The 113,252-nt window shown below is 38.0% G+C and overlaps 2 protein-coding genes, 2 long non-coding RNA genes and 1 pseudogene across 29 annotated transcripts; all 5 read right to left on the bottom strand.

Moving 5' to 3' along the window:
* Positions 1–42,858: 42,858 nt before the first annotated feature.
* Positions 42,859–44,731, bottom strand: LOC113300216 (annotated as a pseudogene).
* A 2,959-nt stretch (positions 44,732–47,690) lies between these two features.
* LOC113300213 (aspartic proteinase-like protein 1) lies at positions 47,691–52,879 on the bottom strand. Of its 26 annotated transcripts, XR_003335602.1 has the most exons (14): positions 52,018–52,875; positions 51,847–51,917; positions 51,600–51,738; positions 51,160–51,219; positions 51,009–51,058; positions 50,857–50,898; positions 50,696–50,772; positions 50,427–50,466; positions 50,184–50,295; positions 49,935–49,973; positions 49,319–49,438; positions 49,081–49,182; positions 48,342–48,393; positions 47,691–48,200 (listed from the first exon to the last, which is right to left on the bottom strand). XR_003335602.1 is itself a non-coding variant. In XM_026549420.1 (5 exons), exons 2-5 carry the CDS (start codon positions 51,617–51,619, stop codon positions 50,748–50,750), a joined length of 246 nt encoding a protein of 81 aa, XP_026405205.1. In that variant the 5' UTR covers positions 51,620–51,738; positions 51,847–52,879; the 3' UTR covers positions 50,473–50,747. The 26 variants fall into 26 exon arrangements, 3 of the variants coding, with proteins under 3 accessions (XP_026405205.1, XP_026405203.1, XP_026405204.1); XR_003335594.1 differs by having other exon boundaries at positions 51,847–52,875; XR_003335604.1 differs by having other exon boundaries at positions 51,044–51,058; positions 51,847–52,875.
* Positions 52,880–63,735: 10,856 nt separating this feature from the next.
* LOC113300212 (probable leucine-rich repeat receptor-like protein kinase At1g35710) lies at positions 63,736–68,098 on the bottom strand. The gene is made up of 11 exons (XM_026549417.1): positions 67,777–68,098; positions 67,398–67,545; positions 66,325–66,396; positions 65,281–65,352; positions 65,101–65,172; positions 64,864–65,007; positions 64,652–64,732; positions 64,469–64,540; positions 64,293–64,364; positions 64,132–64,203; positions 63,736–64,038 (listed from the first exon to the last, which is right to left on the bottom strand). Exons 1-11 carry the CDS (start codon positions 67,874–67,876, stop codon positions 63,948–63,950), a joined length of 996 nt encoding a protein of 331 aa, XP_026405202.1. The 5' UTR covers positions 67,877–68,098; the 3' UTR covers positions 63,736–63,947.
* A 2,156-nt stretch (positions 68,099–70,254) lies between these two features.
* LOC113300211 lies at positions 70,255–79,134 on the bottom strand. The gene is made up of 3 exons (XR_003335591.1): positions 78,922–79,134; positions 76,216–76,337; positions 70,255–71,237 (listed from the first exon to the last, which is right to left on the bottom strand). It is a non-coding gene; the product is annotated as an uncharacterized LOC113300211 (long non-coding RNA).
* Positions 79,135–102,790: 23,656 nt separating this feature from the next.
* LOC113293692 lies at positions 102,791–105,327 on the bottom strand. The gene is made up of 5 exons (XR_003332469.1): positions 105,189–105,327; positions 104,544–104,686; positions 104,255–104,458; positions 103,866–104,166; positions 102,791–103,764 (listed from the first exon to the last, which is right to left on the bottom strand). It is a non-coding gene; the product is annotated as an uncharacterized LOC113293692 (long non-coding RNA).
* Positions 105,328–113,252: the final 7,925 nt, after the last annotated feature.

Raw genomic sequence — 113,252 nt, 5'->3', positions numbered from 1 at the left:
CTTTGGAAGTAAAAATGATTACAACCTTGTATTCGTCTGTTGATGAATCAAAACCAAAACCAAAACCATGACACAAATATTCGCATTCTCCCCCATCACCATTAGGATAATTATAAGGGAAGGTAAGTATTTCCCTCCTGATAGGGTTAATGATATTCACATAATTACGACCAGACGCATATTTACGAACCCATTACAGTAACCTACTAGTTCAGCTCTAGTTTGGTTTTTTACGTTCATTAATAATCTAAATTTATAATCACTGTCTAGACTGAAAAAAGCAGCTCCTCCTTTGAAAGTCCAAACATTAAGTAAAACAAAGACTAGATTTAACTTATGAAGATTTTTGTTATAAGCAAAGTGAGTCTTAGCAAATTGTGCATCATTTGAAATTGAATTGTACCATAACTTACTGATGCTGTGTACACATATATCTCACTATCGGACACGTGTATATAAAAAGATACGTGGAAAGCATGCAGGCCAAAACATCAAAACATGATGCGCTACGAAACACCAAATAAACCCCGAGGAGTTGCTTTATCGCATCCCAAAAAGAGAAGCTAGGATCAACGGTGGAGAGAGAGTTAGCTGACACGGACGTGACAGGGGCAGAAGACACTTGTCTGACACGAGCAGACTCCTCAACTACCCGCATTAAACAATCTGAGCAGTGTACGTGTCGATCAACCTGTGGAACGAGCGTGGATGCCTCTGCGGGATCAAGGGGAAAACACAGACCTCTGCGTGATAGACGCAAGGACACAAGAAGATAAGGTTCCAACGGTCATCAGAGATGGGTCCCACACTCTAACCTTATAAATACCCCGTCTCCACCAAGAGGAAGGGAGGGGGAAGAATCAGGAGGGGAAGAGGAGAGAGAGAGAATTTGCAAGTGTAAGTTAATTATTTAGAAGAGAGAAAAATGTAAACCCAAAAGTCATTCGACTATCCGTGTAACGGTGAAGAATATAGTAAAACAACAAACCCCGTGGACGTAGGCCTTAGTGCTGAACCACGTAAACCTTGGTCTTATTTACATTTCAGCACTTTATATTTATTTAGCCCCATGGATCTTTACTTATACGTTTTGTTTTCTTTGCTTGTATTTATATCCCATGCGCAAACGCCTCGCATGGAGTTGTTAGACGAGGCTATGATAAACCCGAAGGTTTTGAGCCAATGAATCAACACTTGGATATCATCATCACAAATCTCCTTAGGCGATGATGATTGATTGTGAGCATTCGGATCCCTTCGTGGAACTGAGTGTTCACAATTTGGCGCTAGAAACAGGGACTTCGTCCCGGTAAAAGATTTATCTTATCCTGTGATTTCATTTTAAATTGGCATATGATTGCTCTGATTTATCAGCTCGGACCGTATGGATCATTTGTTAACTGTATTGTATTCAAAAACCCACCTTTTATCTTCGATAAGATTCATTGTTCTAATCCGCGGATTTACGATTTTCTTTAAATCTCATGCGAACCCGTCTCTCTGGGGGGTTTTTTCGTAGTTTTTATACTAAGGATCTACTTTAATAAAACTTTAACCCATATATTATAGCTTGCGTGTATTAATCCTCTCCTGGAAGAATGTATTTCGCCAACTAACCCGCTTCACGCGGATATACCCGTTTTTTTGTTTAAAATGCCTTGTGCAGAAAGAACGTATTGTGAGTAAAGAAGGCGATTTTCGGCGAGATTTCATTGTCAACAAAAGGACACGTGATGGAAAAGACGCAGGAAGCAGGAAAATCCAAAGCTTTGTCAAAAGAAACACCTAGGACAACCCCGGTCATCACCCGAAGCAAGCAAAAAGGAGATAAAGCTAAAATGACCAGTCAAAGGCAAGATACAGCAGAAATCACTTCACCTATGAACGCTAACTCAGTTGCAGCGGCGGCTCTCAGAGCAGCATCGACAAAGTACGGTGCGGCTGCGGTAGTCCCGAAGGCTGCAGAGGCTAGCAATACTTGCGCCATGAATCAACTTAATCAACCAAGAGAAAGGGTGGATGAATCCAGAACAAGCTAGTCAAGTTTCGTTCAGTATTCTAAAGTGATTGGCAACTAAAACTTCCGATAGAACACCTCAAGGATGAGGCTATACATGTATTGGTAGATCGTGCGCATGCAAGTTTCTTATCACTATGTGAATTGTGCTAGAATCAGGGGTGCCTAAATATCTAGACTAAGAATCCTTATAATTACATATTTGCACAAGAGTCAACATTTCAAGGTAAATGAGCTCCATTTTTATGTTTTTTTCAATTTTTTATTTTTTATTTTGATTTTTCGTTTTTTTTCATTTTTTTCAAAAAGAAGGAGTTCTTGTTTTCAATTATGGCATATTATCAAAGTATCTACTTTTCACCCCCAAACCTAAACTAAACATTGTCCTCAATGTTTCAAAATATGAACAAAATTATAATACAACATATGAAGAGGATCATGTTGAGTAGAGAAAAAGGAAAGAGAATACCCGATTTCGGCGAAAGCAATATTTGAACTCCGTTATTCAAGGCAAGAATCCAACATATGTCAGCCGAGATCATATTGGATTAGCAAAATATATACAAAAGGAACAAAAGGGTTTTAAGAAATTTTATCTACTGGATTATATACAAAAAATTCACCATACACTAACAATCTAAAGAGTTGAGGATCAACCCAAAAGACAAAGTGTAGAGGTTTCAACAGCTTCACACAATAATAATATGATAGGCATGAAAGTGAAGCTGTGAAACAAAATGAGCTACCCCCAAACCTGGATTTTTCAACGGATAAAATTTTGGAAACAAAATCTCGCAGTTTTGGGGGTTCATCATGTACAAGGTCTAACTCAAAGTGAACTGTGCTAGGGACGGGCAAACATGCTAATTCCAACTGTGGTTCCTCAAATGTATTATACTTAGAAGCAAAATAGTCCAAGAGGACTTGGGAAGCACACAGTTCCAAACCTAGATTAGGGACTCTCAGAAAAGTCGGTTTGACAATATGGGTACAAACCAAATCTAGGTTGGGTGGAAGGCCATCAGATTGTGACTTATGTAGGACGATAGGCACATCATTACTAATCACATCAACATCTCCTAAGTCTTCTACACGTGTCACAACATGCTCACAATCATCAAATTGGCAAGATCACAATCAGAGTCATCAACATCATCAACAAATTTATTCTCATGCATCGGCAAATCAGGAGAAATATCACAATGTGACCTAGGTAGAGAATCAGACACATCAATATATTTTCATGCATATTAGCATTAGTGTCTACAGAAGATTCAACTATTCCTATGTCATGCTCATCTTCGCAGAATAATTGTACGAATCCCATGTCAATATCAAAATCATATGAATTACAATGAGTATTAGAAAAAACAACATTCATGAAGGTCGAGGGCGAGAAGCCATATGTTATTGAACCAACAGGTTCCACAATATTTTCATGTTCTTCTAACATATCATCATAATCATCATCATGGTAGCATGCATATTGGTCCTCATTAACAGTGGTGGTGTCATTAGTCGATTCATGTTCCTCTAAATTAGGTTCATATTCAACATCATTTACATGAATGGGACTAGACACTTCATTAGGGACAACATACATTTCCTCATGAATTTCCTCCTTTTGTAGGTGAAGCAAAATCTGATCTAAATATGCATGAATTCGTGATGTAGATCTATCAAAGTTTTGCTTACTGAGTCTTAAAGCTTCTGTGGTGGAGTCTAAATTCATGGGAGTACAAAATTCTTCATGTTCAAATTGTGGTGAATGGTACATGTGTGCATGGTCATTAGGGTTTACAAAATATTGATCGCAACCCTCAAAGGATTGATTATGGTCCCAATGACTACCATTCTCACAATTTATGGGCATTTCATACCTTGGATTTTCTCTAGATTGCCTAAAATTATGCAAAATATGACAATTCTCAACAGGGTGGTCTAAACTACCACATGCGGGACATGCATAGATTTCAGGTTGCCTAAGAAAATTAGACGTGACAGATTCCTCATGTGATTGCATTTCTAAAGCTGTGATTCGAGCTTCTAATTGATCAATCAGTGATGATTGTGTGAGTGAGGCACTAGCAAAATGTTCATTTTCACGTTGTGGTGAATGATGCATGTGTGAATAGTTATGAGGGTTCATGTATTGAGGCTCGGGACTTTGAAAATGTCCATAATAATTCCTATAACTATTGACATCATGGTCTATGGGAGGTTCATAACGTGGAGTATGTCCATACGCAAGTTCTCTAAGGGATTTGTTGTATTCCCCAACTGTAGACCAAGATCCAGACATGATTTGGCTCAAAAGCTAAGTAACTATGTTACAAAGCCCAAAATTTGGTTTTTAATGGGTTTGGATTTTTGGGAAAAATTTGGTTTTTATGGGTAACATTTGGTTTTGTCGGGTTTGAAAAAGAAATTTGGTTTTTAATGGGTTTTAGAAAATTTGGACTTAATGGGAAAAGAAAACACTTTGGTTTACTGGGTTTTGAAAACTTTGGTTTTAGACTTTGAAGACAAAGCCCATTTGGGAGCTTTTGGTTTTGATGGGAGCAAATTTGGTTTTAAAGAGGTAGAAAAATTTGGTTTTTAATTGGGAGCAAGAATTTTGGTTTTAGTGTTGGGAGCAAGAATTTTGGTTTCAGTGTTGGGAGCAAGCCCACATTGGTGGGAGAAATTGCTTTGCCAGGGGAAGGTGAACTAAGCCCACAATGTGTATGCAAACTGAAGCCCAATGTAGCTTTTGAAATAGCCCAACTGTTGCTTGTTTGGTCTGAGGCCCAGTTGGGCTTTCAAAAGTTCAGTTTTTCTAATTTAAAACTACAGGCCCAAATCAATCTAACACCACAAGCCCACAAGCAATTAAACAAACAAGCCCACAAGAAATTAATTACAAACCCAACAGAAAAATGGAAAAAATTATTACAAGCCCACAAATTAAAAATAGAAGCCCACAGGTTGGGTTCTCTTAATGGGTTTAGGCTTACTTGCTTAAGCACAGCCCAGCTGCTCAGTTTGGTTGCAAAAGCCCAGTTGGGCTTTGGATCATCCTAAGCTTTTGTCTTTGTTGAGGCCCAGTTGGGCTTGGCTTATGAATGGTAGCAGCACCACTTCAGGCCTAGCAGCAGGAGCAGATCAGCAGCAGCAGCAACAGCACAACAGCAGGCTTTGCAGGTTCACAGGGCCACAGCAGAGCAACAGGTGCAGAAGGCAGCAGCAGTTAGCAGCAACAGGCATCAACATGGGCCACAGCAGCTCAGCAGCAGTCTTGGCCTGGCACAAGCAGGAGCACCACAGCAGCACAAGCACAGCAGCTCAGCAGGAGAGCAGGAGTACAGCAAGCACAGGAGCAGCAGCAGCAGCAGCTCCACAGCAAAAGCAGCAGGATAGGCAGGTACCTGCTGGCTCAAAGTAGAAAGTGAGTAAAGATGCAAGCTATGATGCAGGAATGTAAGTGAACAATATGCAAATGAGTATGCAATGCAGGGAAAGATGCAAATGCAATGAACTATGATGCAAATATGAAGATGAAAGTGAATGCAACAAAACAGCAAAGAACAACTCAACACACAGCGCCAAGTCCCCGGCAGCGGCGCCAAAAACTTGGTAGGCTTTTAAGAGTGTAAGAAAATAATACAATGAAGCAGCCTACATGTTATACCTGCAAGTGCACAGGGTCAGTTGTAGCTTGTGTGCAAGAACAGGGTCATTCCACAGGGACTTGAGTGTGATTGAAATCTTCCTAGCTAAAGTTATCCTACAGTGAGCTAAGGGCAGTAAACTATGGTGACAGTGATAGTGACAGTGGAAGTTAAACAAAGGCAGTGAGCCTAAGGCAGAGAAGCTAAGCAGTAAATGCACTAGGGGATTTGAATTCACCTTATGGCCTAGCTAGGCAGCATCAATCTAGTTTATGCTCTTGTCCCTAATGGAGCTAGGTGAAGGTTCAAGCCTGCCTATGTTCCAGGGCATACATAGATAGAGAGTTAATTAACTAAGCTCACTAGCATCACCCCTAGCATTGAGTGTCTTCTTACAGCACACTCAATCACAGGTGATGTTTGATCCCTAAGCTTCATAACTTCCCTACTTTAGTTAAATGTGGATGGTTAAGTCCCTAAATTCTCTAGTTCACCCCTAGCATTGAGTGTCTTCTTACAGCACACTCAATCACAGGTGACTTCAATCACCAAGAACACTAACATCCTAATTCAGTTAAACCTACAAGAGTGTTCACTAAGATTTTGCTACCCAACAAGGTCTTCAGGCTTCATCTAAGCCCTAGCAAGAGTAATTAGAACATATTGACAGTAATTGTAAACATGATAAACATAAAGAGTAATTGAAATTGAAACTTGGAATTAAAACAGAAGGTTACAAAACCTAACAGTGGAGAGCATGTACTGATAGTATTATGGAATTGAAATTGAAATTAAACATGAAATTAACTCAATTAGGGGGTATCTCGGATGACCCAAGAACAGTTTTTGCATTCTCTACAGCTTCCCTTTTATAGTTTTTCAAAAATAAAAAACCCTAATTCGAAACCCTAATTTTTTGGAGAAAATCAAATTCTCTCACCAATTTCCTGAATTGAGCTCGACCCATGCTTTGGGTATGTCCCCTCTGCTCTTCTGAAGCTTTTCCTGCCCTCAATTTTGTCTTCTCCTCGCTTTTGGTGAAACCCTAGCTCGAGCTTTCTTGTCAAACCCACACCTAGGGTTCAGAGATGTGAATTTGGAAAGAAGTCTAGGCTAGGGAGAGATGTCGTGGTGTTGTCGGGTGGTTGTGGTGGTGGTGTGGTTCGAGAAGAAGGTGTAGCTGGTGGAGGTGATGGAGTTGCAGAACTGTGGAGTTTTTGGGGAAGATGAGAAGAAGAACCCGATGGAGAAGAAGGGTCTGTTTGGTTGGGTAATAGGGTTCGGTGACTAGGGTGTTAGACGGACGTATCAAAGGTTGATTCTCAGCGAAGCGAAAGCGTAGGATGAAAAGATGATGGAATGATCCAATGGCGCGATAGGAACGACCGTTGGATGATGAGATACAACAAAACTGACGGCTTCAGATGGAGTTTGGTACTATAGTGTTTGACAGGAGCTTCGGATTTTGATGCACAATGATGAGGCGACCGTTGGATGACAAGATGGATCCAATCTGACGGCACTCATGGAAATGGGTATGGATAAGGGTTTTGGGTCTTGGGTATGCCAAGCCCATATCTTCTTTAAGAACAATTCTTCCTCTTCAAGCCCACTTCTAGTTGATCCGGCTCTTGCAAACATCATTCGTCGCTTCCTCCTAGCGAGAGTCTTTGCCGTTCCTTTGCTCTTTTCGCTCCGTGAGATAACCAGGCTTTATTTAGTACCTAAAAATGCAAAATTAATTAAGAAAAGTATTTATTCTTGAAAACAACGAAAACACGGAATATGGGATAAAATGTAGAATTAATGCACAAAAGATGAGTTAAATGCCAAGAAAAATATATAGAAATATGCACTTTTTAGCACTCATCAAATACCCCCAAACCTGAATTTTACTTGTCCTCAAGTAAAACAAAACTAAGGAAATCCTACCTATACCACTGTCGCTGGTCTCTCGATTGCATTTAGCGAATGCAATAAGCCTTTTAAACCACTAAGTGTCCCTAGTGGACGAGTGAAGTCTCGTGAAGGTTTGCTTAGAACGTACCTACAAAGTTCTAGGACAAAATATAAGCTCAGATTCCATGAAATGTGACATGTGCAAGACAGTTTAAGCTCACAGCAAAATGGAGATGTCAATCTAGCTATCTAAGGCACAATCCTAGCACTGATAACAAATAAAGGCATGTGATAAGAGTGTAAAGTGTATCTACACATGTGTAAAGAAAGATCGGATGTTATGACTACTAATCACCAAGAGATAGTTTATCAGGCTAAGAACCAAGGTCGAAATCTAGCTAGCTGTCTGGACTTTACGAGAATTGTGAATGATTAGGAGGTGTTTCACAATTACTCGCGTTGTACATCAATGGCATACACCATCCTTGCTTATTACAATGAAACAACAAAATGACTCTTTACATGACTCTTATTTACATTGACTACTCTCTTTTATTTTTGGAACAAGAGAGGATGGAATTGATAAACACTTGATTGATTTTTTCATTTTTTTTTTTTTTTTTTTGATAAGGAAACACTTTTGATACATAAGCAAAAAGAAACAAAAAATTACATGACATTTTGCAAGAGGTATCCCTTTTTGATGCCCCCAGTTAAATTCGATGGTTGTCTTTCTTAATGTAACCTCCACCTTCTATCCCAACCAACCAAAGAACAAGCTAGTCAAGTTTCGTTCAGTATTCTAAAGTGATTGGCAACTAAAACTTCCGATAGAACACCTCAAGGATGAGGCTATACATGTATTGGTAGATCGTGCGCGTGCAAGTTTCTTATCACTATGTGAATTGTGCTAGAATCAGGGGTGCCTAAATATCTAGACTAAGAATCCTTATAATTACATATTTGCACAAGAGTCAACATTTCAAGGTAAATGAGCTCCATTTTTATGTTTTTTTCAATTTTTTATTTTTTATTTTGATTTTTCGTTTTTTTTCATTTTTTTCAAAAAGAAGGAGTTCTTGTTTTCAATTATGGCATATTATCAAAGTATCTACATTTCACCCCCAAACCTAAACTAAACATTGTCCTCAATGTTTCAAAATATGAATAAAATTATAATACAACATATGAAGAGGATCATGTTGAGTAGAGAAAAAGGAAAGAGAATACCCGATTTCGGCGAAAGCAATATTAGAACTCCGTTATTCAAGGAAAGAATCCAACATATGTCAGCCGAGATCATATTGGATTAGCAAAATATATACAAAAGGAACAAAAGGGTTTTAAGAAATTTTATCTACTGGATTATATACAAAAAATTCACCATACACTGACAATCTAAAGAGTTGAGGATCAACCCAAAAGACAAAGTGTAGAGGTTTCAACAGCTTCACACAATAATAATATGATAGGCATGAAAGTGAAGCTGTGAAACAAAATGAGCTACCCCCAAACCTGGATTTTTCAACGGATAAAATTTTGGAAACAAAATCTCGCAGTTTTGGGGGTTCATCATGTACAAGGTCTAACTCAAAGTGAACTGTGCTAGGGACGGGCAAACATGCTAATTCCAACTGTGGTTCCTCAAATGTATTATACTTAGAAGCAAAATAGTCCAAGAGGACTTGGGAAGCACACAGTTCCAAACCTAGATTAGGGACTCTCAGAAAAGTCGGTTTGACAATATGGGTACAAACCAAATCTAGGTTGGGTGGAAGGCCAACAGATTGTGACTTATGTAGGACGATAGGCACATCATTACTAATCACATCAACATCTCCTAAGTCTTCTACACGTGTCACAACATGCTCACAATCATCAAACAAATTGGCAAGATCACAATCAGAGTCATCAACATCATCAACAAATTTATTCTCATGCATCGGCAAATCAGGAGAAATATCACAATGTGACCTAGGTAGAGAATCAGACACATCAAATATATTTTCATGCATATTAGCATTATTGTCTACAAAAGATTCAACTATTCCTATGTCATGCTCATCTTCGCAGAATAATTGTACGAATCCCATGTCAATATCAAAATCATATGAATTACAATGAGTATTAGAAAAAACAACATTCATGAAGGTCGAGGGCGAGAAGCCATATGTTATTGAACCAACAGGTTCCACAATATTTTCATGTTCTTCTAACATATCATCATAATCATCATCATGGTAGCATGCATATTGGTCCTCATTAACAGTGGTGGTGTCATTAGTCGATTCATGTTCCTCTAAATTAGGTTCATATTCAACATAATTTACATGAATGGGACTAGACACTTCATTAGGGACAACATACATTTCCTCATGAATTTCCTCCTTTTGTAGGTGAAGCAAAATCTGATCTAAATATGCATGAATTCGTGATGTAGATCTATCAAAGTTTTGCTTACTGAGTCTTAAAGCTTCTGTGGTGGAGTCTAAATTCATGGGAGTACAAAATTCTTCATGTTCAAATTGTGGTGAATGGTACATGTGTGCATGGTCATTAGGATTTACAAAATATTGATCGCAACCCTCAAAGGATTGATTATGGTCCCAATGACTACCATTATCACAATTTATGGGCATTTCATACCTTGGATTTTCTCTAGATTGCCTAAAATTATGCAAAATATGACAATTCTCAACAGGGTGGTCTAAACTACCACATGCGGGACATGCATAGATTTCAGGTTTCCTAAGAAAATTAGACGTGACAGATTCCTCATGTGATTGCATTTCTAAAGCTGTGATTCGAGCTTCTAATTGATCGATCAGTGATGATTGTGTGAGTAAGGCACTATAAAAATGTTCATTTTCACGTTGTGGTGAATGATGCATGTGTGAATAGTTATTAGGGTTCATATATTGAGGCTCGGGACTTTGAAAATATCCATAATAATTCCTATAACTATTGACATCATGGTCTATGGGAGGTTCATAACGTGGAGTATGTCCATACGCAAGTTCTCTAAGGGATTTGTTGTATTCCCCAACTGTAGACCAAGATCCAGACATGATTTGGCTCAAAAGCTAAGTAACTATGTTACAAAGCCCAAAATTTGGTTTTTAATGGGTTTGGATTTTTGGGAAAAATTTGGTTTTTATGGGTAACATTTGGTTTTGTCGGGTTTGAAAAAGAAATTTGGTTTTTAATGGGTTTTAGAAAATTTGGACTTAATGGGAAAAGAAAACACTTTGGTTTACTGGGTTTTGAAAACTTTGGTTTTAGACTTTGAAGACAAAGCCCATTTGGGAGCTTTTGGTTTTGATGGGAGCAAATTTGGTTTTAAAGAGGTAGAAAAATTTGGTTTTTAATTGGGAGCAAAAATTTTGGTTTTAGTATTGGGAGCAAGAATTTTGGTTTTAGTGTTGGGAGCAAGAATTTTGGTTTTAGTGTTGGGAGCAAGAATTTTGGTTTCAGTGTTGGGAGCAAGCCCACATTGGTGGGAGAAATTGCTTTGCCAGGGGAAGGTGAACTAAGCCCACAATGTGTATGCAAACTGAAGCCCAATGTAGCTTTTGAAATAGCCCAACTGTTGCTTGTTTGGTCTGAGGCCCAGTTGGGCTTTCAAAAGTTCAGTTTTTCTAATTTAAAACTACAGGCCAAAATCAATCTAACACCACAAGCCCACAAGCAATTAAACAAACAAGCCCACAAGAAATTAATTACAAACCCAACAGAAAAATGGAAAAAATTATTACAAGCCCACAAATTAAAAATGGAAGCCCACAGGTTGGGTTCTCTTAATGGGTTTAGGCTTACTTGCTTAAGCACAGCCCAGCTGCTCAGTTTGGTTGCAAAAGCCCAGTTGGGCTTTGGATCATCCTAAGCTTTTGTCTTTGTTGAGGCCCAGTTGGGCTTGGCTTATGAATGGTAGCAGCACCACTTCAGGCCTAGCAGCAGGAGCAGATCAGCAGCAGCAGCAACAGCACAACAGCAGGCTTTGCAGGTTCACAGGGCCACAGCAGAGCAACAGGTGCAGAAGGCAGCAGCAGTTAGCAGCAACAGGCAGCAACATGGGCCACAGCAGCTCAGCAGCAGTCTTGGCCTGGCACAAGCAGGAGCACCACAGCATCACAAGCACAGCAGCTCAGCAGGAGAGCAGGAGTACATCAAGCACAGGAGCAGCAGCAGCAGCAGCTCCACAGCAAAAGCAGCAGGATAGGCAGGTACCTGCTGGCTCAAAGCACAAAGTGAGTAAAGATGCAAGCTATGATGCAGGAATGTAAGTGAACAATATGCAAATGAGTATGCAATGCAGGGAAAGATGCAAATGCAATGAACTATGATGCAAATATGAAGATGAAAGTGAATGCAACAAAACAGCAAAGAACAACTCAACACACATCGCCAAGTCCCCGGCAGCGGCGCCAAAAACTTGGTAGGCTTTTAAGAGTGTAAGAAAATAAGAAAATGAAGCAGCCTACATGTTATACCTGCAAGTGCACAGGGTCAGTTGTAGCTTGTGTGCAAGAACAGGGTCATTCCACAGGGACTTGAGTGTGATTGAAATCTTCCTAGCTAAAGTTATCCTACAGTGAGCTAAGGGCAGTAACCTATGGTGACAGTGATAGTGACAGTGGAAGTTAAACAAAGGCAGTGAGCCTAAGGCAGAGAAGCTAAGCAGTAAATGCACTAGGGGATTTGAATTCACCTTATGGCCTAGCTAGGCAGCATCAATCTAGTTTATGCTCTTGTCCCTAATGGAGCTAGGTGAAGGTTCAAGCCTGCCTATGTTCCAGGGCATACATAGATAGAGAGTTAATTAACTAAGCTCACTAGCATCACCCCTAGCATTGAGTGTCTTCTTACAGCACACTCAATCACAGGTGATGTTTGATCCCTAAGCTTCATAACTTCCCTACTTTAGTTAAATGTGGATGGTTAAGTCCCTAAATTCTCTAGTTCACCCCTAGCATTGAGTGTCTTCTTACAGCACACTCAATCACAGGGGACTTCAATCACCAAGAACACTAACATCCTAATTCAGTTAAACCTACAAGAGTGTTCACTAAGATTTTGCTACCCAACAAGGTCTTCGGGCTTCATCTAAGCCCTAGCAAGAGTAATTAGAACATATTGACAGTAATTGTAAACATGATAAACATAAAGAGTAATTGAAATTGAAACTTGGAATTAAAACAGAAGATTACAAAACCTAACAGTGGAGAGCATGTACTGATAGTATTATGGAATTGAAATTGAAATTAAACATGAAATTAACCCAATTAGGGGGTATCTCGGATGACCCAAGAACAGTTTTTGCATTCTCTACAGCTTCCCTTTTATATTTTTTCAAAAATACAAAACCCTAATTCGAAACCCTAATTTTTTGGGGAAAATCAAATTCTCTCACCAATTTCCTGAATTGAGCTCGACCCATGCTTTGGGTATGTCCCCTCTGCTCTTCTGAAGCTTTTCCTGCCCTCAATTTTGTCTTCTCCTCGCTGTTGGTGAAACCCTAGCTCGAGCTTTCTTGTCAAACCCACACCTAGGGTTCAGAGATGTGAATTTGGAAAGAAGTCTAGGCTAGGGAGAGATGTCGTGGTGTTGTCGGGTGGTTGTGGTGGTGGTGTGGTTCGAGAAGAAGGTGTAGCTGGTGGAGGTGATGCAGTTGCAGAACTGTGGAGTTTTTGGGGAAGATGAGAAGAAGAACCCGATGGAGAAGAAGGGTCTGTTTGGTTGGGTAATAGGGTTCGGTGACTAGGGTGTTAGACGGACGTATCAAAGGTTGATGCTCAGCGAAGCGAAAGCGTAGGATGAAAAGATGATGGAATGATCCAACGGCGCGATAGGAACGACCGTTGGATGATGAGATACAACAAAACTGACGGCTTCAGATGGAGTTAGGTACTATAGTGTTTGACAGGAGCTTCGGATTTTGATGCACAATGATGAGGCGACCGTTGGATGACAAGATGGATCCAATCTGACGGCTCTCATGGAAATGGGTATGGATAAGGGTTTTGGGTCTTGGGTATGTCAAGACCATATCTTCTTTAAGAACAATTCTTCCTCTTCAAGCCCACTTCTAGTTGATCCGGCTCTTGCAAACATCATTCTTCGCTTCCTCCTAGCGAGAGTCTTTGCCGTTCCTTTGCTCTTTTCGCTCCGTGAGATAACCAGGCTTTATTTAGTACCTAAAAATGCAAAATTAATTAAGAAAAGTATTTATTCTTGAAAACAACGAAAACACATAATATGGGATAAAATGTAGAATTAATGCACAAAAGATGAGTTAAATGCCAAGAAAAATATATAGAAATATGCACTTTTTAGCACTCATCACTGTAGTAGCACGCGCTGGAACTCCCAATCAGGGGTCCAACCAATCACACCGACTGATGGCTGAGCTTGAGGAACTGAAGAAGAACCAGCAGGTTTACGCAGATGTTGTAGCCCTGTTGGCCAGAGAAAATCAAGATTTAAAGGAGCGGATTTCTCTAAGCACGAAGACCAGCCAACAACTGGATGAAGCAAACTCCAAAGCACCAGAGTCAAACCGAGACTTTAGAGTCGTCATAGCAGCTAATGAAGACGCGACAAGGGGAAGTAGCGTATCCGACCCGGATTATGACGATGGGGAGTCAGACGGTAACAAGCAGAAGAATTTAGGGCACCACCTCGCAATGGAAGAACTACGAGATGAGATGATGGCCGAGATCAGGCAATTAAAAAATAAACAAGGCGGGGGGAGGTTAGAAGAGGTCATGAGAGAAGCTAACTCCACGCCCTTAACTCATCGCTTGGTGATGAGTGCCAAATATTGTATATATTTATCCCTTTTTGCTGGCAATTTAACTCATCTTTTATGCATTAATTCTACATTTTATCCCATATTCTGTATTTTCATTGTTTTCAAGAATAAATATTTTTATTAATTAATTTTGCATTTTTAGGTAATAAATAAAGTTCGGATGAGTCGCGGAGCGAAAAGAGCAGAAAAGTAGTGAAAAGCCGGGAGAAATTACGCAAGGAAGCCGCAAAGAATGGTGCGCACAACCTCATTTTCTACACACAAAAGAGCCTCCGTTCTCAGCCATCAGATCATTTCTCAGAAGCATCCGACGGTCGCTCCTTCATAGAGCATCAAAATCTGAAGTCTCTGCCGAGCACCACAGCGCTGAAATTCCAAGCCTTCAGATTAGATGGTAGTTGAATCCAACGGTCGCTCCCTTGCTGTGCATCGAAGATTGATATCTCCGCCTTAACACTACAACACCTAACCTCGATCTTCGACGTTGATTTTGTTGTATCAAAGCATCCGACGGTCGCTACCAGCCTCTTCAGGTATCACCGTCCGATCCACCTACCAGCTTCGCATCCAGTGACTCAGCGTCGCAGAACATCAAACTCAATACACCCGCCTCACACCTTAGCGACCGAACCCATCCACCTAACCAAACACCCCCTTCTCTCCCAAACCATCGAACCCTTTCTTCTCCACCTTACCCTGCTGCAAACCACCTCTCCCTGCAACCGTACCACCACCTTCTTCACCTTCACTGCCACCACCACACCTCCACCAAAGCTCCTTACAAACGCAACCCACCTTCACCACCAACTATCATGATGATTTTCAATCCCTTCATCAACATCACACGACCTCAGTGACGTGTGGGATTGGTGAGAGTGATTGCATGTCATCAATCAAGGACAACAAGGCTATGGAGAGGTAGAGAAAGAGAATTGGCATCATGGGTTGCGACTATCACGATGAATTAGGTAATTGAGACAACCTAATTTCTATTTTTGTAATTTGGGGAAGAACAAACCCTAATTTTGGGGGAATTAGGTATTTAGGGAAATTGTGTCTGAGAACTATAAATATGTACTATGGGTGTGTGTGAGAGACTATGCTTGGAATAGCCAGCATCCAGGACTTTCATGTCCTGTTAATTGTTATGTTTGTGTTTATTGTTAATGTTTGTGTTAATTGTTATGTATGCTTGGAATAGCCAGCATCCAGGACTTTCATGTCCTGTTAATGTTTTTAATTTCAGTTCAATTTCAGTTATGTTCATGTCTACTATGTTCTGTTGATGTTACTGTTAATCCTGTTGCTCCCTGTTAGTGTTAGTTTATCATGTTAGGTTAAATTAATTCCTGTTTATGTTTCTGTTAATGTGTTTATTTTCATATCCTGTTGATGATCCTGTTAATTTGTTAATGCTCCTGTTATGTTAAACTTGCTGTTAGTTTGATGGAATGCTAGGCTAGGTATCTGTGAAGCTTTGAACTAATTGTGCAATGGAAGAAATCAGTGCTCATAGCAAGCTGATTTTCTTGCCATTCCTTGTGTATGCTTAGGTTGCAGTGTTGATTGAGCTTTGGGAGAAACTAGTGCTCATAGCAAGCTAGTTCTCTTCCCATTCTTTTAGTATACCTCCTGAATGCCTTAGTCTAGCCTTGCTTCATTTCAGTTTCATTTATACCCCTGCCCTTGGCCTTAGGCCTTGGTTAACTTGTTTTGATCTTTGCTGTTGCCCTGTTGTATCTTCCCTTTTGTTGCTGTTTAGTTACCCACTGCATCTGCCTTGTTATTCCTGCTGCCTTTCATTGCTTGTACATTCTGCTGCATTGCTGCCTTTTCTGCTACACTGCTACCTCTGCTGTTGTTGCTTCTTCTCTGCTGCTGCAACCCTGTTGCTGCTGCATTGCTTTTCTCTGTGCATTGCCTTCTCTGTCACTTGTGCTGCTGCCACTTCTTCCCCTGCCTTGCAAACTGTTGCTGCTCACTTGTGCAGCTGCTGTGCAGTCTTACAGTTCCTGCAGCCAAGCAAAGATCAAAGCCAGCTGAGCCCAATTCAGTTCATTGCTGTGCACTCAAGCCCAAAGCTCAATTCAAACTGAAGCCCAATTCAGTCAACTGTGGGCTTAACCAAAGCCCAGTTGTTTAAAACCAAAGCCCAAATTCATTAAGGCCCAATCCAATTCAGGCTTAATCCAAAAGCCTAAACTCAAAAGCCCAAGACCAAACCAACTGAGTCCAAGGCTCAGTTCAATTCAAAGGCCCAAGACCTAAAGTATTTCATTGTTAAAAACAAACCCATTAAGCCCAATAGTTCCAAAGGGTATTCAAAGCCCAATAGCAAACTAGGAACCCAATTAGCTAAAACACTTCCGAAACACACCCGATCTCTGTGGATCGACCCGTACTTGCACATTTGCCACTTTCGACACCGTGCACTTGCGGTTATAATTTGTAGGACCTTTTAGAAGCCTACCAAGTTTTTGGCGCCGCTGCCGGGGATTGGTGCTGTGTTTTATCTGTGTTTTTCTTTAGCTATTTTGCATTTCATTTCATAGCATTTGCTTCTGCATCTGCTTCATTTCATTTGCTGTTGGACCTGCTGATTCTGAACCTGTTTTTCCTCTGCTGGGACGCCACCAAGGAAAAGAACCAAAACCCAACTGGGTTTTTGCAACAATATCAGAGCAGCTGGGCTGTGCTAAAAAGGTAAGCCTAAACCCATTCATTGAGAGAACCCGAATTGTGGGCTTCCAAATTTTTTAATTGTGGGCTTGTAATAATTAACCCAATTTTTTTGGGCTTTTTATTTTTCTATTTTGGGTTTGTAATAATTTATTTTTGGGCTTGTTTGTTTAATTTGTGGGCTTGTATTTATTTTGTGTGGGCTTGTTTAAATTCTTCCATTGGACTTGTATTTTGTATTCTGGGTTTAAACCCAGCTGAGCTTATAACTGATTGTGGGCTTGTATTCCACTCAACAGTGGACCTCGAAACCAAAGTTTTAAAACAAACGTCGGGCCTTAACCAACGGGGCCAAACCGAATTTTAAACTTTCAAAAAAAATTAAAACTTGGATTTTCGTAGGCCGCAGCTTCCATTCCATTAGAGGACCAACAGTGGGCGTGCTCCCATTTCAAAAACCAAATTTTATTTTCTTTATTTTCTTTCTTTCTTAAAAAAAAAAAAAAAAAAAAAAAAAAAAAAAAAACACCAAAATTTTCTTTTGCTCCCAATTTCAAAAACCAAAAATTTCTCCCATAAAAACCAAAGTTTTCCAAATGTCTCCCGACAAAACCAAATTTTTCCCAAAAAGTCCAATCCCATTAAAAACCAAATTTTCTTAGTTAGAATTCCTTTTGTATATATTTTGTGCTCATCCATTGTGACTCCGAATATGTTGGAGTTTTGCCTTGGATAACGGAGTTTTAATTCTGCTTTCGCCGAAATCGGGTATTCTCTCTCCTTTTACTCTACTCAGCATGTCCCTTTCCATATGTTGCATTTTAATCCTTTCCATATTTTGAAACATTGAGGACAATGTTTAGTTTAGGTTTGGGGGTATAGAGTAGATGCCACGATAATATGCTATAATTGAAAACGAACTCCTTCTTCTTTTTGAAAAAATTGAAAAATTCCAAAAAAATTGAAAAATCAAAATTCAAAAAAAAAAAAAAAAATTAAAAATGAAAAAAATCATAAAAATGGAGCTCATTTACCTTGAAATGTTGACTCTTGTGCAAATATGTATTTTTATTAGGAGTCTTAGTCTAGATATTTAGGCACCCTGATTCTAGCACAATTCACATAGTGATAAGAAATTTGCACGCGCACGATCTACCAATACATGTATGGCCTCGATCTTCAAGGTGTTTGATAGGAAGTTACGATTGCCAATCACTTTAGAATACTGAACGAAACTTGACTAGCTTGTTCTTTGGTTGGTTGGGATAGAAGGTGGAGGTTACATTAAGAAAGACAACCATCGAATTTAACTGGGTGCATCAAAAAGGGCTACCTCTTGCAAAGTGTCATGTAATCTTTTGTTTCTTTTTGTTATGTATCAAAAGTGTTTCCTCCAAAAAAAAAAAAAAAAAAAAAAAAAAAAAAAATCGATGTATATATTCAGAAAAAAAAAATATCAGAAAAATACCAAAAAATCAAGTATTTATCAATTCCATCCTCTCTTGTTCCAAAAATAAAAAGAGAATAGTCAATGTAAATAAGAGTCATGTAAATAGTCTTTTGTGTTTTTGTGTTGTAAGCAAGGAGGGTGTATGCCATTGATGTACAACGCGAGTAATTGTGAAATACCTCCAACTCATTCACGATTCTCGTAAAGTCCGGACAGCTAGCTAGATTTCGACCTCAGTTCTTAGCCTGAGAAACTATCTCTTGGTGATTAGTAGTCATGACTTCAGATCTTTCTTTACACATGTGTAGATACACTTTACACTCTTATCACATGTCTTTTTTTTTGTTATCAGTGCTAGGATTGTGCCTTCGATAGCTAGATTGACATCTCCATTTTGCTGTGAGCTTAACTGTTTTGCACATGTCACGTTTGATGGAATATGAGCTTATATTTTGTCCTTAGGTTTTGTAGGCACACCTCTGGTAAACCTTCACGAGACTTCAACTCGTCCACTAGGGACACTTAGTGGTTTAAAAGGCTTAGTGCATACGCTAAATGCATTCGAGAGACCAGCGACAGTGGTATAGTTAGGATTTCCTTAGTTTTGTTTTACTTGAGGACAAGTAAAATTCAGGTTTGGGGGTATTTGATGAGTGCCAAATATTGTATATATTTATCCCTTTTTGCTGGCAATTTAACTCATCTTTTATGCATTAATTCTACATTTTATCCCATATTCTGTATTTCATTGTTTTCAAGAATAAATATTTTTATTAATTAATTTGCATTTTTAGGTAATAATAAAGTTCGGATGAGTCGCGGAGCGAAAAGAGCAGAAAAGTAGTGAAAAGCCGGGAGAAATTACGCAAGGAAGCCGCAAAGAATGGTGCGCACAACCTCATTTTCTACACACAAAAGCGCCTCCGTTCTCAGCCATCAGATCATTTCTCAGAAGCATCCGACGGTCGCTCCTTCATAGAGCATCAAAATCTGAAGTCTCTGCCGAGCACCACAGCGCTGAAATTCCAAGCCTTCAGATTAGATGGTAGTTGAATCCAACGGTCGCTCCCTTGCTGTGCATCGAAGATTGATATCTCCTCCTTAACACTACAACACCTAACCTCGATCTTCGACGTTGATTTGTTGTATCAAAGCATCCGACGGTCGCTACCAGCCTCTTCAGGTATCACCGTCCGATCCACCTACCAGCTTCGCATCCAGTGACTCAGCGTCGCAGAACATCAAACTCAATACACCCGCCTCACACCTTAGCGACCGAACCCATCCACCTAACCAAACACCCCCTCTCTCCCAAACCATCGAACCCTTTCTTCTCCACCTTACCCTGCTGCAAACCACCTCTCCCTGCAACCGTACCACCACCTTCTTCACCTTCACTGCCACCACCACACCTCCACCAAAGCTCCTTACAAACGCAACCCACCTTCACCACCAACTATCATGATGATTTTCAATCCCTTCATCAACATCACACGACCTCAGTGACGTGTGGGATTGGTGAGAGTGATTGCATGTCATCAATCAAGGACAACAAGGCTATGGAGAGGTAGAGAAAGAGAATTGGCATCATGGGTTGCGACTATCACGATGAATTAGGTAATTGAGACAACCTAATTTCTATTTTTGTAATTTGGGGAAGAACAAACCCTAATTTTGGGGGAATTAGGTATTTAGGGAAATTGTGTCTGAGAACTATAAATATGTACTATGGGTGTGTGTGAGAGACTAGCTTGGAATAGCCAGCATCCAGGACTTTCATGTCCTGTTAATTGTTATGTTTGTGTTTATTGTTAATGTTTGTTAATTGTTATGTATGCTTGAATAGCCAGCATCCAGGACTTTCATGTCCTGTTAATGTTTTTAATTTCAGTTCAATTTCAGTTATGTTCATGTCTACTATGTTCTGTTGATGTTACTGTTAATCCTGTTGCTCCCTGTTAGTGTTAGTTTATCATGTTAGGTTAAATTAATTCCTGTTTTGTTTCTGTTAATGTGTTTATTCATATCCTGTTGATGATCCTGTTAATTTGTTAATGCTCCTGTTATGTTAAACTTGCTGTTAGTTTGATGGAATGCTAGGCTAGGTATCTGTGAAGCTTTGAACTAATTGTGCATGGAAGAAATCAGTGCTCATAGCAAGATGATTTTCTTGCCATTCCTTGTGTATGCTTAGTTGCAGTGTTGATTGAGCTTTGGGAGAAACTAGTGCTCATAGCAAGCTAGTTCTCTTCCCATTCTTTTAGTATACCTCCTGAATGCCTTAGTCTAGCCTTGCTTCATTTCAGTTTCATTTAACCCCTGCCCTTGGCCTTAGGCCTTGGTTAACTTGTTTTGATCTTTGATGTTGCCCTGTTGTATCTTCCCTTTTGTTGCTGTGTTAGTTACCCCTGCATCTGCCTTGTTATTCTGCTGTCTTTCATTGCTTGTACATTCTGCTGCATTGCTGCCTTTTTCTGCTACACTGCTACCTCTGCTGTTGTTGCTCTTCTCTGCTGCTGCAACCCTGTTGCTGCTGCATTGCTTTTCCTGCTGTGCATTGCCTTCTCTGTCACTTGTGCTGCTGCCACTTCTTCCCATGCCTTGCAAACTGTTGATGCTCACTTTGTGCAGCTGCTGTGCAGTCTTACAGTTCCTGCAGCCAAGCAAGATCAAAGCCAGCTGAGCCCCATTGTTGTGCACTCAAGCCCAAAGCTCAATTCAAACTGAAGCCCAATTCAAGTCAACTGTGGGCTTAACCAAAGCCCAGTTGTTTAAAACCAAAGCCCAAATTCATTAAGGCCCAATCCAATTCAGGCTTAATCCAAAAGCCTAAACTCAAAAGCCCAAGACCAAACCAACTGAGTCCAAGGCTCAGTTCAATTCAAAGGCCCAAGACCTAAAGTATTTCATTGTTAAAAACAAACCCATTAAGCCCAATAGTTCCAAAGGGTATTCAAAGCCCAATAGCAAACTAGGAACCCAATTAGCTAAAACACTTCCGAAACACACCCGATCTCTGTGGATCGACCCGTACTTGCACATTTGCCACTTTCGACACCGTGCACTTGCGGTTATAATTTGTAGGACCTTTTAGAAGCCTACCACTTGGCCAACACACCTATCCCACTAAAATGCCCTGTCCCAACGTTCGAATGCTATGATGGATCCAGCGACCCTGCTGCACATATTCGGTACTACAACCGTGTCTTAGCTAGATGGGGTCAGAACGACGCCGTACTCTGCAGATACTTCCCGTCAAGCCTGAAGGGATCGGCGTTATCATGGTTCGATAATCTGCCACCAAACTCCATCTACTCATACGACCAACTCGCAGAGAAATTCTTAAGAACGTACATGCACAACAAGACTGTAAACACAGAATGGATAAGCTCTTTTCACTAGCGATTGGCTACAAGGAAACCACGAGGGAGTACACTAACAGATGGCACAAGATCTGCCAAGCCATAGGGAGCGTGGACCCAGTGGTAAGCATCAATTGCTACAAATGGGGCTTAGACCGAATGAGTCCCCTATTTGTTGAAATTCATGGGAGCGTGCCTAATACAGAGGGAGATCTTCGAATAATTATCGAAAAGCACGCTCGACTTGAAGAAATTCAACGAGAAAACCCGAGGGCATATCCGCAGAGGTCTCACCGCACCAATTCAGCGGAACAAACCAATGGGGCCAAAAGGAGTTGCTCAGGTGAGAGACCTCACGAAGATAGGAAGGAACGAAGGGATGAACGAAGAGCAGGTGACCGAAAATTCGAAGATCAAGTTTACACGAAACTCAACGCTAGCTATGCTCGTATCCTACGAGAGATCAAAGGGAGGGAAAACTTGGAGTGGCCATGGTCTAAGGGAAAGCAGCCCCCGAGATCCGAGAAGTCTAAAGATTACTGTGAATATCACTGTTTCAACGCACCAGACCGAAAAGTGCAAGAACCTTAAAATAATGATCCAAAAATTAATTGATGCGGGAGAGCTCAAACATTACGTACGAAAGGATGTTACCGAGGACAGATCCAAGCGAACCAAACCAGTCCAACTTCCGGAAGGAAACCGAACAATCAACACCATCTCGTGTTCTGAAGCCACAGGACCCTCACTTACAGCGCAGATAGGAAAGAGGTTACGGAAGCAATTCGAAGACCGCTGCGAATTATATAAGGTCGATGGGATAGTGGTGGACGAACACGAAGAATGGATGGAATCTCCTATCATCTTCGATGCCGAGGATATCGAAGAAGATATGGAAGACCATAACGATCCCTTGGTCCTAACACTACCAGTAGCTGGATGTAACCTCAAAAAGATCCTCATAGACGGGGGAAGCTCCGTAAACGTCCTATTTTACGATGCATTCAAACGGATGAAGCTCCATGATGAACAGTTAATGACCTCTTATCACACCATCTACGGATTCAATGGAGCAGCCACGAAGCCCTTGGGAGACATCGTGTTGCAGGTTAACGCAGGGCCCATGAAACTGGAAACCCGATTCAGTGTGGTGGACACCCCTTCCCCCTACAACGCTATTATTGGACGAAAATGGATACATAAGCTCAAAGGAGTTGCGGCAACGTACCACAATATCTCAGATTTCCAACACCTGAGGGAGTAATGGAAATCAAGGGAGATCGGATCACTACGCGAGAGTGCCAGGCCACTCAGGATCATATCAACAACGAGCAAGAAGAGCAGCGAAAAAGAAGAGTAAAAAATCAAGAAACCGCGAAAGAGAAGGCCATAGACCTGTTCCTCAAGGAAACTACAGGAAGGGCTTGACGAAAGATGATAATGTCCTAAGCACAGAAAAAGTACTTCAACAACCAGCGAAGAACAGAAACACGCTAAATAGCAATTAAAGAACGTCCCAGTCCTCGGAAACCCGAAGCCTGTGTTCACACCAGTGGAGCCCGTAAAGGAAATCAACATAGGAACGGAAGAAAACCCGAAGATGATCAAAATCGGGACCATAATGGACGAAGGAAGGGAACATTCCTTAACCAAATTACTTAAGGAATACGCGGATGTGTTCGCCTGGAAGCTAGGAGATATGCCGGGGATTGACCCAAAAGTAATCCAACATGAACTACGCATCAAACCGGGCACGCCCCCGTTCAGGCAGAAAATACGAAAAGTAGCTCCAGAGTATCATGAGGCAGTAGAAACAGAACTTCGGAAGCTACTAGACGCAGGATTTATCAAGGAAGTCAAGTATCCTACCTGGATCTCCAACATGGTCATTGTTCCTAAGAAAAATGGAGGGGTTAGAATATGCATCGACTTTACTAATCTCAACAAGGCATGTCCAAAGGACAGCTATCCCCTGCCGAGCATAGATCAACTGGTTGAAGCAGTGAAGGGTACGAAGAGCTGTCGTTCATGGACGGATTCTGGTACAACCAAGTAGCCCTGGCAGAAGAAGATCAGCCACACACAGCGTTCTACACCCCACATGGCCTTTATTGCTATACTAGAATGCCTTTCGGACTTCGAAACGCAGGGGCAACATACCAAAGGATGGTCGATGCTATCTTCAAGCCATGGATTGGAGGAACCCTAGAAGTCTACGTTGACGACATGCTCGTCAAAAGCAAGCTGCGTAAAGATCACCACCAGGACCTGAGGAATATCTTCGAAGCAATGAGACAGCATCACATGAAAGTGAATCCGGAGAAATGTACTTTCGGTGTCACCTCGGGGAAGTTCCTCGGGTATCTGGTAACAAAAAGGGGCATCGAGGTAGACCCAGCAAAGATTCAAGCCATAGTAGAGATGCCGTCCCCAAAGAATTTAAAGGAAGTGCAGAAGCTCAATGGATCTATAGCAGCGTTGGGCAGATTTATTGCACGGTCTTCGGACAAATGCAAACATTTCTTCAATATTCTCAAAAAAGGGAGCAGGTTCGAATGGACCGCTGAATGCGAGGAAGCATTCCAAAAAATCAAAGAACACCTAGCCTCAATCCCGATCCTGCAGAAGCCAGACCCTGACGAGGTTTTGGCACTACATAGCAGCAACAGAGGACGCAGTCAGCGCGGTATTAGTCAAAACCAATACAAAGATAGAACAACCTATCTATTACGTCAGCAAGACCCTCAATTCTGCGGAAAGAAATTATACTAAGATTGAACAACTCATCCTCGCACTGGTATGGGCTACCCAAAAACTGAGAACCTACTTCCTAACTCACCTCGTCAGGGTCCCATGCAAAGCACCATTGGAAGCAGTCCTCAAAAGCACGGGAAAAGTGGGCCGAATAGCCAAATGGAACACCCATCTGGACCAATTCAACATCATTCATGAAATTCAACATTCTCGGAAGTCCCAAGTTCTGGCGGATTTCTTAGCAGACCTCCCCCTTGACAACGACGAGATTAAGGGAATACCAGAAGCCGAGGAAGAAAACAAGGATCCAATGGATATCCTCGAACCTGCGAGTCAAAGACAATGGGAAGTCTTCGTCGACGGATCCAAAAATAAGGAAGGAGCAGGAATAGGCATTGTCATTATCACCCCAACTGGAGAAAGGATTATACAGGCACTTAGATTGGAATTCAAAGAGCATACCAACAACATTGTTGAATACGAAGCTGTCGTACATGCCCTCCGTATAATAATAGAGATGGGGGTAACCGATGTAAGGCTGACAAGTGATTCGCAGCTTGTCATACGGCAAATAGGGCTCGAGTATAATGTGTACGATGACACCCTCAGCTTACATGGCCTTGGTCCAAACATTGGCATCACAAATCCCGAACATTAAGTTCCGGCACTTATGCAGAAGGGACCTCAGGCACGCGGATGCCCTAGCATATATATCATCCATGCTGAGGGATAAAAATGTCGAAGCTATTAAAATAGCAAGGGTATACGAGCCTTCGATTGCATCTCAATTCTCCTTCGCTACCAATCAAGATACAGTGGAAGAAAATATCGAAGACCAGGTAGGAGAAGACATCCATAATGACTTTGACGAAGAGGATATCCTGTCAAGAGCAAATCAAGACGAAGACTTCAGCAACGAAGATGACTGGAGAGTGACAATCCATGCCTTTCTCGAAAAAGGAAGCTTACCTGCGGATCAGAAACAAGCTAGGAAGATACTCTCCAAAGTGGGAAGATATGATCTTCGGGATGGGGTCCTGTATAGAAATCCTTCCTTGGACCATTACTACGTTGCTTGTCCCGGAAAGAGGGGCATCGAATTCTAAATGATATCCATTATGGTGACGCGGGGAATCATAGCGGCATGAGATCACTAGCTGACAAAGCAAAAACGCAAGGATATTACTGGCCGACAATGATACAGGATGCCGCGAGGATGTCCCGACGATGTGAAGAATGTCAGCGCTTCGCAAAAAAGATCCACGCGCCGGCGACAATGTTAAACTCCGTCGATAGCCCGTGGCCATTTGCAAAATGGGGCGTAGACATCGTCGGGCCTTTCATCGAAGGATCAGGGAAAAGACGATTTTTGATAGTAGCCACGGACTACTTCAGTAAATGGGTGGAGGCTAAGGCCTTGGCCAGGATCAGAGACGTGGATGTGTTTACTTTCATATTCCAGAACATCATTTGCAGATTTGGTATACCCGCTGAAATTGTATCTGATAATGGCAAGCAATTACAGGGGAAAAATATAGACATGCTCTTCGATACTTTCAAAATAAGAAAGAACAAGTCCACCCCCATATACCCTCAAAGCAACGGACAAGCGGAAGCTACCAACAAGACCCTCGCCCTTATACTCAAAAAACAATTAGACGAGCATAAGGGAAGATGGTGCGAACAACTGCACAATGTGTTATGGGCATACAGGACAACACGAAGATCCGCCACCGGGGAATCCCCGTTTCTTCTAACTTATGGAGCTGAAGCAGTCATACCTACGGAAATCCTCATGCCAACCACGAAGACCGAAGCTTGGGAGAAAAACCTCACAACAGATATGATGTTAGAAAGGTTGGACGACTTGGAAGGAAGAAGGGAAGTCGCATTACAAAAGATGGAAAATTATCAACGAAGACTAGCAAGGGAGTACAACAAAAAGGTAAAGCTGCGGAATTTTGTAGAGGGGCAGTATGTGTTGAGAACAATCCCACGGTATCAGCAAGAAAAGAAATGGGGAAAATTAGCACCTACGTGGGGAGGACCTTTTAACACGACGTTGCGGGTAACGGTTCCTACTACCTTCGTAATCTAAAAGGCGAGGTCCTCCGGCATCCTTGGAATGCTAAGTGGCTCAAACCATACTTCCCATAGGAGCAACGCAGACTTGAATCTGCTTGGAGTGTACCAGAAGAAGAAGGGAGCCTGACCGCTCCACATGTTTCTATCTCTGGAAGAGGAATTGCAGGCCTCAACTTATCAATCAAACAAGCTTTCAAATTATCAAGTCAGCGGAATCTATCGACAATATTGGGGAAAGTAGTTAATCTACAATCTCTCAGGGCTCCCCCATCAGTGTCCATAAGTGTAAGACCAGGGGGAAGGCACCCAGCAGAAAGAGATACCCAACCAATCTTAAGGCAACGGGTCGACGGAATGGGTGTGTAAATATTTTAATCCCATATCCTAGAACGTTGCCCCGGCCCCCACCGTCTGGGAATCCTCTGGCCCAGGATTCGCCAGCGGGGTGACAGGTCTCAAGACGATCACGAAGGTACCTTCCTTCAGTATCGCACCAAACACTTAAAAACTTTTGTTTTGTTTTTTCACAAATGCTTAAAATAAAAACAAACCAACATTGCAGGTATATCAAGAAAGGATCCATTTCATAAAGGATGATTACAAAAAGTGAAAGGCCAATTCAAGGATACACATCAAAAAATATTCCTTTTACAGGATATCAGCAAAAAATATTCTTGTTACATGATTACAAAAAGGGAAGGATAATGATGCCGCGGCCCTACAAAATGCTGCGGTCTCTACCTAGATTGCTGCCCCATCGGCAGGATTATTCCGAAGACTTGAAGGGACGCTCCCACCAGAAGAGGGTCCCGAGGAGCAGGCAAGGCAGAAGGAACTGGACGACGAGGATAGTTCTTCACGAGACCATGCTCGTTCTTTAGGCCAAGTTCTATCCTCTCCAGCATCTTGTTCGTCTCCTCAGCCAATTGACAACGAGCCTTGTGCTTAATAACTGTTGTCCGCTGTTGGGCTTGGGATAATAACGAAGATAGCCGATTCACTTCTCTAGAAGCAGCACCAACGGCCTCCTCGCGGGTTGCCGCTAAATTCTTGAAATGATTGGTCTGTTCTTCCTGCTGCGCTAAGGAAGATTGAGCCTTTTCAAGTTTTTCATTTGTGACGCGAAGGTCCCTCGAGCTCTGAAAAAGACAACACCACGGAGTTAGCGCAGAAAAAAAACACGGTCACACTCGATGAAATAGGATTATACCTTCGACACAAGCCGAAGCCTCTTCATACTCATTAACAACCGCATCTCGCGCTTCATCAAGATGGTCATATTCCGCGGATAATTTCTTATAGTCTAGTTGAAGGTTGGTGAGAGTAAATTGACAGGCATCTAATTCTACCTGCTTCATCGAGTCCATGTGACGAAGGTGGTCGACCTCTTTATTTATCTCTGAGACCCCTTTGCTAAGTCTGTACATACACACTTCAAGATTCCTCTCAGACTCAGCCTGACGAGCTTCACGGGGACGCGGCAAGGCATTGCTTAGAGCAGACTTCGGCACGGGCATCATCTCTTTCTCTGACAAGACAGAGCATATTATCCTTAACCCCTGAAAGAGGAATGGATCGAGCCTTCTGTAATTCTTCTTCCAGCAGCTGAATCCTAGACCCAGCAAGGAAGTACGCTCACGGGCTTCCGCAGACTATCACGTGTCCACAGCAGTGTGCCATTAAATAAAGCACGATCATGGTTGTACAGATTTTGCATGTCGACCATCTGAACATGCCTCGCGCGCCATACCTCACCTCAGCCCGAGCATCCCATTTCTTGGCTTCATTCTTAATTTTCTCAACCAATCTCTAATACGAGATTTTTGCCGAGCTCTTTCGTTTCGAAGCCATATCAGCTCGGGGACGCCACCCACTGGAGATAGGGTGGGGAGACTCAGACAGAACAACTAAGAAATAGAGGAATGACGACATACTGCGAGGGAAAAGAACCAAACCTGTGAAAGTTGAAACTTGGCTGCGAGTTTGCTCTAACTCAGCGCGAACAACAACAAGCTCGGAACGAAGACCGGCCTCTGCTTCACCCAGCTTTCTTTCTCCTTGAGGCTTTTCTCAGTTTTCTATTTCCTCAGCCGCAGATAATTCCTTTTCTCGTGACGAAGCTTAGCCTCGAGCTTCAGAGATTTCGCTTTGAAGAACTGATACAGCACGTGGTTACAATGCTCACTCCTCATCATCTACACATCAAGATGACAAACATTATTTCACCGAAGCATTCGATCGTCACGAAAAAGTATGTACGAAAATTTACCTCCAAGACACGCTGCTGCGGAAAGCCATATTGATACCCGTCGGCGATGGCCATCATATCTGCAACGGAAGTAGGAGGCTCCGGCACAAGGGTAGCTTCGGGAACACTCAAATTTTTCCCCAGGCTTCAGACACCCGCGCCTTAGAAGACATCTCCATCATGCGACGGGTATACGCAGTAGATTCCTTTTCCCCAGCAACAACAGGGGCGGGATGAGGACAAATAGAAGATTCTTTTCCTTGAACCAATCCATGATGGCGTCCTCACCCTCAGACGTCGGCGACTGTGGAAGATTATCAGCAGGCGCATCAATGACCGATTTCCCCTTCTCTGACACGGCCCCCTCAGCACAAATGTCGGCATGCTCCTCCGCGCCTACATGCGCAGCATGCTCCTCCGCGCCACCATCTTCAACAGTAGCGTCTCCATTACCATCACCACCAAGAACATCCCAATTATCATTGGGGGAAAGTAAAGAGAAGTCCTCGGGAAAATCGAGGGCATCGTCAAAGAACTCCCCCGTGGAGTACATCCGATCAAAAGAAAATTCTTGAGAGCGGGAAGGGTATCCGCGACATCACCAGCAGGGACAGAAATGTCCCCATAACAACGTCATCAGCCACCACGGCTTTGTTCCTTCCTTCATCACCAACATGACCACGAAGACCTCTTCTTCGACATTGATAGGGGAAGTACCAGTACGTTCCTCCCCATCTGTAATCTCCTCATCCAGCAAACTCTTCGTTCACTGGACTAGTAACTTCTTCTTGGGCCTCAGCCTCGCCCATCACAATGTAGAAGACTGCTTCGGCTTAATCTTTTTCTTCTTCAACACCTGAAAACCAACACCACAAAAAGAATTATTTTTCCCGTCAGATGAATTTCTAAAAAAGAGAGCGCAGCTAGAATCCGCGTACCTGAGCAGTTGAGGTATTCTTCGGTGGAAGTATAGCACCAGAACCTTCCTCCTCGTCTCCCTCTACGACGTCAAGGGCATAAGGAAAATTCATACCCGCAAAGTTCAAACGCCAGGGACAGAAATCTCCATAACGAGCAGGAGGAGACTCGCGTGGCTTACTACTCTCGGTAGGCCGCCAACCGCGGGGACCAGGAATCCAACCGTAAGCCCACGGACCAACTATTTCGATAACGGTGGCGTGCCACTCGTAGTCATGATCGCGCTTGATCCTCTCGCGCGCTGGGAAGAGTTTCCGATGACTAGACCCCTCCGTGCCAGGAACATACTTCAGCTTGGCATCGCTGACCTCATTTAACAGACGAATCTCGCCCCGAGGAGCAGCGAGATTCCGAAGGCTGACACTCCACGGCTTGCGGTTCCTACTATTGACGTAATCACCGAAGGAGTTATTGAAATTCTCAGGAGTATACCATTCCTTCTCCGGGATTGGGGACGTAGCAAGTCATCGACGTCTCCCCCTTACTCCGCAGATAGCACTCCTTCAGGGCGCGGAGATAATTCCCCGATAGTTGGGATACGGAACGGCTGTGAGTATTGGTGGAAGAGCCTTCACGACTAGCGAGCACGTCATAGTAGAAGGAATCACCTGATTTGTACAACGGCAGCATAAGACCAGCTTCGAACGCTCCAACCGTCGTTAACAAATGAAATTCATCGAACTCATACTTTGAGATAAGCTCATAAGTAATATCATCCTCAGGGGCATAGAAACGAACCCCGAAGGCTTGAGCTCATGCTTTTCCTTGAATATTTCGAGATCAATATGCTTGAAGGTTACTTTTTTTTACTAACCGAGACACTGTATCAAGGGGCAGCCTCATCCTCCTCGGCGGGGCCGGATGAACTAATGAACGCTTCGGAAGCTTTTCTCTTCACGGAGGATTCTTTGAAGATTCCCTCGGAACTACACCCTTCGTATTCTTCCCTTTAAAAGTTGGAGGGGACCGCAGATGATGCTCGGGCACTAACGAACGTAGAGGAGGAATCAAAAGCAACAGCACGAGGCGGAGCCTGCGTACTCCTAATATCATCACGAGGACGAGACGCTGCGATCGAAGACTCTTCGGGAACCAGAAGGATTTGTCGGAGGAATCTCTTCCCTAGAAGACGAGGCCTTCGCTCCAGAAGAAACTCGACTCCGACGAACATCATCTTGAGACTCTCTACGCGGAGGAGATCTCGATAGACCAGAACCAGGAGTCTGATAAGTAAGCCGCGGACGGTCAGACATGGCTGCGAAAAGATTAAAATCAAGAACAAGTTACACACATTCAAAAACATTACCAAAGATCAAAAAACCACATCATAGCAATACACACACGATAACGCAGAAACCCTAAAATTAGTATACATGCTCAAAATTTCATAAAATTCAACCCTCAAAACTCAAATACAAGCAAACAGGCTTCCTTGATTTAAGATAAGAACAGGGGCAAACTAGTATGCAAGCATCAAAAGAAGTTCTTCATCACAAACAAGGAACAACAGTAGCAGAGGATTTACAAATCAACACAGCGTAAAACAGTGGAAACAAAGAAAAGAAAAAACTTACCGGCAAAAACAGTAGCAGAAGAAACAAACAGTGGAAGCGGGCGTGATTAATGCTAAGGTGCAGAGAATTTAAGATCACAGGTTCAATGAAGACTGACAGAGAATTTAAGGTCACAGGTTCAATGAAGACAAGCAGAGAATTTAAGGGCTGAAAAACAAAAATTGAAAACTGAGAGAATGTTTGGGAAGAATGAAATTAATTCGCTTTCTCTCCTTAATATACCCGAAAGATAGAGAAGGAAATTAATGGAGGAATGGGAAACGTGCCCATTACATAAGCAGTTAATGCACGAACAAAAGACGTGCCCAAGTATCTAGGAGAAGTTATTAGGAGTGAGAAGGATATGCGACGATAGTTTTTCTTCAAGGCACCCATTAGACATTCAAGCCCGAAGAAAAGGGGCAAATTGTGTACACATATATCTCACTATCGGACACGTGTATATAAAAAGATACGTGGAAAGCATGCAGGCCAAAACATCAAAACATGATGCGCTACGAAACACCAAATAAACCCCGAGGAGTTACTTTATCGCATCCCCAAAAAGAGAAGCTAGGATCAACGGTGGAGAGAGAGTTAGCTGACACGGACGTGACAGGGGCAGAAGACACTTGTCTGACACGAGCAGACTCCTCAACTACCCGCATTAAACACTCTGAGCAGTGTACGTGTCGATCAACCTGTGGAACGAGCGTGGATGCCTCTGCGGGATCAAGGGGAAAACGCAGACCTCTGCGTGATAGACGCAAGGACACAAGAAGATAAGGTTCCAACGGTCATCAGAGATGGGTCCCACACTCTAACCTTATAAATACCCCGTCTCCACCAAGAGGAAGGGAGGGGGAAGAATCAGGAGGGGAAGAGGAGAGAGAGAGAGTTTGCAAGTGTAAGTTAATTATTTAGAAGAGAGAAACATGTAAACCCAAAAGTCATTCGACTATCCGTGTAACGGTGAAGAATATAGTAAAACAACAAACCCCGTGGACGTAGGCCTTAGTGCTGAACCACGTAAACCTTGGTCTTATTTACATTTCAGCACTTTATATTTATTTAGCCCCATGGATCTTTACTTATACGTTTTGTTTTCTTTGCTTGTATTTATATCCCATGCGCAAACGCCTCGCATGGAGTTGTTAGACGAGGCTATGATAAACCCGAAGGTTTTGAGCCAATGAATCAACACTTGGATATCATCATCACAAATCTCCTTAGGCGATGATGATTGATTGTGAGCATTCGGATCCCTTCGTGGAACTGAGTGTTCACAGATGCAGCTGTATTGAGCTAGACTCCGAAAAGGTAATCTGGTGAGAATGTTTTCTATTACTAGTTCCTCGGGAAGATATGGCGATGCAACAGCAGCATCAATACTCATCTTCTCAGGAGCAGGTGCAGGCGCAGCAGCACATCAATATTCATCTCCTCAGGAAGATATGGCTGAGCTGCAGCATCATCAATATGCGTCATCTCTTTTACTCTTGTTATCTTCTTCTGCCTTGGCATTTTCATGTTGTTCTGCCTTAAAGCTCTTATCTCTTTTGATGTCATCCCCAGAGGATATGCAACAGCATTATCATTCATCTCTTTCACTCTTTTCATCTTGTTCTCCCTTGACAATCTCATCTCTTTCGCTGGCATCCCCATAACTTGCACAAGAGTGAAATATAAATATGATTTTTTTTTAACTTTTTTTTCTGAACCTTGGGTCTTCAAAAATCAGAATATTTTTTTGAACCAAATAAAAATTGGAAGTTTATTTATGCAGATGATGTGATGTTTCCGAATAGAAAAGGGGGAGAAGAAGACGAACCAGAAGGAAATTGGGAAAGTTGAAAAAAAAAAAGCCCTACATACCAAATCTCAATAGGAATTGAATCCATAGGAATCAATGTCACGGGGGAGGAGTGATGGGGTGGAAATTCCCCTTTTTGATGAAGGAATACATACCTAAAATAAGAGTAAACTGATAAGAAAGGTATTTGAATAGGAAATTTTACTGCGGCATGAATGACAAGTTATGAAAGAATAATGGATACCCAGTCAATGAATTCTCCATACAAAACGTAATATACTAAAACCCCCATGATTTTGACATAAGCCCTAATCTTAATTCAGACAGAAATAACAAAATCAAATTGACAAACAGATTTGTTAATCAAAATTACTTAATCAATTTACCGAACATACTTAATATTAATGCATGGATATTTCCGTAAGGAAGAGAACAATTTTGATTTGAGTTTTTTCTTTTTGGGAGGTTCCCTCGACATGGAACTGGAAGATAGAAATGATTTCGTGTGTTCTTTAGGAAGTTAGTGACTTTAGTCGGCTGACTAACGGGCTTGAGGGGGCGCAAACATTTATGTGGGCTTTGATAACTATACCCTTAAACATTTACGTGGGCTTTAAAAAATACAACAAAGAAATTATACGAACAGAGAGTAAAGAACCCTGTTTTAGGGCATACACAAAAATTTCAGGGCATACTGAATAAGGACAAAAGAGGAGTGTAAATAGCAAAATCAGAAGCCCCTTAACCAAATATTTTTTGTGATGGCAAATGTGTCCTTTTAGGATTAGTGTTAATTCTAATGATTAGTTAAATAATTCTGATTAGCTATTAATGATTAGTGATTAGTTTTAAGATTATTTAGTTATAAATTTGTGTAGATAAAAAATATTTAGTAAGGAAAAAAAGTTAGGTTTTTTTGGAGAGAAATAGAAGGGGAAAGTGAGAAAAAATCTTGTAACTTGTATTTGATTCAATGGATGAGGAGGGTAATTCTTCATCTAAAAAACCTAGAAAAATACATATCAATTACAACAATGATCCGGAAATGGCTGATTTCTTAGATTATGAGAACGATTTTACACAAACACAAGCTCAAGCTCAAACTCAAACTCAAAATGATCATTTTTATGAGCCAAACCTTGACGATGAATATATATATGAGGAACCCAATGCTTCTAATACACAGGTACACTTCTATCTTATGTTTAATATCACTTTGTAGCTTAAAATCATCAAAAGTTAGTGTTTTTTCGCTAAGGTTCGGCGACTATGGATGAACAGTTCGGCTAGATGAAAGTGTTATGCTTAGTAGCCGAACCCTTTATCTAAACCATAGTTCGGCTTGTAATAAATAACAACCAAGTAGCCGAACCCTAAACTGTAACTTCTGGAACAAAATTTGTTCCTGGTTCGGCTTATATTGATAAATTCGTATGTGCCGAACCTGTTGGGAATACATGGTTCGGCTCTGTGATCAAGTAGAATATAAGCCGAACCTTATCATTTATATTCACGTGAACTGTTTGGTTAAGAATTTTGTATAGGTTCGGCACATATTGTGAATATCGTAATAGCCGAACCTGGTAAATGCGTTAGGTTCGGAGCATATGTGAATTGTCGTACCAGCCGAACCCTTTCATTAAATTTTCATTATAGTATCTTACCTTGTGTTCTTTGTAGATCGTGCTTGATGGACCTGTTCCGATGGAAAATCAACCTGATCCCGTAGATATAATTCACGAAGATACTAGGGATCACTTCCAAAATGATTTGGTATGTAAGAACTTGTTGTTTATCTTAATGTTGTCGGAATGTTCCGAAGATTTTTTACTAATTATTTGTGTTTGAATGAACGTAGACATGGAAAACTAAACCCCAAGCACTGGCTTGGGCTGAGGAACACGCGATGAAGATAAATTGCGTACTAGTTAAAGGACGACAAAGCCGAAGGGATCGGTTTGAATTGATTTGTGAGCGAAGTGGAACCGGCGATAACAAGGATGAAAAGGGTTTTGGATATGTTGGGAAGACCGGGAGAAAGAATAGGACAAAGACGAAGAAACAAAACTTCCCTTTCAAGATCGTTTTCAACCTCAAGAACAAGAATAAGACTTTGAACAAAGATAATGAATATTGGGTTATGAATAAAGATATGGATTGTCGTCATAGCCACCCATGTCCACGTGACCTTCATGGACATGCGAAAGTAGCGCGTCTCAAACCCAACGAAATGCTAGAAGTTGATAAAAATGACACGAGCACGTATGACACCGTCTAGGATTCTTATTAAATTGAAGGAGGACGACAAGAATAACAAGTCGACTATGCAAACTATCTATAACGCAAGAAATAAGATTAGAAGACTCAATTTGCAAGGTAGGATGGTGATGCAACAGGTCATGTGGTTAGGGGTGAAGCATAATTACGCTTTCCAAAAGAAGTTGGATGAATTTGGTCAAGTGACACACCTTTTTCTTGCCCACCCGGAATGTGTCCAATTGGCTCAATGCTTCCCACAAGTTATTATATTGGATTGCACGTACAAAATTAACAAATATGAGATTCCATTGATGAACATTATTGGGCATACGTCTACAAAGGCACCGTTCACCGTGGCTTTTTGTTTCATGAAAAACGAGATGAAAGAGAGTTATGTTTGGGGGTTAGAACAATTGAAGTTAATCTTCCGGGAGAGTGCTCTTCCTAAAGTGTTTGTATCCGATAAAGATTCATCAATGATGTATGCTATTAATAAGGTATTTCCGGATGCTTTCAACTTTCTTTGCACGTTTCATATATGGTGCAATGTGAGGGAAAATTCCAACCGATAATTCAACCACTTAAGATGAAAGAGTTAGACAATATTGCTAAACTACCGGTGGAAAAACGAGAAAAGGCAAAGAAGGAATTCTTGAAACGATATGAACATAATGAGATGATGCGGGCTTCTGTCCATGGCGAATGGGAAGCTTTGGTATGGTCAATCACCGAGGATATATACGAAGAAAATGTTAAAATGCTTATTAATCATTGGAGGACCGATTACCCCGAGGTCATTATTTATTTTCTCAAAGATGTGTTGGAACCTAATAAAGAAAGGTTCGCGTCTTGTTTCACAAATCGACACAACTTCGACAACCAAGCCACAAGTATGGTAGAGTCGGCTCATTATCGGTTGAAGAAGAACCTTTTTGGATGTGTTGACACATTTGTTACGGTGTTTGATGCAATTGATGAATATTTCAAAAGTGATGTTGTGAGAATTAAAGCGGCGTTTGAACATAACATTATGTTCAAGCACTAGGATTACAAAAGTCCTTGGCTACGAGGATTAACTTATAATGTCTCCCATCTTTGCATTGATTTATTGATGGAAGAAGTATCTTTGATTGAGACATTTGGCGCCAACTTGAATGAAGAGTGTGTTTGTAAAATGAAGACATCTATGGGACTTCCATGCCGCCACGACATAATTCGGTACAAGGATGGTATCATACCATTTGAGGACATTGATCCTTTTTGGAAACAACTAAGCTTCGATCATCTCCCAACCGAAGACGACGATGATGATCTAGAAATTTGGGACACGACAAAAGGGAAAAAGTTGGCGGAGATGTATAGGAATATGTTTCGATCTCAAAAACAAATTTATCGGCCTCAAAGTCAATCCCTCTTTTCCATTACCTCCCTTGATGAGTGCAGCCTTTTGGCCTAGATTTGAGAACAATTATTCGATGGATTGGTGTGAAAACTATGCTACGGAAATGGATCTTTGGAAAGCTTTGAATGTGTCGCTTGAAAGTGGACAAGTTATTATGTCTTCAAGTGATGAGGATGAAGATGATGAGAAAGAGGTTAGTGAAGATGCCGAGGAAGAGGTGATCCGTCTAGGATCTCCATAAATTGACACTACCGGAGTGTTATTTGCTTTTTGTGGTCCATTCAATCTATTGTAGATTTTGGTTCTTTTGGTAAACTAACAATTGCACTTAATTTTACCTTCTAGACTCCCTGTATTTGAATGATCTTTGCTTTATTTTATGTTATGGAAGGTATTTTCATTGTTCGACAAGTCTGTAATATACACTGCACAGGATGTGGTTCGGCAAGGACACAACAAGCCGAACTCAGTATAAAGCCAGGTTCCACGTGTATTGTAATTTACATATACGCCGAACCTGACAGAATAATGTAGGGTTTGGACAGGTTCGGCTTGTAATAGATTTTATGCATAAGCCGAACTTGACAATATCTTTCCACCCTAAAATCCAAGTCAGGTTCGGCTCATTATCCTTAGGTTTTGGACACTTTCATTCGATTCTAAAGTCTGTTACCATTCATACGATAAAGGATTATATTCCAAATTACATTCCCATTACATAAGAACATGGTAGCATTACAAAAGAACATGGTAGCAATACAAAAGAAAACCATCTATCTAGTATCCCAAACGGTTTATGAGAAACTTTCTAAGAATGTGGTAGTGAGATTCGTATTTGAAATTATTTCCTTTCCATCTTCGCCATTCCTCTAGCGCTCGCACTTCAATTCCTGAAGTAATTTCACCCTTGAGTCGATAGTGATTCACAACCCGAACTAAAGCTATAAAGTCGGTAACCGTTTTCTTAATAGATTCCATTCGGAAAAACAAGGATGTCGAATCTCGGTTGTGAGGATTACCTGTTGTAGTGGAGAATGCTTCATGAATTCGAACCAAGTAGTACATACTCATCATACCCTTCACTCATCGTTCTTCACCCTTCTTTGGATAGTATGCTACATAGTTCGTGCAAAGAGACAAATCTTCATTTAGAGTGAACTTAGGATTAGGGGGTGCCATATTTTTCAGGAGATGTGCTTTCTTATGTGAAACAATAGGTAAGTATATATAGATATCAGGTTTTGAACGGCTATATTTTTGAGAAAAAAACTCGTTCCTTGAAATTTGTTAAATTTAGTAACGGTTAGAATTTGCAAAAGTTTGAAAATTCTGGCAGGTGCGGCTTGTATTTAAAGTTACTAAACAAGCCGAACCTGGCAACTTTAACGTAAGTATTGACAGGTTCTGCATGTATTCATAATTAACGTACTAGCCGAACCTGACACTGAACATGTGATTAACAGAATGAAAACTGAAAATTATCTTTAACACGATTAATAAATAAAAGTCAAATTGTCGATAACATGAACTAAACTAGCAAACACAAGGAAAGTCGAGTTTTCGATAACAAAGTTAACAAATCCGAGATAAAAGTGTACTTAATCAAACATTAAAAATATTTAGGTTCAATGACCACCGCCCCTCTTGTCGGTTCCACGACTACCTCCACTTGTGCCTTCAACATCTTCTCGATTCCTCTTTTCGTCGTCGGCTTTTTTATGCGTACCTCGGGTCCTTTTCCTTTGGTCATGATAGCATCCAACTCGTTGATGAAATAATATTGTTCTTCAACCATCAAATGTGTTTTGCAACTAGCTTTTTTCTTCGTTTTCTTGACCAACTCCTTACCCGCCGCAACCTAATTTCATTTGTCAACAACTTCTAATTATGAGTAACTTATTTATGCTATATCAAATTCAAAAGTAAAGATTAATGCAATTATTACCATTTTCTTGAAAGCCTTCGATAGTTCTTCATAAGAAGAATTCTTGGAGATGATGGTAGCCTTTTGCTTCCCCTTCAACTTATCAACTTTCTTCTGACTTTCCTTATTGATAATAAATGGATGAGAAATTTGGTTGTACCAATCCATGTAGCCTGGATCAGCTTCACGAGGATCATCGGGCACGGGTGCTATCAAATTCATATTCAATATGTTGGCATCTAAATTCTTCCAGGGCTCATTGCTCGGCTCGGGATCATATTTTGGAGTCCATGAAGAAGTGGTGCTTTTAGTTCCAGTATAACTCTTTGGCATAAACGTGAATTTCTCGTCAAATAATGGGACCTTTTGGACAGCTCCTCCTTGACGTAGTACACGTCGAGGATCAAAAATTACACAACCACCGGGATAAAACAATGGTCCATAGTACAAACCCACCGGCATGTCTTCATCAAGAACAACTTCATCACGTTGATATGGATCAAAATCGACGTCTTTGACCTTTAAAGAGTCTAAATTCTCTCTCAAGTTTTCCACCAACTTCTCTTTATTCCTTGCCATCTCCTCCTCAAACTTGTAGCGTGCTGCTGTTGGAAGTGTATCAACCCAATCGACATCCTTTTCCAATGTTTTGCACAATTTCAAAGTCGAGAAATGGTCATATACCCACACCTACATCCAAAATTTAAATAAGAAATGATATGCAAACCTTAAATTTTGTGACATGAAAGGTATTGGTTCATCTTGATCAGGTTCGACTAATAATGGTTATGACGTATAAGCCGAACCACACACTGAATCCCAAACTTAAAATTTTAGATAAGGTTTGGCTCATATAGGCTATTACATATAAGCCGAACCATACATTGAATCACAAAACTAAAATTTTGGATAAGGTCCGGCTCATATTGGCTATTACATATAAGCCGAACCATACATTGAATCACAAAACTAAAATTTTGGATAAGGTTCGGCTCATATTGGCTATTACATATAAGCCGAACCCTACACTGAATAAGGAGACAGTTGCATTGTTGAAGAAAAAATGAAAATTAATCGATAATTACCTGAAACAAAGTGAAGTTCCCTCCAATGTTTGTACTCGTCAACCTAGAGGCAGTCGCAATTTGGTCGAGAAGGTAAGATAGAGCCGCGGTACCCCAAGCGTATTGGTTAATGGTTTGAAGATCCTTTAACAATATTCGCCTTGTTTCCAGATAGGTCCGGGAAGACATCTCTGCCAAGAGTATAAAGTAAATAGGCTGTTGCAGTTTGCTTCACTTTGATCTCGTCCATTACCAACACCCCATTCTTCACTTTCTCAGTTGTTTTCTCAAATTGCTTTTTCAAATTAGTAAGCTTAACCTTCTTGAGCTTCTTATTTGTCCCTCCTGGAAAGTTAACAGAATCTACATCTCTAACAGACCGAAAAAACTCGATTTCGATCTTATATTCACTCCAACCAAGACATTCGTTGTAAAACTTATATAGCTCAGTCCAACTCATATCATAATAGTCAGCATCCACACTTCTACCCCTCACTTTAAACCATGTAATCTTGTTTGCGTCATCGGGAGTGATCGTCATTTCCCCAAATGCTAGTTGAAACGTATAAGTCTCTGGACAAAATCTCTCGCTGAAGGGGGATGCCATGACACTATCATACTCCTTGTGTCCATATTTAATGATAGGCCATAAAGCAGAGGATTGTACCTAAGCCTGGACTTCAGGAACTTCTTCAGACAATTTTCATTCCTTAGCCCTCTGATGTCTCAATACTCGGACAACATCGTTGTGATCAGGAGTCTCATATATTCTCTTTGCCCAAGATTCGGCGTAACCGATCAACACCCTTCCTCCATCTTCCGGAAGTCCATGTGTCAAACCATCATCTCGAGCTTTGATTACGTTATTCTCATCAAGAATTTGCAAACCTTTAACCCGGCGTTCAGCAACATGCTTCTCTTTCGGTTTATGTTGAGGTTCCTCATTAACATGACTACCATCAACTTCTTGTTCTTCTCTTTGTATCTCTGGAAGTGGTTCACGAATTTGTAATGTTGTTGCTCGACCTCCAGCTCCTAATTTATTTTTACCTCCTCCTCGAGGATCGGGTGTTTTAGAAGTAGTAGGTGTAACCTTCATCCTCCTTCTCTTTTTAACTTCGTTATTCCTAAAACAAGTTTAAAACTTTATTAACATATTGAACTAACTAAAGTCTAGTAAGTATAACACCTAAAATGAGATGAACCCATTGGAACACAGTGCTATGTTCGGCATATAATGAAATGTAACAACAAGCCGAACATATTAATCCAAGGGTTCGGCTACCCCGAGAAACACAAAATAAGCCGAACATAAACCGAGTTTCTGTTGCAAACTAACAGAAGATGGTTCAGCATAAAATCTAGATTACACAACACGCCGAACCTAGATGGAAACCCCTAACTTTGACAAGGTTCGACGTATAATGAAATGTAACAACAATCCGAACATATTAAGCCAAGGGTTCGGCTACCCCGAGAAACACAAAATAAGCTGAACATAAACCGAGTTTCTGTTGCAAACTAACAGAAGATGGTTCGGCACAAAATCTAGATTATACAACACGCCGAACCTACACGGAAACTCCTAATTTTGACAAGGTTCGGCGTATATTAGGTCTATTATTTCATGCCGAACTGTTCATATACATTTCCAGATTCAAATTGTGAAGAACAGTTCGGCTCAAAATGTACCTAAAATATGAGGCGAACCCATCGCTGCAACCGTCTAAAACCCTAAGATTTTTGGAATTAACCCTATTGAATCGATTAAAAACATCAAATAAGAGATTGGGTTTGTAGAACTTACTTTCTTATCCTCATTTCAGGAGTTGGTGCTTCGATTGGTTGATTTTGTAATTCGATTCCAGGTTCAATTTGTTCTTCTTCTTCAATTGAGGGATTTGAAAACGATTTTGAACGCCTACCGGTTTCCCTTTCCTTTGTACGAACCATTATATAGTTGAGTTTAATCGACGATCAAATTTTCGCGAATCAACGATTAATCAAGACGATGAAAAAAAATTCTCGCGAGGAAGAAGAAGGGTTCGGCCCCAAAAAAAGATGAAGAAGTTTAATGTAAACTGATTTTGATTTTCTTAAAACATATTTTAGGTTTTTATATTAAGGAAAGGGTATATTAGTAATTAAAACGGTTGGTGGATATATGGGTAATTGAACTACCCAGGAGATACCCCTTATAAGGGCACCTTAGATGGGATTATTGATTTGTATGCCCTGAAAGTTTTGCGTATGTCCTAAAACAGGGTTCAGAGTAAAAGTAGAGCTCGCTTCAACATCACTACTTCTGAATTCAAAATACCAAACTCCTACAGTGAAGGATTTTTGATCCAAGAAGCTGTGTCAACAATAAAAATGTCAGCACATCACTACTTCATAATAAGTTTAAAAACTGAAGTGAATTATCCAAATTCTCAGAAAAAGGGTATAACTTAGGGGTGCACATACCCTATCCATATCCGCCAACACCTATCCTACCCGCCAGTTTTTTAACCGTATCCTACCCTATTCACTATTTGGCGGGTAGGGTGGCGGGTAAGATTTTCTTAACCGTCAGTAAACGGGTAGGGTGGCGGGTATAGGTCATATCCTACCCACCCTACCTAGGAGTACACATACCCTACCCATACCCGCCAACCCTACCCTACCCGCCAATTTTTTAATCGTATCCTATCCTATCCATTATTTGGCGGGTAGGGTGGCGGGTAAAGATTTTCTTAACCGCCAGTAAACGGATAGGGTGGCGGGTATAGGCCATATCCTACCCACCCTACCCATTGTGCAGCCCTAGTATAACTCAACTTCCTTTATGCCAGAGATATTTACACTCCGCTAGCTTTGATTAAATTGCAGCAAAGAGTATCGAGAGCAAAAAAGGAAAAAACAGTTGTAAAAGAAGACTGGAGTAACATCTTTGATATGTGTAAAGATGCCTTACAACAGGAATTTAACCAAGCGTACAGATAAGATACAAGAACTTTATGTATCTCTTGATCAACCACGTTATCTAATATGCCTTAATCAACCACTTTATCTAATATGCCTTCAGATTAGCAATTTGATCTGTAGTCTGTACTCCCAACTGATCATTCATCTTCTCCAAAACTTTATGTATCTCTTCCATCTGAGGATTTGTTTTCTCACCAGCAACAAACTCATGAATAAACCTGTTAACCTCAATCGAACTACAACCCGGTGTCTTCTCTACTCCTCTCTCTTTCATATCTTTCCTTATTCTCCTGGCATCATCATATTTACCACAACTTGCATACATATTCGATAGTAAAACATACACCTCACAATGACGTTCTAACTGTATGAGTCTCTTAGCAGCAACCTCTGCGAGACTGGTTTCTCCATGACTACACCAAGAACTCAGCAATGCTCTCCAAGCCATTGCTTCGTCTGAATGGCTACATGAAGTTGGCATTTTCCGGATAATTTCTTTTGCCTCCTCAAAAAGCCCAGCTCGACCAAGCAAGTTGATCATACATCCATAATGCTCACTTTTAGGTTCCATTCTGTAAACCGACTTCATGCTATCAAAAATCTGCAGTCCTTTAGAAGCCATACCTGAATAGCTACACGCAGTTAATACCGCGATGAAGGTTATGTCGTTGGGTCTGAAACCATCTTTCTCCATTTTCTCAAACAGTGCAAGTGCATTCTCCACATCACCATTCATCGGAAATCCTGAAATCATCACATTCCAACAAATTACATCTCTTTCCTGCATCCCATCAAATAAATTCTTGGCTAAACCCAAATTTCCACATTTCGCGTACATATCTATAAGAGCAGTATTAGTCTGAACAGTCATAGGCAACTGCATTCTCTTCAAATGCTTGTGAATCCATATTCCAATATCAGCAGATCCTAAATGAGCACAGGCACCAAGTAAGCTAACAAAAATTCCTTCGTCAGGGTCTATATCTGTCAACTGCATCAAACGAAACATTTCCAACCCCTCCTTGAAACAATTGTTTTGCACATGACTAGAAATCATACAACCCCAAATTCCTCTATCCTTGAATGCCGCTTCATCAAATATTAACCGTGCATTCTCAACATCACCCATCTTAGAGTACCCAGAGATCATAACTGTCCACGAAACCGCAGTTCTTTCCGGAATTTCTTCAAACAGATCTCGTGCTTCAACCATTCTAGCGCAGGATGAATACATTAGTATCATTGTATTACCAACAAAGGTGTCGCCATCAAAACCCAACTTGAAAACACTCCCATGAATCTGTTCTCCAACCTGAAACTTTTGCAAATGATCACAGGCTTTCAATACATAGAGAAGAGTGTATATTAGGAAATAATATAAGAGACTATAATTAGGAGATATAATTAGGAGATATAATTAGGAGATATCCTTAACATGGTATTAGGAAATAACCTAAATTATATCTCCTAATTATAGTCTCCTATATTATTTCCTAATAGTGTAATTGTCAGGGCAGAGACCAATTTGCATTATATGACTATACAATTCCAAAGTTTTATTGAGTTCCCCTTTCAGTAAAAAGGATTTAAGCATGGTATTACAAATACATATTGTGGGTTTGACAATTTGATCAAAAATCTGGGTTGAGTAGCATATAGGGATTCCATGAAATGGGTGTGAACAGAAAGCTAAAAGGCGGCTAAGCGCGAAACTGTTGTTTCCGAGTCCTGTAAGGATTATCTGTGCATGAGTTTACTTAAATTGTTTTATGTTCATACATTTTTCTAACACTAACAAACATCTACTCTTTGGCATTGTTTGAACATACTACTACTGTAGCACAAACTAAAGATATCTGAGAAGAGATATTCTTTTACCCGAATCTGCCACAAACTTTTTTTTCTTGAAAGCAAAAACTTTTACAAACTTCAATATCTTTATGGACCGTAATTTCACAAAAGCAGTCTGGTTTGGTTTGGGTCTTCAACTGCCACCAGCTAACTTTAACATTTTGAATTGGGTAAAATCATGGTTCAATAGTCCTTTGAAATGGTGTAGTCTTCCAGAATGCTAAAGCTAATCCGATTGATTGTATAAGGTCTATTAGAAATTCTCTTAATGATAGAGAGTTGTTTCTTGCAAAAACACTTTTGAAAAAGAAGGTGGGAACAAAAAACAGGAGTTCTAGCAGCAATAATCCTGTTGAAGTCAAAGATAATGTCTTTTATGTGGATGCGGCTTTTGATAAAAATGATGGTTCTTATGGTTTGGGATTAATTCATTTGAAAGACAACAAAATTGCTAACATTAAAGTCTTTGTAGGAAGTACAACAAGTTCCTCAGCGGCAGAAGGATTAGCTATCAAGAAAGCGCCAGAATGCAGTATCTGTGGAAATAAGATCTGACTGCAGGGATGTTGTAAATTTTTTGAATGGAAGGCAAGTGAACTGTGACTGGAGGATAAGGAAGATTTTGAATGATGTCCTCTCTTTTTTGGGTAATAATAATATTTTGGTAGACTTCAAATATATAAATAGGGTCGATAATAGTGAATCAGATAGACTGGCTAAATGGAATAGTGTAAAGGAAAGTTTTTTTTGGTGATACAAACTCCCTGCGTACTATTTTGAAAAACAGAATTTCAAATGGAATTGTAAAGGGAGAAAACATTATGATGCATAACTTCTAGTTCTTAATATATTGTCCTTTCATTAAAAAAAAAGAATTGCAAAGATATGCTTTTTTTTTTTTGATAGCATCGTACAGTGACTACACATCAAAGTTTGTTGTCGACAGTGATTACAGATGGGAGCATCACGGTATTTGATGTTCATCTGCTAGCAGCTAGCATCTCCTTACAAATTTCAAAAGAATCTTATCATATAACTTAGTTATTAAACCTGGCATCATTAGGGGCTATCCTTAAAGAATTAGGGGCGACTAAATAAGACAAAATAGGGTGAAAATACTTGTATGTCCCTTCACACTCGATAGTTTATAATATAGTTTTGTCTAGTTTGTCTAAGAATGGGATATTGCCATAATCGGTAGCACACTAACATATCATATCTACCGATTGTTAAAATAGAAAAACGCAATTTTATTTGTTTTGAAGAAAAAAGAATTTGGGACAACCGTCTATAATCGGTAGAAAGAGAACATCATCTATCTACCGATTATAGTTGCCGACACAAACGTTGAACGTTTAAGACCACCCAATACCTAATTTCATTTCATTTTTTTTCTTTTCTTTTCAATTGTTCTTCTCCTCTTCTTCTTCCCTTCCGATTGTGGATAGTAAAAACACTATTCCCCCTATTCAAATTTCAATTCATCGTCGTCGTTCATCGCCGAATCAAAAACATCGTCGATTCTTCTATAAAACGATGACTGATATTAATGAACTTAAGCACGGAGCTATATCGAGTGAGATCATAATTGTTTAACAAGGAACTCAGCCTTCAGTCGCAAACCATTCCCCAGTCTCCCGCTCAAGTCACAGTGTGCTACTCTGTATGAGGACCTCCTTCCCTTCTGCCACTCTCCGTTCACACGGTTCTCAAAGCGGAGGAGAAAGGGCGGGCAGCAGGTACCACGAGCCCTCTGTCCCACACATCTATTCAGAAGCAAGTGTAGTTCACCGGTTCCACCGAATGCTCCTATCTCTCGGCAAAGATCGTCCCTTTCGTCCAGTGGTTAGGACATCGTCTTTTCATGTCGAAGACACGCGAGAGATCGAGAAAAATTAAAGAACAAAGCGATTGCAACTGCCTCAAACGACGAAGAACACGAAGAACATGATGAGGATGACGTCGGTCGGGTAGTTGGTGGTGGTGATTTTGATAATCAAACTCTCCAGGAAATGGCCTCAATTAGGTAAGTTTCTATCATTTTGTGGGCTTATATTGCTTTAATTTGACGAATCCATGTAAATTAGTTTTAGGCTAAGGCCCAACCCATGGATAACCCATAATATGAGGCCCTTAATTAAAAGAAGTTTAAATCTAGGCCCCAATTTTTATCAAAAGACCTTGATACACTTATGCATATTGTTAAGCTCATAATTAAATAAAATTTAAATTTAGGCCCAAAATTATTAAAATATTATGTGATGATGTTCCAACCACCTCCGACCACCATAGCCACTGTCAACCACCTCCGACCGCCACCGCCACCAACCACCTCCGACCACCACCGCCACCAACCACCTCCGACCACCACCGTCAAACCACCTCCGACCACCACCGCCAGCCACCTCCGGCCACCACCGCCAACCACCTCCGACCACCACCACCGCCAACCGCCGTCGCCCGCCGTCACTGATAAATGTCGTCGCCGCTAACCACCTCCCGCCACCACTATCGACAGCCACCAACATGAATGTGTGCACAAAAGTTACACATGCATATGACATGTGTATCCAGAAGTTACACATTCATATAAAATGTGTAATGTAAAGTTACAATTGTACATAGTTGTGTACTCTGTAGTTACATATGCATACGCAGAAGCGTATGGCATGTGTATCTACAAGTTATACATCCATATGCATGTGTAACTTTTTATTACACGTGTTATATGTAAGGTTATCTACAAGTCATTCATCATAAAATGTATGTATTACTTTAATTTCCATTTACAATAATTTGTTCGTTCATTAATTACTACAGTTATAGTAATTAGTTGTGTTATAGTAGTTGGTTGTTTGAACATAATGTACGAAATAAAACACAAGATATGGAAAGCGAAATCCTAGAAAAAACCCGCTATACCCTATAATAGAAATGTTTCCTTCCTTTTTTGTATTTCTCGGTTCAATGTATTTGCACATCTACAAACAAGAATAAACATCCATGGAATTAGGTTGGATGGACAAAAAATAAAGAAACAAAATTATAGAATAATTACAAGGCGAAATTATAGAACAAAGATCACATAAAAGGCACATGATAACTTATCTCCGAAGCCTAGTGTAAGGAGTTATTTTTTATTTTAGCATGTGTAACAAGGAGCTACACAAGCATCTAACTTGTGTAACTTGTCTAGTGTAAGGAGAAGTTACACATGCATATAGAAATGTGTTAGGAGAAGTTACACATGCAACTGAGTTGTGTAAGGAGAAATTCTTATCATTAAAATCTAAGGTTCCAAACATGGAACTGTTGCTTGCAGTTACTGAAAAGGCTCGAATACTGAAGTTGTTCATTGTAAGCAAAAATTCACAAGCATATAGGCAGCTACAAGATTAATCCGATGATGCTGATAGTGATAAGAAACACCAAAACTGTTCATTTCAAAACAAAACACAGCAATGAATCAAACCCAGAGTGTTTACACAACAATAAAGTCACAAGAACATGTTCACAAATTAACAAGTTAACTAATCGACTATATAACATGAATCATAGTGTTATCTCAAACTGACCTGATCTGATTGCAAATTCAAACCGGAAATCGCACCAATTGTTTCTTTCAACCTGAAAATAGAAATTAGGGCAAACATCAATTACAAATGCAGAAGAATAGTGAAGGATCGATAAGGGCAAAAAAAACTATAATTAGATTAACAATAGTAATCTACAGAAAACCCTAACAACAATTTTTGTATGCAATTAAACAAAATCCCAATCGTACTAATTATCAGAAAAATTAGGGTAGAATAATAACGGAATCTCATGATTTGATGAAGAACACAAGAGAAGTAAAATTCTTCCAGAAGAAACTGGTCTAAGGCTTAAAAAAATCAAAAGCATTTTTTTGTTTATTGAAGGGTATTTTTTTTCTTACGACAAGGAAATCTCGGATGCATCATTAATCTGTAGATTTTTTACGTTATTTCCTTTTGAAATGTATAGTTTAAGAGAAAAATCATCTACGCGTAGAAGATATACATCCCTAAATGCATGTGTAATCTGCAATTTCATATCCAAAATGCAAGTGTAACCATCAATTACACATCCTAAAAGCATGTGTAACTAGCAGATACACATGCTAGAAAGTATGTGTAACTAGTAGATACACATGATTATAGCAACACAAATTTCATCAAAGATAGGTTCCTACCAACAGAAGGTTACACACTTTTCCTATAATTCTATAGCATATAACGACATGAATAGTTACAGATGATAAGACACCCAAAGTTCTTGGAGTTCAGTTTTTACCTTCAATATTTCACGATCTCTGTCACACTTGCAGGCGTCAAAATGGTTATAAAAAGGTAGTTCTTTTGTGTTTTTTGCGCCTCCCTTTATATGTCTCTGCACCTTGAATCGCGAATCAGATATAATCTTAAGTTTCCTTAGTCAGCACAAGTCTAAAACGCCTTCAAATCTTAGCCATTCATTGTAAATCAAAATATTCAAACAAGAAAAATCTCTCAAGAAAGTAAGTTAAACTTACCATTACAAATACGATCTCAGAACCATAAAAGTGTCTCCTCTACTGCTTCTCTACTTTCTCTTAAGCAGCATTCATACCAAAATCAGAATTACCACCAACACCAATACCCCTAGTTAGCTCCTGAAATTTTTTGCAATCTGTTATTTGAAAACTCATGCGACAAAATATATTAGAACACCATGGATTACAACACCACAACTTCAACTGAAAATAGAACAAGCTGCTCATGTCATACCACATCCATATAAACTTGTGTACCTAATATGTGTATTTTTTGTAAGGTATGCTAATCTTAGCATGTGTAACTACGAATTACACACGCATCCGGCTTGTGTAACTATAATTTACACATGTATCTGTCTTGCGTAACTAAAAGTTACACATGCATTTGGCATGTGTAGTTAAGAGTTACACATGGCAGTGGACTGCTGATGAGCCGAATGTTTCATTCTATACTGTAGTAAATACAGGAAATATATATGGGTCAGATGTGTAGCTAAGAGTTATAATAATGATAACTAGTGTACTCTAATTATGATTTATGCAAGAGTTTAATATTATAATAGCATAATGTTGTTCAATTGATTAACAAAATATGATGAAAAGCAACCCATACCTTGCATGTGAGCTTCTCCAGGTTCTCTTTCTCAATGTCCTGAATCATTGAATTTCAATCACATTAGTACAAGAGAGATAACAGGAAATAAGCAGACAAACCACAAATTACAGCACGACATCATTAACTAGTGTACAATTGATAAATGATTCATGACATTCAAAATATCTCAAGCATCTAATTGCAGAGTAACATAAAGTATTTGTAATTGTGAACAATTAAAGTAGGGAGCTTAATTACCACGCCTACCTCGAGGTTTTCAAGTGAAATTGAAGATGTAAAATTGAGGTTAATTTTCAATTAAAGTATTTGGATGGACCCAACCCGTCTGTACTTCCTAGATGTAAAATTGATATCACTTCTGCAACAAGTGAAAGGAACATAGTAGAAGAACGCATACAAAATATAGCAAAAGATAAAACCTAAAATTCACATAAATTTCATGTAAATTCTGTCCATCCGCTAAGCAAAAAGGTTGAAAAATGGATTTACCTGCACCACCGACTCCAAAATACTCCTCTGAAACCTCTACCTACACCACCACGGCGATGTATGAAAAACAAGAAATACTTCGTATTAAGAATTTCACTAAGACAAACATAAAACGAGTAATATTCCAGTATCAGACCAGAACATGGAAAACATGAATGCATGATGTGAGAAGATTAACTACTGTAAATAAGAGTTACACATGCATTTAAATAGTGTAACTAGGAGTTACAGATGCATCTGAAAAGTTTAACTGAGAGTTACAGATGCACCTGACTCTAGCTCAATTATAATCCGTTGAACTGTTAAATCTTGACTGTGAGCTCATTTTGTCTCTTTTGTACATTGCCTGAATTTTACACAAAATAAGCATCTAAGATAACGAAAACCTATGATTTCAAGTTTGAATAGCTGAAAAGCTAGTACAACATACTTAGCATCCAACATTACAAGTGAATAGAGAGTGATAGCATAACTGAAAACAGAAGAAGAAACAAAATTAGAATTGCCATGAAAAGGAAAAAGAGAACCAAGACCTTCTAAAGGAAAGCTTAAGAGAGTGACTAATTGGCCGAACATATCCACCTTAAGGTTTCTCTGCGTGGGATCAAGTAAATCACCTATCCATTATATATCTGTAAAAACAACAAAATGCTAATAGCTTATACACCACAAAGTATATGTAAAGCTAAACTATTACTTCACTATGAAGGAAAAATAAGCAGTCAAAGCTTACTTCCATAAACGAACATCGACACTGATAATTGACCTGCTTCTCTCCAGAGTTTTCTTGTTCCTAACAATATAAGAAACAAAGAAGTACACATAACATCTGATTAGGTGTAAACTGAAGTTACGCATCTATTTTTGAGTATATGAATTCACATTAATTTTTTTTTTGAGTCATTAGGCGATTCATTAGGCGAAACTTTTAATAAGATGGTAATTGAAGTCAACATATAAATTGGCTGTTGTAGTTGTTAGGTGTACTTATTTGTTTACACCTATTTTTGAGTAAGCTAAACAGAATAAGATGGTAATTGAAGTCATTAGGAGATTCATTAAAAAATATTGATTTTCTTGTCAAACTATCAGTAACGATAACGAATAAAATGGTAATTGAACCAAACTAAACAGAAACAGATTTCAGCCAAGGAATTGTGATAAAAGAACTACCTCCGAGACGACTTCCCCATATACTTTCGTCGGAAGGAACGTGAATGACGTGCCACTATCAACCTGTGCTTGGAACTTAGTTTGCGCTAGACAAGAACTCCCTACGCAACAACCCTCCACTCCAACCATGTAGGCATCACTGAATATAACAAAAGCCAAATTATCCAAAGCATAACTGATGACGTGGATAACTAACGGTAATCTAATGTACATGTTGTTTTATATAAAGTTGTCAAGACTGCAATACATTTTCCCATCCAATGGCAAGAAAGATGTGGATTTTTCAGATGCAGCTCCTTTGTCCCCAAGAAAATTCTCCTAGAGTCACATCAAAGCACAATGAGAAAGAGTTTGGCGCCAATCCAGCTTTTGCTAGAGAACTTAGAATTGAAATGTCCTCTAGTCCCAGTCCCATTACACCATCAGGAGCAACTCCGTCCAAATATACACCACTCTGTTTTCTACCACACCATCAGGAGCAACTCCGTCCAAATATACACCACTCTGTTTTCTACCACACCTGTGTGATGAAAAGACCACCAACTTAGTAGTGACAAAATTAAAATACTTATCAAATCAATAATCATAGTCAAATTATAAACATCATAAACAAGTACCACTCCTTCCTAAATGATACATACTTGTGCAACACATATTTATTCTAGTACGAACCTAATAACAAATAGATGGGTAGTAGAGATGATGATTCGTAGATTTCGAATATGAAAACTGATTTTCAAAAGAGATTTAAGATAAATTGATCGATTGATCTTCAATAAAAAAACCTAGAAAAAACTATGTGATTTACTTTCAGGATTTTGCATGTTAAAGGAAAGATAAGGATTAGATTATAACAGATCTGAACTCTAATCTTGATTTCATCGAGAAAATTTAGTTGAAATCATAAAAAAATTACAAATCAGGGCTGATTACAAACCCTAAAAAATATTTCGTAAACAAAATTCGAAAAAAAATAGTTCGAATCAAAGAAAATGATAAAAGGGTGATAGATCGAAGCAACGATTCTAAAATCAGATCAAACTTCTAAGTAAAATCGAATTTATTAGGTATTTGAAGTTGTCAATAAACTTTTCAGAACTTCTTTTTGGTTAAAACATAATGAGAACCAATAGGAACAAAAATATGATGAGAAACTTATCTTGTTCTTTCAATATGATGTTGAATCTTCAAGTTTTCTTCGAGTTTCATCAAATTAATCATCCATTCTTCGTTCTTCGCGGAGCAGGGGAGGCGCAGGGGAGAGAGAAAAAAAATTAGAAAATGAAACAGAATGAAACTTAAAGCTAAAGCTAGCATTATTAGCTATATATAGTAAAGGGCATTTTTGGTATTACGAATTTTCCCAAACCCTAAATTTTATTACGAAGCCCTGAAATCTAAAATTTTGTGCCTAAAAATATTAAAAGGTGAAAGTATGGAGTTGATAGGGGAGGATCCATTTAGTCAAAAAGAATAATACAAACTGTAGACATTATGATATGAATCCCCCGAAAAAAAGGTATCGAGCGAAAATAAACTAAATATTGTAAATTAAATTTCTCACTGATAGCCATCAGACAACTCTACCATTTCTCTTCCACCCGGACACAACAGCACCAGCAGTATACTTCACTACCAGCTCCCAAGATTACCCTGCTAAGCAGCAGCGCAAGGGCATAAACCTGGAAGGCTTGGTGTTATTGGTTTATACATCATCAACCGTCGACATCGGTTCATTTTTGTATAATTCCCCTGGCATAGAATCATCAACGATAATTAACCTGTAAAATTAATCGAGAATCAACAATAATTTCTAACCCAAAATTTTTCTTTAGAAAAAAAAAAGGTTCATAATGTGGAATAATTACCATCATCAGAATTACCTCCTTCTTGATTCATCACAAATTAAAATTTTGGTAGAATTCAAATTATAAATAATAATTGTTCCCCAAATCTGCTGCATAACCTGTAGCACCTTTGAGTCGACTATATTTTGGAAATTCTCCATTGATCATACGACGGTTAAAAGAAGGAAATATCTGAAATTTTCGAAGTAACATACCTATAACGCCAATTAACTCCCAACCTTCGCATGCTTAAAAAAAGAAAATCCAACCAACCTTCGAAAGTAAAAGCGAGTGAATCTAATGTTTTCTGTTTCTGTATAGTGATGGTGGCTTGATTCTTCAGATTTTTTTCTTTTCTTTTCTTTTTTGTCGCCTCTTGGGTTTGAGCCCATGTTTCTTCGTTACAGTAATTAAGCGTTTCAAACTTGGCCATTAAGCGCAAGCGCATTAAGCGTTTCATTTTGAACGATTTTTTAGGGACCATGTTTTTTCTTTTTTGAGGGGATCATGGTTTTATTAGGCCACCTTCCCTATAGCCATTAAGGTCAACTCAATAACCACCTATATATATATAACCACCACCACCACCGCCCATCACCGCCGATTACCACCACCACCTCCTCCGATTATCACCACCACCAACCACCGATTACCACCACCACCTCCGATCACCACCACCACCAACCACCACCACCACTATATATATATAGCTTAATTTAAAACATTAACAAAGATATTCTCACAAACCCATGACTTGTCATTCGTTTTTGGTTGAATAAATGAGAAGTAATCATTAAAATGAGTTGAAAATGGAAGTTGCAGAGAATGGAGGTTTTTTTTTCAGAGAAAAGTTCGGTTATCAAGAATTAATTTTTTCTTAACCGAATTCAGAGTTCGGTTGATTCGCAAAAAAATACTTTTAACCGAACTCCTTGTATTAGAACAACAAAAGTCCATAAGTTCGGTTCCTTCGCGAAATAAGGATATCACCGAAATTTAGTTTACGAAAATAATGAGAAGTTCACAAGTTCGGTTCGTTCACAAAAATGTTAAGTTTTCTTTGTAACCGAACTCTACCTTTGAAACTTTGTAGCCGAACTCTACCTAATTCGCCAAGAAATAAATTTCTAGTAACCGAACGTTCGCCTAATTGCATATACGCGTATATAAGCCCAGTTCGGTTGATTCGCAAAATATGTTGAAGTTTGCGAACCAACCGAACTTCTAACACTAGGTTACTTTTAACCTGCAGTTCGGTTGGGAACTTGGTTGCGTTGAAGTTTGCGAACTGACCGAACACACAAGATGTACCCAAATAAATTGTTAAGTTCAAAGTTCGGTTACCTACCATTTTATCCTAGGCAACCGAACATTACACTGTACGACCAAAACCTCCATGACGAGCGAGTTCGGTAACCTGCGTGTTTGGAAAACGTAACCGAACTACACTTTCAGGTGTGTTCGGTTACATGTTCTTGACATATGGTAACCGAACTGGCCCAAATCTACATAAAAAATTTCATTTTTTTTGAAAGTTTGGAGCAATTCAACCAACATTATCTAAGTTTGAAGCCTACCTGGGTACCCAAATACCCTTCCTCCGGTTGTGGTTGGTAAAATCCATCATTTTTCATGTTTTCCTTCTTCATCTTCTCTAACTTTACTCTCTCAATAATTCTACTTCTTTAAAAAAAAAAAAAACCATCTGATTTTTTAATCTCACTAATTATCTTTAACTTAATCATCTCAGTAATCATTACACTAACTATTATTAATACTAACTAATCATCACCCAAAATTAATCAAGAGGGTAATTTAGGTATTAATATAAATATCTAGATAAGGGGTGACCTAGATTTACTTCTAATGTCTTTACCCAAAATAAAACCATGGTCCCCTAAAGAAACCATGGTCCCCAAAAAATCGTTCTTCATTTTCGTGTAAGAAACATGGTTTTAACTTGTATGAAGGTTCTACTGTTAATCGTAACATTATCTAAGTATGATTTACTTTGTCATTAAAGAGTTTTCACTCCTCGTTTTACATTTTGTTAGTATCTTGGCCTATGTTTTGATGGCGACATTAAATTATGGTGATTTTATAAAAGGGTATTTCGTTAATTTAATGCTTACTAATTGATTTTCCTGGTATCCGTGGGAATATTAAATCATTACCTAAGTTAATACTGCCAGGTAAGTATTGGCTGTAAGAGGATGTTCAAGGATATATTGATATATATCATATATGGGACCTCAAGAAAAAAAAAGGTCTTTTGTTAATATAAAATCGAATAGATGTTAATTTTGATAAGTATCTCTAGTTATCAAGATTTTTTTAAATATAAGTAGCATTTAATTATAAGTGTCTTCTTTTGTTGGTTTTTACCTGCAGGGGCTATTGAATCCGACAGTCGCATCAGTGATGCTGGTTCCTTAGCAATGCAGCTCCTCGATAGTACTACTTCAATGAAACTGAGACTCGCGACTGAGTACCAGAGACAAGATGCCATGTTTGCTGACGGAAACGTCCCATCAGTCGAGGAGATGAGGAGTTTCCTGATTGCACAGAGAAACATGTTAGATGTGCACTTTGTGGAGCAGGGAACGCTGCAAGGGTCATTTGTCGATCTATTAACTGAATAAAATGTAGCAGATCATATGTATTACCAACTAGTATGTGAACTGGAAAAAAAAAACCAGCTTAAAAACACGCACATGAATCTATTCTCCAACTTGAAGCTCTTGCAAATAACCACAGGCCTTCAATACAGGGACCAATTTGCATTATGTCACTGTACATTTCTAACGGTTTTATTTGGATCTCCTTATAAGAAGGTTTTATTTGATCAAAAATCTTGGTTGAGTGGGTCACAAGATTCCATGAAATGAGTGTGAACAGAAAGCTAAAAGGTGACTAAGGAATACATGTGCTTGAGTTTGCTTAACTTATTTCATGTTTATATATTTTTCTAACACCAACAGACATCTACTCTTTGTCATTGCTTGAACATATCTACTGTCATGTACAGTTGGAAGTGAAACTTTGAAGTATGTTATAAAGCGTATGTTCATTTATTTATTTTTCTGTCATAAGTTACTGCCACATCTTTCAAATTAGAGTCAGGGATGTAAATGAAGGTGTACGTTATAAAGTGACATGAACTCTATCATCGGAAAACATCTTTACGCTTGGGGAATGGCGCACATGGTATGACCTTGTGCTAAAATTGTTCTTGGACCGTTCTTTGATGCAATTCTTTTTACGGACATACAAATTATATATATATCCTTTCGTGTTTAGAATGTCTATTTTTAGCTGGTATGATAGATTCAGCGTGTATATTAATACAATATAGTGTATTCCAAGGTAATAGTATGTTAGACCTAATTTTGGTGGTGAACATTTCAAAACGTCAATGTGATATTACTTGTTAAGCATGATTAAAAATATGGAGAATAATTAAGTTCCAAACATCAACTTAATGATTTAGATAATATTTTTTTACATCCCTACAAAAATACAAAAAGATATAAAGTAGACATCAATTCCCTGCACAATCCTCTTCACGGATTATGAACTTCTCTAGGTTCCCAATTTATAATTACAACTAACAACAAGCAAGGAGGAGGGTTGAGTATTAGGGTTTTTTTATACTTGGTATTTCTCTTAACTAACAGTTTAGTAACTTTTCTAAGTTCTAAGTCTGATTTACTTTTGTGAACACGCAGATCAAAGTCATCTGAGTATTCACAAACAATTCGCGCAGACTCATGACAATACAATAAATAGGCTGCGCCTGAAGGGAACGGATTGGTTATGTCGAATCCTTGACTCAGAGTTCTAATACTCTTCCTCGTCTCATCAATTACAATCATTGTCCTTAGCTCATACAACAAGATAAATAATGGACGAAGTATAAAATGTACGAACATGATATGTTATAAGTAACGAATTGAATATATAAAGTATGGATATATGAACATAGACGAAACGATTAACTTATATGATTCTCACTCAGATCCCTGTCTCCGAGATTGGGTTTTTCATTATATGGTGGGGATTACCGAAATAGTCGAATGACTTTGAGACTAATATAAGCCTGCGTAGCAGGAGGAACCTCACTTACACTTTCTCTATTTCTCTGTCTCTCTCCTCTTCTCTTCTCAATGTTTTTCCCCCTCCCTTTTCACTTGGGAGAGAGGGGTATTTATAGGGTGGTCACATGGGGTTCACTTCTGAAGCCCGTTATAACCTTATCCTCTTGTGTCTTGTGCCGCTTACGCAGAGGTCTTCGTGTTCTTGGTCTTCTCTGCGTGTTCCGTTTGAATATTCAGTGCTATCTGCGCTTCCTCCACAGGCTGACTGACATGTATGCTGTTTGAGGGTATTTAATGCGGGTAGTTGAGATGTCTGTCCGCGGTAGACAGTTGTCCTCTGCCCCTGTCTTGTCTGCGTCAGTCTGACTATCCCCAGCCGTAGATCTTAGATCTTTCTGGGGATAGGATAAAGTGAATCTCGGGTTATCCTTCAGTGCTTCACAGTGTTCTAGTGTTTCCGTCTTCCTCGATCCCCTATCGTTGGATCTGGTGGGTGGCGACGCTATCTTGATAAGGCGCGTCTCTTGGCTGTCCACGTGTGATATCATATCTTGATGTTCTCAGCCGCATGTCCTCCACGTGTGTCTTTGTGGACACGTGGCGGAAGATGAAATGTGTACCTACAACTTTGTCATTAGAAAGTTTCCGCTCCTCTTTTTACATTTTGTTAGTAAAATTATCTTGGACTATGTTTTGATGGTAGCATTAAATTAGGATAATTTCATAAAAGGGTATTTTGTTAATTTAATGCTTACTGATCGATTTTCCTGGTATCCATGAGAATATCAAATTATTACCTAAGTTAATATTGTTAGGATGTGTATCCAAACACGCTATTAACTTTCTGCATCCGGAAATCATTCTGAAAATGTGTACCCGAACTCTCTTCTGATTTTTCTACTTCCAGAAGACGAAAAGCAATTTCTGGAGTGACAACAGGAAAATCGAGAAGTTAGTTTGGGTGTAAAATTTCACAATGAATTTTAGAAGTGAATAAATTTATGTTTTGTGAACCTAATCGACCTTTTGTGAAGCAAAATATCTTTGTTTCCGACTTCCGCTTCTGGTATCAACTTTTGTCGAGTAAAATTTTCCTTCACTTCTGGTATCCAAAGTTTCCAAATTTTTACGGATTTTCTTTTGTAGACCTCTTAAAATCAAGGCTCCGCCACTGGTGGTGGTCTCAAGCGTCAGTACAATAGTTGGCTAGGAGACATAAAGGTCGTTCTCTTTTGCCGCAGCTAGAAAATGGTGATGCGAAAAGGAGCGGAAAATTGGACCCTTCTTCTTCTTCTTCTTCTTCTCACCTTTCAGTTAACCCTCCTTCTGCTCACATTGAATGTTGTTTTTTGTTTCAATCAGTGGAGCAAAAACCTCCTCTCCTCTCCTTTCCTCTATATATCAAGGTAGGCTAGGGTTTCTTCTGCTTCTTATCTTTCAATTGATAGTTCATATTATATGTTACACTCCAATTGCTAGATCTACTTACTTTCTGTAAGTGTGATTATTTTGGATTACTATGAGGATGTATAAGAAAATTACCTCTCATTTTGTTTATTTTCTTACTTGATTTTGTTTCTCATGTAGTTTGGAGGCCGAATTTCACCCTCAAATTCGCCCTTTTTTTTTTTTTTTTTTTTTTTTTTTTCTTTCTGAAATTCATCTGTGATTGTTGATATCTGTCTTTTCTCATTTGTTGTTTAACAATCAACAATGCTGATTTTTCAGCTGTGAATAATTTTCTATCTGATTTTTTGTTCTAGGGTTTTTAATGATCTCTTCCACCCGTAATTGACAATGTTTCGAACTGTTTGTCCATCAGGTTAGCTAGGTACCTTACCTAGAAGTTAGAAGAAGATAATTGTTACACACAGGAAGAGAATTGCAGAGCAGCAGCATTTACCACGGTATCTTTCTGCTTGTTTTGCTTGATTGTAATGCCAACAGTTTCTTCTAATTGATTTGACATTTGACATGATGTTATTCGACATGAATGATCACAACTAGTTCTTGCCTTGAGTTACTTTCTGATAATTTGAATGAGAAATGAAGTTATCACTCTTGTAATTACTGTATTGGTGATATGTGTTCACCATCATGTTTTAAGTTTTTTATGTATAAACTGAAAATCTAGACAATGTAGTCTTATGAATAGTAAACCGACATCTATTTGTCAAGGCAAGATTTTTACACAGTAGAAGACTCTATTCTCATTCTCCTTTTCTAAATGAACAGAAGGCTGAATCGCCAATGTAGTCTTATGTTTCTTCTTGTGAGGATGAAATAATTGGAGGGTTTATCTTCTGATCATCTCATTTAGAAAGAATTAAACCTTGTTATAGCAGCATTTACTTACCACGGTATCTCTTTGCTTATTTTTCTTGATTGTAATGCTCATAGTTTCTTCTAGTTGGTTTGACATTTGACATAATTTTATGCCGGACATGAATGATAACAATTAGTTCTTGCCTTGAGTTGCTTCCTGAGAAACGAAGTTACTCTTGTAATTACTCTATTTGCGATGTGTGTTCACTATCATGTTTCAAGTGTTTTATGTCTATGATTCCAATATTAAGGTACTTTAAGTCTTTTTGCTGTTAGAATAGGCTGAAAATCTAGACAGTGTAGTCTTATGAATAACTTTCTCTTTTTCTTAATTAACAGAAGGCTGAATCGCCGCAGTTATGTTTCTTCTTGTGAGGATGAAATATTGGAGGGTTTATCTTCTGATCATCTTATCTAGAAAAAATTAAACCTTGTTATAGTCTAATTGATTACAGATAGATACATGTACTAACCAAATGTTGAAATTTAGTTAGGGGTTTATCTATGATTTTCAAGTCTTTTGAGTTTTTAGAGTGAAATTCGACTGGTTTCAGTTAGGATTGGGTTTATCCGTGTCAATACTCTAATCTGTTATTAAAAATCTTTTCAAGGAACAACTATCTGTCTTAAGGAAGTTGATTTACTTTAGTCCTGCTGCTAGAATTTGGATAATTCACTTTAGTTTTTAAACCTATTCGTGGTATGCTGAGATGTTTATTGTTTACACAGCTTCTTGGCTCAAATTTCTTACACTACAGGAAATGGAGGGCAAGTACTCGGTGGAGATGTTCAAGTGAGCTCTACTTTTATTTTCTTTTCACATCATCACTTTGTTGTATGTTTTAAACCTGAGTGAGGTCTAAATGCAACTTTTTGCAGGCACTTGGAGAAGCAAAATGAAGTCCTAATGGAAGCCTACAGATCAATGTCACATGAGTTACATAGACTCCAGGTTGGTTGTTTTGAGATTTCTTAATGGTCATAGTTGTTGTTTCCCAGTATACATCTTTGACCTACCCGCTGGTTCATTTCCTTACTGGTATCTATTGCGTTTTCTTATTTCTTATTTCTATGTAACTTTTATTTGTTGAAGGTGGAAGAAGAGATGCTGACGCACAAATTTTATGAAGTTACATACGGCCAAGGCCTAAATCAAAAGGTAAATATAGTCTGCATCTATGTTGTATTAGGCGCTAGGCGAGTCGAGGTGCCAAACCCTTCGCCTCGGCACGCCTAAGGCGCCCAGAAGAAGGAATTTTTTTTTTGTCATAGTGTTTCGCCTTGGGGCGTTCTATTGCTTGGCGCCCCTTGGACGACTCGTGCGCCTAGCTCGCCTTTGGTAACATAGGTCTGCATAACTTTCACATTACCCCTCAGATTGTTAGACATGCCCCTCGCCTTTGATAACACAGGTCTACATAACTTTCACATTACCCCTCAGACTGTCAGACAAATTGTGTTGATATGAACCCATTGGTCGAACTTAAAGAGAGAGCTTTTTCTAGTTTTACATGTGGGCTAAGAAAGTTTGATAATCTTAAGCTGTTTAGAAAGCAAATTAAGCAGTTTTGATGATCTTTTTGCAGAGAAATTCTGAAGAGAGATCTTCGGCTGATGTTGGGGAGGCAGAATCAGATACATTTAGAAAACAAAGCTGATACATATATATATATGAACAGACGAGATATGTTAGAAAGGTATGAAGTTATTTTGTAAAGCAAACGACTTCTGGATTTTTAATTTCTTGCAGATTTTTTTGATTTCCTAAAGGAATTTTGATCTGTTCTCTATAGGACCAGTTAAATGTTAAACAATGTGTAAAATATATGTACTGTTATCATCTATCAATCTCAATCCTAACCATGAGATCTATGGTTCTTGTATGTTTGGTAATGAAATTCCTGTTTTGAGGCATTTTTACATGTACAAAAAACATGTCACTCCAGTCTCCTTTTACAGCTGATTTTTGTTTACCCAATCAAAGCTACCTGAACTAGCCTCTCGGAAGTCATGTAAATACAACGCCAATCAACTGCTAATTTACATGCGAAGATGGCGGTGAAAGACTGAGTTTACATGTGCAGTGAAAACTGTACAAGGAAGTAGAAGAAAAAAGATGGTTTTCCCTTGCAGCCTATGTGTTCAGCTTCTTCGGCTCTAACTTAGGTTCACTGAACAACAAAAACTAGAGCACAAAACAATTGGCAACAACAACAAAAGAACGGTGAATACAAGATTCACGTCTTTAACGAGTTCCTTCATTTTATTTTATTTTTGCTAAGAAAAGACAAGTTCATTCATGGGTTTGCAGTTTTGACACTTTGGAACGGTTTCTTGGGGACCATGGTTATTTTGGGGGACCATGGTTTTATTTTGGGTAAAGACATTAGAAGTGAATTTAGGTCACCCTTTATCTAGATATTTGTATTCATACCTAAATTACCCTCTTGATTAATTTTTTGGCAATGATTAGTTAGTGTTAATAATAGTTAGTGTTTACTAAAATGATTAAGTTACAGATAATTAATGAGATTAAAAAATCCGATGGCTTTTTTTCTTAAAAGAAGCAGAATTATTGAGAGGGTAAAGTTGGAGAAGATGAAGAAGGAAAACATGAAAAACAAAGGATTTTACCAACCACAACCGGAGGAAGAATATTTGGGTACCCAGGTATGTTTCAAACTTAGACAATGTTGGTTAAATTGCTCCAAATTTTCAAAAAACTGCAAATTTTTAGGGTAGTTTTGGGCTTGTTCGGTTACCTCATGTGAAGAACAGGTTACCGAACTCATCTGAAAGTGTAGTTCGGTTACCTTTTCCATATACGCGGGTTACCAAACTCGTTCTTTAATGGAGGTTTTTAGTTGTTCGGTTACCTTTTCCATACACACAGGTTACCGAACTTTGTTTATAGGACTTACAGAGTAATGTTCGGTTGGTTCGCAAACTTTAACCCAACAACATAACTAACCGAACTCCACATGTATGCAATTAGTGAAGAGTTCGGTTTGTCAAGAATTTTTGCGAACAAACCGAACATAGTGGAACAAGTTCGGTTAAATTGAAACTCAACATAGTAGGCAAAAAAACACAGTTCGGTTACATTGGAAAAAAAAATTCTTTTTGGAATATGAGTAGAGTTTGGTTACTAGATAGTTTTAGAAATTTTTGCGAACCAACCGAACAAGGTAGGTAAAGTTCGGTTATATCATAACTTAACAGAGTAGGAAAAATAACACAGTTCGGTTACATTTTTTTTTTTTTTGTATTATGGGTAGAGTTCGGTTACTAACTAGTTTTAGAATTTTTTGCGAACCAGCCGAACTCCGAGTTCGGTTATGAAAAATTAATTCGTGATAACCAAAGTGTTCTTCGTGTTCTTGGTTTCAGAATGTTCGGTTATAAAACTAGTTTTTTTTTTAAACTATTCCTAACCGAACATGCCACTTTAACATCCATTTAAACCATATTTTGATGATTACTACTCAATTTTCCTATCCAAAAACGAATTAAAAAGATTGATGGGTTTTTCAATCGAACGAGGAACGTCAAGGAAGAGAGAAGAAGAAAAGAATAAACTTTTTTTCAAAACTAAAAATTTTCGATTGCTCTTTTGATTTTGATTTTGGTTAATAAATTCATTTAGATTAGATGCATATTATTAGATTAATATAATTATTAAGTTAGTTTTAATTAAAATTAAAGTAAAGGATAAATAGGTATTTACCTAACTTTGGGATACCCCTTATAAGTATAGGGAGGTTAGCCTAATAAGACCATGGTCCCCCGAAAAAACTATGGTCCCTAAAAAATCGTTCTTATAGCTCACTTTCTTCTACAACAGTTATTGGGCCGAGAAAAAATTAATGTCAAGTTCTGAAACACTATATACAATTAAAGTAGAATCAGGCATCAAAGAACAGTACTATCATATGCTGAAGTTCTTCAGCGAAGTAACATACAATGGAAATATATAACTTTCGCTAATTATAACTTTAATGGAACCTAAAGAGTATTTTTTTTTTTTATGTAGCTTGATGCCTACAAAAATAAAGATCAGATCAAATAGCATTTCCACATTAAAATAGGAAATCTGTGTCGGAAACTTCAAGTACATTGTGGAGACCAATCGGGTTAACTCCTGGTCGGAAACCATTTCCTTCAATGTACCTATAATACAGCATGAGGTTGGAAGTCAATATTATTTTAAATAACAAGGTCGGGCATGTAAGCCTCGTTTTGAATGATGAAAAAGTTACTCACATTTCTTTCAGCAAAGAATGTTTATAGAATGCATCGGGAATCCTCCCTGTAAACTGATTGTGGTCCAAATACCTGAAAAAGAAAACATGAAGAAGGATCAAGACATCAGAATTTAAATTATATAAGAATTTAAATTTAGTGCTTTGTAGAAAAAGACTCACAAATAAGTCAGTCTAGGAATATGGGCAAGGCCTGCTGGAATAGTCCCTGACATCTTATTGTACGATAAGTACCTGTCGAGAAATAAATGAGATTGATTCAGAACCTGTAATAACAATCCAGCTGCATTTGATGCCACAAAATAACATTTCAACTGAACTAGTCTAGCAGTACTCACAAAATTTCCAGGTTTGTCAAGTTAGCGAGCTGTGCAGGTATTCCTCCCGTGAAAAAGTTATTATTTAGGTATCTACAATGACATGATTGAACAGAGATTTCATCAGCACTTAGTAGCTGATAAATTGCAAGAAACGCGATTAAATTTTATAGCATATATAATACAACGAGTCGAATTTCTTACAGGTTGCGCAGGGCAGGAAAACTTCCTTCAATACGAATGAGCTCTCTTATGGTGCCCACCAAGTGATTATTACCAACATCCCTGAGCACATGTGGTGATTATGGAACAGAAAATGAAAAGCCAGATCTAATATTTTATTCAAGAAATTGAAAACAAAAAGAATAATAAGTAAAAAACTTAAAAAGGGTATGCGAAAGGTGTAGAAAAATTACAGGTGTCTCAGATTAGGAAGAGTTCCCAATTCTGCAGGAATCCTGCCAACAAAGCGATTTTCATGGAGATAGAGATAACGAAGCTCAGGTAGATATGCTAGCTCCTTTGGAATCTCCCCTTTGAAACCATTAAAGCTTAGGTGCCTGTAGGATTACCAAAAATATCAGTAAAATGTAAGAGAAGAATTATTGCGAACAGACACATGTTATAAGATACAAATAGAAGGAACTACTTACAGATGTGTCAGTCTCTTCAGTTCACCAATTTCTGGTGGAATGGCATCTTGTAGCTTGTTCCATCTTAAGTTTCTGATGAGACAAAAAGGCATTAGAGATGCAAAAATGTTTATGGAGCAAGATGTACAGACAAACGTAGAACATCTGGAAGAAACTTTAATAAGATTAGGAGGAACATACAATATTTGAAGATGTCTAAGCCGTCCGATTTGAGGAGGGATTGGGCCAGTCAACTTGTTGTTATGGAGATCCCTATCAAATTGAACATTGAAATATTAGATAAATTTCCCGCAGAAGATATTTAACAAAAACTCCTAGTCCTAGCAGTTGATGCAAGATAATCCAATTGTTGTTTGAAGGTGATTAATCAAAACAATGTTCAGCAAATCAGGTACCATTCTGGTTTACTTGCATATAAAATAGCCAATGTGTCAAGTCACGAGTGTGATGACGTATATGCTGGGTGCGAACAGCAAATTATTCAATTTTACCATTTTCTATCCTACTGATCCCTCCTTTAAGAAGGAAACAAATACTTATGGGATTGGATTAATACAATTCAAAAATGCTAGCATTATTGACATACAGATGGATTGAGGTTGCATAACAGAGCCACTGTAGCTGAAGCACTTGCACTACAGCTGGTGGGAACAATGAGCACAAGAGAAAGGAGAAAGAAGCATCGTGGTATTCGTGACAGCAAAAATATTGTGAACTTCATGGATAGACAACAACAAAACTTAAGCATGGTGGTCAAGAGTCACTTTAAGTTTTTTTTGGTTTTTGATTCTGTTAGTCATAAATGTAGATAGGGATTATATATTCAGTGGTGACAGGCTAACTAAATATGCAAGAAAAACAAGATCTAGATATATGGATTACGGTTCTCAAACCAGTCATGTAAAAAATGTATGCTTTTAAACTATTTTAGGAAGGGATGATGTCATCTGCTCCTCTTAGTCTTTAGTAAAATTCCAGTTTATTAAAAACCAAAAAATCATTTTCTTTTGATTGATACTGATTCAGCTAGTTATGATGGTGAAAACTTCCTTAGTTGTCAGCTACTCAATTAGATTATGTATACCCTTAAACTCAAAAGCAATTCTTATAAATCACTCCTACAATACTGATAAATAAGCATCAATTCACAAGCTATACTATCTTAAAGACGATTATGAAATCCATAAGAAGAAAAAAAAGACATACACAAGTAAAGGCACTTACAGTCTTGTCAGATCCAACAGATTGGTTACAGCTGTGGGGAAAGGCCCAACAATTGATACCGCATACACTTCCCTGCAAATGAGGTGCAAGAAACATGATAAGGATTGTAGATTGAATAAGATGAGTCCAAATTTGATCAGCGGCTGACAAAGAACCGCTTAAGAAGAAAACTAGTGGTTTTCGTGCATGATCATAAATTCGATCAACCCCAAACCACAATAAGTTCAGATTGCAACCATTTTACAAAGTCTGACTATTAAGAAACAAAAGCATATTATCAAGAACAGGCTTTTTCCCCACTTAGTTCAATGATGCAGGTTATTAAACCTAGTGGTATTGTACACATATGGCAGCATCCATGCTAATACAAAGTTGGAAACAATACAATCAAAATAATTACGAATTGATACTGCATAGACTTCTCTGCAAATGAGGTGTATTAAAGGTTGAATACAATTAAGTCCAAATTTGATCAGCAGTTGACAAAGAAACCATGAACATTGATCCATCTGGGTCACATAAAAGTCATGCTTAGAAAGAATCGCGCACCATCAACACCAAAGCACAATAAGTTCAGATGGCAACCATTTTACAAAGTCTGACTATTAAGAAACAAAAGCATATTATCAAGAACAAGCTTTGCCCCCACAAAGTTCAATGATACAGGTTATTAAACCTAGTGGTATCGTACTCATATGCAGCAACCAGCTACTCAGTGACATGCTAATACGATTTTATGACGTTACAGAACACATACAAAGTTGGAAACATTAAATTCAAAATCAGCGGTACCACCACTTGACGCGGGTGCTAGAGTCAGTGTAGATGGCTACTAACCTAAGGGCTCTGAGAGTAAAGTCTGAAACCGTTCTCAAAGCAGTGCAAACAAGGCCTTCTCGGGAAACATCAGAGGAGAAGTTCCATCCAAAGTTTTAAATAAATCTTTGCCAAAGTAGAAACAAGGCCTTTCATTGTCATATTCATGTAGTCTACAATCCTCGGGTGTTGTAATTAAAAATTGAATCCATTAAACGACTGTGAAACATGTAAAAAGAGATGAAAATTGTACTTACAACTCAGTGACAACTCTATAATCTCCCTGTACAGAGCAAGTAACACCAGACCAAGGAGGTAAATCGCCATCTCCACAAGGATCATCTCCAACCCAAGCATATACCACTCTCCATCCAAGTGATGCCTTGATTTCATTTAAGGCTTTCACTTCATTCAATCAAAACATAAATTACTCAATATCTCATTAGAGTGGAAACAGCAAAATTCAGTGATATTAACTATGAAAATGTCAGATCCAACTAAAAAAACCTAGAAATTGAAATCTAAATGGAAACGAAAATGCCAGACAGACAGAGATCTAATAAACAAAATCCAAAAAGAAATCAGTTGTTCAATTGGATTATAGAGATTGTAAAGAGAAAGATCTGAAACACTTACCATCTCTTTTAAGGGTTTTGGAATCAGCAATGGAGAATAACAGAGAAATAACTAACACAGCGCCAATTATTGATTGAGTTGTTGATGATGCCATTATCATACCTCACTCAAATTTCCTTACTGAGTAAGATCTAGTAACTCATTTTTCAATTCAATCCCCTAAAATCAAAATCGATAATCTCCAGATGATGATACCCCCTTCTTCTTTAACTTGTTAAACCTCTTTTTCTCTCTGAGATGAATAATAAAATGTTTAGATTTTCCACCGAAATTATTTTTTTCTTTTTCTCCGAAAATGTTTAGTTCCCCGTCAGTTATATTTATGAGAGACGCTGTTTAACCAATTATCTACTTTTACAGTACTCAGTTATTTATCTATTTATGGTGAACACCCATGCTTGAAATGGGTGTTAAATTGACACCAGTAAATACGACACCGGAAGCATAAGTCAACCGTAAAAGTCAAAAGCTAAGAAAAATTCAATTCACAGAAAATGTATAGTCAAACTAACTTTTGAGTTTTCAACTTAATTATTAGGATGAAAAGTAATTTTAATGGAGGTATATATCCAAACATTATATAAAAAAAAAACTATACCATGCACTTGGTTTACTAAGACGATGTTAAACCGGGTAATTGACATTAGTAATACAATAGGTCGATAAGCATAATTCAATCTTAAAAGTCAGAAGCTCAATACTACACGTCAATAAAAAAAATATGATAAGTCAATTTCAAAAAAAGATGAGCTTCATAAAAATGACTTTTTCGTTTCTTGAATTCATTATGAAACTGGGACACTGCGAGCAAAGTTATACCAATCTAAATATTTTCTTAGCACCTGTCCTCTGGGGGTTAAAAAATCCAGGGTCAACAGCATGGAGTGGCACTAGAGCTGGTCTAAAAAATGTCGAGCAATTTTGGGATATGAGCCTTAGCCTTGAGCCAGTGTAGGAAACCGGCATAGACTTAGCCTTGAGCAGTGTAGGAAAACGGTTGCTTCCCACAGGTGCTATTAACAACTACACCATATGGGCGCTGGATGCTAATGGGGTTACCAATTTGTTCTGGGGTGTACCATTCCATGGGTGATGGACCTCCCAACTAGTAATCTTTCACGTGGGCTCCAATTCTGCCGACACCCCGAGATGCGACACCCAAAAGCAAGCGGGATTTCTTCACAATTAGGAATCTGTTTAAGTTAGGAAAGTACACAATTAACGGGAATGGCCAAAATCAAGGTTCAGAAATATATATATATATAATACACACCGGAGAAAGATTTTGCTGCATCTGTCTTGCAATGGAGTTATGCGGATCCTCAGAGCAAACTGGAAATTCTGTTCACCCCACACTTGTGAATTTACATGTGATTAACGAGGAGACAGCTCGTATGAAGGATCAGGCAATACTTGGTAACTGGTTAAGGAGAGAAGGAGCCGCCTGTCTTGCAATTTCGCTTGAAGCATTCCGTCACTGTGGGGAATAAAGAAACAAAGGATATCCAGTTCTGTTTGGTGCCAACCCCGGCGAGTTCTGACAGCATTAGGCAAACCAGGTTCAGCAACAGCCGCAACAATGATTTAGAAGACTTTGTGCACAAAGTTCCTGAAACTCAGAGGACTTGCAAGGTTAGATTGCCTTATAACAGTGTATATTTTGAGAAGCTGGGGGAGTTCGAATTTCCCGGGGACTGTCCCATTGGTGTACAGAAAGGTGCACCGGCTACGTTTTGCCTGACATATTCTGCCTTAGTTGTGATTGAAGAACAACCTTACCATGTGGTGCCGCTATTCGACATCAAGATTGTTAACCTGGCACTCATTAGACCTGACAGAATTGAAATGACAGTCGTATTTAAAGACTTGGAGCGTGATGTGCTTGAAATCGGCGCAGTTCCCTTGGGATATCTTAGTGGCATAATAGATTGGCTGAACAGAGCAGACGTGAAGTACTATGTTAACAGTTTGAGCCCAAACTGGAGGAAATTGGCGAGTGAAGTCAGGGAGCGTCCTGAGAAGTTCTAGCTAAAGGTGGATGGGATGTCTTCGAGGATAGCGTTACTCTGTCTTACTATCCGCATGTACATTTACATGCAGATCTAGATTTGGAAAGTAAATGGAAAGACATTTATATTTGAAAGATAGTATGGTTCAGTTGAATGGTGGAGAAGCTGAAAGTAAAGCAGGGGGTTTGAGAAGTGCAAAATTATCATCTTTGTTGCTCTAGTTTTAATATATATTGTTGCTGCTATGTTAACGATAGACCTTCTGCACATAACTATGTAAAAGTTCAAAATTTGATCCCTACCGGGATCAACCTTCTTTTTCACATAACTATAGAAAAAATGCTATGTAAAAATGGCTAGACAATCATATTGAACAGGAAACCCATAAAATTGAAAGTGAAACTAGAGGGTCTGTATTACCGTAAAATTGAGCATAACAACAACAAAAAAAACAAAAAAAAAGAAGTTCTGAAAACCAAACAACCAGAAGAAAAAAATATCTGAACCCACACCCTCTGACGAGGGCGTGATCTGAACCCAAAAATGTGAACAAATAAAACAATCAGGAATGATCTTAACCCAAAAATGTGAACAAATAAAACAATCAGGAATGATCTTAACCCAAAAATGTGAGATGTCAGAAGTTGTTTGAACCCACGCCCTCTTACGAGGACCAGAACTTGAGTCTGGCGCCTTAGACCACTCGGCCATCCCGACTTTGATATTAAATAGGTGGATGGACTGATAGGCCGGAGAAAACAGACTTGCTAAAGCTCAATGCTTCAAAGTGCTTACCTGCATTTTTCACTGAGGTCCAATAGAAAAGAAGCTACCTCTGCTGCTCCATGGACATAAACCCTCTACAACCTTCCAGAACCAGCAAATCTGTTTTCAGTTTCTCTGTATCCCTCATACTCAAGTGTGTGCTTTCCAATCAGAAGAAGCATGTGTGGGATGATGGGTAGCGCTCATCAGAAACGGAAGTCTTGTAGATTGTCAAAAGATTTGGCAAACCAGAAAACAAAAAAAAAACATTTACCGGTAAGTGTTTTACTGAGGTCCAAATAACTCGACCACATAAGCCAAAAAAGCTTAAGTTGTTCAGGGTTGAGTTGTGCAGGGTTGGAAAGAATCTGCAAGGGTCCTCCGAGAATTCTACAAAAAGGAAATTTCTGGACCAGTGCTTGGCATAACTTTTTGTTCTATTCCCAAAACACAATCTGTAGTCCGTTCTGCATTCGTTTTTCAACATCTCTAGTACCTTCTTTTCCCTGGTAACTTTGTTCCCTTTGCACCGTTGACATTTATCTTTCTCGTTGATGACCTCATCTGCTTGTCCCTCGGATTAACAACTCATCAAAAACTTAGATGCTTGGCATTGCATACCTGAGCCTCTGCACTCTGGACATTTCATTCGACGGATCATCCCTGGCCCCACCCTTTAGCCCTTTACTGCGAAGATCAAATAAAATAGGCTGTATGAAAAAAGGGAACTCCCCACTAAAAAAATGTATTCAGAAAAGAACTCTCTGATCCGCTATATTGTCACCCCAAAATTAAACATTTTTGGTATTATCAGACTCAATAACCATCCCTAGAGATTGCGAATTGATCGAAACTTCGTTTTGCAAGAGAACACAGCAATCAGATGTTTGAAATAAGCAGAAATTCGTCCATCAACAGCAGCTTTCAGTACAGAACCTAGAACCTAAGACTACGTACGAAACAAATCATTTTAGCCACCTTAATGTTTGTACTACATACAACTAAACAAGTTGCCCGATGCTTCTGCACACTTACCTTTTTGTCTTTGTCATTGTTCATAACGTTCTTAGCATGGGCTTGGCATCAGTTAAGTATCCCATACAATTTAGATGCATCTCTTTTAAGAGGACATGTGTCGTGTGAAGTAAATATAACTTAGTATGACAGCATTGTATTCACCATAGTTAATCTCCTACAATTAATCTCTAAAATTTGCTTCTTTCTTAATAACTACCAACAATAAAGAATTAAAGATGGTTAACTTGGATGTACATACAAAATCGAAGTTCCTTGAGATAAAGTTTGCTAGTTCAATTACATGTAGCCCTTTAGAAATGAGAAAAATAAATTCAATTCGGGTTTTAAAATAACAGAAATGATGGATGCTTAGAGATGAATGTTGCAATAACGTTGAAACTGAATCTGGTTGAGATGTGGGAAGGGACAATGTACATAAATTCATCAGATAACTAACTACAATTGAAGGATCAAAAAATGAACTAAGGTTAATCTCATCTTCTGGTCTCTCTATACTAACACTGATGATACTGGTTCATCTTCTGATCCTTCAATTGTAGTTAGTTATCTGATGAATTTATGTGCATTGTCTCTTCCCACATTCCCAGATTCAGTTTTAACATTATTACAAAACTCATCTCTAAGCATCCATCATTTCTGTTATCTTAAACCCGAATTGGATTTACTTTTTGCATTTCTTAAGGACTACATATAATTCAACTAGCAAACTTCGTCCCAAGGAACTTCATTACCCACAAAAACGAGAGGAAAAACAGTAAGAAGCGTAATTCAACTAGCAAACTTCGTCTCAAGGAACTTCATTACCCACAAAAACGAGAAGAAAAACAATAAGAAAGCTCTGCACGGAGTAGTCGGACTCCAAATCATTCTTGTTGATGACAAGCAACAGCAACAGTTTTACAATGCTTGTTGTGAGACTCTAGTAACCCAAATCAGACTCTTGTCGACTGATTTGGAAAAGAAAAATTAAACCCACATCTTTCTGAACATATGTAACTTAAATTCTCACTTGAATTGCACTTTCTTATGCAATTTATATAGATGTGTATGAAGAATGATTATGACTCATTATATTGTTTGCGGTGGTAGCATTCTTTCACCGCCCAGAGTGAAGATATGAATTCAAAATGCTAGCTGCACTTTTTCCATACAAAATGAAACACTATTGCAGGCATTCAGAATTGAATTTTCCATTTTCAGAACTCAGAAAGCTAGACTTACCAAGAATGGGATCCACAAGCATAAAAACTCGCCCAATATTAATCTTAGGGTGCGAGACTCAGAGATGAAAGCATGGACCCAAAACCCGTCCCGCTAATACTAGGATGGGATGCCACCCCAGGATTAGCAGGGGGGTCCTTGGGACCTAAGTCCAACCCCTGGATCACGAGAGACAACCAATGAGACTAGCACTGCTCCCATTTTGAAGTATTTGATTTTAAAAGATCTCAGATTACAAGCATCTGGAGAGACAATATCGATAAACCAACTTAAAGACCAGGCATGGTTTCAGTGTAAAATCATTACTTTTTGACAATGCCCAATCACGAAGATTATATCTTTATTATCTGACCAGAGACTTGGAAAGTGTATATTCACATAAAAATATTTCGGTTTTTCAAGAGAGTTTTTTTTCCTTAAAAAATAAATATCTATAAGTTGGAAAGGCCAAAATAAACTGTCTTAGAACTATTTCTAAACTCGTTTTATAACAAAAATAATCCTTCAAAAGAGTTTATTTAGGTCAGTTCCATGATAAGTTTATATCAATCAATTTTTCCATTCTCCTGAAATATCTGACAGCATAGTGGAACAGAGAAAAATAATAACCAATGCTAGTGTAATACTATTAAAAAAAAAAGGCACCAATGTAAGGGATATAGGGTTTACATGAGAAACATAGTTTCAGCTACACCAAGACCACAACATGAATTACGATTATTCAAGAGCAAAGACGCAAAAGAACCTATTTGCTTTATGGATGACAGGCAGACATGGGACAAGATCAAAATATAACGTTGGAAGCATACTTAAGGAGTAGACATTACTAACTGCTAAAAACAATGTATCAGTGCACAAACAGTTGGAGTAGATGAAAAAGATACAAAAAATGGTATGCAGCCAGTAGGAAGGAATGTGGATACCCGAGCTTGCAACCATGAAATCAAAGCATCACATGAAATAAATAGCTTGGAAAAGCAATATCCCTGTAGTCATCTTCCGACACAAAATTGGTACCAGGTTGAACTATTTAATAGATGACACACAGATGTGCATAACATTTAATAGATGGAATTGTGCTTCAATAATAAAAATAATTTAACATACAGGTAGGAAGGGGCTGGTTTACGGACCATGGGTGGCACTAGTCTCACACGGAACATTGTAGGAACCAACAGTGCTAGCCTTGATGTGGACTGTGTCCAACCCCCAACCATAGACTAGCAGGGGCGGGATAGGTCCCAGAGTTCGACACACAGGACACAGCCCAAGGTAAAGCTTGCATTTTGTAATGGGAAAACTAAAATTACACATACAAAAAAGACTGATAGTAATGGCATTCAAAATGTGAGATGGAGTCAGTAGACAAATTGGGACTGAATTAAACCGGTTATCTGTGGATGCACCACATTCCTATGGTTGTCTGGTCACCACCAAAAAACTAATCTCAACTGGCTTTCAATTTCGGCATCATTGGTATACACAATGGCAAAGGAATGCATAGCCTTCCCACTCAATAAACCAAATAAAATCAGCTAAGCATTATAGGCTCATATTAAGTGTAATTGTTGGAAACTAAAATAACTGAAATCACAAAAGAGATGACTAGATGTCCAAAAACAACATTAATGATTATCTAGCATTGATAAACACTGTAGATTGTTTTTTTGTTGTTTATCTAGCATTGTTGTATCAAATATCTTGTGCAACCTCAAATACAACTACACTAATTGCATGTCAAAAATGTTGATTCAAATGAAAATTTAATGTGCACATTCTCATGCAAAAATAGGAATCACCGGCCAAAAAAACAACCCCTGTTAGTCTACCAACTCTACGACTAGCAGGGTATGGGATTTTTGTCAGTTCCATGTCAACCTTATATCAATAAGTTTCCCCATTTCCCTTAAAAAATCCAACAGTATACCACGATGATCCAAAAGTAAGGATAATAACACAGCACATAATGCCAACCATCAAGCGGTCAAATGGTTGGCATGCTCCCTTCCACTGTGGAGGTAGGGGTTCGAACCCCGTAATTGCCAGAAATAACTCCCTATAGATTAGCAGGGGCAGAGTTTTGGACTGTCACTCACTTAAAGCAGCGGGGGATCCAACCAACGGGTCTTTCTAGCAAGATTGGATAAATAACCCAATCCACCATGCTATACCTACCGGGGTTAGGTATCAGACAATCACAGATCGCCCCGCGTTTTAGTCAATGAGTCTACCCCTGAGTCACGCAGACAGTGAGAATAGCATTTTGCAAACACAGATTCCCCCAAGAGATATGCCCTGGTCAGTCTAGAGTTTTCCTTTTGCAAATTAATAACCCAAAATTCTCTTATCCAGAAAAACAACATAATCAGGGAAAAGCAAAAACAAAACACACAAAAAAGACTGATAGTAATGTGAGATGGAGATAGTAGACAAAGCGGGACCGACTTAAACCCGTTATCTGTGAATACCACATCCCAACAATTGTCTGGCCACTACCAATTGAAACACAAATCACAAACTGGTTTACAACTGCAAAGGATGGTACATGAACTTTGCACTCAATAAACCCGATAAATGCAATTTCATGGTAACATAATTTATCAATATACAATAATAGGCTCATATCAAGTGTAATTTTGACTCAATCACTGTGGGAAAAGAAAATCAATCTGAAATCAATCATAAAAGAGAAGAATTGATATTTCAAAAGATACCAGATACTTCTGAATCATAGAATTACATACATAATTGCTAACTGGGGTACCAAGGTTTACTACTATGATTCAAAAGATGGCACCTAATTTCATATTATCTTCATCTCTTAACCAAGAAATCAAAGAGATTCAATTTTATGGTGCCCCACTAGAGCCCTCTCTCTTACTAATCATTGCCAAGAATCACAAACATAAATTCAAAACAAAAAAAAACAAGAAAAAAAATGTAACAAGAAAAAAAAGATCTTGCAATTGAAGGCTAGAGAATGAGAGGAAGAACTACTGAAACTGTATGATAGCCAACATGAAGTGCTTTCTATTCACCGTGAAGATCATTGAAATTTTGAAGGTAGAGAGAAGCCGTAGAACCTCTAGGGTTAGGAATCGATAGACTAGCGAAATTTTCATAGCTACATTGTTGACAAAATCTATGGAAAACTAGAGTTCGTAAAAGTTTATTGCTCTCACCTTTTTTCCTCACACTAGACTAGACTTTTTAGATGGGTAAAAAACTATCAGTGTTTGCGTGGAAGCCCATGAATTACTATCAGTGCTTTCTACAAATGTCTTGTCGGGATGAAGTCATTCTTATTTACTTACTAAAACATTCTTATTTACTTATTTCTACAAATGTCTGTCACCATAACAAATTAACAACTCATCAAAAAACTTGGATGTTTGGCATTACATACCTGAGCCTCTGCACTCTGGACAGGCAGACATGTTCCCTGGCCCAATTTGCCGGGTTGATATCTTCATTCCTGAACCTTGGCAGCCGGCACATCTACTTGATGCCCCACTCTTTGACTCTTTACTGCAAAGATAAAATAAAATAGGCGGTATGAAAAAGAAGGAACTCCCCACTAAAAAAAGTATTCAGAAAAGAACTCTCTGATCCGCTATATTGTCACCATAAAAAGGAACATTGTTACCATTATCAGACTCAATAACCATCCCTAGAAATTGCAAATTGATCGAAACTTTGTTTTGCAAGAACTCGAGAACAGAACATGGTGATGTTTGGAAAAAGCAGAAGTCCGTCCATCGACAGCAGCTTTCCATATAGAACCTAAGACTATGTAAGAAATAAATTACTGTAGCCAACTCCATGTGTGTACTACATACAACTAAACAAGTTGCTTGATGCTTCTGCACACTAACCTTTTTGTCTTTGTCATTGATCCTAACATAGATGTGTATGGAGAACAATTATGACTCACTATACTGTTTGGCGGTAAAGCCGGGTGAAGATATGAATTCAAAATGCTAGCTGCACTTTTTCCATACAAAATGAATCACTATTGCAGGCATTCAGAATTGAATTTTCCATTCTCCAAACTAAAAAAAGCTAGACTTACCAGGAATGGGATCCACAAGCCTAAAAGCTTGCCCAGTACTTATCCAAGGGTGTGATTCAGAGATGAGACCCATGGACCAAAAAAACCTCCCCGCAAATCTACCTCTGCTCCCATTTTGAAGTATTTGATTTTATAAGATCTTAAATTGCAAGTATCCGCAGAGACAATATAGATAAACAAACCTAACGACCAGGCATGGTTTCAATGTAAAATCATTAGTTTTTGGCAATGCCCAATCGTTAAGATTATATGTCTATTATCTGATTAGAGACTTGTAATGTATATTCACATAAAAATATTCGTTTTTTTTAGGTTTTTTTGTTCCTTAATCTATGAGGTGGAAAAGGGCAAAACAAACTGTCTTAGAACTATTTTTATACTTGTTTTATAACAAAAAATAATCCTTGAAAACAGTTTATTTTGGCCAGTTCGATGACAAGCTTATATCTATTAGTTTTTCCATTCTCCTGAAAATTCGGACAGCATAGTATAACAGAGATAATAACCAATGCTAGTCTAATACAAAAAAAAAAAAAAAAAAAAAAAAAAAAAAAAAAAAAAAAAAAAAAAAACAGCTTACAAGGGATACAGGGTGTGTTTATGAGAAACATAGTTTGAGCTACACCATGACCAAACTATTATTATTCAAGAATCAAGAGCAAAGTTGAATGATAGTTTCCATTCTCTTGAAAAATCAACATGAATGATGATTATTCAAGAGCAAAGACGCTTGGCAAAGCATTCTCATTTAGTCATCTTCTGGCACAAAATTGATACCAAGAGAACCTATTTGCTTTATAGATGACAGGCAGACAGGGGACAAGATCAAAATATAACGTTGGAAGTCCAAGAACTAGACTTGCATACTTAAGGAGTAGACATTACTAACAGCTACAAACAATGTATCAGTGTACAAACAATTGCAGTAGATGAAAAAGATACAAAAAACGGTGTGCAGTCAGTAGGAAGGAACGTGGCTACTCGAGCTTACAAACATGAAATCAAGGCATCATGAGCTAAATAGCTTGGAAAAGCAAACCCCTGTAGTCATCTTCCGGCACAGAATGATAGATTAGCATGGACTGTCACTCACTCAAAACACCGGGGATCCAATTTCTAGCAAGATTGGAAAAATTAATAATCCACCATGCTACACCTACCAGCCTCATACAGGAATTAGCAGGGGGGGCATGTTTTTAGCCTATGAGTCCACCCCTGAGTCAAGCAGACAGTGAGAATAGCATTTTGCAGACGGAGATTCTAGACTGACCGAGGGATAATCCAGCAGGTTGTCCCCCAAGAGATATGCCCCTGATCAGTCTAGGGTTTTCGTTTTGCAAGTTAATAACCCAAAACTCTCTTTTCCAGAAAAACAACATAATAATCAGGAAATGGAGTTAGTAGACAAATCGGGACCTAATTAAAGCCTTTATCTGTGGATACCACATCCCTTCGGTTGTCTGGCCGCTACCAATTGAAACACAAATCACAACTGGTTTTCAATTTCAGCATCATTGGTATACACAACTGCAAAGGGTAATCCATGAACTTTGCACTCAATAAACCCAATAAAGCAAATATCAATAACAGGCTCATATCAAGTGTAATTCGACTCAATCACTGTGGGAAAAGAAAACCAATCTGAAATCCATAATAAAAGAGAAGAATAGATATTTCCAAAGATACCAGATACTTTTGAATCATAGATTTACATATAGAGGTACCAATTTAGATTACTATGATTCAAAAGATGGCACCTAAATTCATATTATCTTCATCTCTGAATCAGGAAATCAAAGAGATTCAATTTTATGGTGTCCCACTAGAGCCCTCTCTCTTTCTAATCACTTCCAAGAATCATAAACATAAACTCAAAAAAAAAAAAAAAAAAAAAAAAAAAAAAAAAAAAAAAAAAAAAAAAAAAAAAAAAATCAGAAAAATGTAACAAGAAAAAAAAAGATCTTGCAATGGAAGGCTAGAGAATGAGAGGAAGAACTACTGAAACTGTATTACAGCCAATATGAAGTGCTTTCTACTCACCGTGAAGATCATTGAAATTTTGAAGGTAGAGAGGAACCACTGAGTTGGAAATCTGATCGATGCTTGCAACTTCTTTGTAAATTTGAGTCTTCAAAATGTTTATATGTGCATTACTGATCAGCTTGCAGAAGATGCTAGTTCAGTGTTCTGGGTTATTGGATGGACTAGCGAAAGCTTCATAGACTGGACTTTAGATTAAGTTTCAAAGAAGATCATTACATTGGTGACATAAATCTATGGAAAATTAGGGTTCGCACAAGTTTACTACATTACCCTCACCATTTTTCTCACACTAGACTGGACTTTTTAGATGGGTAAAAGACCATCAGTGTTTACGTAGAAGCCCATATTCAATTTTGTAATTGACGTTTTTTTGCAGCTTACATGGGGTGTGTGTGTTAGCGCGACGAACCTTAAAAAATTCTTTGGCAGAACTCTAATGAGTTGTGTGCGAAAATTGCAGGCACACAAACCCCATGACAATTTTAGCATTTTGGCTGTACCAAAAATGTGGCGTGATTGATCCAAAGATGCCCGTAATTCTGGCATTTTGGCGTTTTGGCTTTGATTAGAACTTTTCCAGACATTTGTAATTCGTGGTCTGAGCAGACAAAAGGTTGCTTCAAACATAGGAGTTCAAGATTCAAAACTAAGATGTCAAGCTTAATGGCGTCAGATGTCAACCCTAATGGCGTCAGATTATCAATCGTCAGATCACCAATAAAACTATGAATTTTCCGGTCTATATTTTGCTAATATTAGAATTTACATAAACTGTCTCCTAGACGTCTATCAAATTGGCGTTTTGGAACTTTTGAGCGCCAAAAAGGATGACGTCCTTATGTTGATTCTATCTCATGTTCAACGAAACTGAAAAGCATTCGGTGGAATTCAAGTTATAAACGATACTTTTTGGGGAGAAATTGAATCTTGCCTCCCCATTAGAGCCAGTCTGAAAGGGTGGTTTTTATGTCATTTTTGGAGACGGTTCAAATAGAACCACTAATAAGACTTTCTCCGCCAACTAGTCTTATAGGTCCTCGGATTTATTTTTGCATATATATTAAGGGTGAAAATGAGTGAACAAACTTGGCCCGTTAGATATAAGACCCGATCAACAGAATTGCATGAAGTGAATATGAAATAATTTTTTGGAAGAACTCTAATGAATTGTGTGCGAAAATTGTAGGATCACAAACCCCATAACAATTTTAGCATTTTGGTTGTACCATAAATGTAGCAGATGAAATACCTGGCACGATTGATCCAAAGATGCATGTAATTTTGTCATGTTGGCTTTGATTAGAACTTTTCCAGACATTTGTAATTCGTGGTCTAATCAGACAGAAGGTTGCTTCAAACATAGGAGTTGCTAAAAGTAAAATAAGGGAAAAAGAACTTATTGTTTGGAAAATACTTCAAGAATTTATGCAAGAGCATCCTGTATTACTCTGCACAGATTAGGCATACAGGCATTCCAACCCGGTAACAGAAACTTAGTTTAGATTCAAATAGTAAACTAATTTATGTAGTTGCAGAGTGTTGAATCCGAATCCGAGTAGCTCGGGATAAGAGATTGTTTATGTAATTGTTTTATTTTATGTTTGTTTTGGTAAAGTTTTAGTTGCATTAAAATTGAGGGACTGTTATGCAGCACCATTCAGTGAAGACAATTCTAAATGTTCCTTTGGTCTTATTTAGAAGAAGAAAAAAATATGAAATGTTCACCGCAGGGATTCGAACTGCTAACATAAGATGGCAAGTCAGTCTTAGCTGAGTGGACCTTTCTATAGATACATATGGTCTGATCCGCAGGTCCATTATCAGACAAATGCTTAATATTGGGCCGAAAGACATGATCTTCAAAAGAAGATTATTTGTTGCAATTTTTTTTGAAAAGTACTTTCCTCGGGGGTTACTCGAGCATATTAGATCTGGCAACGTTATAAAACAACTATTTTAAGATCTAATCAATTTGGATTAAATGGTTGGTCTGTGATGTTACTGCATCCTCCGCTAGATTTGTTTTCTTGATAAGAAAGCTCTCCGTTTCGAAAACAATGCTTACATTGACATGGATGTTGTCAGGATCCTGCAAGCAATAATGAGGAACGACTAGGTCTCAGTTGCAGAGATAATTGCTCATATTAAACAAGCTTCGCTTGCTCCTCTTGTTGTTGTTGGAATGGATTCTTATGCTCGAACTTACTCCTTTGCGGTAAAGCTTCACTTGCTACTAGAACTGGAAGACTTCCATTGTATTCTTGTTAATAATTATTTCTTAAAGACATTTTTCCATCAGGATGATCCAAGATTCAAGAAAGTAACACAGGACTCAGAAAATTGAATGCGGTTCACACAGCCATCTCTGGAGGCTAGTTTTCAGTGCCAATTATTTTGATGCTTGTGTTGGAAATTGTTGGCTTCAATATGCGAAGCCCTGTCGTTCTGTTGGTTACAATGAAATAGCCAATAGGCCAATGTTCACATCGCAGAATCTTTATTCAATTTTCATGTGGATGTCACAGGATCTGTTGTGGTCGCATCACTTACTACTTTACCACTTGTCCCACTAACCATTATATGATGGAGTCTTAACACCGATCAATGGATTCCTTCAATGCTTGGTATTTACCCCAAGTGTATTGGTTAGAACACGGTCACACTGTTAGAAGTCAGATAGTGTTTGTTCTTGGCATGATCTCTGGGGAGGGACTTCCATAACTGCCATAAGATCTCTGAGATGGTACATAGTGTTAAATATAATTTCACCTTCGTAATTTGTTTTTTGGCTTCTCATGTACTTTTTATTGGTAATGATGGTGTTGAACGCAAATTTCTCTGCAAGCATAAAGATTATCTAACAAAGGATACATGCATGATGGAGTTTGTATCGATGATTAACCATCTTTTAGCAAAATATTCAGAAAGCCGTCAGAGGAAACTTTACATCCGCACCTTCGTTGTGATCCCATTGATAGAGGAATATTGTATGGTAGAGTGTGCTCCCCACACCCGAGGTTTATGATATATACTATAGGATATCTATAGGGCCCATGGGAAATTAATCCCTTGATTGTGTTCACGTCGGTTTAGTTGTTTTCTTGATAAGGGTCTATGGTTGAAGAAACATGAACTAGTGCCTTCCAGATTAACCCAGATATGGTAGTAACAAAAAATAAAAAATGGGATAACGACATTGTTTTAGCTTATGCTTATTTCTAAATGGGTATAAAATAATTGTTTTAAAAAAATGAAACATTTAATGTGTGATTTGCTCCTTCTATAGAACATGATCAATGGGTTGGGCATAACCGAATACGAGGGGATTTTATTGACGATCTGAAAAATAACACTTCACTGCTTATACATATAAACATAATCTAATAAGTGTTCTTGAAACTTTCATTCATGATTGTTAGAGCATAGCTCGGTCAATCTCGCATGCGTTGCTATATCAAGCATGTTTGTCAATGTTAGTGATCAAACTATAAAGTCTTGATTTGTAGTCTATTAACTAAATCTCGGACTAGGATAGGAAAAATGTAGTTGAGCTCGAGGACTTTATGGTGATTTAACGACAACGACGAAGATCTACACCAAGGAACCGTGGAACTTCATCAACAAAAAGGTATGTGAAGACTTGAACTTATCTATCACTCGAAAGTCTATCTATTCTTCTCCTACTTCTTATGAGACAAAAGTTGTATGCTATATAGACTAGATCATATACGCTAGATATTTCGAGCTGAGTATTCATTGCTTATCTTTTACTCGAAATGATGTGTTGGTAAAGCGTTTCGCTTTGATCAGGTTTATCTTCACCTAGTGACGAAAGTCATGAAAGTTTCAATCACTTTGGTAATTGCTCTGACGAGAAAGGTCTGTTATTCTTCACGACTGAATATCGCCCTCTGAGAATGTTTCAGTGATTGAAATGAGAGTTTAGATTATCTGAACATGTATTTCTTGAACCGAAGTTTTCGAACTTTGTTGATCAAGAGAAATCCGTAGGATTGTGGAATTGGCTTGCCAAGTCCGCAGACTCAGTCCACGTACTGACAGAAGTTCTCGACCGAGAATTTCTGCTGGGATTTCCAAAAACTCGTTTGTGTCCTAAGTCCGCGAACTGGCGGAAGTTCTCGACCCGAGAATTTCTGCTGAGTTTGGAAAACTCAACCGATTAACTTAAGTCCGCGAACTTGTTTGTGAGCTTAAGAGGTTATGATCTAAAGATGTGCTCTGAACATGAAACATTAATTATTAAGGAATACTTTACGCAAACCGTGGTTATAATGTTCATGAGCCGATTCTAATCGAATTGAATCAACTTTGCTTCAATTGTGTCTTGTGTAGTTACATAAGATCTCATAGCAAGTGAACAAATCTTAACTAGTTCATTTGAGTCAATTGAACTAGTTATGGTGAAGAACAACATGATTAATATGAGATGCTCATATGGTTGACCTTTTGGGTTATCATGTTGAACCAACATACGTGTACTCGTTTGGGCATGGTTTTCTCAAACCCAGTAAACGTGTACCCAAGTGTGTGTGACAAGATATGTCTTTCGATCTAACGGTTGAGAGATATTAGCTTGAATCTAAATCAGGTTTTCATCTAACGGTGGATAGAGTTTGCTTTGTACCTAAGGAAAAACCCTGATTTGAAAGGCTATATATAGGAGACTTCTAGCTAGAGCAAAACTTAATCCCCACACGTCTGTGTGCTACTAGTGCTCTCGCTAGAGTCGATCTCCATTTACTCTTGAGTTTCTTCTCTAAACTCGAGTTAACGACTTAAAGACTTCATTGAGATTGTGAAGCCCGGCCGATACTACTTTTATCGTGGTTGTGTGATCTGATCTTGCATCTTCTGTCGTACGAGTACAATCGATTGATTGGCTTGAGATCGTGAGAGTTCTCCGATAGGCAAGATAAAGAAGTCACAAACATCTTCGTCTCACTGTTTGTGATTCCTGGACAATCCTCTTGTATAGTCAGGAAGGATTGTAGAGAGGTGATTGATTAATCTAGGTTATTCTTCGGGAATATAAGACCGGATTATCAATCGGTTCCTGTTACCTTGATTTTATATCTAAAGTCGGAACAAAACCTAGGGTTTATCTGTGGGAGACAGATTTATCCTTTCGATATACTTTTCTGTGTGAGACAGATTCGTTATTATCAAGTCTGTGATTTTGGGTTGCATCAACTCTTAGTTGTCGGTGAGACAAGCTAAGGGAATCAAGTACGCAGTGTCCTGCTGGGATCAGAGGCGTAGGAGTACAACTGTACCTTGTACCAATGGGAGATTGGTAGGGGTTGAACTATAGATCAGTCCGAAGTTAGTTTGGAGTAGGCTAGTGTTTGTAGAGGCTTAATACAGTGTGTATTCAATCTGTACTAGGTCCCGGGATTTTACCGCATTTGCGGTTTCCTCGTTAACAAAACTTCTGGTGTCTGTGTTATTTCTTTTCCGCATTATATTTTATTTAATAGAAATAATACAGGTTGTGCATTAAGATCATCAACTTCTCTAATCCAACTTTTGGATGTTGATTGTAGTTGATTGATCCTTGGACATTGGTCTTTGGTACCGTCCAAGTTATCTCTCTTTGATAAAGACTCGCTATTGATTTTAGCTTGAATAGAAATCAAATCGAGAGATGGAGATATAAACTCTTAGATATATCTTTTTATTGATTGAGTCTGACTGTCTAGTTGATTCTCATAAAAAGTATATTGGATTTTGTCCATACATATTGCTAAGCGAAATATTGGGTGGTGTTGTTAGACCCCCGCTTTTTCAATTGGTATCAAAGCAGCCAAACACGTTAAAGACCTAATAAGTCTGTGTTTGTAGTGATCTGAATCTATTGACTGAAGTGTTATCTCAATAAATGCAACACCAGATCCAGGGATTGAAGAATTTTCTTCCATATCTGATTTTATCTTTTCAGTAGAAGAATTCTTTTCTAAACCTTCACCAGGTTCAAAATCCCTTGAAGTGTTTTCAGAAATTGAAAAGAGACCTGGAAGCCTAACTCCTGATGTTGACCTTTTAGTTCTAAAGGAACATGAGTCTCTTGATAGGTTAAATCAGGGTATGATAAATAACATTCATGTTGAGGCCGATATTGATTTATTAATCAATGTAAGCAATACTTCTCCTCTGTATGATCAAATGAGTTGTAAACTATCTGATTCACATGTCAGATGTAAATCGAAGTCTTCCGGCTGTAGTATCTCAAAGCATGAATCTTTTTATTGGTCAGTTTCTGATATACCTCACAAAGGTAAAATTATTAGTACACCTTATGAAAAGGTCAGAAGGTTATATCCTCCTAAAGAGTTCTTCCTATATAATATAAAAAACTATCGACATAAAAGACGAAAACAGAGTGATCAGAAAAAATCCTTGGTTCTGATTATAATCTTTGAAAGTATTGGAAAAAATACTATGTGGAATAAGTTCAATACTTCGAAGTGTAGAAGTTGTTGGAAGGAAGCCTTGTATTGGTGTCATAGTATGCAGACAATATGGTCTTGTTATGCATATGATTCTAGTACCAAACACACCCTTTACCAGCACGTGCGACTCACACACTTTGGTTCACGAACCGTTCTAGTACCAAATCCAGTCCGCAAACGTGTTGTTTGGTTTGCTCGATGCTTAAAAAGAAGAAGAATCTCTTCTTGTGCTCATCTTATTCTTTAGTTTGAGAGCTCAGAGAAACAGTTCGTGTATCTCATCCTTCTTCGTCAATTCTCTCTTAGTTTCTTTCGTTTGTTAAATGATTTGAATCAAGAAAAAGGGTTTTCATCTTGGATCAAAACTCTTTTTGTGTTCCATGTGCATGAACGTGCGTCACCATTAGTACAAGTTCGCGGACCAAGTAGGTCTCTTCACTATCAATTCTCAATATTTTCTTGTTCATCAACATGGGTTCTAGAAAACGTTTATGTCGTGGAGAGAGCTCGAATCCTCGAGTTGTTGATAGTGATAATGAGTTTGAAGATGATGAAATTGGTATGGATGCCTCTCAACCCTTTTGTGATTCTAGTCTGCTTATCAACTTTGTTAGCATTCCTGCTAGAAATAAGTATGTGAAATTTCTTAAGGGGAGATTTGTTGTAGAAAGGGTATGTGGCCGCTCTGTCAGTGAACCCGAGTTTCACCAGTTTATGAAGCAATATGAGTGGGGTAACATCTATGATGGACTTGGGGAAGTTTATCCTGAAATAGTGCGTCAATTTTATGCCAACCTTCATGCAGCCGACAAAAATCTCTGCTACTTCAAGACAATGGTTGGTGGAACTTCTATTAAGGTAAATCGTGAACTTATCGCATATTTATTGAATCGTTCATTTACTATACCACACACTAGTTCAAAAATGGGCTTAGGTAACAGTTCCAAACTGTCACCAAAGTATTTATGTGACAGTTTTGAAAAAAATTAGACTGTCACCAAAGCCCCTGTTACGAAAGGTCTTTAAGAAACTGTTACAGAAACATGACTGTAAGGTAACAGTTATGTCATAAACATGTCGTTGTTGACTAGATACCGTGATATTTTCTTAATAAAACTGTCATCGAAAATTCGATTTCCTCTACTAAGGTAACAGTTTCTTTATCAAACTGTTATTGTTGACAAGTTACGGTAACATCTTTTAGTGTAAAACTGTCATCGAAAACACCATTTCTTATACTTGGGTAACAGTTTTCTCATAAACTTGTCATAACAGCCAAGTATATCTAGATAAAACTGTCATGTAAGCCATATTATGCGACATATTATCTGTTAAACTGTCATCATACACCCAACTTTAAATTGATAAACAAAGCTAAAATAACAATTGTATTTCTGAAAGAATATTTCATAATTTAAGGTTCAACAAATGATAGAACAAAGGATAAATTAAATGAAATGTCATTCTTCCATTACAAGAGAAGAAAAATCATGAACTTCAACGCACTAAATTTAGCAACTTCAACTGCCTCTTAGTTTGAAGGTCTAGTTTTCGATATCTTTAGAAGAATTCTTATAGTTGTAGCCTTCACTGGAAGCTCCTGCAGCAAAGCACTCTCGACACTTGGCTATTGCGAAGCAGATCATATTTCAAAACAAAATAAGATCCCCATCCAAAACATGCCAGGACCAAAAAAAGAAATCATCCTAACCCGCGTCAATTTAGGGAACTAGTAGTCATAGAAATCCCTATTCAAAATGCAACTGAGAAAAATAATATACGACACATTGCACGAAAAAAATAAATATTGGCAAAATCATCCCTACTAAGTGTTAGTTGACTAGTCCATACCTATGAAAGTAGCTCGCAATCATGGAACAAATGAAAATGAATAAGAGAAACAAGTATTGTTCTTAGTTCAGTGTACGTTATACCCCTTTTCAGCAAAAAAAACATAAGTAGAATGTAAACAAACCTGAAGCCCAAGCTGTGATACATTCTTACACAACTGTAATGCTCCGTAAAAACCTTCTACTTTGTCTTATGAAGTCCGAGCCTTTGGTGTGATGAATACTGGGAATCTTTTTTAGAGCCACTTGTATTGTTACAGTGCAAGTTTTCTTTTCTAATTATTGTTTTATGAATTCCCACCTACTTGAATATATTACATATAAAGGCAAATAATTAAAGACAAATAAGGGAAGTACCTCGATATGCTGCCCTTTTGAACAATGGGACATGGTAGAATCCTTTTTTGAAATACAAAACTTCAAAAGTTTCCCTCCACGCCACAAGGATTTTTTTGCAGTTTCAAAGATTGCTAATGGTATTTATTACACCATCCCTTTCGCCTGGGAGTTGGTCCAATAGATCCTGCATCGTTTTTAGTAACAGAGTATTCAACCAAACAATCAGCCACCAGCTCATCAAACTAGAAATACAATCTTAGTTTACAATCAAACACATACACAAAATAGATGTAGATAATGCTGAGCCATTATTTATACTAAACACTCCTGGAAACGTAAGAAAAAAAAGAAACACACTGTCACTTATATGTCCATCCTAATTTACATGAGCGCTCAGGCTTGCTTTAGAGAATTGAACTTTGAGGCTTGTTCGACTCGCTTATATCATTGTTCCCAATAATTCTGGCTAAAAAGCAGTCAAACTGGAATGTTTTCCTCCATGGAAAGAATGAAATATGCAATACTGGAAAGGTTTCCCTTTCCATTCTTTATTGGACGAAATAACTCTCAAGGATTTTAACAGATCCTTTAACTGCAATTTATGCTGCAAAGATTAACGAGCATCCTTCCTTAATTGGTTCCAATATGATGGGGTAAAATAACTGAAAACCACAAAAAGGATGTGAGTGACTACCTTAATACCAATGAAATGGCCTTCTGTTTAGAACAGAGAGATTAAACAATGAAGCCCATGTCTATATTCTGCAGAACAAGTGCAACCTAGACTATGCGCCAAACTTTATTGTTCAGAGGAAAAATTTGAACACGATAATATAATTTTATGCAAATAGGAAGACAAAGTAAGAAAACACATTTGCCCTACACAGATTAGAACGAAGAACACTAGCTAAATAGACAATCAACTTCTTAAATTAAACCCACACAAATCAGATGACTGCAAAAACATTACATATAGGCAAAGATCTAAAATGCCCGCAAAAACAGTACATATAAGAAAAGATCCAATTCTAAGCAACAAACAAGAGAGAGAAGCAAGAGATAACAGTAAGGAAGGAACTACTCAGGGTTGAAGTATATGACTAGGATTGCTGAGGCAAGTTTAAACCTTGGGACACATTGCTAATCGCTACGAAAAGTAGTGTTTGAGGGGTTTCAGGGGTAACAAGAGCTCAAGGACCTAAACGATGGACATCAACTTCACATGAATCATGTATAACAATGTTCTGGACTGTAGCTGACAACGTTCAGCTTAGGGGTGTAAATAATACCCGAAAGTACTCGACCTGCCTGCACCTGCCCGAGTCCGCCTGTACCCGAAGTAGCCCAAAGCCTGTTATGGCCCGTCATGGGCCACCCGGCCTGGCCTAGATTAATTTATTAGGCGGTCTCGGGCTTTGCAATTAATTATGATGCCTGGTCTGATACCCGGTCTGGTGCCCGGCCTGAAAGCCTTTTATGTGTCATTAATCATTTAATATCCTCTTAAAAAGACTTAAAAGTTATCATTTTATAATTGTCAATTTTGTGTCAAGAAAAATAACATATATAGTTGTTTTTACTTATAAATAACCTTTTCAAAACATTAATGGTAATATATTTTCTTATTAGAAAGTCTGTTGTACTCTATTTAATTATTTATTATAGGCTAAAATTAAAAGTTTGTCATTGTAATTTAAATATAAAATAATACTATCAGTTACGGTATACATCGTTAGAAAGGAAAGGATATTGTATTAAAAATAAATAAATTTAATACCATTTATTTGAAAATTTAAACTTAAAATAAAACAGAAAAAAATTCAAAATAGTGGCCTGTCCGGCCCGATCTGACCTGCCTGTATAAAAAACGGGTTTTGAGCATTCTTTGGGTAGCAAATTATCCACTTTTACCCGGCCTGCCCGGCCTAACTTTGTTTACGAGATCACAAATATTAAACCGGGCCTGCCCGGCCTGTCTTAGTTTTTGGGCCGGGCGGCCTTGCCTGCCTGAATTTACACCCCTAGTTCAGCTAGGTACTGATCCACTACGCGAGACAATTTTTTCTTATAATAACCACATCAGAAGGATCAATTAACCAACCTCCGTTTCACCGACTTAGAGCATGAGTCTAGTTAGTTGTCTGAATTTGACGATAGAATTTCATTCAGTGGCAAGTTTAAGCCCATCAGTAAAAATTCAAGAGGAGAATCACCCAATGACCCAAGTCCAAGTGATAACAATTCAAGTAAGAATCATTCATACCCTCCCTCATATCACTAAAACAAATATAAACTAATAATTTAAATAATTTATAGATGCAATTGCTAAGAAATAAACCTTTGAATTAAGGTCAAATTCGAGATAAAGAAAGAAAAGAGAACACGGTTAGAGTAAGAACATTAGACATGTTTGAGAAATGATAAGCGAACATTTATACATTTAAGACATATGTAAGAGTAGCACCAACACTAGACAGTATATCCTGATTAAATTAAGGTCATCCACGAATTTCATTACTTAATCTCTAATGATTGACCAAACCAACAGCATCTTGATGCCAAAGCAGAAATCAGTCCGTAAAAAAACTCATTTTTAAACCCAATCATCATCAGCTAAAAATTGGGCATCATTCTTAGCCCAAATACCTAGAAATAATCCTATAGGATCAAAAGGAACTAATTATATGAGACACATAGTCACCCGATTTGATGAAATCATACTTGATTAAAGGATCCCTTGATTGAAACACTATGAAAATGAACAGGGGTTAGTCCTCGAGTGATTTCGGGGGAGTTGAGTGTATTTTAAATCTCAGGAATTTTGAGAGAGTGTAGGGAGTTTGAGAGAGTTTTGTGTTTTTGAGTTTAGGGAGTTTGGGGGAGTGTAGGGAGTTTGAGAGAGTTTATTAGAGGGAGTTTGGGGGAGTTTGAGAGAGTTCACTCCTAACTCATTCTCTTTTAAGAAACAATAAACCCTTATTTGCAAATAACATTGATCTTTAATCAAAAGAAAAAAATAAATGAAAATGATCATATCTCTGTATCAATAGTATGTTATTTTGTGCAACGAGATAATTTTTTTCCCTTCAATTTAACGGTCTGCATACAATTCTAACTCCCTTTGTTCACGAACATTTACCCACATATCATCCGCTATACTCTTTCTCCATGCATTAGCTTCTTGACGTTGTTGTTCTTGAGTTTGTTGTGTCAAAATTTCATCGTCATTTACAAGGGTTGATGGATGACTATCTTCCTCTTCCTCGACCGGAAACTCATCTGAACGGCATTCTTTTCGTAAGAAGTTGTGTAGGCCTGCACAAGCTGTCATTATCTCCGCTTGCACCTGATATGGAAATGGAGGTTGAGACTTAAAGATCAAGAAACGAGACTTCACAACACCGAACAATCTTCAGCCATCTATGTTTCCCTTTATAGTTTTCAAAAGATTTGTCACAACCACATGCTTGGTTAAGTTTTGGAAGTATCTCCTCTTCCACTATTCTCTTAGTAAAACATCCACTAGTGTCTTTCTTCTTCTCAAGTGTAGCTTCTACCAACAGTTCCAATAATTTCTCAGTCTCTCGAGTTGTCCATTGTTTGTAATTCGTAGTCACTTCCGTTTCCGTTTCCGTATTCTTATTCTTCCTAACATTCTTTTTCTTCTTGTTGTTTTCAGCAGGTTGGATGGATTTTTCCATTCTATGGTGTGACATGTTAGCTACATTAGTACTTAGACTAATACTAGAACTTAACAAAGCAAGGATAGTAATAACACCAAACAGTCTAATGTAAACATGATAAAAAAATGTGATACTAGATTACACAGTACTAACACGCGGAGCTACTTAGATAAATTGTTAATCAAAGAAAATCCCTTAGCAACTCCTTGCAACAAAAGCACCGTATGAATTGGCTAAAACACGCCAATACGGAATGAAGTGCGCCACTGTATTGAACTTTGGCATATAGAATAGAAGAGAAGTATGTGTCTAAATAAGAGGACTTAACAAGTGATAGTGATTCTCAATGACACCCATGAAAAGTAGCAAGCCAATTAATGCATGATGACATAACAAATTATGAAGATAGTTGTAAAGGAATTCTGTTTCACCGAAACACAGTTTCAGATTGTCCAATCTTTGTAGTACTAATACTTCCCTGATACTCTTGAAATTTTTACGGTACACTTACAACTCAATATTCCACAACACACTCAAAAATCATATCATTCCAACGGTTCATTAAAAAGATACATTACTCAGAATCCGACTACTTTCAATACGTGCATACAGAATTCAGTTCCGGATTTCTCACACTTTGGTGTAACTAAATTGATCATAAATTCATGAAATTTCTACAGTAGGAAACCTTCATATATACAAACATCATACTAAAATTTCAGATTTGTACGATAAGCGGAGAATGAGATAAATAGGAATCAGTCCCCTATTCGGGATTTAAACTCAGCAGACCATAGTCATATATTGTGCAAGCTTTGCAGTAGAAAACGTGACCTGATCCGCGTGAAACTTTTACTGTACTTCTATAACAAGTAAACTACAACATACTCAAACTTCATCATATTCCAACGGTTGAATTTAAAGATATCATTATAACAAAAACACCGTATGAATTGGCTAAAACACGCCAATACGGAATGAAGTACGCCACTGTATTGAACTTTGGCATATAGAATAGAAGAGAAGTATGTGTCTAAATAAGATGACTTAACAAGTGATAGTGATTCTCAATGACACCCATGCAAAGTATCAAGCCAATTAATGCATGATGACATAACAAATTATGAAGATAATTGTAAAGGAATTCTGTTTCACCGAAATACACTTTCAGATTGTCCAATATTTGCAGTACTAATACTTACCTGATCCTCTTGAAATTTTTACGGTACACTTACAACTCAATAGTCCACAACACACTCAAAAATCATAGCATTCGAACGGTTCATTAAAAAGATACATTACTCAGAACCCGACTACTTTCAATACGTGCATACAGAATTCAGTTCCGGATTTCTCACACTTTGGTGTACCTAAAGTGATCAGAACTTCATGAAATTTCTACAGTAGGTAACCTTCATATATAAAAATATCATACTAAAATTTCAGCTTTGTACGATAAGCGGAGAATGAGATAAATAGGAATCAGTCCCCTATTCGGGATTTAAACTCAGCAAACCATAGTCATATATTGTGCAAGCTTTGCAGTAGCAAACGTGACCTGATCCGCGTGAAACTTTTATTGTACTTCTATAACAAGGTAAACTACGACATACTCAAATTTCATCATATTCCAACGGTTTAATTTAAAGATATCATTATAATCAAATCATACAATTTCTTACCAAGATCTTTTGAACCACAAATTAGGGTTTTGACAGAGAGAGAGTACCCACAAAAAAAAACTATAAGCACAATCAAAATAAACAATCATGGAGATCAAAGATATGAAAAACAATCAAAATAGTACACAAATCAAATAAACAATCATGGAGATCAAAGAAGAACATACCTGGAGAAAAACGTTTCCTCTTCTTTCTCCTATGGTTTTCTACGCACCAAACTCCTTCCCAAATCTCTACTCTTTTGAGAGATTTGTTGTGAGACCAAAATACACTAAAAACTCCTTCGAACTCCCCAAAGCAACCAACTCCCTAGTATTGTAGGGTTTTATGACTAACAGGGAGTTCAAGATCTTTTTTCAAACTCCCCAGCGACTAACAGGTGTTTTCTAGAGAGTTTAGGAGACTCCTCTAAACTCCCCCACAACTAACGGAGATTTGGAGAGACTCCCTCAGGACTAACATGAGAAAACCTAAATATATTAAAATCTCTCGAACTCTCCCACGACTAACCCTGAAAATAAGGGAAAACAATTATTCATGGGCTAAATTTCACAAAACTAGAATTAAAGAAGTAGAAGAAATACTTGCCCCGTCACCCATGAGAAGAAGTTTAATAGGTCTAGTTCTTGTAAGTGCTGCTGCCATTTCTTCTTCTTGACTTCTCTCTGATTCTCATCCTCCCCTAAAGAAATTTTCAAAGCGATAACACGAATCACCACCTTTTCCGGCATCACAGTTATCACCACCAGGATTAACCTCTTTTACAGCAAATAACCGATAGATTCGTTCTCATAATTCACTCTATGAATTACTCAATCTCGGGAGAATAAATTCTGAGAAAGAGAAGCATACAGAACTAAAAACTAGATCTAAAAACTTACGAGGAACTGAAAATCCCTTTTCTCTTTCCCTCGTTTCTCGAACTTATTCAAGGAGAGCAGTGTACGTGTCCTCGTTGTTCCCCTTCATTTTATTTTTCTGTAACACGTGTCAAGCTAGCAACATGCCGCTATCTAAGAACCGACGAACCCACACAAAATGACCCACTACTCGCAAACAATGGCCAAGGAATCGAACCAACAACATCGGAAGGTAGATTACAGGGATAGTAGCAGTTTGGGTTCAAAACTGTTATTATAAAAGGAAGCCGCGGTAAATAAAAGAACTGTTATCTATAACTTTACTATTTCGTAACAGTCCCTTTATATAACAATAACCATAGCCTAAAAACAGTAATAGTTTACAAACTGTTATCATACACCAATATACGGCAACATTTGTCTACAAGAACTGTCATCATATGCTTATTCAGTAACAGTTTCAAAACTGTCATGGTTGTTCACTATTTTTTGTGTGACTTTTGTTATAAAACTGTTACCTATTTCGCAGATATAACTCTTTTGTAACAGTTCGTTCCTCAATTGTCATGTTTGTGAATTTTGAACTGTCACCAAACCAACATTTGTACTAGTGACAACCAGAGAATCTTAGACCAAAACGAGAACAACTTTCTGAATTTCTTCCAAATAAGAAAGAATCGTGGTCTGAGGGGAAGCTGTGTGTTGATAATGTCAGCTTTCATTTAAAAGTGTTCAGTAAACTGGTTGTTGCAAACCTGATTCCCAGTACTCTGGATAAGAGCCTTTGGAGTAGATCTCTTGCTGAAATGATCTATCAACTAATATCTGGTGAAGAAGTTGACTTCTGCGGTTTGATTATTCGTCAGACGATTGAAATCGTTTCAAAGAAAAAGAATCTTGGGTTCTCATGTCTTGTTAGTAGGATCTGCAGTCAATTTAACATCAAGACCGTTGGCACCTGCACTGATCGTCCTTCTCCTCTGTCTCAGACGGACATCAACAAGATGAAGAAACCTATTGCTGCAGAAGATCCTCGTGAGCTAAGGATCATGTGTCTTCAGGAACAACTAAGCTTTGTTTTGGGAGTTCATCCAGAACTTTCTGAACCTGTTTGTAAGATTGCTGAGGATTTTTATCGCAATCATGCTTAGTATTTGTCTTGTGGTTGTCAGCAGTTTAGCTTCTAAACTTTGAGAAGGGTTTATCCTTATTAAACTTATGGGTTGTAATAACGTTTATAATTGGCCTTGAATATTTTGTTTCATTATGAAAATATTTGCTACATATGTGTCCTATATTTTGTCAAAAGTAAAGTCGTTCATGAATCAGTATTCGTGTTGATGAAAGAACGAATGGACTTTTGACATATACAAAAGTTATGCCTATGCAATCATGTAATTGATGGAAAATAGGATTAAATCTTTTGTTTGACAAGGATAAAATCTATTATGTTGGTATGCATATAATGATGCAAAGATAGTATAGATCCTTGTATGTTATCCACGGTATTGATCTTCATTGATCCATTTTCATGTTTTACCGTGAAGGCTCCATTGTGTGTCTTATGTTGAGCACCTTACAACTAAGTCGATTAACCTTGGCTTTGTTGGTTGTTCCGTAAGATGCTATATGTTGAGCATTATGAACTAAATTAATCATCCTTGGTTATTTAGTTTGTACTCCATAAGTTTTCTTCCTTATGTTGAGTACATGTACGGTTAAGATGGTCATGTTCTATGATAATCTTAGTTGGGATTCCGTAATCTTTTTATGTTGAGCCCAAAATAATTAAATTGATTACTTTGGTGATTAGTTTGGTTGTTTGTTTTCAATTAGATTAATTATAGGTTCTCTTGTAATTAATCTAGTTGAGTTTCATATATTCCACAAATTCTTGTGTTGAGTATATGAAAGGCTACACTATCATGTTTTATTGGTTAATGTAGTCACGTACTCCGTAAGGTTTTTCTCATGTTGAGTACTTGAATGGTTAAGTTAGTCACCTCCATATGATTAAATTATTCGTAGCCTGTTGCTCCGTGAGTTTACTTATGTTGAGCACTTTCAATTAAATTGATCACTTTTGTGGTTTTGATTTAATTGCATATTCCAATTACAATGTTCATGGGTTTACTTGTGAGTATTTTGATTGAGTTTTGGATATAAGAAATCATTCACATGGTTTTTGGTGTACAAATAAAAATCCTTCTTTTCTTTCGAAATTAAGGTCGCTCTTGTTGTTCCTTTGGGAATGACATCAAATGGGGGAGAGTTCTTTTGAACTTGTGCTTAATGGTAATATCTTGCGGGGAGTGCGGATGTGGAATTTTATAGGGGTTATCTTGCGTCTTAAAACTCCTTGATGAATGTTGTTAGCTCCGGCTATAAGATTGCATCTAAATTGAGATGATATGTTGTCGTTCTTTTGGTCATGAAATGTCTCTTGTGGAAATTTCATTATGAATCCGTTCTTGTACCTTTTCCAATTTTATTGACAAAAAGGGGGAGAAATATTGTAGGTCACACTAGGAATACATATGGTTTTCGGATCATTGTGTAAGGGGGAGTGGTTTCCATGATCGATATGGAGTATTGACTAAGGAGGAGTGATACATCTCACCATAGTATTATTGTTAAAGTCGTGATGCAATTGGACTTTGATGTTCATAATAATACTATGACATTGTATAATAATGATCGAGAATCTAGATTTCTCTCATTGTTATATATACGGATCTTCAACCACGGTGATACTAAACTTACCACCTTTGGGATCATTAGAGTACTTGGAAGGGCAAAGATTTCAAGGAACGTTGAAGATTGGACTATGGAATAGGAGCCACTAAAGCTTATCTTTTTTGTATTCCATATGTATTAATAGTTTTGTCACTAAAATTGACAAAGGGGTAGAATGTTAGAGCATAGCTCGGTCAACCTCGCATGCGTTGCTATATCAAGCATGTATGTCAATGTTAGTGATAAAAACTATAAAGTCTTGATTTCTAGCCTATTAGCTAAGTCTCGGACTAGGATAGGAAAAGTGTAGTTGAGCCCAAGGACTTCATGGTGATTCAACGAAAACGACGAAAGTCATGAAAGTTTCAATCACTTTGGTAATTGCTCTGACGAGAAAGGTATGTTGTTCTTCACGACTGAATATCGCCCTCTGAGAATGTTTCAATGATTGAAATGAGAGTTTAGATTTTATAACCATGTATTCCTTGAACCGAAGTTTTCGAACTTTGTTGATCAAGAAAAATCGGTAGGATTGTGGAATTGGCTTGCCAAGTCCGCGAACCCAGTCTGCAGACTCAGTCCGCGAACTGATGGAAGTTCTAGACCGAGAATTTCTGCTGGGATTTCCAAAAACTCGTTTATGTGCTAAGTCCGCGAACCCAGTCCGCTAACTGGCGGAAGTTCTCGACCCGAGAATTTCTGCTGAGTTTGGAAAACTCAACCGATTAGATTAAGTCCGCGAACTTGTTTGTGAGCTTAAGAGGTTATGATCTAAAGATGTGCTCTGAACATGAAACATTAATTATTAAGGAATACTTTACGCAAACCGTGGTTATAGTGTTCATGAGTCGATTCTAATCGAATCGAATCAACTTTGCTTCAATTGTGTCTTGTGTAACATAAAATCTCATAGCAATTGAACAACTCTTAACTAGTTCATTTTGATTCAATTGAACTAGTTATGGTGAAGAAGAACATGATTAGTATGAGATGCTCATATGGTTGACCTTTTGGGTTATCATGTTGAACCAACATACGTGTACTCGTTTGGGCATGGTTTTCTCAAACCCAGTAAACGTGTACCCAAGTGTGTATGACAAGCTATGTCTTTCGATCTAACGGTTGAGAGATATTGGCTTGAATCTAAATCAGGTTTTCATCTAATGGTGGATAGAGTTTGATTTGTACCTAAGGCAAAACCCTGATTTGAAAGTCAATATATAGGAGACTTCTAGCTAGAGCAAAACTTAATCCCCACATGTCTGTGTGCTACTAGTGCTCTCGCTAGAGTCGATCTCCATTAACTCTTGAGTTTCTTCTCTAAACTCGAGTTAACGACTTAAAGACTTCATTGGGATTGTGAAGCCCGGCCGATACTACTTTTATCGTGGTTGTGTGATCTGATCTTGCATCTTCTGTCGTACGAGTACAATCGATTGATTGGCTTGAGATCGTGAGAGTTCTCCGATAGGCAAGATAAAGAAGTCACAAACATCTTCGTCTCACTGTTTGTGATTCCTCGACAATCCTCTTGTATAGTCAGGAAGGATTGTAGAGAGGTGATTGATTAATCTAGGCTATTCTTCGGGAATATAAGACCGGATTATCAGTCGGTTCCTGTTACCTTGATTTTATATCTAAAGTCGGAACAAAACCTAGGGTTTATCTGTGGGAGACATATTTATCCTTTCGATATACTTTTCTGTGTGAGACAGATTCGTTTATTATCAAGTCTGTGATTTTGGGTTGCATAAACTCTTAGTTGTCGGTAAAGATCAGCTAAGCGAATCAAGTACGCAGTGTCCTGCTGGGATCAGAGGCGTAGGAGTACAACTGTACCTTGTACCAGTGGGAGATTGGTAGGGGTTGAACTATAGATCAGTCTGAAGTTAGTTTGGAGTAGGCTAGTGTTTGTAGAGGCTTAATACAGTGTGTATTCAATCTGGACTAGGTCCCGGGGTTTTACCGCATTTGCGGTTTCCTCGTTAACAAAACTTCTGGTGTCTGTGTTATTTCTTTTCCGCATTATATTTTATTTAATAGAAATAATACAGGTTGCGCATTAAAATCATCAACTTCTCTAATCCAACTTTTGGATGTTGATTGTAGTTGATTGATCCTTGGATATTGGTCTTTGGTACCGTCCAAGTTATCTCTCATTGATAAAGACTCGCTATTGATTTTAGCTTGAGTAGAAATCAAATCGAGAGATTGAGATATAAACTCTTAGATATATCTTTTTATTGATTGAGTCTGACTATCTAGTTGATTCTCATAAAAAGTATATTGGATTTTTTCCATACAAATTGCTAAGCGAAATTTTGAGTGGTGTTGTTAGACCCCCGCTTTTTCAATGATCCTCTTGTAGAGTGGACGAAATCTCACAATTCTAGTGGAGTGGAAGTTTAGAATCCCCATGTTCATACTCGCATATATAAACTCTTGGTCATGTCGATATATCAAAAGGATATTGTTCTACAATGTCTAAAAACCCAGGCATTCTTCCGGACAAACTCTTGAAAAATGAACAAGATGCTTCTCCATCATTCATTACACAGAAAAAGAACATATATATGAGAGACATTTCTTAAAATCTTGAAAATATATTCATAATTAAAAACCTAAGCTATTACGAGACTATTTTTATCATATTTAAATTGTATTTTGACAAGATTTAAATTATCATTTATTCTTTTTGATAAGCTAGTATTTTGGATTTGGAAACAAATGGGATGTTTGGTTCAAATAAATATCCCCACAAGCTTATAAAATATCAATAATAAATAAGATTTATTTTACATTACGATACCACATGTATCACATATACTAGATGACCGCTGCCACGGTGGAACGGTCGACCGAAAAGAATGACGTAAAACTAAATTTTATACTCACAATTTAGTTCCGCATAATGGCATGGAGTTAGACTTGCAAATTTGTAAAGCAAAGAAATGTTCAAAAAATGATATCATATTTCTTTGCAAAGAGATGTATTAAATTGAATTCAATTGAAAATGTTCAGAGATGTATAATACAATTCTGGTGGAAACTTAACCGAAAACGTGATTCGAAATGCATACATCCCTCTGCGATTCTTCAAAAATAATTGGTACCCACTCTATGATTCACTTAAACTTTAAGTTCCACACTTCAATCTCCGCCTCCCGGTATACGGAACTGGTAGCATTGGCTTGCTATTTTTCTTCCCTTTTGCACAGTTTTACTACATGAATGGTTCAGGAATTCTGGTAGCATTGGCTTGCTAAGCATGACCCAAAATGAAAATTGATGAGTTAGCTTGATTTCTAGATCCTAAATAAAACTCCATCCCTGCATATTATTCCTGAAAAACGCAATTTAATTCTACCGAAATAGGATTCACATCAAAAAAATCACTCATCACACCAAAAATGCATAAAAGACTTAATTCTACAGCCAACTGCCATTAGAAGTAACAACACTAGATTTCCCCACTTTGCATTACTATACCGAAGGTACTCCTCCTTGTTCAAACTAAGTGTGTTCTGAGTGAAATCCGGTTGATTTCTTCAAAAATTTCAATGTTCGGTGACCAAATAAGTTCAACAACACTGAAATTGAAGTAGTAGGTGTAAAGTGCCATAAAAGGAAACAATAAATAGAACTACAATGTCTCCTTGATAGAAGTAGACCAAAACTTCACAAGTACCAGGACAACAGTTGGGTGTCCCAGACATTCTTCCGGAAAAACTCTTGATAAATGAACAAGATGCTTCATCATTCATTACACAGAAAAAGAATATATATGCAAGAGACATTTCTTAAAAGCTTGAAAATATATTCACAGTTAAAAACCTAAGCTATTGCGAGACTATTTCTATCAGAATTAAATAGTATTTTGACAAGATTTATATTATCATTCATTCTTTTTGATAAGCTAGTATTTTGGATTTGGAAATAAATGTGATGTTTGGCTCAAATAAATATCCCCCAAGCTTATAAAATATCAAATAACAAATAAGATTTATTTTACATTGCATGTGATACCACATGTATCACATATACAATACATATAACTCAGGCATACTCTTAATTCAAAGGTTTCTGGTATATGTATTTTAATATAACGACAATATTTAGGAGGATATTTGAGTGAAATGCATTTGGACTAAGGGCGTTTAGGGAGTGACTTTGGCTACTAATTTTACACATTGGTTTTAAGAAACTCATTTCGTTGGGCCCATTTAATTTATTTTTATCCGGCTTAAATATATCAAACTCAGCTATTGTATGCATTCTAATGCTTAGACTTAACCACTTCATACATTTTGAAAGTGGGGCTGTTTCCTATGAGAATTTGAGTTGATTTTCTAGAGGTATTCATTAAGGGTGCACGTGAATCGAGCCGGAACCGGTGGAACCGTACCTGGTTTTGTACCGAACCGAGGAACGGGGTACAAGTACTAGTCCAAAAAATAGAAACCGTGGCTGAGCAGGTACAGGTACACGGTCTTGCCCTAGTCTCGTTCCGAACCGTACCGTCTGTACCGATCATTTGTGAACGTTAGATTTATATTTAATCTAACGGTGGTAGATTTCTGGTATATATAGAAATGAGGTTAGGGTTAGAAATAGAAGTGTGTCATTTTCTTTTTCCTTCTTCTTCTTCGCCGCTCTCCTGAGTCTTCTCCTCCATCAGTGTGTTCATAAGAACACACCACCATATCCATATATGTTTGTTTGATTCATTCAATAAGTTAACAAGAAATCTACAGCAGGTAACTAATTCCATTGATTATGATTATGATTATGATTGTGAATCTGTGATGTTTTTAATATATCTTTTCTTAATTTTGATTATTATCGTCCTTTTGTGTGTGTGTGTGTGTTGAGTTAAATCTAGATTGAGGAGTGAATTGGGTACCCGAAATCTCGGTCTATTTGTTCTGAATCTTCTGATTCCTTAATCATTTGATTAGGTAAGCTTCAATCTAGATCTGCATCATTTTATTTGAGCTTCATTAGTTTGATTATAAGTTTATAACATAATGATTTGCATGGACTATTCTAGGGTTTTGGAATTTTCTGTTGTCTCTCTGCACCCTTAATCTTAAATTCTCAACCAAAGGTAAATCATTTCTTTCTTCCTCCATTTATTTACTAGGATATGACCCGTGCCGTGTTATTGTTATGGCCAAGTGCAACTTCATTGGATGTTTCTATAGTGTTTCAAGATACTCACTTCATATAAGCTAATGTTGAAAAATTACCTGCTTCATCTTAAATATTGTTTCTGAAGTCCGGTGGACTAAATCCTCCGCCACTTCGTCAGACGCCTCGAACCATGCTTTTCCACAGCTTTCCTCGACCTCCGCCCTAAGCCTTAATCTGTATATTATACGATTGGTAGAGGCATATTTTAAGTCGATAACTATAATGTGCTAACTGCAATATGTGGTTCCTTAAGTTCATAATTACCTCTCAATTGGTAGCGTATTTTCCTGGCAGATTAGACAATAGTAATCGGCATCCATGTACTGAACTCAGGAACCACATATAGCAGAACTCGTCTTCGAATTTCCTGATTGTCGCTAGTGTATTATAGATTTCAATCACCCACTTGCTACCATTTACTTTCTCCAACTCCTTGGTGTTTCTCCTCTGTGGATTTTCTGCTCCATAGACGGACGATGTTTTTGTGATCCGATTTGACATTTTTTGAGCTAGAGATGCTTATTTGCTATAGTATTCTATTTCTTTTTTTTTGTATCTCAATTATAGTGTCATTTCCAAATGTTCACAACCATTCCAGGTTATATAGAGCTCCAACCCAATCGGAAAGAATTATTTTTCATTAAGCGTGGCTTAATTATCATTGATAGCCTAATTAAGTTTGATGTTTCATTTACATTTTGTATTCAAAATTTGAAATACCATCGTTAGCTCTAACCATAAATTCTATTGAGTCCAAAATTTAAAAACGGTTATGGTAGTCCCAAATGTTATCCTCTTGTAAAGTCAAGTCTTTCCTTTTGTGAATTCTGTAGCGTTTGATTTGACGTTACCCTATAGAAGCTCCATCTGTGACTACCTTGAACAGGCGACCATGAATCTAGATTTATAGCAATGAAAGCCAGCCTATGAATCTAAACTTGATCACTATCAACCATGGAAGCTCTGACATCTCCATTACGTTTCAGATTTATAAAAATTAAACAAAGTTACCGAATCTTATACTTGATACCAATAAAGCCTCTAGGTGTGTGCTAGAAGTTTAAAGAATTATTACTGAATCATAAACTGATTAGAAAGTTTTCAACTAAAGATCAATGAATAGAAGAGTAACATATAAAAAAAAGTTCTAAAAAATGTGGTATATGAATCGTACGATTAAATGGAATAAAACCAAGCCAAGAGTAAAAGTATATCCAATCCAATTATTGATCTTGAACTTGTAATTCTACCCATAATTTATAATAGCACCTCCGGATACACCATGTTGGTAGTTTGTTGCCCAACCTCATCATCAGGTAATAAGATTTTGATTCTTCTCGCCGTTGTGCATCTCGACAGCGCCACATAAAGTTGACCATGGCTGAAAACCGGATTTCTCAAATCAATTCCTACATATTTTACGGATTGTCCCTGTGACTTGTTTATTGTCATTGCGTACGCCAGCCTAATAGGAAATTGTCTCCTGGTCATCCTAACAGGTATGCTTGATGACGACGGAGTCGATGATATCCGTGGAATGAAAACCAATTCTCCCTGCTTGTCTACCGTCAAGATTGTTGCTTCTATTACATGAGGTGCACATCTCTCTACCCTTATTCTGGTCCCGTTGCACATCCCATTCGTCGGTGAGATATTCCTCAGAATCATCGCAGGACACCCCACTTTTAGGTCCAATTTAAATTGCGGTAATCCTGGTGGATTCATGGTATTCAAACACTCACTTGGACATCCTGTATTTCCCGTTGAACCCTTTTCTAAATTCTCTGCCTCTTTGTCCGCCGCTAGATAAGAGTACTTATGGCCTTTGTACATTTTCAGGATCATCTCATTCATTACAGCAACGCCTTCATTTCTCGGAGACAAAATAGTCCTCTCAGTCAAGTAGCTGGCCGTCGGCATTATATTGTCCTCAATTCCTGGATAGACTTGTGAAATCAAGTCCTTCAGATCCGTGCATCTATATATTGCCGTTGGCAAGTCCACTTTCTCCTTCGGGTCTGTCCAACCTACCAAATATAATTTTTTCACGTTAGGCACGCACTAAAGTCATCCTACAATAAAAATTTAAACCCAATAATAGTGAACCATGGAATAAATATGTATTTACCTGTAGCAAGAACTCGGCGAATTCAACATTTTCTGAGGACTTTCACTCCTTTCCAGAGTTTTGAGCTCCTAATAGATGCACCCACGATCTGTTCTCGGCTTCCCTTTTCAATGGTAGGTAAAGTCTGCCTGAAGGGTTTCACTCTTCCTCACATCTCTTAGTGATCTGTCCACCGCCTCAATGCAAAACCGGTGCTGCATCGCCACCTCATCCCAAATAATTAGTTTCGTATTTCTAAACAATTCTGCCTCCATATCATCATATTTGACCGAACATTTAGAGATCCTATCACCTGATCTCCCTGTGACAGTAAAAATGATAGATAAGTAGTTGGAGGAAGGGTTTGAGAAAGTGGTCATGGTGTAGATAACATTTAATTGGTTACTTACATTTTCGTCTATCATTAGGAGGTCCAAGCTTTGGACCTCATTGGTTCCCAAAAAATCCAATTCATTCCATGTTCGGGAAATCATGACTCTCGTCATCCAGTTTTCCCCTTCCGCCATATCACGCAGCTGCTTGAATCTCTTGTAGGTGCTTCTTGGAACAGTTTTTGAGGTGCTACATGTGATTTGGCTCACCATTAGTGTGTTCTGCATGGATTGAATGAGAAAACAGGATTAGCAAGACATATTTTTTGTTAATCAAAACAGACTGAACCAAAGTGGAAAACAATACCTGGTGTCTGAGCAATAAAAGTATAGCAGTAGGAGTGTTCACCAAAGAAAACAGTGGTACCACAAAGTGTAAAATTTGCTCTGGACTTGAGAAACGAATGTGAACAAAGAGAAGATTATGGTGAACCTTATATAGGCCAAACCCTGGGTATCACAAATCAATGGAAATTTCGTTATATATAGAAGTTTAAATTATTTTCAGGAGCAAATCTTGGGAATCTGGGTATAGGGTTTGAATGATTATCGCAATCAAATAATGCGAATCCGTAACCGTTATGATAATCCATGAGAATCTGTAACGACTTTAGTATTGAAACTAAATATTAACTATGGAAGATGATGTCAGGGTGGTTTTCAAAAAAAATAAAAAAAAATTAACGATGAGAATCTGTAACGGTTGTAGCTCTTTGAATAGGAAGGATTTCCATCAGAGATTGAATAAAAAAAAATTATGTGTCAATTGATCCAAATCAGGGTGGTCATACCCCGAACCAAAAATCAAAAGAAATTAGGAAAAATATTAACTACTTTATCAATCAACCAGAATACCAGTGAATGATGCCTGGGATAATAGAGTTGTACAATTAAAATCAGCGAAAAGAAGTTAGGTATCCATTATCAATTGATCCAAATCAGTGAGACTCACACTTGTGGCAATAGATCCGTTCGATGGGTGAGTTTTATCTTCTGGTTAATTGGTCGCCCAGAAGAGCGTTGCCTTTGATTGATGAGATCATTAATCGGTCTGAAGAGTAACGTCTTCTACATTAAATGGCAAAATTACCAGGCGAACGTTTCAAGGATAAGAGAACATTCGTGTATCTTATATGGTCCATCAACCAAAATATCATTGGTCAGATCGTAACCGTCCTTTAAGTGCCAAAGTTGTATATATCAAAACTCTTTCAAATACTCGATCTGGACCGTCTTTAATGTGTCCCAACGGTAGAGAGTCGTCGATGTAGGAGGACACCATTGTCCCTTATAATATAGATTGGACTGTAAATTTTAGATGGGTTAATTTCTGATTCATGGATACAATTAAACTGGTTTGGATTGTTATGAATTCTTATGGGGTTTACTTATTTTGAGTTATGGACTGGAGTAATGGGGTTCTGTCAATTTGTTGAATTGTGCTGAAATTTTAGTAGATTGTTAGTGATTGAATCATGTATAATTGTAGTGTTCTTTTGATTTATCTGTTGGGGGCATCTAATTGTGCTGAAATTTACTAGATTATGTGATTGAATAATTTGAATCTTTCACAATTGTAGTGTTCTTTAGATTTTTTCCTATTGGGCATTTAATTGTGTTGAAGTTTACTAGTATATGTGATTGAATCATGTAGAAGTAGAATTGCATAGTGTTCTTGAATTTCTTTTGATTGTGTGGGCATATAATTGTACAAAGATTCTTGAGTGACACTGGACTCAGCATCAAGAACCCTTATCCATCTATTTCGATTGTTAAACATGTTGGGACACTGAAATAGACTCTAAGATTGAATTGTGATCAATGTTTTTAAAAGTCTCTTGTCTTGTTTTAAAAATTTCATTTTGATTGCTTTGTTTATCTGACTTGATCAAGTGTATTGTTGCAGGTTATCTTGATTAGTTGCTGAAGCCTGTTATTGGACTAGAGACAGGACAACTAGTTTCTCTTACTAAGGTTAGCATTTTACTTTTTTGTTGTGTTGTGTCATGTCACTCATGTGTGTAGTTTACTAGTTTGGCACTGTGTAGTTTACTGAGGTTATATGGAATTTTTTGTCAGTGATGGATGCATCAATTCCAGCTAGGGTTCGGAACATAATATGGCGTCATTTCACTAGGAGAAATGTTGAAGAAGCCATTTGCAATTATTGTGGAAGGACATTTAGGGCTAACAACTTCAAAAATGGAACTGCTGCCTTGTGGAAGCACTTTAAAAGATGCACCCACAATCCTAATCATAACAGAGCTCACATAATTAATGCTTAGAACGTATGCTTGATGCTTAGAACTTTGATGTCTTTAATGTATTGAACAGTGTCTTTAATGTTTATGAACTTTTATATGTATTAAACAATACTAGACTTTACTTTCAAATAGACTTTATTTTCAGTTCTTAATTTTTATTTCCTTTGAGGTTTTATTTCCAGTTCTTATTTCTTTGTCACTTTATAAGTATGAATGTATGAAAGCCCTGAAAATGTGAATGTATTTCAGTACTTATTTGATTTCTTCTTCTCTTTATAAGTGTATGAATGTATGAATGCAGTGTAAATGTATTATGTACTTCAGTACTTAATTACTTATGTTTATGTTTATTTGTGATTTCTCAGTGATCAAGCATGGATGCATCAAGTCATGCTCATGGAACAACTACTCTTACACCTGCTTCAGATGCTACACCTACACCTGCTACAGATACAGTTGTTGGATCCTCTATCCAACAGATGGAGCAACACAGCCAACAACAATAGATGTAGAAGCTACTTCTACTCAAAGTGGTGGTAAGATAACTTCTGACATTTGGAATCATTTCACTAGGAAGAATGTTCAAGAAGCTAAATGTAATTACTGCAAGAAGATAATAAAGGCTCATACTGGAAGGAATGGTACAAGTGGAATGTGGAAGCACTTTAAAAGATGCAAGCAGAATCCTAACAAGCCAAAGCCAAAAGGACAACAAACTATGACATTAAAACCTGCAACACCGGGTGAGGATGAAAGTCAGTTAATGTCTACTATTTTCAGTCAAGAAAAATGTAAAAGGGCAGTTGTTGAGTTTATTATAATTGATGAGATGTCCTTTAGAGGAGTTGAGGATGAAGGGTTTAGGAGATTAATGCATGTCTTAGAGCCTAGATTTGTTGTACCAAGTAGAATGACTGTTTATAGATGTTTATTAGAAATATATGTATCAGATAAAGAAAAGTTGAAAAATTACTTCAAGTCAAGCAAGCAGAGGGTTAGTTTGACAACAGACACATGGACTTCACCAAACAATTTTAACTACATCTGTGTAACATTTCACTTTATTGATCAGCAGTGGAAGTTAGAAAAGAGAATTATTATGTTTTGTGAGATTAGTGGTCACAAAGGAATTGATACTGGTGAGATGTTGGAGAAGTGTTTGTCTGATTGGGGGTTTAAAGATGTGTTTACTGTCACTTTGGATAATGCTAGTGCCAACAAGGTAGCAATGGATTATTTGACCAGTAGTATTGTTTCAATGACAAGGGAAGAAGAGAGAGCTAAGTACTTGCACGTAAGTATATGTATATGACTTATTTTTTTAACTTTCTACTTAGGATTATGTTTATTAGTTACTTTTTAGAAATTTTTAATACTTGTTTGAATTCACTTTTTCAGGTAAGGTGTGCAGCTCATATACTTGCACTTGTGGTAAAAGATGTTGTGAGGGTCTACAACAAATCAATTGCAAGAATCAGGTCAGTTGTCAAGTATATAAAGGGTTCTCCAGCTTGGTTGGCTAAGCTTAGGCATTGTGCAAATTTAGTTGGAATATAGTCTAAGATAACATTGATATTAGATGTTAAGACTAGATGGAACAACACATTCTTGATGCTACAGGCTGCAGAAGTGTATGAAAAAGCATTTATTAGGTTAGAAAGGTATGATAAGAAATATCAGAAGTTGTTTTTCTTCCCAAAAAAGAATGAGAAAGACTTACCTAATGCTAATGATTTTGATATTGATGTTAATGTTGGTGAATAAGAAGAAGAATTCAGTGAAGAAGAAGAAGAAGAAGAAGCAGTTGAGGTGAAAGGAAAGAAGGAGGTACAAAAGAAGAAGAAGAAGGTAGTAGTGAGGAAACCTGCTCCATGTGAAGAGGACTGGGTCTTTGCCAGAGGCCTTTTCAAATGTTTGAAGGTATTCTTTGATGCCACTGTTGCATTTTCATCCTCAATTAAGGTAACAACAAACACTTTCTTATGGAAATTAGTTATCATTTATGAACAACTAGTTGAGTTTAGAGATAATGTAAATGAAGATCCTTTTATTGCTACTATGGATGGAAAAATGTTTAAGAAGTATAACAAATATTGGGGTGATTATGCAAAGATGAACTCTACAACCTTTTTTGCCATGTTGTTGGATCCTAGAGAGAAAGAAAAAGGACTAGAATTTGCTCTTGAGCTCTTGTATGGGAAGAAGTCTTCTAAGGTTGAATCTGTTATGAAGAGTGTGTTATTGGATTTCAAGATTCTATTTGAAGAATATAAGGATGTGTATTCAGTTCGTGAGGAGGAGTCAAGTAGTTGTATGCAGGGACAATCCAAAGCAGTGGTAAGTAAACCAGTGGCAGGGCCAAGTCGTAGAGTTCATGTCAAGGAGTAAGAGGTTCAAGAGCAGCCCAAATGATGATGTGGGAAAAACAGAGTTGGATAGATATTTCATTGACAAGTATGAAGAAGGTGAAAGAGAAGATGATGAGGAGGAGTTTGACTTATTGGGTTGATGGAAGAACAGTACCAAGTATAAGATACTTGGAGATATGGCTAAGGACATACTAGCCATTCCTGTGTCTTCTGTTGCATCTGAGTATGCTTTTAGCATAGGAAAGCTAGTCTTAAGTCCTTGTAGAAGCTCTTTATCTAAAAGGGCAGTTGAGGCATTACTTTGCACACAAAGCTGGCTAAGGAAGCCAATACAGCTTGATCTTCTATCTGAGTACATACCAGATGATAATATTGAAGATGAAGAAGGTAACAGATATACATATTACATTATTAGTTTATTACTTGTGTTTGGCAGTAATAGACATAGACATAGACTAATAGTTACTAACTTCCATTACTTGTTTTTGCAGTGTTACTGGGTCCTATCAACAATAATGCCACCACCAGTGCTGTTGCCATGGAATAGATATTCAAGACTTTGTATTTTCCATTGCCACCAGTGCTACTTGTTACATTTTTACCACCAATGTCCAGTCAGTGCTACTGCTAGTCTGCTACTTGTTACTTGGACTCTTTTACTACTTCTTAGTTCTTACTACTGTTTAATTGTGTGTGTGAATGTGTGAGTGACTGTCTGTCAGTCTTTGACTCTTATGGTACTTGTTACTTTTTCAGTTTTTTAAGACTTGGTATTTGATAGTTTTCTAACTTTTGTTTGCTAGTATTAATAGTATTGTTACATCTTGTTAGTTGTTAATTGTTAACAATACATGTAAAACAGGTCCTTATTAACAAGATTTTTTTTCTTCTAGAACCGAGTATAGTAGCGGAACTGTACCTGGTACTGTACTGGTCCCGAACAGTATCGGAACCGAGGTACAAGGTCCAGGTATCAGTCCAAAATTTTGGAACCGAGTCTAGGGAGGTATAGTTACTCGGTCTTGGCAAGAACCGAGCCGAACCATACCATGTGCACCCTTAGTATTCATTAAACCAGGATTTAGCCCATGGCCAAAATGGGCACAACCTCAAGCGTTTGACAGCTTTCATTTGAGACATCAAGTGTAGTTATTTTTGAATTGCATTCATTATTGGCGTTCCAAGACATTGTGTTCACCATTACAACAAGCAGTTCTGGTAACTTCTCACTAAGTTAAGTTTCAATATTTGGGACACCTTAGCCTAATTTTAATGTCTTCTGTGTTTTCGTGTTTTATCATTCATGTGGGGGATGTTAGAAAAAAAAATAGTTTTGACCCTGTTTTGATCCCTAGACCTATTACTTACTTATGTTTTTTCGTGTGAATAGATAAAATATTAGTCACACATGATACCACTTTGTATTGTTTATGAGAATATTCTCTTGTCTCATGCTTCATGACACAACTTTTTCTAGGAATCTTGTATAATTCCTCTCCTTTCTTTTGTACATATGCTTGTCACTACTTTTCTACTCATGAGAATTCTTTTTCTTTTTGTTTTCTTATGCATGACAAAACTTTGGCACTACTTTTACGAAAGCACTCGTGAGATTCTCAATATTTTTCTCTCCTTTATACGTATGCGAATGCTTGTCATTTTTTCTTTGTCATACACATGCAAGATTCCAATCTTGTTTTTTAACGATTTGAAAACACATCTTATTTGAGAGAGGAAAAAAATGTGAGTAGGAGAGAAAGAGAAAGCAAAGAAGGGACTTCTTATCCTTTTATTTGTTTTGATTTGGATTAATTGGTGCTAGTATTAAATTTTTTCCCAACACTAGAATTTGTTCTAACATTTGTCCAACGTTAGTACTTGGTATCTGGATCAGACGTTGACCTAAGTTGACTGTTTATGACTACACATTAATATATTGAATAAAATAAAAATACCAAGTTTACCATCGTACCCCTAAATCTTACGGTCGAGATATCATTCTATTTATGCCTTCTTCCTCCTCCCATTTAGAACTCCATCATGAAGAAACAAAAAATCCTAATTTCTTCCCGCAAACCCTAATTTCCTCCCACCATCATCATAATCATTTCCTCTAAAAAAATAACTCAAATTCACAGTAGTCACATCACCATATGTATTTGATGATTTGATATTTCTACCTGATAAATCAATACGAGATACTAAATATGGATCTCGATCGATGAATTAAGTTATGATTAAAGTTCTATTTTCAATCCTGAGGTTTGTTTGATTATTTTTGTTGTTGTTCTTAACTCTAATCTCGGTACTGCTCTGTTCATGACGATTTCTAGGATTTTTTTTCTGATTTTTTCTCCCCTTTTTTCTTTTCTCTGTTATCTCTCTATATATTTATCTATCTTGCGAGTTATTTGGGAGGAGGACTAGGTGCCCAGTGATGTAAGAATGGGCGTTTGATGATCTGAGATGTTGATGTTCATGGGTTAGACGAGAGGGTTAGAAGGTGAGTTCATAATTAATGAAGAAATTGGCAGCTGAGCTTTGAGTTAATCTTTAATTTGGCAGCGGGATGGCTTGAATTCGAATTGATAGTGAAATTAGGGCTCTTATAGCTTTGAGATGGGCAGGTGAATGAGATGATGTATTGCTGCCATTTTTATGTACACAGGGTGCTAGAGGACTTTGAATTGAAATTGGCAGGTTGAGTTTGTGGTTGAATTGTAGAACGTTGTGGTGGTTCTGGGTGATGTGTTACAGAAGATGTCGCTGCAGAGAAGGTGGTGATGCTGAGTTGATGTAGTAGATGAATGAAACAAAGGAGATGGTGGTGCTAGGGAAAAGATGGAAAGTGAAGGTTATTATAGTAAATAGGTCATCAATTTATTTTATTTATTTACTGCTTTAATAATATCTAAACAAAAGTTAGTATTTAACTGAGTCAACGTGGATCAACGTCTGGTCCAGGTACCAAGCACCAATGTTGGACAAATGTTAGACCAAAGCCTAGTGTTGGGCAAGACCTGAGTACTAAACACCAATTATCCCTTTTGGTTTTCCTGTTTTTGAGTGAGTAACGACTTAACATTGATTGCTCTATTTTTAGAAGGAAATGAGAGAAAGAGAGAAAGAAAAAACAAGTTTTGTTCTTCCATTTTCTCTATGATTTTGTGTGGAATAAGGAGGTTTCAATAATTTGTTTTTCACTACCAAGTTTTGTAGGGCGTTTTCTCATCGATGAGGATATAGAATCTCTCTGTTTAGAGGAGTAGCAAGCGATACTTTCTTTAGGTCAGCGTATCTAATACATGCCTCTATCATTTTGGTTCCACATGCTACTCGACGTGATTCATCCACCAAGTTGTTGCAAACTAAACTAAGTATCACTTACTTATGCTTATTACTAACCCAATATTTTATCACCCACACAACCAAGGTTAACAAATATTTTGGTTTTTATTCAGGGGTCATATATATTCAAAACCAAGGTTATATTTAGTCACTGCCATTCAAAATTATTTGACAACAGAGAAATTGGGATGATGAAGATGACTGTAGGTTTTGTGCACCTACATTAATTAGGTTGACAAATATTTTGTTTCCAAGAAGAGAGTTGTATTCAATTTTATGAGGATTATATTTATGGTGGGATTGTTTGCAGATTCACCTTTCCAAGAATTTATAATCCCATGGGATTACGAATTCTGGGATTCATGTAAATTCCTCGTGTGTTTGGTAACCGAGTTAAAATTCCTAAGATTTATAGAGTTTTCTTGTATTAAAATCTTTGTACCGTTTGGAATTACCCTCAAATCTTAAAATTGCATATATATGGGATTTAGAGTTAAAAAAAAAAAGTGGGTCCATAAATCCCTTGATAAGTTTCCCAGAAAATCTTAAGGGGGAGGGGTCGGACTCCATATGGAGGATTTGCTGGAAAACTGAATCCCGTAGGAAACGTGATTCCAAGATTTCGGACAACCAAACATATAAAGGGAAACGTAATTCTACAAAATTCCCCGGACCCATCAATTCCACCTTTAAAATTCTACATCCAAACCCACCATTAGTCATTGTATTTTTAATGTATAAAATAAAGAAATCCCTAAAATTTAACAGATATGCAGAAACAAGGTTTTGAAACTAGGTTTTAAAAATCGTACGAGTTAAGATTAAACTCGTACGATTCGAGTAATTTTTTAATAGTTCGATTCAAGTCTTGCTGGTGAATCGAATATCCACTTGAATCGTGAAGATGCTCTCTTTTTTTATGAGATTCGGAACTTTCTTAAAGATTTTACCTTTCTTAAAAGAATAAGAATCGAACCAGAGACCTCCAACGCCCTAGCATGCGGTCATAACCACTGCACCACGTTGCGCTTTTGT

Source organism: Papaver somniferum, chromosome 7, assembly GCF_003573695.1.
Source record: "Papaver somniferum cultivar HN1 chromosome 7, ASM357369v1, whole genome shotgun sequence".
Classification (NCBI taxonomy): domain Eukaryota; kingdom Viridiplantae; phylum Streptophyta; class Magnoliopsida; order Ranunculales; family Papaveraceae; genus Papaver; species Papaver somniferum.
Note: the sequence above shows the minus strand (reverse complement) of the source record. Positions and strands in the feature narration are given on the sequence as shown.

Coding starts and splice junctions, on each gene's coding strand:
- LOC113300212 (XM_026549417.1), bottom strand. CDS start 67,876: ATGATAATGGCATCATCAACAACTCAATCAATAATTGGCGCTGTGTTA. Junction 65,353..66,324: donor CTGTTGGATCTGACAAGACT/GTAAGTGCCTTT, acceptor TCAATTTGATAG/GGATCTCCATAACAACAAGT. Junction 64,204..64,292: donor ATTCCTAGACTGACTTATTT/GTGAGTCTTTTT, acceptor TTTCTTTTTCAG/GTATTTGGACCACAATCAGT.
- LOC113300213 (XM_026549418.1), bottom strand. CDS start 51,728: ATGGTTGGAGTGGAGGGTTGTTGCGTAGGGAGTTCTTGTCTAGCGCAA. Junction 51,220..51,599: donor ATGGGGAAGTCGTCTCGGAG/GTAGTTCTTTTA, acceptor TTATATTGTTAG/GAACAAGAAAACTCTGGAGA. Junction 50,773..50,959: donor CTTAAGCTTTCCTTTAGAAG/GTCTTGGTTCTC, acceptor TGTAAAATTCAG/GCAATGTACAAAAGAGACAA.